The 144,179-nt window shown below is 45.4% G+C and overlaps 1 long non-coding RNA gene across 1 annotated transcript; it reads right to left on the reverse strand.

The window, feature by feature from the left end:
* Positions 1-29,911: 29,911 nt before the first annotated feature.
* LOC146862377 (uncharacterized) lies at positions 29,912-101,527 on the reverse strand. The gene is made up of 3 exons (XR_014978435.1): positions 101,470-101,527; positions 94,373-94,424; positions 29,912-29,958 (listed from the first exon to the last, which is right to left on the reverse strand). It is a non-coding gene; the product is annotated as an uncharacterized LOC146862377 (long non-coding RNA).
* Between the last annotated feature and the right edge of the window lie 42,652 nt (positions 101,528-144,179).

The following is a 144,179-nucleotide window of genomic DNA, read 5'->3' on the forward strand; positions in this document are numbered from 1 at the left end:
ATCCTGCAATCGCAGGATTCAGCCCATACCCCTGCACTAACACTGCAGCATTGATATGCCATTTTACTTATTTGTTTGTGCCTTTTGTGCTCTCAGCAGGCGGTGCAACGCTTCTCCGCTCTTGAGGAGGAGCCGCTCCTGTTGGTTTATGTCTGCAGGATATTTGTTCGGCCCATAAGGTTTTAGGAGGAAAAAGATAGGGTCAGGAGGCCTCTGGAAGCAATGAGCTCAGTGTTCTCAAGTCCTCAGAGAAGAAACTACTGATCCAGGGATAACCAATGCTGCTGGTATCCTGCTTCTTTTAGTAACTTGTTTTGAGTTGTTTTCTTTAAATTATTTGTTGACAACAGAGAAGTGTGTTTTTTTTAAATTCTTATCATCATTATTTCCATTGTTTCTAAAATATTTATTTAAACTGAGCTTTTGAAGTGTCCAATATTTTCAGACGCACCACTCCTAAAAGTTTTGCTTGTTTCAGGGCATCTGAGGACAGTTTGATAGTAGGTGTGTGTCACTGATAATGATGCTAATTTCCCAACCTTAGAAACAACAATTTGTAATGTAGGTGTCATAATCTGTTTTTCTAATTCCTAAGCCATTTCAATGAAAGCCAATGCATTCAACCTATTCTCCCTAGAAACTGCCTTGTTTCCAGTAGACTAATATTGTGATTTCTCAATTACTAAAATCAAATTATGTAAAATCATGTCTCTTTTTAGCTTTTCTAAAGTGGATATTCCAACCACAATTACATCACCCAAGCAGTACTAACATGGAACCTGGCACTTAGAAGTGACCTGAAAGAGCTATTTGCTTATACATTCTTGGAGCATATTTCACCTCCAGACACGTTTCTATTTTCGTAACCCTAGCAGTGCGGCCATCAGTCAGCAGACGATCAGGAGAACCTCCGGTGCTACACCAGAACCTTTAGCCCCCTTACTTCTTTTTGGGGGCCAAACTTGATTGCTTCAGCTTCAGCACCCACTCCTCATACCACCCATCGGTGCTGCCCATGCACCGTATGGTATTGTGTCAAGCAACCAGTGGTTGCCACTAGTGCCTATTAGTTTCGTTTCATGATTGGTGCTGGGGGCATAACTCTGTACCTATACGTGTGGTGGTGGCAGCGTTGGAAAGGAATACCTTGTTCCTTTCCAGCACTGCCTCTCCCCAGTGGATCCCTGCTTTTGTATAGCACTCAGATGGCTATCCCCAAACAGAAATCCACTTCACTTGACACCAGCGATGTCTTTGGGATGAGGAAGAAACCTCCCCCCCCCCTCCCTGGGCATGGGCCTCAGCTCCACCCACTGGGCACTTAAACAGTCTTTCTGCTCCATGTGGGAGAATGGGGGAGAATGGGAGTACATACCCCAATCTGCCACTCAGAGGGGAACAAAACATCCACTGAACACCAGGGATGTGTCATATAGCGGTTGGGACCACCCATCCTGGCATACGGCATTGCCCCCACCCCGAAGGGGGCAATACAGTATTCCCCCTTGGAGGCAGATATGGGGTGTTTGCCGATATTCTGCCCCCCCCCTCACGGGAAATTGGTTTTGGATAAAAAAGGAAATAGTAGGATGGCCCATCCAGGCATAGAGCCATGCCCCATCCCAAGAGAGCAGTATAGTATTTCTGTCCCCCGTAAGTGGCAGGTTAGGTGGCTTTCCTCTACTGTACCTGCCGGGGGGGGGGGGGGGGCAGAAAGCCCACAAGTCACCAGGGTTTATAAAATGGCACCAAAAAAGTGGGGTGGCACACACTGGCTCTGGATCATACCTCACCCCGGAAGATCAATAGTCTTTCTGCCCCCTCAAGGCGAAAGAGAAGAGGTTTGCCTCTATTGTAGATTTGCCCCTAGCCTGCCCTTTGGTGGGAAGGAAGCCCACTAGACTCCATGAAGACAATGGTCCAAACAAAACAAATGGATGGGGGTGCCAACCCAAGTGCTCCCATCCCAGAACAGTCTTTCTGCCCCTCCTTCTGCGCTTGAGTGGGGATTTACCACTATTCTACCCTCAGGCGGTGGCACAAAGCCCGCTAAACACTAATGATTTATTTTGCTTTAGATAGAAAATGTGGGGTGTTGGCGGTCCACTCTGGTCTTGGGCCTATTCCCCACCCCTAAAGCCCCAACATTCTTTTTGCCCGTTGGGGGGTGGAGCATCTCCATCCTTGTTAGAAATGGGGGTCTGTAGTTGGCAAGGGCTTGCACCTTTGTCCAAATAGGGACCCTTCTTCCTAGTCCGGATAAGGGAGTTACACTCCTAAAATAACCCCTGCTCATCCCCTTGGTAGCTTGGCACGAGCAGTCAGGCTTATCTTAGAGGCAGTGTGTAAAGCATTTGCACATAACCAACAGTAATACAGTGTAAGCACTTCAAAAGAACACCACACCAGTTTAGAAAAATATCCAATATCTTTTTATATACTTAAGACAAGACTAAAAACGATAAAAATCCACAATACAGTACTTAAAAATCTACAGTTATCAAAATATGCTTTAAAAACAGTTCCTTGATGTCGATAGCTCCATACGGGGCTATTACAGCGTCGTGAGAAAACAAATCCAAACTGTTCTGACTGACCGCGGCGTTGCGGGCCAGCTGCGGTGTCGGGAAGACCCGCAAACAGTACCTTTTAGAAATGCAGGGCGTCGATGACCTCTCGTTGAGCTTCCGAAACCACGGCTTCCGCAGGCGTTGGTTCCGGAGGTTGGTGCAGGAGTCGTCGGGGCCCTCGAAGTCACGCGTTGCAGGTCGATCTCCTCTCTGTTGGAGTCAGGAGCGCTGACTTCGGCATGCGCCATGTGCTGCGGTGCGAAGTGCAGCGATGCGGTGCCCTCAGGTCGCGGTGCGAGCAGCGGCTCGTCGGCTGACGAACTGGAGTCAATGACGCCGGCGTCGGTGGGCCAAGGCTGCGGTGCGGGATGAGGGTGGTGCGTCATGTAACTTTACGAGCGGTGCCCTCGAACCACGGTGCAAGCAGCGGCGTCGATTTTGGCGTGGAGCAGCGTCGTCGGGGATACCAAGGCGTCGTCGTGAAGTGAGGCGGTGCGGAGTGCGGTGCCCACAGGTCATGGTGAGAGCAACGGCTCGGTGGCGGCGTCAGCAGGCATCGTCGGTGAGACCAGGGTCGCAGTGCAGCGTTGCGGCGGTGCCCTCAACGGTGCCAAGGCGTCTTCGTGAAGCGAAGTGGTGCGGAGTGCCGTGCCCACAGGTCATGGTGCGAGCAGCGGGTGTCATCAATGGGACCTGGGTCGCGGTGCAGCGTTGTGGTGGTGCCCTCTAAGGTGCCTTCAGGACACGGAGTCGGCAGCGGCATCATAGACGTCGTCGAGTTGCTTTTCTTCTGTTGCAGCACAAAACACACAGTACCCAGTGCTGAGGGCAGAAGAACAGGGGGCAGGCTCTACCTCCAGCCCTTGGAGAGACTCACAAAGTAGATTGCAGAAAGTTCTGTCGAGTGCTTTCACTGCCTAAGACAGAAGCAGTCACTGTAGGCCAACACAGCAAAGCACCCAACAAAGTGGTAGTTCCTCCTCACAGCTTCTCCAGCTCTTCTTCTTGGCAGTCTTCTTGATCCAAAAGAGTTCTAAAGTTCAGGGGTCTGGGCCTCAATATTTATATCCTAAAAGTCTTTGATCTCTTCGGAAGCGAGTGTCTGTGCCCAGCCAAAACCAGTTCTGCCTTCTCTGGTGTGATTTCCTGGCAGGAGGTGGAGACGGCATTGTCAGAAGCAGACCAGGCTCTTTGAGGTGCAAGGAAATCTCCTCCCTCTTCCCCCATTGCTGCCCAGGTCTATTCAGCCCTTTCCTGACCCACCTAGACTATCTGGAGCCACTACTGCTCCCCAGCCTTCTGTCATCCAAAACCCAGACAGGCAATCCACATTCCAGCAGAGGCACACGGGATGACTGAACAAGAAAAAGCCTACTTTCTGAAAGTGGTATTTTCAAACACAGAATGTAAAAATCACCTTCACTAAAAGATGCATCTTCAGGCATACTAAACTTTTCCTACCTAATTCCCCAGGGCCAGTTATGTTTATAAGATGTTATAAACACACTTCCCATTCTATCCTATGGGGAACAGGTAGCCTTGCAATATTGACAAACGTATTTGGCTGTAATTCACTATCAGGACATGCCACACACACCAGGGCATGTCCTACCTTTCACAGACACTGCACCCTGCCCACAGGGGTACCTTGGGCCTACCTTAGGGGTGGCCGACATGTAAGTAAAGGGAAGGTTAGGGACTAGCCAGTGTCTGCACTGGACAAGTTACAAACTGCACACAGACTCTGCAATGGCAGGTCTGAGGTACCTTTTCAGGGCTACTCACGTGGGCGGCGCAATCAGTGCTGCAGGCCCACGAGTAGCATTTGATTCACAGGCCCTGGCACACTCAGTGCACTTTACTAAGGACTGACAAGTAAATCAATTATGCAATCATGGAAACACCAATCCATAACACACTTTACCACAGGAGCAATTGCACTTTACCACTGATCAGCAGTGCGAAAAGTGCGCAGAAATGCTACGCTAGCAAAAACAGAGTCAAGACCGGGAGGTCAGAAAGCAAAAACTCAGAGGAAACACGCCAAAAGATGCCAAGTCTAACAATCCTTACAGTAAACAAGACATTTTAATTCTTTTGGGCATTGTTTTGAAATGTACTGACATAGTGGGGGTAAATTGCCATTTCCTCTTACTTGCCAGGCTGAATGGCGGCACTATTTGAGTCTATGCTCAGCTGCCACTTAGGGAAACATACTAAACCTAGAAATGACTGAAAAACAGAAACTAATGGGAATCCAGGGTGGTGTGTCTTGCGTGGATTCCATGACATTTTGTTACAAACAATTTGTTGCAAGCCTCAAACTTTTCCAAAAATCACACATTTTTCTCACATTTCTAAGACCTAAACTTCCATATTCTATGTTGATCCACATATTTTCTACCATTCAGCATTCCCACAATTCTCTTTATAAAATTTCTATCCCAGCTGTGTAGCTGGATCTAGCACTTGCAACTCAAAAGCTGCCAAATCACAACGTAGAGTCGTCAGTTGGGGTATTTGGCACTGGACTTAGCTGCCATCCTGGGAATCCTATCACACCCAATCATTTTTGAAAGCTAGAGATAAAGGGGAGTCCACTGAGGTGTGCCTTGTGGGGATCCCATGAGGTCTTCTTACCCACAATGCCATGCATACCACAAACATGTCCTAAAATGACACTTTTCCTCACATTCCAGGAACGTATACTTCCAGAATCCTCAAGGATCCACAAAATTCCTAGCATCCAGCATTTCCACATTTGTCCGGATAAAATTGCTACCTTTCTACTGTGGCTGGGCCTATTTCCCCAACAGGAATAGATAAAACCATGGACAATGTCGACCCTTTGTATGGGGGTGGGGCAGAAACACTGTTGCCACTTTTGGGGTGTTAGTATGGCCCAATGCCAGGGTTGGTCAACCACACCCCTTTTTTGTCCCACTGTAAAATCCCTGGTGTCTAGTTGCACCTGTCTAAAGGCAGATTACAGATGTACTCTCAAACTGTGTAAAATTCCTATTTGTTTCCTGGAGGGCAGAAAGACCATATTGCCCCTTTTGGCGTGGGTGTGTGGCCCAAAGTGAGGACCATTTCAAAATTCCCGGTACTGGCCTTTTTTCTCCCACATTTGGTAAATTTTGTGCAAATCCCTATCTGGGAGTTGCAGTAATAGACTGAGTTACCCCTTTTGGGATGGGGTTAGGCCCAAAAGCCCCAACTCCCTTTTGTAAGTTTCCCAGGTGTCTAGTGGGTTTTTCTACCCCCATATTGCTTCCCAGGGAGTCAAAAGAATATAATGTCCACTTTTGGGTGGGGGCACAGCCCTCTGCAAGCATGTGCCAGCCCCATCTATTCCAATGACACATCCCTGGTATTTAGTGGGCTTTCTGCCCCCAATCGGCAGAGGTTGTTAGTGCCGAGGAGGGTGAGGAAAGCAAAGCCCCATGCCTGGGGCTAACCCTCAACCACTAAGACATCCCTGGTGCCTAATGGAGTAGATATTCTTGCTTGGGGATTGCCCTCCCAGGGCGCTCTGCATACAGGGATATAGTAAAGTGAGACAGCTCTGGAAAGGGGACATTCTTCTTTTTCAAATACTGCCTATCCCAAACTGATTGGTGTAGGCAAGGCACTAATTGCCCACTGGTTTTACTTTCCTATCTACAACATCACTGTGCTTTATGGCATGTGGGAGTTACAGATGGACAGGGAGGAGGAGTGTGGGCTAAAGTGGAAGCGATTCTGCTTTGGCCCCCACACATAAGTACGTTGTGCACTATTGCTTGCACCAGGGGTTCTCCTGAGCTCCTTTCCAGAGCCAACAGCTGGCCGCACTGGGAGGGTAGTGTAGGTGAACCCCTTGCTTCCAGAGGCCTCCTGACCCATCCATCTACTTCCTAAAATCGGCTGAGTAAAACCAATATGCTGCTGACACAAGCCAAAATATGAAAGATTGAGTTCAATGTAGAGTCCGTGCAAGTCACCATTTCTGAATGCATACAACCTTGACTATGCACATGAAGCAACATTTTCTGGGTATACATCAGTTACAATAAGACAGCAAGGCAATGTAGTATATTTATACATCATTACTTTATGGGTGCACACCATTTTTAGGGCGAGCCTAGCGGTAGCGCGCATGCGCTTCACGCTCTGTGAGACTGCTGTAGTGGAGTATGGTAGAGAAGCTGCACCCACTCTCCTTCCATATTTTTCATTGGCTTGTGCCATTGTCTTTCATAAATGCTGCCTTTGGATTTGTTAATAGGCTTGTTAGTATCTCCTTAGTATGGCCTTGTCTTCATTCGTACCCTCCCATGGCGACTGGCCCTTTTACCTCAGTTGTTACATGGGAACTGTTATTTAGTCTGTAAGCACTATTTACTTTATTGAGTTTCTCTTACTGCAGGCCGGACATGCGCTGCATCAGCTGAAACCGATTGTGTTTTTTTAAGCAGCACGGTCGCCCCTCTAACATGGGCACCTGCTTTCAATCACTTTAACCCCGCATTATCTTGTGTCTGTTTCAACCCCCCAAGTAAAATGAATTTCGAAATGATTAGCGAATTAATCCCTTCGATGCTCATGACGGAATAGTTCCGTCATGAGCATCGGTGCCCCTGTGCTCATGACGCAACCATTCCGTCATGAGGCCATGGGCACGAAATCCCTCTGCTGCAGACAGCAGAGGGATTTCTATTTCACCCCTGTGACTTTGGGAGCTGGGGAAGAGCTTCCCTAGCTCCCGAGGCCCCCTCCTGGTTTTCTGTGCCCTGAAGATCATTGCACAGAAACCGAAACTGAAATGAAATGAGCTATCTCAGCCCCCCGAGCACGTAGAAAGACGGGAGAGGTATCATTGGAAAGGGGAGAATTGGCCCTTGCCCAAGGGGCCGCTCCCTCTTCCCCAGTGGATACCTGCTTGGGGATCGCCCCAGGAGGGCGATTCCCCAAGCAGGGATCCACCCACTAGGCACCAGGGAGGGGGGAGCGGCCCCTTGGGAAAGGGCCTTCGCTCCCCTCATAAAGAAATGTGCAAAATTTTGTAGCCCCCAATCTGCCCCCGGGTGGGCAGAAAGCCCACTAAACGGCAGGGATTTTTTTGGGTGCATTTTTTTTAGGGTGGGGGCTGCCCGAAATGGGCACGCCAATGTCCCTACCCCCCACCAACATTACAGCCTTTTTGCCCCCCCGGGGGCAGATGAGGGCAGTAGCCACAAATCTGCCCACTAAATCCAGGATTTTTTTGGGGGGCAAATTTGAATTAGGGTGGGGCTGCACAAAACGGGCATGCCCATGCCCCCACCGCCTCCCATGTCAAAATTACAGTCTTCCTGCCCCCGGGGGGCAAAAAGCCCACTAGACGCCAGGGATTTTTGGGGGGAAATGTTTATTTGGGTACGGACATTGGCATGCCTGTTTTGGGCAGCCCCCACCCTAATTCAAATTTGCCTAAAAAAATCCCTGGTGTCCAGTAGGCTTTATGCCCCCACTGGGAGGCAGATGGGGGCATTAGCCCCCAATCTGCACACCCGGGGGGGCAAAAAGCCCATTAGTCGCCAAGGAGTTTTTAGGCAAATTTGAATTAGGGTGGGGGCTGCCCAAAACAGGCATGCCCATGCCCCCGTTTCCCCTCCCCCGCAAAAATACAGCCTTCCTGCCCCCCCTGGGGAGAAGATGGGGGCATTAGCCCCCAATCTGCCCCCCCTGGGGGGACAAAAAGCCCAGAAGACACCAGGGATTTTTTGGGCAAATTTTAATTAGGGTGGGGGCATTGGCATGCCTGTTTTGGGCAACTCCCACCCTAATTAAAATTTGCCCAAAAAACTCCCTGGCGTCTAGGGGACTTTCAGCCCCCCCTGGGGGGCAGATGGGGGCATTAGCCCCCAATCTGCCGCCCCGGGGGGCAAAAAGCCCAGTAAATGCCAACGATTATGCTGGCTTTATGTGTGGGGGGGCTGCCCAGAATGGGAATACCAATGCCCCCACCCCCAAAAAAAAATAGCTGCAGTGTTTCTGCCCCCCTTGGGGGCATATCGGGGCAACCCCACACCCAAATATACACCCAGGGCTGCAGAAAGCCGACTAGGCATGGATTTGTTTTTAGCAATATGCCTACCTGTCGATTTTGGGCCCTAGCGCTGCCGGCACACAGGGAAACCTAGCAAACCTGTACATTTTTACAAACTAGACTCCCAGGGAAATACAGGATGGGGTAACTTGACTGGCTCTCACCAGGTTCTGTTACTCAGAATCCCTTGCAAACCTAAAAATTTGTTTAAAAAAAAACACATTTTCCTCACATTTCTGTGGTGGAAAGTTCTGGAATCTGCGTGGATCTACAAAATTCCACCCACCCCGTGTTCTCCAAAGTCTTCCAAGAAAAATAGTACCTCACTTGCGTGGGTAGGTCTAGTGCCCGCGACAGGAAACGGCCTAAAACGCAACGTGGACACACCACATTTTCACAGTGAAAACTGACCCTTTTTTTGCAAAGTGCCTAGCTGTAGATTTTGAATCCTAGCTCTGCCGGCACCTAGGGAAACCTAGCAAACCTACACATATTTGAAAACTAGACACCCAGGGGAATCTAGGATGGGGTGACTTGACTGGCTCTCACCAGGTTCTGTTACCCAGAATCCCTTGCAAACCTAAAAATGTGTCCAAAAAACACATTTTCCTCACATTTCTGTGGTGGAAAGTTCTGGAATCTGTGTCAATCCACAAAATTCCACCCATGCCACGTTTCCCAAAGCCTTCCAAGAAAAATGGTACCTCACTTGTTTGGGTAGGCCTAGTGCCCGCGACAGGCAAGGGCCCAAAACCTATTGAGGCGACATCAAAATTGCCTATCACCAAACAACCTGGTTTTGCAGAGGGGTTCACCTGGGTTTTTGGCCCAGTGCTCGGCGTCCATCTAGGGAAACCTACCAAACCCACACATTTCTGAAAACTAGACACCCGGGGATTCCAGGGAGGTATGGCTTGCGTGGATCCCCCAACGTTTCCTTACCCAGAATGCCCTGCAAACCTCAATTTTAGCTGAAAACAATCACTTTTTTCACAAATTTTTGTGTGGGAAAGTTGTGGCATCACCGGGCTGACACAAATTTCCTACCACCCAGCGTTCCTCCGGGTCTCCCGATAAATATGGTGCCTCACTCTTGTGGGAGGCCCAAGTACCCGCGACAGGCAGGGGCCCAAAACGTATTGAGGTGACATCAATGCCAATGAAATCATAATTTTAAAACTTTCCCACACAAAAAATGTCTGAAAAAAGTGATTTTTTCAGCTAAATTTGAGGTTTGCAGGGGATTCTGGGTAAGGAAACATTGGGGGATCCACGCAAGCCATACCTCCCTGGAATCCCCCGGTTGTCTTGTTTTCAAAAATGTATAGGTTTGCTAGGTTTCTCTAGGTGCCAGTAGAGCTAGGGTTCAAAAACTACAACTAGGCACTTTGCCAAAAAAGGGTCATTTTTCACTGTGAAATTGTGTTGTGTTCACGTTCCGTTTTGCGACGTTTCCTGTCGCAGACACTAGGCCTACCCACACAAGTGAGGTACTATTTTTCTCTGAAGACTTTGTGAAACGCGGGGTGGGTGGAAATTTGTGGATCCACGCAAATTCCACAACTTTCCACCACAGAAATATGAGGAAAATTAGTTTTTTTGGGCAATCTTTAGGTTTGCAAGGGATTCTGGGTAACAGAACCTGGTGAGAGGCCGTCGAGTCACCCCATCCTGGATGTTCCTGGGTGTCTAGTTTTCAAAAATGTATAGGTATGCCAGGTTTCCCTAGGTGCCGGCAGAGCTAGGGTTCAAAAACTACAGCTAGGCAGTTTTCCAAAAAAGGGTCATTTTTCACTGTGAAATTGTGGTGTGTCCACATTGCGTTTTGTGCCATTTCCTGTTGCGGGCACTAGGCCTACCCACACAAATGAGGTACCATTTTTCTCGCAAGACTTTGGGGAACGCGGGGTTGGTGGAAATTTGTGGATCAACGCAGATTCCAGAACTTTCCACCACAGAAATGTAAGGAAAATGTGTTTTTTTTTACATTTCTTTTTGTTTGCAAGGGATTCTGGGTAACAGAACCTGGTGAGAGGCAGTCGAGTCACCCCATCCTGTATTCCACTGGGTGTCTAGTAATGTATAGGTTTGCTAGGTTTCCCTAGGTTCCGGCAGAGCAAGGGTTAAAAAACTACAGCTAGGCACTTTGCCAAAAAAGGGTCATTTTTCGCTGTGAAATTGAGGTATGCCCATGTTGCGTTTTGCGCCATTTCCTATCGCAGGCACTAGGCCTACCCACACAAGTGATGTACCATTTTTCTCGGAAGACGTTTGGAAATGTGGGGTGGGTCGAAATTTGTGGATCCACGCAGATTCCAGAACATTCCACCACAGAAATGTGAGGAAAATGTGTTTTTTGTGACTTTTTTTTAGGTTTGCAAGGAATTCTGGGTAACAGAACATGGTGGGAGCCAGTCAAGTCACCCCATCCTGGGTTCCCCTGGGTGTCTACTTTTCACAAATGTATAGGTTTGCTAGGTTTCCCTAGGTGCCGGCAGAGCTAGGGTTCAAAAACTACAGCTAGACACTTTGCCAAAAAAGGGTCATTTTTCACTGTGAAATTGAGGTATGCCCACTTTGCGTTTTGCGCCGTTTCATGTTGCGGGCACTAGGCCTACCCACGCAAGTGAGGTACCATTTTTCTCAGAAGACTTTGGGGAACGTGGGGTGGGAAGAAATTTGTGGATCCACGCAGATTCCAGAACATTCCACCACTGAAATGTGAGGAAAATTGTTATTTTTGTCAATTATTTATGTTTGCAAGGGATTCTGGGTAACAGAACCTGGTGGGAGGCATCCTGGATTCCCCTGGGTGTCTAGTTTTAAAAAATGTATAGGTTTGCTAGGTTTCCCAAGGTGCCGGCAGAGCTAGGGTTAAAAAACTGCAGCTGGGCACTTTGACAAAAAAGGGTAATTTTTCACTGTGAAATTGAGGTGTGTCCACGTTGCATTTTGCGCCATTTCCTATCGCAGGCAGTTGGCCTATCCTCACAAGTGATGTACCATTTCTCTCGGAAGACTTTGGGGAACGTGGGGTGGGTCGATATTTGTGGATCCACGCAGATTCCAGAACATTCCACCACAGAAATGAGAGGAAAATGTGTTTTTTGTGACTTTGTTTAGGTTTGCAAGGGATTCTGGGTAACAGAACATGGTGAGAGCCAGTCAAGTCACCCCATCCTGGATTCTCCTGGGTGTCTATTTTTCAAAAATGTATAAGTTTGCTAGGTTTCCCTAGGTGCCGGCAGAGCTAGGGTTAAAAAACTACAGCTAGGCACTTTGCCATTTTTCACTCTGAAATTGTGGTGTGTCCACGTTGCGTTTTGCGCCGTTTCATGTCGCGGGCACAAGGCCTACCCACACAAGTGAGGTACTTTTTTTCTTGGAAGACTTTGGGGAATGAGGGGTGAGTGGAAATTTGTGGATCCACGTAGATTCCAGAACTTTCCACCACAGAAATGTGAGGAAAATGTGTTATTTTTGACTATTTTTTAGGTTTGCAAGGGATTATGGGTAACATAACCTGGAGGGAGGCAGTCAAGTCACAACATACTGTGGGGCTCATTTATGAGCCCCTGCGTCACTTTTGCGCCACCGGTGCGTCACTTTTTGTGACGCACCAGTGGCATAAAACATGCGCCATGTTGCGCCATATTTACAAAGTGACGCATCTAGGTAGATGCGTCACTTTGTAAACCCCAGCGCCACATTATACCTGCGCCAGGTATAATGTATGCAAGGGGGGCGTTTTGACGCAAAAAAGGGTCGTAGAAGTGACGCAGTGAAATCTACGAGATTTCACTGCGCCACGTCTAGTGTGCAAATGCGTCAATTTCTTGCGCCTGCCTCACAGCAGGCGTAAGACTGACGCAGGCCCTTTCACATGGGGCTTGCCCCATGTGAAAGGACACATTGCTGGAGTTGCGTCACTTTTGTGACACACTCCAGCGATGCGTCACTTTTGCGCCTACAGATACGTCAGAAATACTGACGTATCTGTGACTCCTTGCGACATGATGCGTCATACTGTAAATATGACGCATCACTGGAGTCGCAGGGAGGGCGCAGTGAAAAGTGTCGCATCACTGTTTTCACGCAGTGATGCGTCACTTTTCATAAATGAGGCCCTGTGTTCCTATGGGTGTCTAGTTTTAAAAAATGTATAGGTTTGCTAGGTTTCCCTAGGTGCCGGCAGAGCTAGGGTTAAAAAACTACAGCTAGGCACTTTGCGAAAAAAGGGTAATTTTTCATTGTGAAAATGTGGTGTGTTCACGTTGCGTTTTGAGCCGTTTCCTGTCGTGGGCACAATGCCTACCCACACAAGTGTGGTACCATTTTTATCGGGAGACTTAGGCTAATTCAGATTTGTAAAGCAACTGTTATTACCTATTGACTTTCAATGCATTTCTGGCTTCCAAATGAAAGACAACGTGTAAAAAAGAAGTCATTTTGAAAAATGACCGATAATTCTCATGCAAGTATGAGTTTTCCCAATTTCGGAAATGTGCAAATATCTACTGTTTCTGAACTCTATATTTTGTTCCCATTGCAGAAATACATAGGTGTCTTTCATACCAATTTTTCCATGTATACATTTTCCCAGAGTAATTGCTATATGCCCGCTACATAATAAAAAACCATTGCAAGTTGCTGCTCAGTTTTTGGCTCTGGGTTCGTCGGGTTCTTGGTGAACCTACAAGTCCTATATATCCCCACAACCAGTAAGGTCCTGCAGATGTAACGGTATATTGCTTTCAAAAAGCTGTCATAATTAGTAGTTACATGTGAAAACGTTGACACAAAAAGCTGTTTTTTTCAACTAATTTTCAATTTTTCCTATATTTAACTGTTAGTTTCTATGAAGAAACTTTGAAGGATCTACACAAATGACCCCTTGCTGAATTCAGAATTGTGTCTACTTTTTGAAAATGTATAGCGTTCCAGGATCCATTATTGCTTTCATACCCATTTCTACCATTACCTGGAAGGAGGTTGAAAGCACAAAAAATAGCAAAACTAGGCTACGTACCAGAAAAATGCCAAAACTGTGTAAAAAATGTTGGTTTTCTGACAAAAGTCTGTAATTCCCTAAAAGCTGGGAAAATGGTGATTTCAACCCCACAAACACTTTTTTCATACTATTTGCAGGGAAAAACCCAGACGCTTTCATTTGCAGCACGTTTTTCCCATTTTTCCCCCCCAAAACAATATAGCTGTATTTTGGCTAATTTCTGGGACCCCTCTGGGGGAATCCACAAACCCTGGGTACCTTTAGAATCCCCATGATGTTGGAAGAAAAGGACGCAAATTGTGGCGTGGATACCTTGTGTGGTCAAAAAGTTGCAGAGGCCTAAGCGCGAACTACTTCAAATAGCCAAAAAAAAAGACTTTGCACAGGGGGGAACAGGCCTAGCACCGAAGGGGTTAAGTCATGTGAATTACAGGTAGCACATAATCCTGTGCTAATGGGCTGAAGCTGACAACAGCACAGCTGTGTTACATGTCATCTGTACTAAAGCCACCTGACAGGTTGTTTTGAAAAGCCTGTTTTATTAACAACACCACCACCACCGATACCACCACCACCAATACCACCACCACCACCCATACCACCACCATCAATACCACACCTCCACCAATACCACCACCACCAATACACCCACCACCAATACCACCACCGCCAATACCACCACCACTACCACCACCATCACCAATACCATCACCACCAATACCACCACCACCAATACCACTACCACCACCAATACCACTACCACCACCAATACCATCACCACTACCACCACCACCAATACAACTACCACCAATACCACCACCCCTAAACCACCACCACCAACACTACCACCACCAATAACACCACCATCAATATCAATACCACCAATACCACCACTAGTACGATCAATACCACCACCACCAGTACCATCAATACAATACCATCACCACCAAAACCACCACCAATACCACCACTAATACGACCACCACTGCCACCAATACCACCAGCACCACCAATATCACCACTACCAACACCACCAATACCACCACTACCAACACCATAACCACCAGCACCAATACCACCAGCACCAATACCACCACCACCAATACCTCCAACACCACCAATACCAACACCACCACCACCAATACCACTACTACCACCACCAATACCACCTCCAGGACCAACACCACCAATACTAAGACCACTACCACCAATACCCCTACTACCACCACCACCACCAATACCACCACCACCTATACCACCACCACCAACACCACCCTCACCACCAATATCACCATCATCAATACCACCACCACCAATACCACCGCCAATACCACCACTCAACTATCACCACCACCAATACCACCACCACTAATACCACCACCTTCAATACCACCACTACCACCACCAATACCACCTCCAGGACCAACATCACCAATACTAAGACCACCACCACCAATACCCCTACTTCCACCACCACCACCAATACCACCACCACCACCACCACCACCCATACCACCACCACCAACACCACCCTCACCACCAATACCACCATCAATACCACCACCACCAATACCACCACCACCACCACCAATACCACCACTCAACTATCACCACCACCAATACCACCCCAATACCAACAACACCAACACCACCAATACCACTACTACCACCACCACCAATACCACCACCACCAATACCACCTCCACCACCAACACCACCAATACCAACACCAACACCACAATCACCAATACCCCTACTGCCACCACCACCACTAATACCACCACCAATACCACCACCACAAATACCACCGCCACCAGTACCACCACCACCACCAATACCAGCACCACCAATACCACCACCACCAACACTACCACCAATACCACCACCACCACCACCAATACCACCACCAATACCACCACTAATACCATCACCACCAATACCACCACCAAAATCACCACCACCATCTATACCACCAATACCACCACAACAGATACCACCACTACCAAAACCAATACCACCACCAAAATCACCATCACTACCTATACCACCTATACCACCAATACCAACACCACAAATACCACCACCACCAATACCACCACCAATACCTCCACCACAAACACCACCAATCCCAACACCACCTCCAACACCAATACTACTACTATCACCACCACCAATACCACCACCACCAATACAGCCTCCACCAACACCACCAATACCAACACCACAACACCAATACCACCACCACCAATACCACCCCCACCAGTATCACCACCACAACTAATACCACCACCACCACCAATACCATCACCACCAATACCACCTCCTCCACCATCATCAATACCACCCCAAATACCACCACCAATACCACCCCCACCAGTACCACCACCACCACCACCAATACCAACACCAATACCAACACCACCAATACCACCACCACCAATCCAATACCACCAATACCAATACGACCGCCAATACCAATACCACCACCACCAATACTACCACCCCCAATACCACCACCAATACCACCACCACCACCAATGCCACCACCAATACCAGCACCACCACCACAATACCACCACCACAATACCAATACCACAGCCAATACCACCACCACCAATACCACCACCACCAATACCACCACCTCCAATACCACCACCATCAATACCACCACCACCACCAATACTACCACCAATACCAAGACCACCGCCACCAATACCACCACCATCACCACAATACCACCACCTCCAATACCACCACCAATACCTCCACTAATACCACCACCAACAGCAACACCACTAATGCTACCACCACCAATACCACCACCATCAGTTCCACCACCATCACCAATACCACCGCTAATACTAATACCACCACCAATACCACCACCACCAATATCAATACCACCACTACCACCACCACCACTACCACCACCACCAATACCACCACAATCACCAATCCCACCACCACCAACACCAATACCACCATCTCCACTAATACCACCACCACCAACATGACCACCACCACCATCACCACCACTACCACCAATACCACCACCACCAATTCCACCACCAATAACACCACCAATATTACCAATACCACCACCACCAATACCAGTACCACCAATACCACCACCACCAATACCAGTACCACCAATACCACTACCACCAATACCACCACCACCAATACCACCACCACCAATACCACCACCCATACCATCAATACCACCACAACCAATACCAATACCCCCACCTCTTGCTCACTAGTAATAGCAGGGGCACTGTACGAAACCGGAGCTGCAGCCGAGACCATCCCTCCCTCTCTCCATGCCAGTCATAAAGCACATATGCATAAGAGGTGAAGCCCGGGCCCTACTACAGCTGGAGTGTTTTTTTTTAGGCCAAAGATAGCAATGACATTACGCAATACCACACTGCACACTAAAATCACGGAGAGAAAAGGAAATACCCCCCTCCCGCTCTTCGTCCTGAGCCCCAACAGTGTAATCACATGGCGAAAGGTGTTGGGAGCAATGTTAGTGTTCATAGCTTGGATCATATGTAACTCTCACTTCACACTTTGTATCTGTGTATTTTACAACACATACACATTTCTTCACTGCACTAATTATCACTACTTTGAAGATGTCGCAGGCCGGTCTCTTCCTCTGATATTTACAATTTAACAAATGGTCAAGAAAGCCCTTTATTTCAATGCAATAGGTCTCGCATTTGCAAGAGTTTAAGCTATTAGTATTATTAATGACACTGCCTTTTAGTTATGTTTTAAAACCCAAAACATAAATAAAAGGCATGGTCATTTACAATGCCAATAGCTCAAACTCGCTGAATGCGAGCCCTATTGCATTTATATATGCAACCAGTAATTAATGCATACACAGTGTCGTGTAGTTTCTATAGTACCCCTGCAGGACCTGCGCGTTTGGATAACATAAACTGTGGGATTGGTGGCAGAATGGGTCCGGGCACACCCACCAAGAAATGTTAGCCTGTTTGCATTAGCTAGCTCACAGTTCCACTAGTGTCTCCTCTTATCGGGGAGAGAGTAGTTTCTGGCAACCTTAGAACATGACAACCCTGATCCCTCAAGATCGTGGAAACAATATACTATTTTTTGCTCAGTCACTCGTGCTCATTTAGTTTATCTCAGAGGTACACAGAATAAACAGTATGGGCGTTTCAATAAGGATTTTTTGAACAGTTGTTATTCTCGTGTAGAATATATGAGCTGCAACAACCATTAGACAGTAGCAGAGATATATGATTAGCAGTACAGTGAATATAAAAGAATAGTACAGTTCTACCACCTTGCAATAAGCATGAATAAATACATGAATATAAAATGCATGATAAAAGTGTGCATACTCCTACGATGCCTATCTAGATGTACCTAAGTGTACCTAGCATTTGAGTAGTTGTGGAGCCAAGAATCCCTCTAGGTTTAGTCTAACCCCATTACCTGAAGCAAGAGAGTGTGGAACCCAATCCTGGTCTCAAGTTGGACACCCCGCAAGGAATGTTTAGACCACTGTCAGCCTGAGCGTCTGCATGCAGGAGCCTCAGTGTCTCTGGTCAGTGTGTTGGCCTGGAAGTCTCGGTTCCCTCTAAGTAACAATAGCAAGAGGTGATATATTTATACAGAAAGTATCTTGGGTTCCTTTGCCCCTTGTTGCTTGTATTAGCCATTGTTGGATTTCAGGATGACGTATGGGATGAACCGTGTACGTAGATATGGGGAGAAAGGTGGTGTAGCCCCAGCCTGGTTTCTAAGAACTCTTATGAATATTCATTCATACTGTGTGAGTCAATTGATGGAGTTATAGGACTCTATAGTTCAGGAGAAACCCTCCTTCTGCACCCAGGACTAGAACTAGGTAAAGGTTCAATCCTAAAAGGCTCATTACAGTGTAGTGTAGGGGAGGTAATGTAGGTGAAGGGGTATGATGTTACCTGGGCCTATATTAGGGTACCTATATGAAACATAACACCCACTCCTCTTCCGAACAGTCAACAGTAATAGGAATGCTAGTGAACTATTCTCTTTACTAGATAGTAGTGCATAAAACATTTATCAATGAGCTTCGCAAAAACTTTTTTTTAAAATCATTTTAAAAACAGTTAAAAAAGAAAAGGGAGGGGGAATTTCTTTTACTATGGAAATCAGTTTGTTTGGAATTGTCCCTCAAGCCACAGTCCTAATTGAGTTTGTTTATATAACTTGAATTTCTACAAGCGTAAAAAGGCCATGCTTTTCAGTGAGAAAGTGTCAATTTTTAGGAAATGTTCCAAATTTAGTTAAGTTTAGAAGAAAGGAAAATCGAATTCTTTCCCAGCACACAATGAGCCAATTATAGGATAAATGTCCTGGCTGGGAGACGCAACATCATCGTTGGTTGCTGCTGCAGGGAACGGTCCTTGTAATATCTCACAGAGTACGTCAATGGAGCACAGATGATATTCAGTACTGCCAATAGCTGGTGTAGAGGCAGCCAGTACTGTAGTCGATACCTGGGTGCTAGTGGTAGAGATGCAGTTGTAAAAGGCACCTACGGGTTTTCGAGGAATGCAGTCATCAGTATAGGTGTACGCTGCGGACATTGCCGAGCATGAGACCAGTTCCAGCCTGGTATTCAAGTCCTATCTGGTATTCAAGTCCGCAAGCGTGTCCGTCGCAAGTTTCAGACAGAGGTCCAGCACGCATTCGTCACTGCAAAACAGGCATTGAAGAACAGGTAAGATGCATCCATCCAGACTGGTCTAAATGATAGGAACCAAGAGGAGCTCAGTTCCCGTAGGCGAGGTGTGCCCAGATGCTGTACAATGCGTTCATTGTATCTCCGCTCCAGGAGCACTTTTGCCATCTCGTTGGTGATTGGGCCGTCCATTGCGTAGCAGATTAATGACAATCAGAATTCCCACTATTGACAGCAGGATCAGAGGTAGACCTTCAAAAATGCTTCCAAATACGGAGTGTATAAAATCTGGAATAACTCAGAGGATTGTCTGAAAGGGGCTAAGAAATCCTGACCCTATGGTCTTAAATAGGTGTACAATGCCACTCATATTAGACGTATTAAAGATACAGCCACCATTTCTGCGAAATGAATAGGGCGGTTTGTACATATAAGTGCCTGTATCTCAGTCGAGGTCCTTGCGATTTGAAGATCAAAGGTCTCTCGAGCGGAGGTTAAGGGTACAGTTTGCTGTAAAAGCATAGCTTTCAGTCTGCTCAAAGTATCAAATTGTATAAAAGAAACATTCAACAAAGGCCATAATTGCGCCTCCCTGACTGTACTTGGTGGGGGAAACAATACTTGCATACAGCAAGTAACTCTGGAGTTCACAGTGACCAGATAGGCAATGCCCAGAAGCATCCCAATCAACCTTGATCGTTCAGCATCAAGTAACTCCCATTCGAGAGCAGCTCGAATACCGGTTTAATCACGGCAGCTGGAGTCCCTTTCATGTGGCAGGACAAGTTTGCTACCGACCCATTGCAAGCTCCGTACAATTCAATGTCCTGGCACATGAGAGAACCACTCAGAGTATTCTTGCAGTTTGTAACACTCAGAAACACTTCTAGAACCCCATTCCAGCATCAAAATCTATATGGTAAATCCCAGGATTCCTTAATGTAATCCTTACCCATTTTTTCATATTTGCTCGTCTGCCTCTGTTCAAGGCATTATTGAAACTGAAAAGTAGTGACCGGTAGAGTTATATGGCCATGGTTATGCCATTCAGTAGACGGAGCTTCCGCTACTGTAAATGGTAGTCGGTCCAGTTTTTCAATACGCAGCATTGTATATTTAGCTCCCCTTTGTGCCATTTCAACCTATTTATCTGTTAGATTATATTCAGAAAACAGAGAGGCACTGTTTATAAAGCGCCAATGCACATAGCCTGCACGCTAAGATTGCAGCTTCCAGCTCTATAAGATGATAGAACGTGATTGAGATTGCCCATGTTGTAATATGGCCAAATCTTGTTCTAGGATGTCTATCGCAGAAGACACAATGTTGCCTAAAGAATATATCCTGGAGGTCAAAGTTGTTAACCCATTGTCTACCACGGCTAACAATTTTTCTAAGTTAATACAGTCTATTTCCCATATTCTCTCTGCGGCCTCTTGTTGGGATATTTTCCAGATTTCATTATAGGCAGCATAAATGCCAGCATATATGAAACGTTTCTGACGTTGTTTCCTGGGACCTTGTAAAAAATCCCTAAGATCCATGTCTTGTGAGAGTAAGGCTAAGTGTTGTTTCACTTCGGTGAGTGTTGAGGTTTCTAGTCAATCAAGGCACAATTTCCCAACACTGTAGGGTGTCACTACCCCTGGGTGTTTTCTTTGTACATAACGTGGGTCTGGCCTATGGATATTGAACCCTTCGGTGATACCCAAGAATCTTTTATGACATATGTTCGTGTCTAAGGGCCAAACCACCCAATCTTTCCAATTAGGGTCTGATCTATTGTACTGTAAAATGTCATCCATTGTTGCCCCTTTTTGTGAAGTCGAATTTTCCAATCCTCGCATCTGTGATGGTGTTGGAAATCGAGGTGTGTTCAGGTCCTTGATCTTGGCTAATCCAAGACAGGATGTCTGTTGCACAGTTCCGTTTAGAAAATCATCTGGTGTGGAATGAGGCATGCTCTAAATAGCGCTTCGGTTCCCTGGACTTGCCAGTCTCTAGAACCTCAGACTGATTTTAAGTCTATTGTGTCCTTCCATAGGTCAAAACCCTGTTCAGTCAATTGGGCAATAAAGGAGGCAGAGTAAATCTGTTTGGTGTTTGTCAACATAATTTTCATTGCCGATGTCGGTGTAACCTTATAATAATATGAGGTTGGGTCAGTAGTGTTAAATCCTGAAAAATATGAACATTTCTGTGTACATGTGTTCAAACTACTTTTTGGTGGTGTAGGGCAATGTTCCCACTGATGGTACTCAAAAACCTTTCTATGTGAAATAGATTAGTGCAGAAAATGATGATCATAATTAGGGCTCCCAGTTTTCCGTTTTTACTGATTTTTACAGATAAATACAGACAGAAAACTATTTAGTTTCCTGTCTGTATTTATTTTTAAATTTAGAAAAATGCGGAAAATAGGCCTTTTTTTAGATATTTTTTCTACTGTCAATGAGTGCCAGGTCACTAGGTGTACAGATTGAGAGGTGTGGCAGATTAAAAAAAGACAGTAGATTCCCTAATTAATCTTAATTATGTGCAGATCTACAGTTATTTATGCTATTCTAAAACGCAAGTGTTCTCAGATAATGCTATTGCACTGTATACTGCTGAAACCTCCTGGACATTCAAATGCAAGTATACATTTATCAGTTAAATAAATGTGGGAAAATACCCATTGCAGCTTAATTTATATAGAAAATACAAAATAAAAATGGATAAATACAGAATAAATGTTGAAAAAATAAATATGGATAAATACAGACGGAAATGTTGAAAAAATAAATACAATAAAACCGGGAGCCCTAATCATAATGTTGGTAGCAGTACAAAGTGTCATAGTCTGAATTACTTTCTAACATTTCAGTGTTTGGAAATGCAGCAGTTTTTTCTAAATCAGACAACATGTTATTAACAGTTTCAGAGTCCCAATCATTAGAAAATGTACTGCAGGTAATGATATCACTTTAAGAAATTTTAAATATATGAGAAATTTTTTAAAGTTCAGTCGGTCCGAATATTTCTAAATCAACCTTGTCCCAAAATATACCATCTGGTATAGGAACTGCTGTGATGTTCACTGATGACAAGTCTCTTTGTTCACGATGAGATGATTGATGTGGTTTTAAAATCAAATTAACTTTCTGGGCTGTAGCACTTTGTTGAAGGTATCGTACATTAATAAGCATGCTAAAATGTATAACTAAACCTAGCCAGAAAAGAAAAAATAGTATCCCAGTAATTACCCAGAGTTCTAACCAAGGCGATAGCAGGTAAGTCTTTTTGAGAAAGTTCAGAAAGTCTTTAACTTGCTGCGTGAGTGATTTTTGGGCGGGCATCGTTTCAGGTTTACTTAGATCCAAAGAAAACATATCAAAGTTCATCAAGTAGCCAGAAGCAGTTTGATCAATTGTTGGAATTGCATCAGGATTTCTTGAAATTGTGTTTTGCACTCGTCGAGGCATGTTGATGTAGACGTCTGTATTTGGTCTAATTGCAATTTGAGTGTTGTTTTGAGTTTCATTATGATGATGAACTTCGGGTTCAAGGGGAACGAGTTCCATAGCATTGTTGCATAGTCCTTCATTCCGTACAGGAGGCTCTTCAAACGTGATGAGTCTTTCTGTAACTTCTTGGATTGTAGCTAAAGGAGGGTGTCTGCTACTGTGGAGTCCACAACGCCTCCTGTTCAGTATCGGCCACATAGTGTGGTTTGATGAAGACAATTGATACAAATCTTTTCTCCTTTTTTTTCCGGCAAGAGGCGGCAAAAGCACAGTTCTTGTTTCTTGTACTGCTAGGACCGGTACAGGCTTTCTGTAGGATAGCCCGAATTCTTTCTTGTCCGCTATTTTCTCTCTGACCAGATCCCCCACTTTTGGGAACCAGACAGGTCTTGCTGTGACTGCCTTGATTGCCCCAGTGGCAGTCTGTTATAGGTGGACGTTGCTTTGTTGTGTCCTGGATTCATTTAGATCCTGTAAAATAGCCAAACGATTATGGATATCAAATTTTTTCCCATCCACCACTGCGCCTTCACAATCAAGATCAGGTACCCATATTCTCGTTCCAAATAGAACCTCAAATGGAGTGACACCCCCTAGAGAATCTCTTGGCTGGTTGTTGAGGGCTGTCTGTACCCCATATAAGTGATTGACCGAACTACAGCCATTGCCTAATACTCTAGCTGTTAAGGATTGCTTGAAGTCCCAGTTTTGCCTCTCCACAACTGTATTTCCCTCAGGATGGGACAGAGAGGAGTACCGCAATGCTACGCCCATACTTTCCATGGCCTCTTTGTAAGCCCGAGAACTAAATGACGGGCCACGGTCAGAATGTTATGTGCCAACTGGGTATGTCCCTTTAAAGGCTTGCAAACCTTTGATAACAATTCGAGCGTCAGCCGAGCGCTGAGGCCATACCCATAGGAATCTTGAGCATGAATCCACTGCCACCAAGATATACTTGTAAACCCCATCAGATTGTAGGGGGCCGCAGTGGTCCAGATATACACAAGCCAGAGGTTTGCCCGATTTTAATAATGGTGTCTGCGCCAGGCGTGTTATGGTTGAGCCTTTCATCTGCTGGCAGATGTCACATTTCAAGACATAGTCCTTAGTTTGTTTTGTTAGGCCTGGCCTCCAATATCGCTGTTTCATTAATAAAATAGTCGCTGCAATGCCTGTGTGGCAGAGCCCAAACCCTTGTGTGCTGCTAGTATCAAACCTTGCCTACGATCCATATTTGGTATTACTCTATCCCCCACTCCAGGAATCTGAGCATATGGAATGTTGTTCGCATCTAACTTGTAGGAGTACTTGAGTGGAATTTTTTTAGGTACTGCTAAGCTGCCCTTGTGTGAAGCAATGAAAGCCACCGTTATCTCGCCGTCTATCCTCATTTTAGAGCGAGTGATTGCAGCTACGAAAGCTGTGCGTACAGCCCCCTTCGCGGCTTCATCAGCTAATGAATTCCCTTCAACGCCAACACCATCACGTTAATGACTCAGTGTGTGTTTCAAATGAGCCCGTGGTAGTTCGTTTTTCATTGTTCCCAGAACATTTTATGCTTAATTGTGCCACCTTTTGCATCTTTGAACCCGTTTAGTTCCCAATGATGAAAGTACCCATTGTACGACTGTACACAGTAAAAGAAATCACACACAATTAGTGTGGGGAATTCGTGATCCGTATTTACAAGTGGCAGTATCAGTGCTTTTATTTCTGCCAACTGAGCCGTGCAGTCTCCTAGAGATTGCGTTTTAGTGCAACTTGGATGGAACTTTCCATCCTGCATGCGACCTTCAACAATTGCACATGCTGCGCTGTATTGTTGCTTACTCCCTATGGCCGGTTGAGCAGATCCGTCAGTGTAAACAATTTATTCATACTTATCTAGAGTCATGAGTTTGTTTGGGAGAGGATATTCTTGTTCGTATTGCAGAAATGTTTGTGTTTTCTTCTATATTCAACATCCGTTGCAGTAAGAGAATGAGCTCATTGTATCCATCTTGGATGTAAGGCTTTAGCATTCGGAATGCTAGCCTTCATAACAGCATCTAAGGCTAGTACCGGGTGACGACGATTATGCGTTTCCCCTGAGCCAGTGCTCTTTCTCTTGCTACTGCGGTCTGAATTGCTGTCAGTATTTTTTCTGTTGAAGTGAAATGCATTTCTGCATTTGTATAAAGGTGTGATTTGTATGCGATTGGTACTGTTTCACCTTCATGCTTTAGTTGCTGCACCCTGTGATTGAGTTCCATTTGTTGCAACTGTTGTTGATTGGACTGTGAAAGTCCTCATGACCAATTACATCAGTTTTCGGCAGATTCTAATGAAATCTTTGTGTTGCATGAGTAAGCCTGGTTGTGGCATTGTATCACTGTTAGGATGTGGTTTGTAGGCCGCTAATATTGACCATGTTGCCCCGTCTCCTCCGAGCGAGCCTAATGTTACTCTGTGTCTTATATGGGTTAGGGGGCCTTTAAACCAGTAAAAATGTTCCTGGTAAGTGAGAGGAACTTCTATGTCCTCGGAAGGACCATATTCCGCTGGTGCATTTCACTCTGTGTAAGAGTGAAGTGTGTGTGTTCTAGCATCTGCTTTTGGGAATGTATTCCACTGACAGAATACCTCTGTTTTATTTGACATATGTGCCTCAATCACAAAGGCCACCCCTTGCTGATCAACCATATTTTAGTAGTTGCAGGGTAATAGTACATCTGAATTTAGGTGCAATGAGAATTCCATCCACCTCTTCATCTTCTGCTGAGAGGCGTTGCTCCAATACTGCGTTATTTTCGCCCTCAGTCATTCTGTAACAAAGTAGTTTGTTCAAGGGAACTAAGATAAGGTTTGTGCACAATTTTAGGAACACTATGTCCTTCAAGCTTGATTAACCAGCAGCCGATAAATAGGATATTTTGCCTACTCAGCTGTGGCAGAGTTTGTGCCCACCCACTCCAGATGTCTCTGGTGTTTTGTGAGTAGGGGTCTCTGAGAAATAGCACGACTGAACTACTCAGATTCTACTGTTAAATAAGTACCCAACCAACGTTGGGCGCCATGTCATGTAGTTCCTATAGTACCCCTGCAGGACCTGCGCGTTTGGATAACATAACCTGTGGGATTGGTGGCAGACTGGTTCCACGCACCCCTACCGAGAAATGTTAGCCTGTTTACATTAGCTAGCTCACAGTGCCACTAGTGTCTCCTCTTATCGGGGAGAGAGTAGTTTCTGGCAACCTTAGAACATGACAGCCCTGATTCCTCAAGATCATGGAAACAATCTACTACTTTTCGCCTAGTCACTCATGCTCACTTTGTTTATCTCAGAGGTACACAGAATAAACAGTCTGAGCGTTTCAATAAGGATTTTTTGAACAGTTGTTATTCTCGTGTAGAATATATGAGCTGCAACAACCATTAGACAGTAGCAGAGATGTATGATTAGCAGTACAGTGAATATAAAAGGATAGTACAGTTCTATCATCAAGCATGAATAAATACATAAATATAAAATGCATGATAAAAGTGCGCGTACTCCTACGATGCCTTTCTAGATGTACCTAAGTGTACCTAGCATGTGAGTAAGTGTGGAGCTGAGAATCCCTCTAGGTTTAGTCTAACCCCATTACCTGAAGCAAGAGAGTGTGGGACCCCGTCCTGGTCTTGAATTGGACACCCAGCAAAGGATGTTTAGACCACTGTCAGCTGGAGCGTCTGCATGCAGGAGCCTCAGTGTCTCTGGTCAGTGGGTTGGCCTGGAAGTCTTGGTTCCCTCTAAGTAACACTAGCAAGAGGTTCTATATTTACACAGAAAGTATCTAGGGCCCCTTCGTCCCTTGTTACTTGTATTAGCCATTGTTGGATTTGAGGATGACCTATGGGATGAACCGTGTACGTAGATATGGGGAGGAAGGTGGTGTAGCCCCAGCCTGGTTTCTAAGAACCCTTATGAATATTCATTCATACTGTGTGAGTCTATTGATGGAGGTATAGAACTCTATTGTTCAGGAGAAACCCTCTTTCTTCACCCAGGACTAGAACTAGGTAAAAGTTCAATCCTAAAAGGCTGATTACAGTGTAGTGTAGGGGATGTAATATAGGTGAAGGGGTATGATGTTACCCGGGCCTTTATTAGGGTACCTATATGAAACATAACAACAGCAGTGGGAAAGCTAAATAATTTATGTTTTTACATGTTTACATATAATCCAGCAACATTATCAGAACAATAATATACAGTGTGCATATATAACATGACAATATACATATACACCATTTTTATGCACATTACCATGACACCTATCAATTTAATGACAAGCATTCAAAACACTTGAGATGATTTTCAAAGCTTTCTGTGAATGAAATTGAAACTTGAACAAGTAAAAATGTGCATCTGCACCCACCAGTGACAGATCTCGACTCAATCAAGGTCTGCAGATTTCCAAATATGATTCTCGGCAGCAGAATATATTCATGCTAGATAGATTTTCAGTGGCCATATGTGTGAGTATGTGTGTGAAATTTGTGTAATTTGCTTCTACGCAACTGAGAAAATTCTGCAAAAACTGAGCAAAAGTATGCAAAACCATTATTTAGCACTATATTTTTAGTGTGAAATGTGTCCTTCTGTCCATTTAAGCTGAGAGGTCGTATTCTGCTCTAAAAGCACAAACACAAGTGCCGCAAAAAACAGACACTCGCATTCTAGCCGTTAGTTGTCCTGCCATGAGTAGTAATTACCCCATGTGACATAATGGTGTCATTTTGGGAATTCTGTGCAAAAAGCATACCAGGAATTTCATGAGATTATGCCGGCATAACACAAATTTTACCCGGGCCTATTTGTGGCATGAAAATGGCTAGTCACATGGAAATATCATGCTAGTATATTGAACAAACACTAAATTGTAGCTATTCAAACATTGGTAGTGTATTTTGCAGCGCATCTATTATGCTAAACTTACACATGTATCAAGTAGGCAGATGTGATGTAGTGAACTGAGGCACATGTGCTAAAGTGTAAGTGATTTCATGCAACCATACATTTACATATTCACAGTAACTCATTGCCTGTAGAATGAGCGCTCTCTGGAGAACATGCACTCGTAGGGTGATGTCTGAGAGCTATGATAGGGAGGCAATGAAAGTTAAGTTTCTCCAGTCATGCTTGTTAGTTTGAAATTCCACCATGCTGTCTTGCTGGCCTATGGGCATGTGTTCAGCCCGCTGAACTATTTTATCAAGCAACAATTCATTGATCTGTCTTACATCTACTCGGAGCTCTGACTGCTTGCACAATACTAGCAAGTTACTTCAATTATTGCAGCTGCTATGTGGTTGTGTCAAAATGAGACCATTTTCCACTGATAACCATAGCTTTTTAGATAGCATCATATGCACTTTGAGGAGTTAACCTAGTAATAATCAAAAGAGTAAAACTACAATGCCCAGAATGCAATGGCATGGTCTATAAAAAGCCATAACAGATTGTGTCACAAGGTAAAGGGCCGCATTGAAGCAAAACATTGCTTTCATGTTAACAGGATATCAGAGCACCATATGTGTACAAGGTGTCCTAGGAACATGTAGGAAAGAGACAGAAAAAAGGAGGAAAGGGATGCAAAGGAATTAGAGAAGGGCACAAAAATGAGGTGGGCTGTAAAGGAAGAAATGGTGATACAAAAAGTGGAGGAAGTGTGAGAATAGTGAGAGAAAAGGTGGAGAGAGGTTGATAGGAGAGTGGAGGTGAGATAAAAAGAGGTGGGATATGGTGTGACTAAAGTTGGTAGAAGAGTCAAAAAGAAGAGGAAGGAGGAAAGGGTGAGAGAACAGGAGTCTGACAGGAAGAGAGAAACAAGAAGAAAGAAGAGGAGTTTGCGAAAACGCATGGGGACACAAAAGGAGTAGGATGTGAAAGACAAGAAGAGGGCAGTGACCGCCACAGAGGAAGATGAAGAATCTATGCAACTCTGCCTTCACTGTACCTCAATCCAGCACCAGGGACCAGAGGGAAAGAATTCCCACAGGGGCTGGAACCACTGTTTGTCATGCCATTGCTAGCTGCTGCAGTCTTTGCCACCTGATAGGGAGACAAGTAAGTGGGCCACCAAAACAAGCTCCAGTGACCGCAAGCGTAACTGCTTGACCTGTGCGGACAACAGCTGCACCTTCGCTTTTGGAAGTTCCTAGTGCACACCACAATCAGGTAAAACAACAATGGCTGAGAGGCATTGAGTTTGAACCAACTAACCTACGGATCACGAATTACAGAAAATATTGTTCAAATTTGGAATAGTGTTTCATTGTGAAGTGAACCCCGCATGCCTCTAGCATGAATCTAAGAAGAGCTACTTCTTTTTTATGTACTGTATTTTGTTTTGGTGTGATAAAAGTTCTTCTCTTTTAAAAAAAGAAACGCATGGCATTGGATATTCGCTTATTGCATTTATTATTTTGATTGAGCTTTAAGTGTCAACCCCAAAGTACCTCCCTGGGATGCCTTGGGCTGTGCAACCTCACTACCCCTGAGAGTCAAGTGTGGTAGGGATGTATTTCGACAGTTGCAGCACCACAGTATGGTGCACCCCAGCATACCAATGTTCCCTCCAATATTTTTCCTTTGTGTGCTGCAATAAAAGTGCTTCCTGTACTACAGTCAAGGCTGCATGCACTGAAGACAAGCAACAACTTAATATCCAAGTATGTGTTTACAAACAAGCGGCATGAGACACACCCAACAGTGGAGCCCTCTATAGAACAGCACCTAAACTGCTATCCCTCCCATATTCATGTCCCTATATATTTGCTAGGGGTTTGTGTGCACACTGAATCGCACCCACTGTTACAATGCAAGTCCCCAACAGGACCTAACAATTTCAAAGCAAAAGTACAGGTGCACCACACGTCAAAGATTCAGGAAGAACAATAATATAATTCATTCCCCACATCGAGGTTCTTCAAAAACAGTTCCTTTTTATTCCAAGATTATAATGATTCATTTTTTCATTTTAAAATACAAGATCATAGATACAATTTGATCTCAACAGCACAGCCGACGCGTTTCGTCCTTGAAGCGGACTTCTTCAGGGCTGTTTAAACACAAACACATAAATATACACATAAATACATATACAAGCCCAAGACATTACATGTTACATACTCCATAAATACAATTGCTTATGATTATATTACATCAACATAACCATTTAAAAAAGGCTACATAGTATCTTTGTGAGAAATGAACGTATTCATTCATTATAAATCTCCTTATTTACCACTCAACAGATACAACGCAATATTGTTACTCTTGACAATCATTGTTATTTGTGTCCTATGGGTAAAATTCTACAAGAAGAAAGGGCGGGAGGGAGAGAGAAAAGTGTTCAAAATAGCCTCAAAACTACCTGTTAGGATCCAGTAGATCTAGTAAAAGCAAGAAGGAAGGGAAAAGGAGCAAGGGCAATGGAAAAATGAGAAAGGAAAAAGAAGGAGTGGCGAAAGACAAGGGTAAGAGTCAAGCATGTAAAGTGAAGAGACAGAGCTCAGCTGAGCTTTATAGTCTCAAACAAACAACCAATTATATCTGGCTCAAAGGCTTCTTCTCAACATTGCCTGTAAACATTACCTCATATAGGCAATGCAGCAACAATAAATTTAGAGTTGCCAATGGCGTTCCAAGTATGTGTTGTGTGCAAGCTACCAAATCAGTGGCATAGCAAGGGTACCATCAGCCCTAATCTAAGCCAGATACAATTGACCTCCCCTCACCTTTGGGCTGGTATTAAAAAACACCCATTACAGGGGTGCAGTGGGCTTCTAGCACATCTGAGCCACGGTGACACTGAAACTTGCGCCCTAATCATTCTACGTATCATTCCTCTCTCTTCACTATTGTCATGAATCTCTTATCTCCTTCTCGCACCTTTTCTTATCCCTACCACTTCCACTCTATCTCTCTCGCTTATCCTTATCTCGTTCCTCCCTTTTTAGGTCTCGCGCCTGCGTAGCATTGCGTAGCAAGGTTTGCGGCAGCGAGACATTTTGCAGGGGGGGTTGAAAAGCTTACCTAGGAATCGCACACGCTCGTGCATGTGCAATTCCTTTCCTGGCAAGCTTCTGGCCTTTGCGTGCGTCTTTTTTTAAAAGACAGCACGCAATAGGCCAAAGGCGGGCGCATAGCTCCGCCCATGGCCTATTGGTGTCTATTACGTGCACCAAAGGCCATGGGGTTTAAATTATCGTGCCCACGCACAGGCGCGATAATTGAAACCAGATATGTTGCTGTTGCGGGCGCGCGCCCACCACTCGCATGCTTGGTTCACTAGCCACCCCTCCTTTCTCCTTCGCCTTTAAGCACTCGTGTGACATTGCACTGATGAACACATTACTAATGAGTGTGGGACTGTTCCCCAATTAAACAAGTGCTGTGTAAGATTTACGAATGGAGCAGTGATTCGTCAGGGGCTCCCCTCCCCATCAGACCTCGATGGAAAAGTTATGGCTCAGCTGGCGGTACCCTCGATAGAGAACTACTGAAGACCTGGACTCCACCACTACTTTAGTGAACCTCCCCTACTCTCATACAAGTGGTCCCTGCGGTGTGGGCATTTGTTCAGTGCTTGCAAGTCGGTCCAGTGCCAATGGTTTGCTGTCGGAGCGGGCAGATGAAAGTGTGCGCTTTTCGCCTTTTGGGCCTACATGGCACCACTGCGAACCAATACAGACTATTCTAAAACCACCTCCCGCTTGAACTCGGCTGTTCTCTGCATATACGGAGACTTGGCGCTGAGAAGTGTGAAAATGAACCTCCCTTTATCCTGCTTGCACTAAATCCTGTCTCTTTACAGAGGCTATTTTCGTCATATAAACCATGTCGACCAATATTAATGTTTTCTGCGGTCTCCCTCGATCAAGATGTTTTAGCCGAAATTATTCTTGTACTTGTACTGAAAGCAAAGGCTTGAGGATGCATTTGTGCATAAGCAGAAATATTGCATTTTTCAGAATTGTAACAAGTTAGTTACCCGGAATGAACTCTTCCAGCGTCTCACTGAGCGGAGAAATGCGCAGGCAGGAGACTGCAGACCCACATCTCTTCTTGGAAGGGCGTGCTCCTTCAGCCTAAATGTGACCTGCGAAAGCTCAGTGAGTTGAAGGGCTCGGTGGGAGATCTATGTGGAACCAAGATGTTACCATTTTGCATCTTGCAGGGACTTGGTCAGCACGATTCTTAACCAGGTTAGTACATTGATGACCATTGGGGTGGGCAGTTATAACAATGCAATTAAAACTGTGAGTGCAGCTGGAAGTGTGTGACGCACCCTTTCCTATTGTTTGATCTTTTTGGAAATGCGTTGCCTTCAGTGTTTCTTTGCCTCCTATTCAATTGGTCTCCGTCACTTCATTAGCCCGAATGTGCCTCATCTACTTTCTTGCTGGCATGCTTTCTGTTCTCTGATTCTTAACACCTCATCCTCTGTCCTCACAGTGAGGCGCTGTGCTACAGGCGGGGTGGACCAGAGCAGAAGTCTTTTACCAATATAAATCTGTGACCATCAAATATGCAGCTGGCCATAGACCTTATACTCGGGTGACTGTTACAGGGACTAGTGCTTCTGACAACAATGAGAATAGCACTGATGATAACAATGGGACTAGTGCTGATGCGAACAATGAGAATAGCACTGATGATAACAATGGGACTAGTGCCGATGTGAACAATAATAGCACTGATGATAACAATGGGACTAGTGCTGATGCGAACAATGAGAATAGCACTGATGATACCATGATACCAATGGGACTAGTGCTGATGCCAACAATGAGAATAGCGCTGATGATGCCAATGGGACTAGTGCCCATGACAACAATGAGAATAGCACTGATGATAACAATGGGACTAGTGCTGATGCCAACAATGAAAATAGCGCTGATGATACCAATGGGACTAGTGCCGGTGCCAACAATGAGAATAGCACTGATGATAACAATGGGACAAGTGTCCATGCCAATAATGAGAATAGCACTGATAACAATGGGACTAGTGCCGATGCCAGTAATGAGATTAGCACTGATGATAACAATGGGACTACTGCTGATGCCAACAATGAGAATAGCACTGATAACCATGGGACTAGTGCCCATGACAACAATGAGAATAGCGCTGATGATACCAATGGGACTACTGCCCATGACAACAATGAGAATAGCGCTGATCATACCAATGGGACTAGTTCCACTCCACTCCAAACCAAAACACATGGGTAAAAGACATACAAAACAACTTTTCTTTTCGGGGATTACATGCTGCAATTGGATATCGAAATGTATACGTATATTTGTACTGAATTTTTTAATTTTTGCTTTTTCATAATTAAAAAATAAACTCCTACATTTACTAATACTTTATTTAAAAACAAATTGTAACAATGAACGTGTATTTCAATAAAAAACATTTACAAAAGATATCTGTTCTTATTGCTGTACTACTTACAAGTATACTTTATAACTTTCAGCCATCTATTGCATTGTAGGGGCATAACACTAAAAAATATATTAATACTATTACATTTAATTTTTATCACTTAACTGCTGTTGCATTATTATTAGCAATGCCAATAGCTCAAACTTTAATAATGCGAGACCTATTGCATTGCAAATGCTTGTTTGTTTTGTCTCATTGCGCCTCTTTATCTTCCAAACTTTTATTTCTCCCTTTCCACTCTCCTCTACTTCTTCCTCATCCTGCTTTTTCTCTTCATCCTACATCCTGCTATTCTGTCTTCCCCAAACACTGTCTAAATCTCCCTGTTCTCTTTCTCATCTCCCTGTCCGCTCTCTTATTCTACTCTTTCTCTCTCAAATCTATATCTTGACTATGCTTCTCTCCTTCTCATTTCATTCATTATATTTCACCTCCTTAGTTGTCACCTTTGTCTAGCTATCCCTCTTGTCTTTGTGGAAAATCTATTTTATTCCAGGATTCAATTGTTAACATTCGAAGAACATATCTATACTCTCCCCCCCCCCCCCCCCACTTGGATGACAGCTCTTACTCAGTAATCATGTGCAAAGCCACTTAACTACTGTACTAATGAATTTTGTTCCCTAGGAGATTAACCCCCAGTGGTTGCGATTGGCCCAAGTCATTGGGGTTAGCTTTACTGATAAGACTCTATTTCCATGCAAACAAACCCTTTTTAGCAACATTAGAATAATGAAACACTGGGGAAAAAAGCATAAAGTGTTAACTTATACCAAGCAGTTTGCAAGCAGCTCTTTGATAGCAATTCATAGGTCACTGCTACATTAGGATTGTAAGTTATGAATTGCAAGTAACAAAAGGATCTCTGTGACAAAAGCAGTAGCCTATTGAACTATCCTCATAAATACAGTTCTGTGATTTTCAAGGTACACATTCTTTGCACCAGGCATATTAACCCTTTGCACTACTTTATGATAAGTCAAAACTGCCACTAGACAAAGATCCATCTCTCTCCAGAAGGATCAATAATCACCAGTTATCTTGACGTTTTTTTTTATTGTTGCCTGAAAGCTGCTGAACACACAGTAGAACCCTAAAACCAGCTTGCTCCATAGGCATCCTGAACTCGGAGCCCTCGTATGCCATAATGAACAAAAACGAGGCTCGGTTAAAAAGTATTTGCCAAGTCTAAACAAAATACTCCAGTTCAACACGTTTATTTCACACTGCCACAGATTGGACTCCTGAAATGCTCCATTCTTAAATTATAGGAAGCAGCAACCCCTTTGACTTTGGTGCATGTCTGGGCCTCCTGCAGCGCAGCCTGTCACCCATAAACGAGTTTTCACACCTGCTGAAAGAGGAGTTTTCACACCTGCCGAAAGAGGAGTTTTTTCACCAGTCACGTGCATCTTCAAAATGTTCTTTTATTATCCTATTTGGCCCTGAAAGTGGTCAGGGCGCTCCCAGAGAACGTCTGGGCTCACAAAGAGGCCAGGCTGCATGCACACGCACCCTAAAGGGAACATAGGCACACTAGCGGTTAATGGCCCCAGCCATGAAGGTAAAGGCCCACTAACCATTTCATGCCCTTTGGCCCCTGAACAGGTTCATACAATTGGTGGCATGTGGTGTAGGATCTGTAGATTCCCATTCAAACTGTCTGCAAAACGTTCAACTTGAACACATCATTATCTGTACATAAGAATGACAGGTACAAGGATTGTGGGAGTAGACCTTGAAACTCTGTCCTTCGATCAGTTGAGGGATTGGTGTTTGGAGAGAGAGTGGAGAGTTCCCAGAAATAAGGCTAGGTAAAACCTTGTAAGCTCAGTGAGTGGAACTGGGTGGTAGGGAAGACATTTTGATTAATTCTAGGACAGGTACCATGTGAAGAACCTGGGGAGAGAATAGCTATTATTGTGTCAGACTCGCTCAAACCAATAGCACTAGTTTTTCCCAGACACATTGTAAGTGTGTCCTCAAAATGCTTTCTGTGGTTTTCCTGAGATGGGCTCCACTTCTGATTTCTAGGCTACCGCTGTCACCGAGTCCAAGAGTTATTTCCTTGGATGGTTCAGAGACCCTGAACTTGCAAGTGGCCCTTCGGAAAATAAAGGATGAAGAATATGAGAAGGCCAGGGAGTTTGAGATGGAGAAGATGAGGTTAGCTTAATAGGTAGAAGAGGATAGGAAACAGGAGAGACAGGAGGAATGAGCCCATGAGAAAAAGAAAAGATAGAGGTAGGAGAGGAAAATGGAAACAGAATTGCAAGAGAAAGAAAAGTGGAAAAAATTAGAGAGAGAGGGGATAGACAGAGAAGGAGAAACTCAGAAATGAGGCAGAGAAAGCAGGTTACTTCTGTGAAAGGAAATTCCATCTATAACTCTTCAGAGATAATCCCAAAGGTTCCAGTAGATCGTGTGCACATGTATGTGTAACCACAGTGATATTTTGGAACAGTTTGTGAGTTTTGAGATCCCTTGTAGGGTGTAGGCGTTGAATGATCTGTGTTAAGGAGCTGCTTTAATAAGATGCTTGCCTATGGAGGGTGCAGCTGTCATTAGGAGAATGCGTGTGGCTCATTAAATTAACTACTGACAAATTAAGGAACCAGTCATTAGATTGTTTAGGCTAAAGCCAACTCAGTACATTCAGAGTGCCAGAAAGTGTAAGAGAGTAGAAGGCGTCCTGTTTAAAACCAGGATTCATATTGTGTTGGTTGACTGGAATGAGTGCAGGAGAGGGATAGAGGCACAGGATTTCAGTACCTTTACCAATTACCGATGGTAACAGAGAGACTCAAGGAGGATGTGTTTGGCCTATATAGATAATACCTATAGGATCAACCAAAAGGATCCTGTAAAAAATAGATTATGAGATGGCGAGGATGTCAATCCTTCCCATGTACTAAGTCCAAACTCTTGTTTGGTCCAACACGCAAGTTCAATAAATAAACCTGGGCTCAACCACTGGTAGCTATGGCACAGAGCAGACAGGCTTAACTTAAGGAAATGTGTAAAGTATTTACCAGTACCAAAGCACAATAGAAGTCCCATAACCAATTTCTAAAAATAGAGAACCATAATAAGGAAACTTGACACCAAATCAACTAAAATCTAAAAAGGAGAATTAGACCTATGAATTTTTAAAGTTTTAGGGAAAAAAGTATTATGAAGATTCTTCCAGGTAAGATTTAAAGCCTTTTATTGAGCTTGAGAAATGAGCCACCAACTCCTGCTGCCAGCCCACAGTTACTCCACAAGCAAACTGTCCAACAGAATGCAACAATGGAGACAGAAAGAAAGCAGCGCATGCAGCTTATTTTAAAAGATCACAACAAAAAGCATGAAGAAAAAGTAATTAGCCAATCAGAGGTCACTGTTTGTAGTTGGCTGTGATCTAGGTGTGATTTCAGGTCGATCGCCATGGAACGGAAGTTGGACATCTCAAGTGGATTATCCCTGTAAACGTTTGGACCTTTTGACTTAGTCCTTTTTTATTGAGGTCGAAATCCTCCAGCAGGGCAAGCTTGAAGCTGTATCCAACAAATTTCTCTCAAAATCGTACACCTTTGCTGTGAGGTCCAGATGAAGCTTCAGGATTCTTGACTGACCCAGCTTTTCAGGCATTCTGAAGCAGTCCCTCTTAGACCAGAATCTGGACTGTGCACAGACAGGAGTGATTTTGGTTTCGAAGGGGGAGCGCCAAATCTTCCGGCAAACCTTTTCATCGATGCTGGGGGAGCCCGACAGGAGGGTTTATTCTTCCGAATTAGGCTTGTCCATTAAGTATGTCGAGTAATTTATAAAGGTGGGAAGCAATGTGGCCTTTTCTTTTAAGGGTGCCTAACAGAGTTGGAAGGTCTGGTTCATGGGGTGATTTCAGTTTACTGAGCACACTCTTGAGAAGTAGGAATTTTTAGAAGTCAATGTTAGCTAGATTGAAGTCTTTTTGCAGGGTTGAGAAGGGGATCGGATTGACACGGGATCCGACGCTGAGCATGGTATTTATCCCCTTTTGAGCCCATGTGTCCCAAAAGAGAGTTTTCCCATCTAGTTTAGCCAAGCAGTTATACTCTAGGGAGGCAACCGTCGAGCAACCTATTCAGTTTTGTAATTGCTTGTCAAGAAGAAGGGCTTTGCCAGTATCCATTACCATTTGGTTGGAGTGTCTAAGTGGGAGCTTTGAGATGTTGTGGATAGTAAGGGCAGAACTAAGAGGGAGTGGTGCGAGGATGTCAATCTCAATGTTAAGCCATGTTGGAGGGTTGGGTTATTTTGGGTTCAGCCACCACACACCCTGAGCAATCAAGTTAACATTTTGGTAATGTGATTAGTTCGGGATATTAATACCTCCAGAGGATTTGTTCCTCTTCAGGACCTTCATGGAGATCCTCATTTATTTCCCTTTCCATATGAATTCTGAGATAGTGGCGTCCACAGCTTTAAAGAATACAGGGGATAGTGATACCGGCAGCAGGCTGGGCGTGAAATTAATCAGGGGAGCAATCATCATTTTCACTGTACTCACATGACCCCACCAGGTGATATTTTTAGGGGACTTTGTGGAGAGGAGTTCTTTAATTTTGGTCAGAGTCTTTTGCTCGTTCAATGCTACAGATTGTTCGAGGTCCAGGGAAAACCATATGCCTAGGTACTTAAGGGTTTTCGGTTGCCATTTCAGGCCTGATTCACCAATAGCTGCAGCCGTGCAATGACCATTTAGAGGGAATACCTAAGTTTTGTCTTTATTTAGATAATAACCCGCCACTTGTGAGTATCTATTTATTTTGTCCATTATGATTGAAGTGGCTCGGGGCGTGGCTAAGGAGCCAATGGTGACGGTCGCGTGAGCTCGGAGCTCCGTGCCGGCCCAGCTCAATATCCTGACTCACCACCGCCGCCTCGGATCCGGGGGCATGAAACCGACCCCACCATGACTGGGGAGCCCTTGTGCTGTTTCTGGGCCGACCTGCATGCCTGGGGAGCTACGCTGGCCGTGAGGTGGAGCCGGCCCAAAGCCCGCAAGATCTCTCCGTAAATACGGAGGTGATTGCGCGGCGAATCCCGCCGACTTTCGGTCCGTCTGCCTGCCGTAGTGCACAAGGGGTGGCCTACTGTGTCCCGCAACTGGAGGTGAGGATCGCCGTTGGGGAGTCCTGACTGTTCGTTCGGCCCGATGCGAGGAGCCGCGGGCCGCTGCAGGACCCGCCGTCAATGGAGGAGGACACTGCTCAGTTGCTTGAATTGCCGCCGGATTATTGCTGAATTGGGGGTTCCCGGGAGGGGTATCCCCTGGACTTTTAGCCTGCAAGGTGATTGTTGTCGGACGGGCTGGCCACTGGAGGGATCGCCGCTACTTTTTTGACCTGCACGGAGAGAGTTGTTGGATCGGCGGGGCGCTGTTGAACAAGCTACCTCCGGTCCTGGCAGCTGTGTGGGGGCCTCTCGCTAGCGAACATAGCCTGGAATGGTGGAATAACAATGGGTCTTGGCCTGAAAAAAGCACAGATGAACTTCCTGGGGATGAGGTCCTGTGCCTGGCACCGTTTCACATTGAGCTCCTGCGCCATAATGTAGGCCTGAGATTCCTGGAAGCAGGATACCTGTGAGCACGTGAACTGGGGCAGGCTGCTCTTGGATTGTGCATGGTGCTGGGTGTCGGTTGGACTATCCGGAGGTGAGCCACGCAGACTGCGGGGACACCTGGGCCCCAGCCTTCCCCAGTGAATTGGCCATCCGCGCTTGAGACGTGACAGGAGAGAGCGGAAGCTGCTTCCCCTCTCAGTGACTGGTTGGAGCCGCTAAACTCCTTGGAGTTATGGGGAAACCAAAGGGCAGGCAGACGTGGACTGCCCACGACCCAGATGATTCGGCATCGCATAGGAGGAGGCCTGATTCCCCTGAGCCCCCGACGGACAACCTAGTTCAACAACAGTTGGCCCAGATTCTGCAGGCGATAACAGATACTAAAGACTCTCTCCACCAGGACATTGAGAACGTAGCGGTGGGCCTGGGACTCCTCCGCACAGAGCATACTAAACTCTCTGAGAGGGTGAAGCAGACGGAGGCGTCCCTGGAGAGCATGGAGCCGTTGCAGCAATCCCTCGCGGCGCAGATGGGGAATATCACCCATAGGGTCCAGATGCTGGAAAGGAGAGTTGAGGATTCTGAAGGGCGCAATCGTCGGAACAACAACCGCGTGTTGGGGCTGCGGGAGGGAGCCGAAGGGACTAGCATGATTAACTACTTGGAGGGTTTGCTCCGAGATGTGGTGGCACCTGAAGGATTGACTCCATTTTATACACTGGAAAGGGCTCACAGGGTTCCGGCTCACCCACTAGCACTGGGGAGGCCTCCTCGGCCGGTGGTTGCCCGCCTGCTGCACTACAAGGACAGGGACTATCTACTCCAGAAAGCTCGCACATCTGGACCCTATGTGGTGGACAATTGCAAGGTCTCTTTATTTCCTGACTTTACGTTAGAGGTCCAGCGCCGCCGCACGTCTTTTATGGCGGTCAAGAGAGCTTTACGTGACGAAGGGCTGCAGTACTCACTGATGTTCCCAGCACGCCTACGAATAGCTCTGGATGGCAAGACTTTCTTTTGTCATGAACCCAAGGAGGCGTGGGACTGGATTGAATCCTATAAAACTGGCCGCGGGTAAGCAGAGCGACGCAATGAACCTGCTATGGAGGAACTGAGGCTGCGAAAAACGCGACGTACAAGGCGACGACGAGGGACTCTGCCGGCACCTAGTGTTTCTCAAACAGAGAGGGAACGGTCAGCTGCGCTGCAGGCAGTGGCAGAGCTCTTGCAAAATAGTCAACGGTCAGCAGAAGCGGACACTGGGTCAGAGAAGGGGACAGATGGCTCCGTCACGGATGAGTCCAATGCTGACAGTGTTATCTTGCCATATGTTACTCCGGGGACGGCTGATGAGATTGCTTGATTGCTTTATTGCCTTATTCTAAATTTGATTCTCGGCTACTCTCTCCCTTTGTTTGTTGCTGACCCGCTCTTTTGCTATACGAATACTGCATTGAGATGGGTGGCCATTTCTGGGTTGTTGGAGGGGCGGGGGAGCGAGCTGCTATGGATGTGTGTTTCCCTCGGATCCGGGGCGCTGCCTGCTATTTTGGGGCATGGCGCTGTTTTGTTTTTGGTATCTGTGCGGGGTGCCGCTGGTTCACAGTCGCTCCCCTCTGCAGTGGAGTGGGATGCCTTTAAGGTTGTGGTGCGAGGGCACTGTATTGCCAATATGGCCAGGGTGCAAAAGACATTATTGCAAGAAGTAAAGACGGCAGATCAACGCCTGCGCGGGGCAGAATGTGCCCGACCCGAACAACCTACCAGGCAGGAAGAATTACTGGAGGCTAGAGAGGCGGTAGCTGTGCAGGTTGAACGATTGTGTTGTTATGATTATAAACAAGCATTTGCAATGCAAATTGGTCTCGCTTTTGAGAGAGTTAGATGTTTTGGCGTTGTAAATGACAATGTCTTTTACCTACCAAAGGAATGAAAGAGGAAAGAATATGGAAACAGAAAGGATGCTGGAGAAAGGAAGAAAGTGAAACAGATGGAATGAAAATGAGGAATGGGGAGAACTGGGGTGAAACGAAAATAGAGGGGAAAATAGAAACGGCGCAATAAAGATAGAATGAGGAAAAAGAGAATTAAAGAAAGCAAAAATGTCCATAGATCAACGAAGTAAAGACAGCAGGAAATAGAGTCGAAAAAATAGAAACAAGAGAAGAAAATAACAAATCAAAGTAGAGCAAAACAGAAAAAAGAAGCGAAGGAGCGAAAGAGAAACTGGCACTGAGATTAAGAGAGACAGATGCAAGGACAGACTGAGATATGCATAGTATAAAATAAAGTGAAAAGAGGAACAAGGGCAGAGACTTTTACGGACAGGTACAAAGAGAAATGGAGAAATATTCGAAAAGCTGAAGTATACAAAGAAGTCCATGTGTGCGTGAGGTGGGCTTACAGTCAGGGCAAACTCCTTAACGCAGTTTGCTCTGGGGGTGCTAGTAGGCGGCGGTGCTGACGAGCACTTTTAAACAGGATGGTGGCAAATAAAAACGTTGAAACTAAAGTGTTTCAATAAAGACATTTGATCATTATTTTGTATCGCACACCGATGATATTGCACACTCACCGTGCTGTGTTATACACTGCACTGTCTTACACGCTAGATCTGTGCTATGCAAATACTGCAAATGAAACATGAGTGCGCCTGTGCACTGTCAGTGACCAGGCCTTAGAGGGCATAAAAGAGCTGAAACTGGTTACATAAATTGAAAGCTGTTACAAACAGGGGTCCCCAAAATACGTTTGACCCAGGGCCCCCAAAATCCTTAAAATGTCCCTGTTAAAGAGGAATATTTTAATTGAAGCAAAAATCTCCACCACGAGTGTTGTGAAGAGCTGCCATGTGCTATCAGCAAATCTGCAGTACTTCTGTCCATCGCCATCAAGGTGAAGATGCTGTGTACTCTTCAATTTTTATTCATGGATCTTGTTCCTTCTTTAGTAGTTCTCCATTTACATTACATTTGCAAGTCACAAAACGCCCATGAAACCTTTCACCACATTTTGTCATTGCTTGCTACCCGAGTGCTTTGTTTTCATGGCAGTTGCCTTTATTCTAATTACACACCCTGGGGTGGGGGCAGAGAGAGGGTGTAAATAACAGGAGAGGATTTGGCCCTTCAGAGCAGCCGACTGGGAAGCCAAGCTGGAGTCTCGGGGTCGGCAGAACACCTCACGATTTTGCCAAATAAAGAAATCTTCCTGTGTCTAAGGAAATGAATGTAACTGCTGCTAATGGAAAAGCGCTCTGAATCTTTTGGTTTTGGCTACTTAAAACTGTGAATAAAAAAACATGGGAGGGGGAGAAAATATGAAAGCAATGGAGCAGGGGCTTGGCAGGGACACGGAGGAAAGAGCAATAGAGGGGAGGCGGAGACCGCTGAGAAGGGAGGGAGCACGAGCACAGAGGAGGAAGAAGCACAGGGAGGAGAAGAGAAACTATAGTAACATCTATTAAGAATGGATCATGTCAGGCAAAAACATGGCCAATGTGCCCATTTAATTAGCTCCCTATTACCTTCTCTTCTACTACGTCTGCCTTGAGACACCTTACTTGGCAATCAAGTTTCTCTCAGTTAAGATCCTGTGAAAGGATAGCTGAAGTACACGTGGACAGCTGCAACACAGAATTAAACCCATGGCAAATACATTTGATCAAGTTTAACATCAGACTGAAAAATTCATAGTTCTGGGTATATCCTCGGATCCCGACTGGAGTGGAGATGTTTCCCACATGGCAGAACTTTCTTTTTCCTTGTTTTGCATTCTTGCTACAGCACTATGAAGGAGGAAGGAGGAAGGCACGCTTCCCTTGTGGTGTGTACAACACTACCAGTGCACTCCCTGGATTGAAGGAATTATTGTGACATGGTATATGGTGGGCGATTATGTTATCCAGCACGGCTTTCCTGCTATCAAACCCTATGTTAGTGACTTGTGTTTCATTAAGGAGGTGACGAGGGCCGAAGAAGCTGCATGGATAAACCTCAGAAGCACTACCGGGAGATGTGGGGGCTGTGGCTACGAACCCTGATGGGGAAGGGTAAGAGAGGCCATCCAACACATGTAGGAGGGGTGGGGCTGACCACACCCCCACTGTATGCTTCTTGAGTTAAGAGTGTTGCCCGACACAAACAATTGCTCGGATGAGGGCTGTTTTAGCATAGAAAGATAACAGATCATTGTCTCGCAGTTAGGAGGGGCTGTTTAGTTGGGTTGGAGTAGCTGGCTGTCGGGGAGGGGCAACTGAAAGAGGCGGGATCTGCGAAGGTTCCCGTGTGACAGGACCAAGAAGACCTGATTCTACTCTAACAGGGATGGAAAGGTAAAGTGTATGTACACTAGCCCCTGTATACTTTACATGAATATTCAGTATATCGCCTGGGTGTAGCCCTAGATAAGTGAGAAACAAGAAGGTACACGGGAAAAATTAAAAGCATTCATAGTTATATTCAGATACAGTTAAATAGGAGAACCACTAGTGCCTTGGTGACAGATGATCGTAATTCATGTAAATGCATGCTCATCACACGTAAAACAAGCAAATAGAATGCACGCAGTCGCAGGTGTCACCAAATGGGCTGTGCATTCACTGAATTCAGCTTTCAATTGGACAGCGTTGTATTGTGACCTGAAGAGAACCCTGCACGGTCAACGTTCCCTGCTGCTCAGTGACCTTGGGATTCAGGCAAGTGAACTCCCATGACCTCCCCCCACACCAACCTCCCGATTGCTGAAAGAAAGTATGTGTTGCGTGTAGAACGTTATTTGGTGATTGAACGGTGACCATTTAACAACATCAATTACACCACAGACATTGTGTGACAACGGTGCTCTGTGGGCTTCTGCTTGACTTTAGAGGGGTCTTGAGTCAGCTACATGTTGAAACAGACCCCTAGGCGGTGTCACTGTGGTCAGTGCTGCTCTACATGGGCACGGGGCTAAATTCTCTCTATGAACCTCTGCGCGCTTTGTTTGGCTCTAGAGTGTTATGGAGTCATTAGTTCTAGTGCTTTAACGAGTTCGGCGCGCCTCTACCTGGATTTCCAATGCACCACCATCAGAGCTCTCCTTTGCCCACCAATGCTCTTTGAGGCTTACTGAGCCCATGTACCTTCTACAATACCTTCCCTTCGTTCTAGTCTCTGCAGGTCCCTATATGCTTCGCTCATTTACATCCGATTAAAAAAATACACATATATGCTGGTTTGCAGGACTCCGTAGGGTCCGCTAAAAGACTATACCGGGCTTTATTGGCCTCAGATAGTTTTCTCCAATACAAAAATGTCATCTGGCATAAATAATAAATACTTCATCGAAAGCTCCGAGACTACACACCACAGCCCGCAGCAACGGACTTCCAGCGCTGGGGTCATTCCTCATGTTTACGGTAGTCCAGTCACGGTGCATGTCGGCGTTCACGAGAATACCATCAGTGTCAGTGACAACAAACAAGTGACAACAAACAGCTGCGCTTTCTATTCGTGGAGCACCTGAAGGGTGCAGTGCGAGTACTAAGTTGGGAAACACGCCGGTCTCCGGGAAACGACTTTCCCAGCAAGAAAGGCACGCTGAAGTGGATGCCTTATTGTGCCCCGGGGGGACCGCAGAGTGCGTTCTGGTAAAGAAGCACTCTAGTAGGTCCCTGCTTGTGCCCCAGGGGCACTATAAAGTGCACGCAATGTCGAACACGTTTGAAGTTTTTGAATATCACGCGCTTGCCTCAGGTAAAAAAAAACGGGAGTGCGGGCGATAATAAGACATGAACAACGGAAGTGGGGGGCGGGAGAGAAGCCTCGGACAGAGTGCACGCAATGTCGAACACGTTTGAAGTTTTTGAATATCACGCGCTTGCCTCAGGTAAACAAAAACGGGAGTGCCGGCGATAATAAGACACGAACAACGGAAGTGGGGGGGCGGGAGAGAAGCCTCGGACAGCGGGAGGGGTGGCACGGGACCAAAGTAGTGCTCAGAAAACATGCAGTAAAGGGGCCAATAGCCGTGGAAGGAGACATGGCCGTCATAAGGCGGGACTAGCAGCCTCTAAACCAATCAGAAGGCAGCACTTCGAAAGGAAAAAGCCACAAGCCAATGAAAAAATTGATGGAGGAGTGGGCGGGGCTTCCCTCACCTATAGTGTATACTGCATGCCTCGCAAAGCGAGCAGCGCATGCGCTGCACCGCTAGGCGAGACCTAAAAATATATGGAGCGCACACACGCAGAACGAGATAAATCAGGGGTGTTGTTAGCTTGGTTAGCTAACCCTGCTCGTAGAGGGACGGTCATTTTAGAGATGGCCTGCCCGACGGGGGAACTTACTTATACCCAGTGGGGGATTAATGGTCAGTCTTTTGCCTATTATAAGGACCTCTATCGGAGCAGGGTGATGCTGAACGATGATGTCCTTGGAGAATTTTTGGTTGCAGCGGATCTCCCGCACCTTGATACATAGCAGGCCAATCTCTTAAGGCAGGGTATCACGCTAGGCGAGGTTAGGGGAGCGATAAAGCATATGGCGAGGAATAAGACACCTGGGGCCAATGGCCTGCCAATCGAATTTTATTTGACCTATTTTGATCTCATGGCCCCTAAACTAGTAGCTCTTTATAATGAGGCGAAGATTGCAGGAGTGCTCCATGCTTCTACCCGTGAAGCCATCATTATACCATTGCTGAAGCCAGGGAAGTCACCTTCGGACATGACTGCTTATCGCCCGCTCTCTATGCTCACCACTGATTATAAAATATTGAGTCGAATCCTGGCGACTATAAATGGTGCACTTAGTGCGCAAAGATCAGGCGGGGTTCATTCCAACACGGAACACTGCTATCAATGTGCGACGCCTACTGCATATCTTGGGAGCTGACACCTATCCGTCGGCGCCTGCTGCCATTTTTTCAGTCGACATAGAAAAAGCATTTGACAGTCTGGAATGGCCGTATCTGTTTCAAGTGCTGCGTAGCTTCGGGGTGGGTGAAGCTTTTGTGGCTTGGACGGCATTGTTGTATATGTCCTCTACTGCTCGGGTCAAGACGGGTGGTTTGATTTCAGAGGCATGCGCTGTGAGCCATGGGACGTGGCAGGGTTGTCCGCTCTCCACTCTGACGTTTGCCTTGGCCGTAAAACCCCTAGCGGCTCAGGCCAGGTTGGGGCGACGCTATACTATTTTATTTTATTTACTTATTTAAAGAGTTTTATATAGCGCGAACGTTACCCTTGGGAATCAGAGCGCTTCACAACTACATGAGGTAGGTTAGAGATACAACTTGTATAGCAGAATGTTTTACAATGATATGAGGTAGGTTAGGTATGCAGCTATACAGTATTAGCATAAATATATACAGTGACAAGATTTAGGATACAGCTTAATGTCAGCAATAACATTATCTACTAGCGGTCGCCAGTAGATAGTTATAGTTAGGACCGTGTTTCCATAGGAAATCCGCAACATTCTATTTGAAATAACTTTGGCGCCGGTTGACAAATCCTCACAAAATTTTCAAAATAGGTGGGGCGCTCCGCTCCGCTCTTACCCTGAAAGTCTCGGGGGGATTCGTCAAGCGGGGGCTGAGAAAAAAGGGGGGTCCCAAAACGCGTTTTCCCCATGCAATTTTCCATAGGGACCTTTAGTCCAAGGTACAGCCCGAACGGCTGAACAGAATTACTTGAAATTTGGCAGAGAGGTAGTCCTCAGCTCAGGGATGTGCCTTTTGCATATATGGAGTCAATCTGTTCAGTAGTTCCTGAGAAAATTGCAGTTAAAAGCACATACATATCTATAGCCGCGCACCATGCGAGCACCGTGCGCGCACCGTGCGAGCACCCTAACGTGCGCGAGCGTAATTCTGATTGGTGGTTACATGTTAGTCAACGTTCGAATCGGTCGAAATCAGGAAGTGTCGGCCGCCATTTTGTTTGTTTTCAGTGCGAGAGAGAAAAAGGAAGGTGGCGAGCGTGAAAAGGGGGCAGGGTAGAGAGTTCCTGACCCCCTAGCCTTTGTCAGGGGGTCTCTGAAGGACCCCGAAGGCAGAAAAAAACATTGTAATTTTGCGCGCACGGTGAAAACCCCCCCCCAAAAAAAAAAGAGTTTATTGTAAAATAAATATATAAAAAAAATAATAATACATACATAACTTAGCATTTGAAAAACCGTACAAATTCACTGAAAAAACCATAGGTTTCACACACGTTATAGTTAGGAATTAGCATTTAAAAAACCTTGCAAATTCACTTAAAAAACCATACGTTTCACACATGTTATAGTTAGGTGGATATTTCTCTCGTAAAAAGTCAATGAAATTCCCCCGTTATAGTTAGTTCAGATAACTATAACTCGCGCGGCCGCCACTCTATCACAAGGATGATGTCATCAGTGATGTCATGAGTGATGCCACTGAGCATGTCATGAGTGATGTAATATGTGACGTCATCAGCAGTGGATTGTGGTCGCGCGAGTTATAGTTATCTGAACTAACTATAACGGGGGAATTGTTTTTTTACGAGAGAAATATCCACCTAACTATAACATGTGTGAAACCTATGGTTTTTTAAGTGAATATATATATATATATATATATATATATATATATATATATATATATATATATATATATATATATATATATATATATATATATATATATATATATATATATATATATATATAAATATACTTCCTATACATGTCTATCTTCAATGTTACAATTAAAGTTAATGGAACTGCTTACTGTACAAGGTGTACTGGGACTTCCAATACAAATAGTTTTGAGTGTCTTTTTCCGTGCATTCTACCTCCACGAGTCTCGAGTAGTATAGTACCGTAAAAGGTTGACTTTATCTTTACTTACGTTGTAGATCTGTTTTGGAAACATCTATATCACGGTGCTAGTGATGAACTGTCTTGCCTAAGGAAGGAACTTACTCATTAGGAAGATCTTCGCCTCTCTCTTGAATGTTGCCGTGTTTGGAATTATCCTAATGTTTGGAGGGAGTGAGTTCCAGATTCTGGGGGCTGCTCCAGAGAAACCTCTATCATACGTTTTCTTCTTCCGGAAGATGGGTGGTCTCAGCAACAGCTCCTTTGCACTCCTGGCAGGTCTGTTTCCCCCTGATAGCTCAATTTTGTGGGCCAAATATCTTGGTGTTTTGTAGTGGAGCGCTTTGTGGGTAATACATGCCATTTTAAGTTGAATTCTGGCTTCGTAAGGTAACCAGTTTAACGCTTTCAGGTGTGGGGAGATATGGTTGAATTTCCTCGATCCGGTATCTGTGTCTTGTGATCTTAATACCATGTTCGGGGGATATAAGTTTCGTACGGTCCTAGATGTCATTTGTGCTGTAGTAGAGGGCGGTATGGGAGGGGTGATATCGTCCATATCATTTATTTCTAGATTCTCGTTGAATGGCCTACTCGTAGAAAGGGTCCCATCATGGGGGAGAGGCATTGGTTCTCCCTTCTGTAACGGCGCCGGGGCAGTATTGGCATATAATATAGATATTTCTGTTGTCTCTGTATCTTTCCCATCCAATGCGCCTCCTGTCACAGTTGTGTCTCCTAGTGGCATTGTATGTTGTGGTTCCTGAGGGTCTTTAGGTAGTATGATGCCTGTGGTGCCTTTGTCTCCTGTCACAGTCGTGTCTCCTAGTGGCATTGTATGTTGTGGTTCCTGAGGGTCTCTAGGTAGTATGATGCCTGTGGTGGTAGTGTTGGCGGTGTATAGGGTGGCTACTTGTGGGGTCCGGTGTTGTTGAGATCTTGAATTCTCTACACATTCTTTTAAGGTTAATGACAGTTGTCGAACTTTTTGAATTCGTTGTTGGCTGCTTGTAGAAGCACAATTCCGTTCTTGTAAATAGTTATGCATAGGTTCGTTATAAGACTTGGTGACGGTATGATCATAAGTTTTGTGCCATGTTAAGCATCTCTGTGATGACAGTGCGCCATTTAGTCGTTCTTCTGGTGAAAAATATCAGGTCATTTACAATAATGCCTTTGTCTAGATTAAAGGAGGGGTCGGAGATCAGCATGTCCGGGTTTTTCCTCATTAGCATGGGTTTGAATTTTTTGGCTGCATTCTTGAATAAGATGGTTGGATATTTTATGGCATGTGCGTTGATGCCTAATGATTCTAAATTGGTATCGGCCATATTTGTTGGTTGGTGTAAGGTACTTTAGTGGTGACCTCTCTTAGCTGTCACTATCTGTCTCCGGCTGTTTACAGGGCTTTTTACACTGATAGTGTTCTTGAGGTGTCTCTCCTCTCCTTTGTTACCAAGTGTCCAGTTTGATGGGTCCTCTTACCCCCTGTCATCCTGTGGTTTCTGCTATTGTCCTTGCTCTCCTCTTGTACCTAATGTTGTGGTCGTTTATGAGTTCTCCTTGTCTAGAATAGATTTGTTTAATTCTTTAGATTTTGGTTTAGGGCGTATTGCCAAAGTAATGTTCAGACTACTTTCCCATACCGTTCCTCATTTCCCTTCATTGGTGTTATAAGGAGGAAACATTCTAAGATGGCCGACGTCTTAGTTGCCAAGCTCATCTGAGAGCTGGATGCCCTTATCTGTTTCTATTCATAGTCCTCTTTCTCTTGCCCTTTCCTTGTTACTTCCATTTTGTAGATCAAAGCCTCAGCAGGGAGCCATCCCCAACTCGAAATGACAGGGCATCAAGGCAGCAGAGCACCAAGGTGACGTGTGCAGTTAGAATGTGAAAGGAGACTAATGTTTCTGATTACTGTCTGCCTTACATTGTTTCCACCATTCCATTTCAGTTCTGGTGGTCAGCGGTGGCTGCCATTTTAAGGTCAGGCAGGCCGTGATTCCCCTGCTTTACTGTGCGATTTGGCCGGCTTTTACTGTGCGCTTTGGCCGGGCTCTGACTCCCCCGCTTACTGTGCGCATACGGATTTGAGCCTCAAACAACTCCTCGCGGCCCAGGGAGCCCAGGGAGCTCCCGCAGCAGTTCAATGACACGCCGTTCAGCCTCTGGTGCACAGGCTCCGGTCAGCCGAGCTCCGCGCCTCACCGGAGGTTAGTGGGGGCCGGGGCAGCGCAGTCTAGTGGCACCAAACAATACGGGGCTTTATGTGAGGGGCTCTACTCAATACATTGCGCTTTCTGCTGAGGACCTGCACATGTTTCTGGCAAAATAGTCAACGGTCGGCAGAAGCGGACACTGGGTCTGAGAAGGGGACAGATGGCTCCGTCACCGATGAGTCCAATGCTGACAGTGTTATCTTGCCCCATGTTACTCAGGGGACGGCTGATGAGATTGCTTGATTGGTATCTGTGCGGGGTGCCGCTGGTTCACAGTCGCTCCCCTCTTGATTCTCTGTAGTTACTAGAGGGAACTGTGTGACTTTAGTTTGGATGGGGACTAGTGTTTTAGTGCCTGTTCTGGGGAGGGGGAGTTGGGTGTTTTTCTATTGTTTGACTAGGGGTGTTCAGGGTCCTCGGCGTGTCACTTTGAGAGACTTATTTGGATGCTATATGGGATCGTCTTATGGGGTCATTCCTTGAACTGAAATGTTTAACATGGGATGTCAGGGGGGTACACACCATGATGTGGCGCCACAAGGTTCATGCTTATTTAGTGTGCAGAGGGGTTCAAATTGCTTTCCTTCAGGAAACTCATATCACACGCCATGAGGGGCTTGCACTGCAACGTAGGTGGAGGGGACAGATTTTCTGCACAACGTATTCTGCTTTTGCGCGGGGAGTATTGATTTGGGTCAGGGCGGGAGTGCCTTTCCAGCCAGTACAACAGCTAGTGGACCCGGAGGGGAGATATGTGGTGGTTGCGGGACGTCACAATGGTAGGGATGTGGTGCTCAGTAGTATCTATGCGCCTAACACAAACCAGGTGGCTTTTTTTACCCGTTTATCCGGGAGGCTAGCGTCTTATTTGACTGGTTCTGTGCTAATGGGTAGGGATTTCAATTCTATCCCTGATATTTCATTGGATAGATCACATCCGCCTCTCCCTGATGCACCTATCCATAAAATCACTAAGGCCAGGAGACATTGGCAATTTCAGTGGGGCTTGGTTGACACTTGGCGAGCACTGCACCCGGGGGACCGCGATTATTCCTTTTTCTCAGCGCTACATGAGCTCCATGTAAGGCTAGATGCGATGCTGTGTTCCCCGGATGTCCACACGGTAGTTCAGCATAGTGAATACCTCACTAGGACAGTGTCGGATTATAATCCACTACTCCTAAGATTACATTGGTCCCAGGTGCGCCCCGGGATACCAACTTGGCGTTTAAACCCAGGGCTCCTTGAGGATCCCGTATTTCGGGAGGTGGTGGGGGCTAGAGTTACTCAGTACTTCCTTGCGAATATGGGCACACCATCCTCGACTGCAGTGGGGTGGGATGCCTTTAAGGTTGTGGTGCGAGGGCACTGTATTGCCAATATGGCCGGGGTGCAAAAGATACCGGGCAGGAAGAAGTACTGGAGGCTAGAGAGGCGGCAGCTGTGCAGGTTGAATGATTGCATTGTTATGATTATAAAAAATATATGGAGCGCGCACACGCAGAACGAGATAAATCCGCGGCGTTGTTAGCTTGGTTAGCTAACCATGCTTGTAGAGGGATGGTCATTTTAGAGTTGGCCTGCCCGACGGGGGAACTTACTTATACCCAGTGGGGGATTAATGGTCAGTTTTTTGCATACTATAAAGACCTCTATCGGGGCAGAGTTTTGCTGAACGATAACGTCCTTGGAGCATTTTTGGCTGCAGCGGAACTCCCGCACCTTGATACATCGCAGGCCGATCTCTTAGGACAGGATATCACGCTAGGCGAGGTTAGGGGAGCGATAAAGCATATGGCAAGGAAAAAGACACCTGGGGCCAATGGCCTGCCGATCGAATTTTATTTGACCTATATTGATCTCATGGCCCCTAAACTAGTAGCTCTTTATAATGAGGCGAAGATTGCGGGGGTGCTCCCTGCTTCTACTCCTGAAGCCATCATTATACCATTGCTGAAGCAAGGGAAGTCACCTTCAGACAGGACTGCTTATCACCTGCTCTCTATGCTCACCACTGATTATAAAATATTGAGTCGGATCCTGGTGACTAGATTGCTCCCATATATGGTGCACTTAGTGCACAAAGATCAGGCGGGTTCATTCCAACACGGAACACTGCTATCAATGTGCGACACCTACTGCATATCTTGGGAGCTGACACCTATCCGTCGACACCTGCTGCCATTTTTTCAGTAGACATAGAAAAAGCATTTGACAGTCTGGAATGGCCGTACCTGTTTCAAGTGCTGCGTAGCTTCGGGGTGGGTGAAGCTTTTGTGGCTTGGACGGCATTGTTGTAGGAGTACTCTACTGCCTGGGTCAAGACGGGTGGTTTGATTTCAGAGGTGTGCGCTGTGAGCCTTGGGATGCTGCAGGGTTGTCCGCTCTCCACTCTGACGTTTGCCTTGGCCAGAGAACCTCTAGCGGCTCAGGCCCAGTTGGGGCGACGCTATACGGGTCTTAATGTGAGGGTCTCTACTCAATACATTGCGCTTTATGCTGACCACCTGCTCATGTTTCTGGCAAACACAACTGATGCCCTTGACGGAGCGAAGGGTTTGCACCAGGATCTTGAAATGGTCTTGGGACTCAAGGTGATTTGGGCAAAGTCCTGTCTGTTTCCGACTGCCCCATTGGATGGGGGGCCGTTTCACACTGGTGGAGTGCAATGGGAGTATAGATGTTTGCCGTATCTTGGGACCCACATTTATCATAAGCCGGCTGACTTGATGGAAGGTAATGTGGGTAGAGCTATTCAGAGTCTCCGAGGCAGCATAGATTTCTGGGGGACCCTGCCTCTTTCTGTGGCGGGCCGGGTGGCCCTCCTTAAAATGGTGGCTCTCCCTCGGTTATTGTATTATTTCCGAACTCTCCCAGTCTGGATGCCCGCATCGATTTTTAAACAACCACAATCTCTGATCACGAGTTTTCTTTGGGCGACTGGCAGGCAGCGGGTGGCACGGAAAACGCTAATGAGGCCGAAAGCCGATGGAGGACTGGCGGTCCCTGATTTTGAGACTTACCATTTGGCGGCCCAATTGCAGTGGCTTACACAAGCAGTGGCGTTGGAGTTTTCGAGGCCCGGCCGAGCGAGATGGAGGGTGGGTGTCAAGTCAGATGCTGTCCTGTATTATCGTACAGCAGCCATTACAGCTTCAGACGCTCACTGATGAGCTAAGGACGTTTTGGCTTTGCTGGAATAGGAGTCAGCGGAGGGTGCGGATTGACGGTCCTTATGCCCCGGAGATCCCTTTAGCCATGTGTGAGGTACTCCCGCATGGTGGCGACTGGTCTGGGTTGGCTGGATGGGGAGAGAAGGGACTCCATATGTTAGGGGATTTGTATGAGGATAACACCCTCCTCCCCTTTACTGCACTGCAGGACAGGTATTATCTTCTCCGTGGGGATTTTCTGCTTCATTCGGCCCTGATCTCAGCCATCCAAAAGTGCTGGAGAGAAGGGTTGTTCGAACCGCAGACTTCTATGGCATGTCAGTACGTTGTAATGGCGGCAGGGACCTTTAAGGCAGTTACTTGCTTGCATAGGCGTATGACACGCGAGGCGCTGACTCCAATGCGGGAGCTGCAGCACAAATGGGGGGGGGACTTAGGTAAAGAGATACCAGAGAAGGTGTGGGCTAACCTGGTGGAAAGAGCATGGAAAAGGACTAGAAACGCCCGTTTCCAGGTGGTGCACTTTTTTATGCTTCTCAGGGCGTACCTCACCCCAGCAAAAATGAATGCCTTCTTTGATATGGATACAGCGCGCTGTCCCTGATGCAACACGGAGGGCGCAGATTTCCGCCATATGCTGTGGGACTACCCCCAACTGGGTATTGGGTGGAGGTGGTCTCCCTATTGTGTAATATCACATCATTAGAACCTGCTATAGACCCCTGCTTGCTCCATTGGTTCCCGCACACATCCAAGACCAGGATTACTAGCAAATTCTTGGACTTGGGTCTTCTTCTGGCCAAAAAAGATATTACAGCGCATTGGAAGTCTAGATGGGGCCCCAGCGTTCAGAGATGGAGGGCTGACCTCCTTAGATGGGCAAACTTTGAGGGCACAATTAGATTGCAGTTGGCTCGTAGAGCGAACAGCGACAAAGCTTTTGAGGCTGCAAAAGCTTGGGAGGCGCTGGTGATGTTACTTAAAGCCCCGGAGGAGGAATTAGATGGGACCCTTGAGTCAAGTACCCCGGCTGGTTCGCCCTGATGTGTATCTCTATAAAGCTTTTGCACCTAGCTGAGTGTGCCACTCCTACAGTTAATTATATCTATTTCCGGCGCAGTGGTGTTCCTTGCTGTTTATCCACTGAGATCTGTTTAGTGAAATTCTTGTGCCCTATTCTGATGCTGTTACAATAATTGCTCTGGGAGACACGCTGAGGTGGGGGGGAGGATTAGAAGGGTGGGGGTTTAGGTTGTTTATTTGGATGTCTTTTGGAATGGTGATTCGGATATAGTTCATCTGTTGCTTATGTCTTATTGCTGCAATGTTACTCCTTCAGTTATCTGCTTCTATCAGGGAGTACTTCTCTTGAGGACTATTTTACAATCCTATCATTTGTGAATAAGTATATTACATTTAACTGAAATTGATGATTGTTATGACTCAAGAGCCTTTGCTGGCCTCTATATCCTGTGTGCGTCTGGATGCCTTTGTTTGATAACCAATAAAATATATATATTTTTTTTTAAATGATTGAATTGGCTCGCTGGGCATCTTCAGCAGTACGTCGTCCGCATAGGTGGCAACAACTTGTCTGCTCGAGGAGAAACTGATGTCCGGGATCCCTATATTATCACTAAAGGAGGCGATGAGTGGCTGAAAGACCAATAGGAAAAGTAGCAGGAGAGGGGGCAGCCTTGGCGGGTGCATTGTCAGAGAGAAAAGGGTTGTGAAAGGTGGCCATTAACTCTTACCCTAACTGTCGGGTCTACGTAGAGGGCCATGATCATGTATATGAAATTCTCACCTAAATTGAATTTGTGTGAGGTTGGTAGTAAAAATGACCAGGCGACCTCATCAAAAGCCTTTTCTGCATCCAAAGCCAAGCTGTTGGGTGAGAGGGATCATTTAGCTCTTTCTAGGACATGGCAGAAGGTCCTAATGTTACCTGCCGCCAGTCTGCCTTCGAGAAAGCCTGTTTGAGAATTGGGGATCAGTTGGTGGATCACTGATCCTAGACCACGTGCTGCGAATTTCACATAGCTCTTGCAGTCAATATTTTTTAGGGAAATTGGTCCTCAGCTTCTGACGTTCAGGAGATCTTTCCCTTCCTTAGGGATTTCCACGATGGTTGCATCTGAGACCGAGCCAGAAATGCGGCCTGTGGAGGTAAATTCCCTAATAATTGCATCTAAGAGATCAGATACTATGTCAGTAAATGTCTTATAGTATTTTGCAGAATAGCCATCTGAGCCGGGTGCCTTCCCAATATTGAGGGACCGCATGGCTAGGTTGATTTCCTCATTGGTGATGGGTTTATTGATCTCTTGTTGGTCTTCCTGAGAGATGCTGGGGAGGTTGCATGAGTTAAGGTAGTCATTTATTGCGGAGAGAGGAGTAAGGGTATTTGAGTTGTACAGGTCAGCATAGAACCTTTTGAAGGCCCCAAGAATGCCTGCAGTGGCTGTGGTGACTGCTCCATCTGAGTTTCTTATGGCCTATATAATAGATCTGTTTTTGGTGTATTTGAGAAAGTTTGCGAGGGATTTACCCACCTTGTTATTGTTGCAAAGTCTACCTGCCTTGATCACGTCAATCAACTTCTGGGCTCTCTGTCTCCGAGTTTTATTGTATTTGTACTGTTCAATGCACAGTTTTTCGGAGAAGTGCCGAGCCTTTAATTTGTTTGAGTTGGTGCTGAAGGAATGGCTAGAGGGATCAAGTTTGAAAGGGTCTTATTTTTTATTGGCAATGATGTTTATCAGTAACCCCCTTAGTGTGGCCTTAAGTGCGTCCCAATGTGCCATGAGAGTTGTGTCATCTGGTGGGTTTTCTTTGAGAAAGTTGGTAATGGCCATTTATAGTCCTGCTACATTGTCAGTTTCCTCCAGGAGGTCATCATTTAGGCACCATTGGCGAGGAGGTGGAGAGGTGTCACCCAGTATTAATTGAGTTGAGACACAGGCGTGATGTGGTGAAGAGTAAAAGGTGTAATCACTCCCAGTGGAGTTGTGGAGGCGCCATATGTCCAACATATTATTTTTGCAGCAGGAAGACATTTGCTTATGTGCTCTAGTGGTTATAAATTTGTTACCCGAAATCCTATCTAAATTTCAATCCCTAGGTAGATTAATGTCACCACCTATGATAAGGTCCATATTGTCCGGGAGGTCTGATAATTGTCTGTCAAGATTCCTCCAAAAGCGTTGTCATTTGGTGCAAAAATGTTCACTGTATTAAATTCAAAATCTGTCCTTTACATATTCGAGATAAGCCATCTACCCTCTTAATCATGTGTGTGAGAGATGACTGATATGTCAGATTTTTTCGAGATTAGTGTTATTACCCCATTCTTTTTGCGTGGGGCCGGGGAGATGCCAACGTCTGAGATCCAAGGGCTATAAAATGTTGCGTCATGGATAGATTAAAGTGGATGTATGATGTTACAATGCATACTTTTACAACGCATGCACTTACAACGCAATTTTTACAACGCAACATCCACTACAACGCATTCCATTACATCGCATGACACTACAACGCATTTTTAAAAACTACCTTTACAACGCATTCCATTACATCGCATACTACCTTTACAACGCATACAATTACAACACATAATATTACATTGCATTTAAGGTAAGTTTTGGATAGTATAGGGGTAAAAATTACTATTCTAACTCCAGGGGGTGCAACAGTAGGGTAAGTGTTGGATAGTATAGGGGTAAAAATTACTATTGTAACTCCAGGGGGTGCAACAGTAGGGTAAGTGTTGGATAGTATAGGGGTAAAAATTACTATTCTAACTCCAGGGGGTGCAACAGAAGGGTAAGTGTTGGAGAGTATAGGGGTAAAAATTACTATTCTAACTCCAGGGGGTGCAACAGTAGGGTAAGTGTTGGATAGTATAGGGGTAAAAATTACTATTCTTACTCCAGGGGGTGCAACAGTAGGGTAAGTGTTGGATAGTATAGGGGTAAAAATTACTATTCTAACTCCAGGGGGTGCAACAGTAGGGTAAGTGTTGGATAGTATAGGGGTAAAAATTACTATTCTAACTCCAGGGGGTGCAACAGTAGGGTAAGTGTTGGATAGTGTAGTGTAATATTATGCGTTGTAATGGTATGCGTTGTAAAGGTAGTATGCGATGTAATGGAATGCGTTGTAAAGGTAGTTTTTAAAAATGCGTTGTAGTGTCATGCGCTGTAATGGAATGCGTTGTAGTGGATGTTGCGTTGTAAAAATTGCGTTGTAAGTGTAGTGCGTTGTAAAAGTTGCGTTGTAAAGGTTGTTCCCCGATTAAAGTGGGTCTCTTGTAGGAGGATGTTATCTCCTTTTAGTTTGTGACAATAGTCTGCCACAACTCTTAGCTTGACTGGCTGGTTGAGACCCTTCGTGTTTAATGAGAGTACGTTCAGCGTAAGGGCCATATGAGAAGTTTGGGGTTTTGGAGAATGGATGGTGGTAATATGAAAGGCATTAAGCTTACAAGTCCGGGTGGGTGATAGGGTACGAGTTTCAGATCATCACAGATGCTTCTTGGTAGGGTTTGGCAGTATTGTGAGGGAGAAAGGGTGGGAGTCTCGCTCGATGGATAATATCAACAGTGCCATTCAGGTAGCTGGAGGAGAGTGTATGCCTGTCGGTGGAAGATAGGCGGGATGGGGCATATGAGAGGGATAGTGGATAGAAGAAGAGCCAGAGGCACAAGAACTATATCCAAAAACAGAAACACAACAAAATTAACAACCCTCAATACCAATCGCCCGCCCGCCAACCACCCCAACCCCGGAATGTGTGGATGACCCCACCCATGCTCTAAGTGGGGAGTTTTGGACCACAGACAGGCCTAATTCCAGGACTGGCTGGGGGGCTACCTGTGTGAGGGATTTAGTGGGAGGGGGGATAAGAGGGAAAATAAGAAAAGGTAAGGGGAAAGGTGTGTCCTGGTGCAACAATGGGAGAGGTATGAGAACAACTGGATATTGTTCCTGGTTAGTAAAATATAGAGACAAGCGAGTGCCCGGTAAGTGGTTTTCAGGGATAAACTCTTCCAGTCGAGGGGCCCGATTCACAGAACTAACTTAGACAAAATCCTAAACTTACTACCATTTTGGTATTCACAGAAGGCACTTACTCATTTTGGTATTCACAGAAGGCACTTACTCGTTTCGGTATTCACAGAAGTTAGGAGTCCTAACTTTAGGACTCCTAAATGCCTTCTGTGAATACCGAAAGTCTTAAAGTTAGGATTTTTCTCAGTTTAGGAGTAGTACAGTTAGGACTCCTAACTTTAGTACTCCTAAATGCCTTCTGTGAATACCGAAAGTCCTAAAGTTAGGATTTTTCTCAGTGTAGGAGTAGTAAAGTTAGGTCTCCTAACGGAGGAGTTTAGAAATTTCTGCAGCTCAGATGGGTCAGTGAATATCAGGGCTTTCCACTGGAAAACTATTCAAAATTTCGAGGGACCTGCAAATCGGGATTGGATGTTTTGATCTTTCAGAGACTCGTGTAAGGTCAGGAACCTTTCCTAACTGAGACTGTGTCTTTAGAGTAGTCCTGCGCAATGTTAATTATTGAGCCATTCCAGGTCACTTGTTGGAGTTTCCTCATATGGGCAAGTATGATTTGTGTGTGATGGAATCTCAGTGGTTTGTAGATCATGGCCCTAGGTCGCGTGTTGGAAGAATAGAGGCGTGGATTGCTCATTGGTACACGTTGGGCTCATTCTATCTCAAATTCCCAAACGTGATACCCAAGTTGCATGGTAGCCAGCCTTCCAGGAACTCTGCACATGAGTTTGCACCATCCTTTGCATTTTCTGGCAATCCGAAGATGCGCAGATCCCCTCTGCAGTTTCGATCCTCCAACACTGTGATATCTTTCATGAGTGATTTGATTTTGTTGATGGATGCTTCCACTTTACTTTTCTCATGAGATGCGGTGTCTTCCAGTGTACCAATTCTTGCTTCTACTTCTGAGAGCCTCCCTGACATATTCTGGAAGTTGCTTTTTAGAGCTTGAATGTCCAGATGCATTGCATCTGTATTTGTTTTAGTCTCTTGAGCCAAGTCGTGCAATGCACTGAGACGCTGGAGGATCATTTCTAGGCAGGCCCCTGTGTCTTCTTTGACTTTGATTGGAGATTCCGCCAGGGGAGATCCTGCCTTGAATCTTTTTAAGTAGGATTTGTTCTCTTTGTTGTCTTTGGGGTCCTTACCCCTATGGTCCGCTCTCATAGGGTTGTTAGGTGGTGTCACTTGCTCAGTGTATAGACGTGGTATTACAGTCCCTTGTATTCTTTTGTCTTTCCTTTGTGTATCCGGCTAGCATGTTGATACCCCCACAATGCACTATTCTTAGCAAAATCCAACATGGCAGCACACATCTGTCCCTGGAGGTTTAGGGTGTCCCAGCCAGGGGTGTGTTTAGGGAAATGAGCAGTCCTCTCCTCCTCAACCACGCCAAACTGGTTCTGGAATCAGCTCCCCATGTCAATGTGTTGGTGCCAAGCTGTCTACAGTTGGTTCAGGAAACAAAGGCTGCTCTTCCCTGGGTCTCCTTTTACACATAATTATGAATGGGCAGCCTTTCCCAGATCCCTTTCGAGTTAAGGAAGTTCCTGAACCGTCCCCAGCAGCCCATCCGAAGCTGAGAGTAGTCGCATACCTCATATCCAGTTCTTTCTGCAAAAAGGAATAAGTCATTGTTTCTACTCTGGGAGAAGTATTCACACCTCATTAAGGGGAAGCACTGAGAAGGGGGCAGCTGCTGACAGGCTAATACTAATTTGCCAACTGCAGTTTGAGGCAGAAAAAGTCTAGCTTTAGAAAAGTTACTTTTACAAAAAATCAGACTTCACCAGTGAAGTTGATTATTAAACATAGTGGTTGGATCATTCCTGTAATTTATCTAAAACCCGATTTAGCAGAAATAATACATTAGTGTTATTTTACAAGGCGCCCGTTGAATCACAGAGGTCATTCATTACCTTTGCCATCCTGACATACTATCATAGGTCAAATTTAGAGATGAGCCCAGACCAGAGGTCACCTCTGTAAATTGTTGGGAACCGCTATATTTATTTCAAAATACAAAAGGTTTAGTCGATGACCGCCATCGGTTTTGAAGGCCGTTCACCAAACTTTAAACTTTTTTTTTTTCTGAAATAAATTCCCAAAGTGGAATTTTGATAAAAAAAAATCAAAAACTAATGACCTCCACACCTTGGAAGTCTTTTTTATTTTTTTCTGACCCATGCTATGTTAGAGAAAGGATACCCTAGCCACCAAAGTATACATTGAGCCCTATATTTTTGCATGTGCCACGATTAAAAACTAGGTACACTACCTTGTGGGCTCAAAGACTTACTTGGGGTGTCTGATTTAATATTTAAAAGCAGGATTCATTTCTTTCAAAGCGTGGTATTTTGAAAGCTTTGCTTGCAGGTTTAAAAGCTGAAGCAGTCAGGCAATACAGATAGGCCAGAAGCTATGTTTTCCTTATCAACCTATTGGATGGCACGCATGTGCTGCAGTCCATGGGTGACATTCAACTTCACATACTATTAGTCTATTTTCCTGCACTATATATATTGTGGCCTGACTTGAAAGTTAGGTATTTCATTTGAGCATTAGTTAATTTTACTATGCTTTAGGGGTCAGTGCAAATACACTGCGGACTGGACTGCAGTGCTACAGTGTACAGAGTTAAATACCCAGCAATACAAATCAGTATAAAATGGAGGTAATCACACAAAGGAGCGATTTTCTCACAGATCTACAACAACGTGTAGTGTTGGAGGACAAGCGGTTAGCCAAGAGGGTAAACAAAGGGTAGGGCAGCACAATACTAAGCCAAAGTGGAGAGGATCTCTCCTCTCCATAGACTGATTCAGAACTGGAGAGTAAGCCCGAGGGCAATACTAAAGGGACCAAGATGGAACTGAAGTAGAAAAGCAATTGGGTTCCTAATCAGGAACAAAAGGGCAAAGGAGGAAAGGAAGTTTTCTTCACACCCAAAGAAATGACTTGTTATAGGTGCTCAAGGCGGGGCATTGCAAGAAAGACTTCACAGTAAAAGATATTGTACTAGCTGCACCCACAAAGGGTAGTGTGTTAACTGTTGGCGAGGGGACACAAGAAAGCCAATATCGCTTAACCTAGAAGTTATGAATATCTGAGAATGGGATCCAGGTGCCATAAAGCATATCCGTTTAAGTAATCTGGGTTTTGTGTTGGAGCTGGAGGAAGGTTCCTACTTTAATACAGATGCTTACAAGAATATGGTTGAGAGGAAGGATCTCAAATCCGATGAGATTTTCCCTGGTGCCAAAGGAACAGGCCTGGTAGCCATTGGGGACAACATGGAGTTCCCACTTGCTAGAGTCAAAGTAGAGGCCAATAGCAAGATAGTCATGGTTGATGCAGGAGTTGGAGAGAAAGAAAGTGCTGGATGTCTTTTAGGCACTGACTTGATTGCAATTGATTTAGTGCAGGGCATGAAGCCCGGATGACTTGGAACATGTCAGCTGTGTTTACCAGAGGAATGGCTGCACAGAATTCTCAGGAGGAGACTGTGACCATCCCAGACTTACAAGTACCTGAGAAGGGTAGTATGTGGATCAGTTCAGATTTAGGAACAGGCCGTGGTAGCCATCACCCCTGCTCCAGAAAATGAGGATGAGGATGTACCCAAGGCAGAATGTGTGTTGGAGTCTGGGTCACTGCCAGAGCTGCAGGGTTAGTTAGTTGATAGAGGACCTACCCGGGAGTTATTAGGCCAGGCACAAGTTAACAGTCCTACACTTGTGGCACTTCCGAAGGAAGCCCAGGAACAGGTAATAAGGAAGTGGTTGGGTGGCACTTCATTGACTGGGAGGACGGATTGCTCTCACAGTGTACCATGAACCCCAAGTCAGGAGCTAGCAAGAGGCTAGTCTTTCCTCTAGTGCCCAGGAATTTCCTATTGTCAAAGGACATAGCTTTAGCTAGGCGCTTGGGCTTTAGAGAGATGCAGGAAAGGTTGAACTATATTTCAGTGGTCAAGTATGTGCTGGGACATAGAGAGTACCTGTAGAATCTGTTCTGCTCAACAAATGAGTGGTAAGTCAGGAGGTAAAATTAAGGTTAAAATCATTGGTCTCACTTTCTATAGTAAGTGTGTCATTTGAGTATGTGGACATTGACATTGTTGATCCTTTTGACCCTCCCTCAAAGTACATCTTGGCTGTGGTGGATCATGCCACCAGGTATCCAGAGATCGTACCTCTGAGGACCAACGCTAATTGAGTAGTAGGAAGAGCACTCCTAGGAACCTTTTCTAGATTCTTCAAGATGGTGATTTCTGACAAAAGAACACATTTCATCTCTCCCTACATAGAAGAGATGTGGAAGCAAGCTAGTGTGACTTACCATTTATCTGTGACATGCCATTCACATGGTGATGGGTTGGAGAATAGCTTTAACAAGACCCTTAAAAGCATAAAGTGAACTCTACAAGAGAACCTCAGGGGAAAGTGGGATCCTGGCCTTGGGAGAGTGATGATGCAATACTTTGGTAAGGTAAAGAAAGGCCTTAAGGAAACCCTGAACTGATGATAAATGATATGACAAGGAGGTGACGATGACTGGGTACCAGGAGTATCAAGAAGTATTGGTGCTGAACCCTGTTTTCCATACAGTTTTAGAAGATAAAGAGTGCAAGTCATACAATATAGTACAGAAGGTCTCTGAAGTGAACTACCTGTTGTACAAAGGTGCCATTATAGAACCCAGAAGGATGTTCTATATGAACTGGCTGATACCATACATCTGGAGAGATTTTACAGTAAGCATCCTCACAATGGAAGATGATATTGATGGAAAAATGAGCTACTTCCTGACCATTTGCACAGTAGTGAGTCACTTCTTGACCTGTAGTTCAGTGATGAGTAGAAGGGTTACCAATTGTCCCTGATATGACTCCTGATCAGCAAGAAAATAGTAGAGAGGTTTTAGGACAATTGTGTCTTTTTATTGACCAAACGGTTTACATCTGTCTGTGTATACGACAGAGATAGAGAGGATACTGTGGCTGTGGAAGGCAGGATGTGCAGGATGTTAGATCGGGTCGAATAATACTTCAAGGTAAAGATGTTGGATCAAGAGATCTTGTAATCCCTGGGCAGCCTGGTCACGTTGGTTTCTTATGCCTTTAAAATGTACTCAGACTAAGAAAGTAAACATTTGATCCAACACTGAATATTAGGTTTATTCCAAGTGATAAGAATCACCACCCACAGTGAAGTGCCAACTGTCCGCTATAACTCCTGCCAATCCTCTGCACTCCCTTCACTTCCCTCCATTCTAGAATAGAATTCCCCATTACTTGGCAACTCCATCGAATTCCAACCCACCACAACACATCCCTCTTTCTACAGAATAAATGGACAATTCACATAACCCCGCTAATGTAAATGTGCGAGATCACAACATTAACAAACGGAAAAAAAAAATCCAAAAGGAAGAAAACAAACCACCATAAATCTACATCCATAACATTTGAAACAAAAACATATGTTTATAAAAAGTCTTTTAACCATCCTTGTTGCTTCCTCAGTCTTCCAGGCCGACAGCTGTGTTAAGATGCTACCTCCAATAAATCGGTGGCTCCCTCCAACATGCGTCGTGGACCATGACCAACACTCTGATCAAATATTTCACTTGCTTTCAACAATCGCAACATACTTAATACTTCTCCATTCTCCAGAAGCATCACATTGCTTCTTACATCAACTATCCTGTAAGGGCCCATGTACTTTGAGGCCCTTTTTTTTAACAACGCTAGGTTTCTCTACCCAAACTATGTCAACATGCCTCCACACAGCATTCTTGACCTTTTTCAAGAAATCATACCTCTTCTTGTATTTACTCTGGTGACTACTCACATTCGCCTTGCATTTAGCCTGACTAGTGCCAGAAATCACAGTCAACCAACTCGGAGTGAGTTTTGTCCTGTCTTACCCACCTCTCAATCCCTCAAACAGCGACATCCCTGTCATTGTTTGTGACATAGTTCTGTGTGCCCACAGCGTCTTCCTTAATGTATTTGTCACAGATGTCCCATTATACAAAGCTCTATGCAAACAACCTTTGACCATTTTGTTCATGACTTCTGCTAAACCATTTATTTCCTTGTGGATCATACAGTGCAGTTCTGTAACAATTTCCAATCCCTTCAAAAACTCCTGAAACTCTTGTGAAATAAATTGACGGCCATTGTCAGACACTAGGGTTTTGGGAATTCCTGCTCTTGAGAATACATCCCTAAGAAAATCAATGACAAGACAAGATTTCACTTCACCAAACACCTTGCTGCAACTCATTTAGTGGTGTAATCTGCCAAAACCACAATAAACAGCTTAGATGGATGAAACAAATTCAAAGGACAAACAATATCAATGCCTAGCTTACTCCAAGGCTCATCAGGAATTTACACTGGCGACAATGGTACATTCCTTACCACCTTACTCTTGTCAGCTGAAATACATTAAAAAAACTCCTAGACCACTTATTCCACCATCTTATCCTTTCCCGGCCACCAGTATTGTTCCCTCAACTTAGCCTTTGTCAAATTTCTCCCTAAATGACCCTCATGAGCCAACTTGACAAACTTCTCCCACACCCCTGGTGAAGGCACTCTTCTCTCACTTCTGCACAATTTCCCTTCATTAATATTCAATTCATTTTTAACAACACAAAATCGTCTTTCTTCAACACCCAAAACGTCTCCATTAGGCCAACCTTTGACTACAAAGTCCTTAACTCTGCTGTAAATCAGAGTACGAGCCCTCACCATGAGGAGGAAGTCCCCCAGGTGCCCGGCTGTATCAATATGGCAGGAGGACATTGTCCAGTGGGGTAAAGCCGAGAGTGCTGCTCTCCAGATGGAGGAAGAGAGAGGCCTGTGTAAGCGACCCATTTCGATGGAGTGGGAGATCATGTCACACGAGTTTGAACTACTCCAGTTGCTGCCCCCAAAGGGTACCCCACCCCCATAACCTATAAAGCCGTTTTACGACTATCTAACATTAGGTTGAGAGACTCGGACCCATACACTACGAATTAGGGGCGCTGCAGACTCCCCAGAATTGCACTGCTAGCGCCTTCCTCCGACCACTATGGTTCCTAGACACTGAATGACCAGGAGTGGGGGATGGGTGAGTTAGGGAGGGAAAGGTTTATGGTTGGGGTTGTTTGTTCTTATTAATTGGAATTATATATGCTTTATATTGTAAATCTGGTGTCACAGTTGCAAGGATACGGAACTTATGTTGTTCTTGGGACTTTTGCCTTTAATTTCCTACCCACTAATCGGAACAGGGTATGGTAGATTCACGCGATATATATACTGTAGCTGTTTTCATTACAAAAGACCACCTTTCTATTGTATTAATTGCACTGGATATATTGTCAAGGTCATCAATCAAGTATGTATAGCGCGAGTTCGCAGCTGCCCTGGGGGCAGCTCATACATCATAATAGTGTGCATTGTGATTGTTTGCACCCGGCGCACCTTTTAAAAGGTGCGCCGGGTGCAAACAATCACAATGCATAGTATGGCCCCTAATGTAAATTTTGCATAAAGTGCACGTACAGTAGAATTAATAACCATATTTAAATATGGCTCATACTCAGGTATACACTTAAACGGCAAGATGTAGTCTACTAAGGTACCTGGGGATGTTGTGGAAAGCTTGGCTCCTAGAACAAAGTTCCAAATGGACTTTTTTAGGTTATCCTCAGCACCTTGGGGTAGTGCAGAGGGCTGAAGCCAAAAACATTTCAATCCCAACTTGAATCACCAAGTTTTTATATGTACAAGCAAGGGAATCTTTCCAACATGGTGATCATCTGATACAATACCTTCGGGGTCCTAAATCATCGTTAGTCCAGAGCCTTATCCAATATAGGATAGGTCTCAATTTAGCGGGGTCGGAGATTGATCAATCGTTTAAGTCGAATGTAGTTGGAATGGTAGAGTCTCAAGAGGGTTTTTATAAAGACATTTTCTGCTTTTTCAAGGGCACCAAGGTTATAATGACCCCACAAGTCTGCCCCATAGCGGGCACCCTCACAGGCTTGAATCTTATATATTACATCTCCATGGGTGGGGGGAGGATGGAAAATGCGGATGACTGTTGGAAAGCAGAAGAACACTCTTCAGACCACTCAAACCACTCCCCCTTTTTCAACGATTTCCTTAACAGATGAACCAAAGAAGTTAAATTCCTCACAAACTTAGAGTAGTATTTTCCAGAAAAGACCTAAGTTGGTCTTCGTTTTCGAGTAACAGTGTCTTATTTATAGATTTAAGCAAATCAATTTTGGGGCCAATGCCTTCACAAGATATAGTGTGCCCTAAATATGTCACCAAACCAACCCGAACCAACATTTTTCTCTCTTAACTGCAAGCCCACCTTCCTGCAACCTAAACAATGCCTCAAAAAGAGTTCTTTCATTAACAATTTGATATTTGCCATAAATCAGGATATTATCTTAGAAAACAAAATATTATTTATGCCTTCAAACAACTTCCACATCACACGCTGGAAACGTGCTGCTTCTTAGGCTATCACAAATGGAAATCAAATACATCTGAAAGCACCTAAAGCTGTGACAAAAGATGTAAGATGTCTTGATTCTTCACTTAACAAATCTTGGTGGTAAACAGAGGAGAGGTCCATTACGCTAAACGTCTGAGCTTCCTTTAGAATAGACAACTCCTCAGCTATATTTGGTAGAGGTTGTCTATTAGCCCAGATATTCTTGTTCAGAACTCTCAAATTGACACACATCCACATTTTCTTGCCATTCTCTTTGGGTGCAAAGACTACTGGCACCAACCAATCAAAAGACTCAATATCTTGAGTAACTCCCAAACTTTTCAGTCTGCCTAATTCAACTTTTAACGGTTCCATTATCAAACGTGGGACTTTGTGGTCCACTGGTTTCTCACCCTTCGAAATAATTATCTTATGCTCAAAGTTGTTCAATGCCCCCAATTTATTTGTAAAAACCCTGGGAAACTGATTCACAATGTCTTCATCTTCACTGATACATGCAAGCTGAAGTTTTTTAAGGCTTATTCTGTGCCTCCTAGCTCCCCAAATTAGATCTGAGAGTATAGTATCTAAAGTTCTGAAGAAAGTGGGAGGTACCACAATCGGCAGGTTGGCAAAATAATATAGAAGCCATGGTAAGACCACCATTGTCGTACTGTGCGTGACCTCTCATTGCGTGACCCCATGTTTGCATTCACGTTCAACATAACGCCATTTTTAATTTGTTGCTATGGATTTGGAAGGCAATGGGACAGGGAAAGTCACGAGAATTTGGTCACTGGTTGGAGTATGAAAACTTAGTTTTTTTCCCGATCTGTTGATGCTTTCTTTTCCTCAAATCTATGAGAGTGCAACATCATTTTGTTATACCACATATTTTTGTGTTATTTTCACTGCATAGCACTGGATCTATATGTACAACTCCTGGAACTTGATATTTTGATTTTGTTATTATTTTAGTTTATTGCATTAACTTGGTATTTTAGTCTGTTCGGTTACTTCTTTGTTTTAGATAATTATTTTAGTTTATTATGTTCACCTGTTGTGGCAATGGAAGCAAACAAATTTGGCACAACCTCCAGCCTTTCTATGGGAAGCAGGAGAACCGTTGATACCATGGAAAAGATGGAAATATTTTTTTACTCTTACGTGGTTGCTTTAGGTGGAGAGAAATACAGGTGCAGAATACTGATTCACAACCTGGGCATTGAAGGACCAAATGTGTATGAAAGCTCAGAGGAAAGTCTGGTGGGTAAAGGAGATGGTGCACCTACAGATGTATAAGAAATGTCATTGAAAATGTTGGAGCAGCAATTTGGTGAACACATAAATGTTGTTAGGGAGAGATACGTTTTTTGCAAGATAGCAAGGTTAGACGGAAAGAGTCTCAAATTATGTGGCGGATTTGAGAACTCTTGTAAGTACTTGTGATTTAGGAGGCCTTTCAGATTCCCTAATGAGAGACCAATTAGTTTGTTGTACAAATAACCCTAGAGTGCAGGAGAAATGTTTAGTGTAAAATTTAAGTAAAATTTAAGTTTGAAGGAGGCCATTTCCATTGTTGAAGGTATAGATTATGTAACAATGTGAGCAAGTGAGATGAGAAATGATAATCATTCATAATACAATTGATGTGGCAGGGAAAAAAGGAGTAGTTTGCAATTAAATGGGCAGACAAAAGAGCAAGTTTTTGATACATCCAAACAATCCTTTAACACAATAGCTGTGCGTGTCCTGGCAGAGTGGCGGGGCAGGGGTGAGGGGGAACGTACCATCAAACAAAGGATTCACAAAGGAGACAACCCCCCCCAAAAAAACATACCTGCCACTTCGCCACATCTCCGCTCTTCTGCTCCATCATTACTAGCACAGGCTCTCAGAATCCCCTGAGGCCAATCCTGATGCTGCTTTCATGATGCTGAAAGCAGCATCAGGTTTGGCCTGAGCGCCAAGGATTGGTGCTCCCAGTGATAGTGGGAGCCTGTGCTTGCTCTTTCCAACCCAGCAATGCAGCCGGGGTTGAAGAGAGCTCACTGCACATGACAATTTGGCTGGCCTGAGACGGCCGGCCAAATCAACATGCACAATGACAACAGAGCCCTGCTCACCACTCCCCCTCCATGACGGCTACGACCCCAAGCCTCGCTAGTGTTAGAAAAATAAAACGATAATAAACACTTTTATTATCGTTTTATTTTTTACGTTTTGAGGCTGATGGGGGGGGACGACACTTCTCAGCCATAGTGGAGGACCCGCCGCTGCTTTAACAAGCACAGATGTTATTGTTGCAGAGACACAAACCATGTTTACAATAGTCCTGATTATTATGCATAATTCTCTGTCTATTGCAAGTGTGGAAAGAAAGGACGCTGTTTAGCTGACTTCCGGGCCCGGGTGTCATTATCCTGTTATATTGCCATTATATCGGCACTCACAGGAGCCCATTGGAGCTTGCTCGAAGTGGCGGTGTGACAGAGAGACACGGCCAGGCCCGCCACGAGGTCGCGTGGTCGCCCTGGACGGCTGGAGGCGAGGTTTGCGGTGTGGGGCCTGATCGACGGGGACATTGCGCCGGATGGAAGCGGCCGAAAGCCCCGCGGGACCGGCAAGTCTGTGCGGATGTGAAGCGAGACCTAGCTGGAGCAAGGCGAGGGAGGTGATGACCCTGCAGTCTGCCCAGGTCCTAGGGGAGGCACTGTAAGGTGATGCCATGCCCCAGAGCCCCCAGGGAGTAGTGCCCGACGACTGGAAAATTGCGGCCTAAACCTGACACGGCACGAGGCTCCGGAGCACGGCGGCGCATAACCAGCGCTACACGCAGCGACTAGGATACCTTCGAGGAGGTGCAGCCCCGGCTGACCGGGACTCCGGAGGAGATTGGCGCGGGCAGATCAGCCCACACGGCGGAGACAGGAGACCCGGGGCGAGGCCCGCTGGAACCTGCATGTAATATTGTGGCCAAGGCCTGGGCTTGACACAAGAATGGCACAGCGAGACGTAATTTACTTAGTGGCCAGCTCCGAACTAAACCACGCCCAGAACCCTGGGCTTTTATTACCTTACACACGTGGTCTCGGCATACGCCGAGCCAAACCCATTCCTGCACTTTTCACAGGGGGTGGTGGTCTTACGGGATCACCCCCTAACACCATAGGAGGCGTGGACTGTTCCACGGTCTCCCACAACATTACACTGCATTTCCAACTGCGTCATGGGAGCCTATCCATAAAGATAAAGCGTGGCGTTCCAGGTGAGAGTGACTGAGGGGGGAAAACAGGGCCCCAGAGACCTCCAACATTCCTAGTTGACCCCACCCAATCTCCCCACTTCTCTGGATGCAGTGCAGCCCCTGGGCCGGGATACAACACAATATGACTATCAGCCAGGAAGAGAGAAAGAGTGCATGCCTGCAGCCGCCATGACACTAAGGACATATGATCAGGTACAACGTAGTGCCTAACTACACAGGAGCACTGCGGGGAGAAATATTTATTTATTATGGAGTTTTATATAGCGCTGGCCAGACCCGAGGGCATTGCAGCGCTTTACAACAGTTATAATGCAGGAATCACAAAATAAGGCACAGGTATACATATTGGTTCGGAAGTCCCAGCGTGCAGTGCAACATAAAGGTATGGAAGTCCTGAGAAACCTGTATGAGTGCACGTTGTCTTGGGCTGAACCTCTTTCAGGGAGGGGGGAACGAGTAGAGGGTCGGGGAGCTGGGAAGAGGTAGGTCTTAATGAAACAGTGACAGGGTGCTGCAGAGTGCAGGCAGGTGCGCTTCGGCGGCGGCTATCGGATCGGGAAGGAACGGTTGAGGAAGAGGTCTTTTAGTTTTGTTTTTTTTTACAAAGGAAGGGGTAGTCCTGATATCAGCTGGGATCGGGTTCCAGATTTTAGGTGCGTTACCAGCGTAGTATCATGTAGTGGTTTTTTGTTTGTGTGTTTTCATAGGGCTGAGTAGTAGGGTGTTGGAGATCCTGAGGTTCCTTGTCTGACCGCCCCTCTTGAGTTTGGAGGCCAGGTAGTCAGGTTTCCCTGTGTGCAGGGCTTTGTGCGTGAGGCAGGCTGTTCTGAATCTGGCACACATTTCTACTGGGAGCCATTTTAGTTCTCTGAGTGTGGGTGAAATGTGATCGTATTTCTTAACTCCGGTGACCATTTTGGCTGCTGCTTTGAGAGTTGTTTTGAGGTGAGTTAGGTGGGATTTTGCTGTACCGGTGAGGACTGCATTCCCATAGTCGAGTCTAGATAGCACCAGTGATTGAGTGGCTTGTTTGAAGTCCTTGGGCGGGATGAAGGGTTTTATTTTGTTGAGTAACTTAAGATTGAGGAAGGCACTCTTTGCGGAGTTCTTAATAAGTTTGGCCATGTCAAGTTTTGGGTCTAGGGTGATTCCTAATGATTTTACAGAGTTGGCTAGAGTGAGATTACCGTAAGAGCATCAACTGCTTTTAGCCATTCCACGATTCCAACCATTCCAGGGTTTTCTTCTTTGTTGGAGATGAGGAGGATTTCTTTAAGAGTGTCATTGAATCTCTGAATGTCTTCAATGGAGGAGGTTTCCAGATAGATCTGGGTATCATCTGCATATAGATGTTGGCTTTTTTGAGTAGGGTGGTGAAGGGTTCCATATATATGTTGAACAGTTGAGGGGAGAGCACTGAGCCTTGGGGGACACCTCTGCTGACAGGGTGTAGGTCAGACATAAAGGTTTTGATTTTTATCCTTTGGGAGAGGTTGTGTAGGAAGGAGGAGAACCAGTGTAGGACCACCTCATCTGCACCTACCCTATCTTGGAGAGCCTTGATGAGTAGATTGTGATCCACCGTGTCAAAGCATGCCGATAGGTCCAGGAGAATGAGTTGGCAGCATTGGTCCGTATCTAGAGACTGGTGGATGTTGTCCACGATGTTAAGGATGGCGGTCTCGGTGCTACAGCCTTTTCTGAAGCCTGATGGGTGGGGAACGCACTTTTCGAGGATTTTGGATAGGAGGGGGAGATTGGAAACGGGTCTGAAGTTGTTCAGATCATTGGTGTCAAGGCCTGGTTTATTCAGTAGTGACGTGACTTGGCTGACTTCGAGGCAGTCCGGTATGACACCGGTTTTCAGGGAACTGTTTATGATCTTGCACCAGAATGGGGCTAGGGAGAGTTTCAGCTTTTTGGTCAATTGGGTGGATATAAGATTTAGGACGTGAGCTGCAGGTTTGGAGGTGGAGATCAGTTTAAGAATCTCAGCTTCAGGTATGGGGTTGAAGGATTTCCAGGCTTTCATGGGGTGCTTGCGTGTGCTCGCTTTGGTCTATGGGGTGGGTTATTGCAGGGGGGATTGCGGTTGATGTGTAGTGAGAATTCAATCTTGGTGATTTTGTCTTTGAAGAAGTTGGCGAAGTTGTCGCACATGTCTTTGGATGCCTCACCTGAGGTTGCAGAGGGCTTTGAAGTTTGTTGCCTGTTGATGTTGAAGAGTTCTTTGGACCTGTTTTTCGCGTTGTCCAGAGTGGTGAAGAAGAAGGTGTTTTTTTCATTGTTGATGTGTTTTTTGTATTTCCTTTGGGTTGCTTTGAGCTGCTCGTGAAGGCTTGTAGAGGGGTTGTTCCTCCATAGTCGTTCTGTGGCTCTTAGTTGTCTTCTTCCCGCATTGATGTCCGTGTTGAACCAGGATCTGGATGGAATGTTCCTGTTTTCTTTTTATTTCATGGGAGCTAATTGGTCTAGGATGGATGTCATAGTTGTGTTATAGTGAGAGGTGAGTTCTGTTGTGGAGAGATCGTCTGTGGAGATAGGCAAGAGCGAGCTTATCCTTTCCTCTAGGTCAGCCATGGTGATCTGTGTTAGATTTCTCATCTATTTGGGGGGTCTTGGGTCGGAGGTTGATATGTGATGGGTTGAGTGATGTGGAATAGGATTAGGTGGTGGTCGGACCAGTCAACGGGCAGGATGTGGTTGATTGTGATTGTGTCACGTTGGGTGATAATGGCGTCAAGGATTGCGTCTTTGTTATTGGTTTCATCTGAGCAGTGCTGGGTAAGGTTGTTGCTGTGTAGCAGCTCATTCAGGTTTTGGATTACCGAGTTGTTTTTTTTCATTCCAGTGTAGGTTGAGGTCGCCCAGAATTAGATTGCTGGCGTCACGGAGTGAGCAGTGAGCAATCAGGTCAGACAGGTATTCAGTGAATTTGGTGGTGTAGCCTGGGGGATGGTATAGGAGATGGCAGCGAAGTGTATTATTGTGTTAATGTTGGCGGATATGCATTCAAAGGTGTTATAGTTAAAGGTGTCAATTTCCGTCATGGACATGTTGTTGTTGTGAATGATTGCTATGCCCTGCCCCTTTGATCTTTGTTGATGATTGCAAAGCCTGGGGGTATGAGAGTGTCCATGATTGGTGTCGAGCAGTCATTTAGCCAAGTCTCGGTAATGAAGGCTATGTCTATGTCATGGGCGAGGATGGATTCTGCTAGCTCTGTGGCGTGTTTTGTGCCTGATCTGCAGTTTATGAGCATGCAGTTGCTGTTGGGTGCCTCCTTTTTAGGTTTCTTCCTTAGGGGGGCCATGGGGATGTTAGTAAGGGAGGCTTGGGGTCTTGGGGATTTTGGAGGGGAGTGGTCTCTTCTGAATCCGGTGATCACCTGAATCTTGGATTGAGGGGTGGCAGTAGATGGGGTGTCGTACGAGGAGGCAAGATCTGCCGCTTCACTCGAGGACATAGCTTTTTTTGGTCTATTGGTTCGATTTTGATTTTGATTCGAGTGGGGGGTTGAGATCCAACTGGGGCGGGGAGCCTTTTTTTGTGTGGGATTGGAGATGGTGGGGGTGCAGTGGGGATTATGGGAAGGTTTACGGAGTGGAGGTGAGGTTGGTTAGGATTTAGTTAATGCCCTGGATTATAGTTGCTAGCTGGCTTTCAAGCAGGGTGTGACGCTGCCCCGTCTCTTCCGGGGTGGGGTTAGGGGGGTTTTGGGCGGGCTCCTCCCGAGAGGGGGATGGCCTGACGGTGCTGTCTTGTTGTTATTGTTCTGTCCATGTGGGCTTTGATCAGGGCCGTGGATGCGGTGTGAGGAGGGTCGTGTTGTGGCATACGCGTTCTTTTGTATGTGGGTATAGGGAGGCAGTTGGAGGTCTTTGACTGTGTGTTGAGGTCGGGTGTTGTTGATTGGGGGAGGTTGTAAGCGGGGGGTGGACGAGGAGATGGTCGGAAGGGGGACGTGGAGCCTTGTTCTTGGTGACAGGGGTGAGGGTGGTGTCTTGTGGTGGAAAGCTGGTGTTATTGATAGAGGGCGCAGGAATGGTAGATGTGCTCTGCTGGAGGGTCCTGCTGTCCGGGGAGAAGGTGTAAGTTGTGCGGGGGAGATGTGCATAATAGGGGGTAGTCTGAAGTGAGGGGAAGAGGGAGTCAAATGCCTCTAGGTTGTCGTTGTTGGCTTGGATCACGACTGTGCCGTTGGAGTAGATGGTGACAGAGGTATTCCCGCTCCACCTCGCGCAGTTAGGGATTGAGATCGTCAATTTGCAACTATGAGGAATGTTAGTAGTTTTGGAGATGTGGAATTGTGATCTGAGGATGGAGTTCCACTTTTCAGGTCTTTCAGTGTGAAAAATGAGATACATTTTTATCTGGCCTTTGGAGGAGCAGTGATATATATCCACGAATAGTGATTCTGGGTGTGGTCTAATCAGTTTGTGTTTGAGGTTTTTTTTCCACTTTGGGTGAGAGGTTGGGGGAAACTGATCGAGAAGGAGTTCGGGCCATGCGGTTTTAGGTAGTTCAGTGTGGGGGGGTTGGAGTAGGTTGGCGTGATAGAGGGCATTTTGTCTAGGTTGGATGGGGGGCTGGTTCCCTTAGGGCTTGGTTGGGTTACGGTACCACTGGGGGAGTCGGGGCTTTGTCCGATGGAGTACGTTAAATAAGGTCAGGAGCCGTCATCCTGGGAACAAGTCACATGAGGTGGGCAGGGGTGTAGTGTGGTATGCTTTCTGTGTGTGGGGGTCCTTGCGTTGGTGGTTGGCTATTTCCCTGATTGGTGGGATAGTGATGGCGGTGGAGGTAGATAGAGGGGTATAGGGCAGTGCTCTGCCTCGGTTAGTGACCCACCCTTTTCTTTGGGTAGTGGGAGAGGATAGTGATCCGCTTGGATTGGTGAGCCGCCCTCCTGGGAACAAGTCACATGTGTAGGGTGGGCGTGGGTGTGGTGTGGTGTGCCTTCTGTATATGGGGGTCTATGCATCAGTGATTGGCTATTACCCTGATCGGTGGGACGGTGATGGAGGTAGAGAGTGGGGTTGAGAGCAGTGTTCCGCCTAAGTTGGTGAGAAGCCCTTTCTTAGGGTAGTGAGAGAGGTCAAGGGTAGTGATCCTCTTGAATCAGTGAGCCGCCCTATTAGGGTCAGGCACTGAGGGCATACAGAGTGCAAAAGTGGTAGTCGTGTTGTTGTATGGTCCGTGTCACTTCATTTCTGATATGGGGCGTGTTGTTGCGGATATCGTGTTGTTTATTTAGTGTTCGGTAACTCGCTGGTGTAGTTTTTTGTGAGTTACTTCTGGGCGGCCTTCTTGCAGTCATGCATTATGGGGCAAACAGTGTGCAAATAGGTGCAGCATGTCAGATATGAACCGGGCTAACGTCACTTCCTTTTAGTGACCGGCGGGTCAGGGTGTGGAGTTGTGGTGGTCAAGCCCCTTTTTGTGTGTTTGTCGGTAACTCGCCAGTGAGGTATGCCGGGAGTTAGCCCTGGGCGGCCATCTTGGGGTCAGTTAGTGAGGCCAGTGGAGAGCAATAGAGGTGGGCGGTGATTTCTGGGTCAGGATTGCTTCACTTCTGGGACCAGCGGGATATGGCAAGTTGTTGAATGACCAGACCACATCTTTTGGGTTGGTCAGAGACTCCCATGTGCAGTTTCCGGGAGTTAGCTCTTGTCGGCCATCTTAGGGACAGGCCATGAGGGCACAGAGTTTAGGGAAGCGGCAGACTCTGTGGTGCAGGGGTCCTCGTCACTTCTTTACTGTGACCGGCGGGTCGGGGTGTAAGTGTAGCGGTGGCGCGTTTGCTTCTTTTTGAATGGTGGTGACTCACCAGTTTGCTCGTCGGGGAATGTTATGAGCCAGGTGCGGCCATCTTGTGGTCAGGCATTGGTGGTTGCGCTGCGAAGCTCGTCGGAGGCTCGCGATTTGCTTTTATTGTTTTCCTGGTGTCTGCTTGTTTATTGCTTTGGTCCAGGGTCCTGGTTTGTCAGGACTCTAGCGGGTCCAGTGCTGCTCCCCGGTGCAGTTTTCTGGGGGTTGGATCTTGGCGGCCATCTTGGGGTCAGACCGTGAGGGCATAAACCTTGGGGAAGCGGTACGCTGCGGAGCTCATTAGTAGCTCACGATTTGCTTTGATTGTTCTCCCAGTGCCTGCTTATTTATTGCTTTGGTCTTGGGTCTACAATTGTCGGGACTCTCGCGGGTCCAATGCGGCTCCCTGGTGCAGTTTACCTTGGGTTAGCTCTTGGCGGCCATCTTAGGGTCAGGCCGTGAGGGCATAAAGCTTGGGGAAGCGGTACGTTGCGGATCTCGTCAGTAGCTCACGATTTGCTTTAATCGATCTCTCAGTGCCTGCTTATTTTTTGCTTTGGTCCTAGGTCCTTGATTGTCGGGTCTCTCGCAGGTCCAATGCGGCTTCCCGGTGCAGGTTTCCGGGGGCCAGCTCTTAGCGGCCATCTTAGGGTCAGGCCGTTAGGGCACAAAGCTTGTGGAAGTGGTAGTCTCTATGTTGCAGGGGTCCTCGTCACTTCTATGCTGTGACCGGCGGGTCAGGGTGAAAGAGTTGCGGTGGTGCGTTCACTTCTTTTTAGACTGATGATGGCTCGCCGATGCAGTTTGTTCGTCGTGGAGGTTCATAGCCAGGGGCAGCCATCTTGTGATCAGGCACTGGAGGTTACGCTGCGGAGATCGTCAGTAGTTCGCGATTTGTATTTTTGTTGATCTTCCAGTACTTGCTTGTTTATAGCTTCGGTCCTAAGTCCTAGATTGATGTGGCTCTCACGGGTCCAATGCGGGGAGTCCTTGAATCGAGTAAGGTCCGCTGATCACCGATCACCTCCGAGGCATCCGTTGCAGTCCTGGACGTGTCGGGGCGCGGATCGTCGTTTCTTCGCTTCCTGGTGTTGGTGAAAGCCTGATTCAGGCTTGCCTGCCTTGGGATATAATCCGGTGAGTCCTCATTCTTGTGGGGGGGAGATAGAAGAGGGCAGCAGGGATTTTCACTGCATCGGTGATCCCAGTGCCCGGGAGCTTGGCCTTAGAGGTCCTTCCCCAAGTGAGTAAAAAGGGAGCAAGCATTGAGTAGATACTGGAACCTGCCTGTCCACACACAAAGTGCGACAGCACCCTAGCGCCTTGCAGATCATTCAATGCGCAAGTAATGAGTACCTATCTACCAAGCACTAGAGACTGGGAAACTGCAATAATACCCTCATAGGGGGCTGGCGAGGACCCACCGATCTTCCTCGACTCGACGGAAAGTGCAAGTTGGTTGCAACAGCTGGACAGAGCCCCGAGAGCACTTAAGCTGGGGTCAATATATTGAACACCAGAAACTGGGGACAATAGGACCGATGCTGGGAAGGAGTTTTGCTTAGCTACAGGCCGCGATGTACTCTGCCTGAGAGGGGCCACAGGGACATTAGGTGGAGCGCCTTGCGGTAGCTTATGTGAATAACCAGACTACTCGCATTGCCGCGGTAGAACTAGCCGGCCACGGACGAGGATCGGAAAGCTCACAGCTGCATTAATGACCCTTCCAAGAACAGCGATCGCAGGTGAGAGATCCACTGGGGTATCATGGGGCACCCCAAGGAAAATTGCCAGAAGCGGCTACCAGTGGCACGCAGCGAACGGAAGAGCCAGACCACAGCCCCCCCCCTCACCTGTGTACCACCCACAAACGAGGGGACCCATCCGGATCAACTCGATCTGATAATACAAGAGGTCAGAGAATCCAGAATGGCCATCGAGCAACAGTTTGGCACTCTTACAACCGGCTTCACGCTGCTCAAGGTGGACCACACTAAACTGTCAGATACAGTGAAAGCCCTCAGCTTGACACTGGACGAAGTCCTGCCCCAACACAAGGACCACACGCTACAAATCCAACAAATGTGAAAACAAGTCACAGGCCTACAGGACAGGATAGAGGACGCAGAAGGCAGAGCCAGACGAAACAACGTGCGAGTTATAGGGCTCCGGAACGCAGCGAGGGACCCAACAGAGACGTTTTAATGAATGGGCAAAGTGGGCTCTGGCCCAGGGCCCCAGCCTTTCAGGGGGCCCCCTGACAGAGTCAGCTCCTATCTCCAGAGTTTTGCCCTAATGACCTTGAATATTTCTTGAACAGATTGTTTTAAATACTGTTTTCCTTCAATTTATTTTTATGTACCTGATGTGTGAGAGTCTAGTACAGCCATTTTGCAGAGAAATGTTGTGTTTATGTTTCATGCAATATACATAAAAAAGTTTCTTTTAGATCAAAACAAGGCCTAACATATATGAAATGGGAGGGCGTCACAGAGATGGTTTGCAGTAATATTGGTGAGCTGCTGCTGTGTTACAATATTGAAAACACACATAACTATCCCTGAATATTAGATGTAAACACATTTAGGGCCTTATTTATGAGGAGTGATGCTTTGCTGTGTGAAAACAGGGATGCGTCACTTCTTAGTACGCCCTCCTTGCAACGTGATGAATGCATCATATTTACAGTATGTCGCATCATGTCGCAAGGAGTTACAGATACGTCAGTATTTCTGACGTATCTGTAGGCACAAAAGTGATGCATTGCTGGGGTTTGTCTGAAAATAGACGCAACTCCAGCAGTGTGTCCTTTCTTATGGGGCAAGCCCCATGTGAAAGGGCCTGCATCAGTCTTACGCAATGGCGTCCTAGAAGTGGCGCACTGAGTTATCATAGATTTCAATGAGCCACTTGTACGAGGCTTTTTGTGGGGGAACACCCGCCCTGAATACATTTTACCTGGCGCAGGTATAATGTGGTGCAGGGGTTTACAAAGTGACGCATCTGCCTAGATGCGCCACTTTATAAACAGGGCGCAACATGGCACATTTTTTATGCTGCCGGTACCTCACAAAAAGTGACGCACCGGCGGCATAAAAGTGAAGCAAGGCCTCATAAAGAAGGCCCTTAAAATTTGGACAAGTGTTTCTTTGCACTGTAAGGGACCTAATGAAATGAAATTGTGTATTTAATAAAGCGCGCAGCAACTCAGAATAGAGTGTCCTGGCGCTTGACAGCGGGAGGAAAACATTCATAAAAGACCCATCAGTTATTAAAAAGCCAGGTTTTTTTGCTCTTCTTGAGAGAGAGTAGGTCTGTGATTAGTCTCAGGGACTGAGGGAGTCTATTCCACAATTTTGCGCCTAGAAAGCCGAGGGATCTGCCTCCAGTGTGGGCACAGCATTTTTAGGCACGATGGCCAGGTTGGCATTGGTCTAGATCAGGGGTACTCATAGTACGGCCCGCGGGCCGCCAGCGGCCCGGCAAGCCTTTCTTGGCAGCCCGCGCACCTTTCAGACATCGTACCGGTATTTTTTGTGTTTTTTAACAGTGTCAGCAAACACAAACTCTGCTCTGTGGGGGCCCGGGGATTCAAGCGATAGTCCGAGTGGAGCTGCTGGGGCACTAAGAGGTGAAATACAACAACGCATCGTTATCATGCAAATGGTCTCTTAAAGACCTGTGAAGTACTCGGGTGGGGCTGTGTGTGTGCCCTGGAAGGGAAGCTGCCTCAGCTGCCACACAAGCGGAAGGGGGGTGGGGGGGTGGAGGGGGGGAGAGGTAACAAAGAATAACAAGAGAACAGCAGGGTGTGAGAGTCCGGTAAGGGGACAGAGTGTGACAGAGGGCAGTAGGGAGAGACAGAAACAGACAGAGACAGTTAGAGATAGAGACTAACAGAGACAGGGACAGACAGAGACAGATAGGCAGAGACAGGGACAGACAGATAGAGGCAGAGACAGACAGAGAGGCAAAGAGACAGACGGAGAGGGAGACGGAGAGGGAGGGTGACGGAGAGAGAGAGGGAGACGGGGAGAGAGAGGGAGACAGGGAGAGGGAGGGAGATGGGGAAGGAGGGAGAGAGACAGAGAGGGAGGGAGAGAGACAGAGAGGGAGAGAGACGGATAGAAGGAGAGAGGGAGGGAGACGGAGGAGGGAGGGAGATGGAGGAGGGAGGGCGATGGAGGAGGGAGGGAGACGGAGGGAGAGGGAGGGAGACGGAGGAGGGAGGGAGAAAGAGGAGGGAGGGAGACGGAGGGAGAGGGAGGGAGACGGAGGAGGGAGGGAGACGGAGGAGGGAGGGAGACGGAGGACGGAGGGAGACGGAGGAGGGAGGGAGACGGAGGAGGGAGGGAGGGAGATAGAGAGAGGGAGAGAGAGAGATATGTGTATGCCGGGTCCGGTGGCTCAGTGGACGAAGGCGTCCGCTGCAGGGACCTGTGTTCCACCTCATGGTCACAGTTTTTTTTGTTGCTCTAGCCCCGCCCCCGCCCCCAATGTGCGTCCCTCGGCCACAAACCACACTGTAAATTTGGCCCCCAAGAGAAAGTTTGTGAGAACCCCTGGTCTAGATGTTCTGTAGCGATTAACGCGCCTAAACAGGCTCCTAAGCCGTGGAAAACTTTAAAGGAGATGGTCATCGCTTTGAAGTCAATCCGTTCTTTTATGTGGAGCCAGTGTAGAGACTTAAAAATAGGGGTCATACTAGATCTGGGTTTAGGTCTCAGATGTCTCTGGCTGCCGCGTTTTGTACCACTTGTAGGCTCTGGATAAGGGTGTTTGGGAAGACCGAGGTACAAGTTGTTGACATAGTCAAGCTTTGATGTCACCAGACCCTGCACCATGATCTTTCTGCTTAAAGCAGTAACAGTGGCAGGAATGTTTTTTAGCATGCGGAGTATGCCAAAGCAAGCGCCAGTTAGATTTTGGATTTGAAAGCGCATGGAGAGTGTCTTGTCTATGACATTTCCTACGTTTTTGACTTTCTCCTTTTCCGCGAGCAGGGGCGGCTGATCTTATGGCCACCAAGAGCTCCAGTCAGGCGTTTCTGGATTACCAAAGAAAATAACTTCAGTTTTGTCAGGATTGCACTTCAGCTGATTGATCTTAAGCCAGTTAAAAACCTTTGTGAGGCAAGACCTAATCATTGCCCGGTCAAAGTCAGTTTCTTTTTCACATGTAAAAATTAGCCGTGTGTCATCAGCGTAGGAAACAATTTTGGTGCCCTCTTGCTCTACCAGAAATGCAAGGGGGATAGATATATATTAAAAAGGGTAGGACTGAGATTGGAGAACTGAGGGACACCTACATTCATGGCCAGAACCAGGAATGAGAAAGGGGGGAGCCAAATGTCCTGAGATCTATTTAACAAGAAGGATGACATCCATGTTAAGGCAGTCCCCCCATGCCAATGTTAGCAAGTCTCTCCAGGAGCCTCTCATGTGGGACTGTATCGAAGGCTGCAGACAGATCAAGCAGTATCAGCAAAGCCTTGCTTCACTGGTCCAGCTTACCCATGAGAAATTCAGTTACTTCCAGAAGAGCGGACACCGTACTGTAGTTAGCCCTAAAACTGGATTGGGACTTATGAAGGAGCTTCCCATCTTCAATGTGTTTTTGGAGGGCCTTGCTTACATGCTTATCTAATACTTTGGAGAGGGCCAGAAGAAGGGAGATTGGCCTGTAGTTGGCAGGGTCCGTCGGTTCGGCGTTAGCTTTTTCTATCAGTGGAAGAATTTTAGCATTCTTTCATAATATCGGCATGTTGCCTGAGGAGAGGGAAGCATTAAAGAGCTGGTTTGCCGTGGGGTTTATGGTGGGAGCTAATAGGTTCAGGATATTTGCTGGACATGGGTCGGTAGGAGAGCGAGACTTAATGCTTTGGAGAAGGTTCAGTGACTCTTCAAGCTGAAACTCAGGGAAAGCTAGTAAAGATGGAGGATCCAAGAGCTGAAATTTGCTATTTGAACTAAGGTAGAAGGTCAGTTCTTCCTCTGAGATGTTAGTGATGGCTTGTTGGATCACGGAGATCTTTTCGTTGAAGAATTGAGCTATTTGCTTAGACCATTCTTCCGTGCGTGGCCTTTCCTTTGTGCCGGCTTTCGGGGCGGTAAAGGATTTAACTATGCTAAAGATTTCCTTACTCTTATTTTGGGCATTTTCTATCTTGGTTTGAAAGAAGTTTTTCTTGGCTGCCTTCACGAGAATGTAATGAGCTTTTAAGGTGTCTTAATACACCTTCCTGTCCTCAGGTAGATAGGATTTATGCCATATCCCTTCCATTTTTCTACAATTTCTTTTGCTAGATCTGATTAAATTGTTAAAGCATTGAGCTGGTGGGGCAGACCTCTTTCAGGAGCGGGAAACAACCAGTACCGCTGCACCAATGTTGGTTTGGAGCCATGAATCTATTGAGAGGGCGTCCGAGCCGGGGCAGCCAGATAGCTCCGGTGAGGAACAACAGAGGGTGTCTGCTATCATCGGGATGGATATTTTATGGAACGTCCTGTAATTAGGGACCCCTGCCTTGCGTTAGCTCGAGTGGCTGTGGCAGAGTTGGTAATGACGAATTTTAATGGGAGGTGGTCAGACCACGTAATGGGAAGAGAAAGGCTTACTGATATGTCAAAGTAGTGAAAGATTTGGTCTAGGGTATGGCCCTTTTCATGGGTGGCCAAAGAAATAGATGGAAACATGATGCAGGCCTGCAGCGTCTCCAACAAGGACATTTGTGAGAGTCTTCTCCATTGTCCATATGTATTTTGAAATCTCCTTGAATAAGGCAGTTGTTGTATTTTAAGGCCAGGGTGGCTGTATTAGGTGTAGTAATACATTTCCAATTGCACCAGGAGGTCTATAAATCAGAAAACCAGCTATACTATGATGGGGGTATAAGGTACAGCAGAAGCCTAAGGATTCTGTGCCCTCGATGTTTTCCATCGGGATGGGATATCAGTCTATTTTTTTATTGTAAATTATGGTGACACTGCCCCCCTTCCCACTCGGTCGGTCCCTCCTAAGGATTTTATAACCCGTAGGGATGGCCGAGGTGATAGCAGGGTTGGAGGCTTCAGACAGCCAGGTCTCAGTGAGAAATAAAATATCAGGACGTTCGTCTAAAAGTAAGTCATAAATGTGAGGTTCATGCTTTTGCATAGAGCGACAATTTAAAAGGGTGGTCTTTAAGTCCTCTGTTTTCTTATTGTTTTTACACTTATTGTTGGGTGGGAGGATCTTGGGTGCGAGTTTCCTGGGCTGGAGGAGAGACCAGTTGCACTTATAGCATCGAAAACCTACCTCCAAGCTCGGATCCGCCCCTGTACACTGACATAATGGTAGCCGCCTAAGGCTAAGCAGTTTTTCCCTATTGTAATTTAGTGGAAGAAACTCATTAGAGGGAAACTGGGCAGCATGGCCGGCGCTGGATGCCTCCGGGATGCAGACGGGCTTGCCTATGGTTGCGCCCCCTGTGCGTGTCCGTTTGCATTGAGAATATAGAGGCTAATGCCTACGATGCAAACTGAATCGCTAACGCAGCTGAGGAAGCGGAAACTGCATGGGCGGAAGTGAGGAGCCTGATAGTAGCCCCAGCCCTCCGCACAATCTGCTTATAAGCCACGGCAGACCAGGACTGGAGGAAAAGCGAGATGTGAATCGGAGCAACTAAGGAGGTGTAGGCAAGCAGAATCAAGTAAAGTGCAAGTGTGCGTCGGTAGGAGAAATTGATAAAAGCACAGCGTAATTCAGCCACACATATACAATTTAAAAAGTATTAAAAACCAAGTAGTAGGGCAGGAAACACTAAATTCTATCGCTTTCAGCTGCGCGTGTCCGTTTACATCGGGAATAGATCGGCTAATGCCTATGAGGCAAACTGGATCCAGCTGAGGAAGCAGAAACTGTGTGGGAAACAGGGGCTCAAATTCGATCATAAATTCAAAGCTGTTCTCAACAGGGCCCCCAAAATATGTTTGGCCAAGGGCCCCCATAATCCATAAGATGTCCCTGGGACCCAACACTGCAAACTACACGAAGCAGTGGTTCAGAGATCATGTAGCCCCAGACGGGCTATCAGGCTACTTCTGTGTAGAAAGAGCCCACAGGATACGTACGGGGAGGCCTAAAGCAGGTGCTCCACCACGGCCACTGATAGTTCAGAATGATAGGAACCGCGACGTACTGCTCCAGAAAGCGCAAGAACGATCCCAGATACACTTTGAATATTGCCAGATATCGTTGTACCCGGATTATACCCTTATGGTCCAGCAACAAAGGTCCTCCTTCATGAACGTTAAAAAGAAGTTAAGAACCATGAACCTTAAATATGCTCTCCTGTACCCGCCCACCTGAAAATAATACATGACCAAAAGACATACTTCTTCGAGAGCCCCGAAGATGTAGAAGAGTGGATTGAGATCATGGATCCGACCTCAATGTCAGGGACCACCTCCCAGATCCCACCTAATGATCACAGGCGCACGCAAGGCAGGCGGTGCCCAAACTATGAGACCAGCCCAAAAAACACAGTCACAGCCGACACAGGAACAAGGACAACAACGTAAGGACATAGCCCTTGCTACGACAACCATGTTCAGAAACTGTGCGCTTTAATACAGCCTCCGAATCCTCGGATGGAAGTACAGTCAGATCGGACTCTGAAAGCAGCCTTACCATGTTCCCTACAGTGACGCCCCAAACTGTGGATGGTTTTCTGGGCTGAAGCAAAGCAAGAACGATTATCCTAACTGCTCAGATGGACAGTAAGCCCATGGACTGGGATAAGCAGCATAATGGCGTAACATGTATCCTTTAATTTTTCTTTGATCTATGAACAAAATGGCAAAGTTTCAATAAGTCTATCAGCCCCGGGCCAACACAAGCACGTATGTACATGTCTATAGTACCATGGACGTTGTGAGCGACTACCCCCTACTCGCGAACGCACTATATAAATGCAGCACAGTTATACATATTGTGTGTTTTTGTAGTTTGGTCCGGTATAGTTCACCGACCGGATCCAGTATTGACAAGTTAAGGAAGGGTTGCGGTTCTGGCAAAAAAAACGCTGTCCTATTAAAATCTGGAATGCTTACCTTATATATACTGTGCAACACACATGCTCAGCTCTTATAGCCTAATAACATGGAATGTTTGGGGTCTAGGGTCCATACAGAAGCGCCACAGAGAGCACGCACAATTTCTCAGACGCAAGGCGCAGATAGTGTTTCTGCAAAATCCCACCTCACAGATTCAGAAGCGGCGAAAATGCGCAAGAAATGGAAGGGACACATTTTCTCAACCAACTACTCTGCCTTTGCTAGGGGAACAAGGACATGGATAAGATACGGGGTACCATTCATAGAAATAGAGCGACGAACAGACACGCAGGGAAGATATAAACTTATACATGGGACTCTAGATGGCGCACATATTGTATTGGGCAACATATACGCCCCTTACTTTGATCAGGACAAATTCTTCGCAGGGTTCAATCAGACACTAATGGGATGGGAAGTATACCCATGGATCATTGATTGGGACTGTAACACGGTCATGGATGTAGCGCTTGACCGATCACACCCTCTCCTACGTGGAGTAGGAACAATCAAACAAGCAGAGGCCCTCTGTAGATGGATTGATGAGTGGGCACTGAGTGATGTGTGGAGACTAAAGCACTCGTCGAACAAAGAGTATTCCTTTTATTCTCCAGTTCATCAATTGCACACTAGAACTGATAAAATCCTATGCTCACTAACAATAAGCTGCGCAAGTGTCCCATGCCACATACTTGGCTAAGACCTTCTCAGACCACAACCCCCTAGAAATCACCCTTTCCTGGGGCAGAGTCCTCACCCCAATACCCACATGGAAGTTGTGGCCTCAAACGTTGGAAGATGCTGTGTTCTCCACTACTCTAGCTAACACTATCACACATTACTTTGCAGAGAATAGCAACACTGCGTCTTCCATTTCAATTGACTGGGATGTGTTCAAGACAGTTATCTGGGGTACTGCGATTAGCGCTAAAGTGGGCGCTAGGCAAGAAATACGTAAAAACCTGATAGAGGTTGAGAACAAGATGAATAAACTAGAACAGGAGGCAGCGAATATTCCCAAAAAACAGGCCCCACTACAAGAGGCACGCATTCAACATGCGGAATTGTTGGAGTCCCTTAGAGTTATAGACTATGAGACGCACACAGCATTCAGCTTATACTATGCTACTCTATATGGTAAACCAGACCCATCAGACGACGCCAGTATAGATGAGTTCCTAGATAACTTACCCTACCCACAGCTCACCACAGACTCCCAGAAACACTGGAAGGTCCTATCACAAAAGCAGAAATAAAAGCAGCTATCAGAGAGCTCCCACGGAATAAAGCACCAGGGCTAGATGGCCTCCCGATCGAATTTTTTTATACTTATGCTGAAGCCTTGGTTCCCCAATTAGAGACTCTATACAATAGGTCACTAGAGCTAAGCCACCTTCCCCTCACCACAACACAGGGGTTAGTCATCTCGCTCCCAAAGCCAGGGAGGGAGAGCTCGGACATGTCTGGTTACCGCCCATTATCTCTGCTGGCAACAGAGTATAAAATACTAAGCAAAATACTTGCGACTAGGCACCTCCCATTTTTAAATAAGCTTATCCACATAGACCAGTGCGTGTACTTGCCACCACGCAGCACATCCTTAAACATTAGGAGATGATATCATATTATGGCAACAGCTCCGGAACACTATGCAAATTCAGGCTGTGTTGCACTAGACCTAAGACAAGCATTTGACATGCTCACATGGAACTTTATGTTCAAACCTATAGGGAAATTCAGACTAACCCCAGAGTATCTCTGATGGCTACACCTATTTTATGACGCCCCTACCGCGAGAGTTCGCAAGGGAGGATGCATCTCAAGAGAATACTCTGTATTCAGGGGTACTCGGCAGGGTTGCCCATTGTCACCGCTGTTGTTTATACTTGCACTGGAACTGCTAGCACTTAGGCTACGCACAGAGGCTTACCAACTCCGACTCCCGATTGGTGACACACTTGATTTCTGCTTACGCGGATGACATAATAATATATATAAAAGACCTCATGGCCTCACTAGGCTCCATTCCGGACATTTTCCATAGGTTTGAACATATATCGGGCCTTGCCATCAACGTTGCAAAATCTAATGTGTTCTTCTTCCGAGAGGGTATTCGCCCTGAGGAGGTTGGCTTTGGGCCGTGCTCCCTTCCAGTAGCACAGAACACATTTAAATATCTTGGGATACACATATACCGGGCTCACACAGACATGCTGGAGGGTAACCTTAACAGGGCAATCAGGTCCATACGCTCTAGCGTCACTTTCTGGACCACGCTACCTCTATCTGCAATGGACCGAGTGGCAATATCCACAATGGTACGACCGAGGACCAATGCCCATTTGCGCAAAATGCAGATGAAGACGTTCCCTGCAAATACAGGAGAAAGTCACTGAAAGCGTTGAGTGTCTGCTCTCATGGGCTGCTTCATTGTTGAAAGGGAACTGCCACACAACAGAACATGCACCAACCTCGGCATAGTTCCTGAAAGAAACAATTATCCTCTCTTCAACTATCGCATTCAGTCTTCGGTAATTGCAGCAGAATCTTCAGGGGTGGTGGTGAATTCCCTGACCACTGAGCAGGATCTCATCGCCATGTGATGCATTTAGGACATACTCTGACCAAGAAAGGAAATGCTCGATCTAACAGTGAGTATTACGTCTATTCCAGATGATAAGGTTCACCACCCACGGGGCAGTGCCAATTGTCTCCTCCAACTCCCTCCAGTTCTCTGCTCTAACTTTACGTCCCTCCATTCTAGAATAGAATCCCTCACAACCTAGCAATCCCACTAAATTCCAACCCAACCACAACAGTTCCCAACCAAGGATCTCCATACAAATGGTTTTCTTTGGGCTATCGGGCCCTCAGTGAAGTCACCATGACTAATGGAAACTTGATATCCAGAGTCGACGAGCAGATGGACTGGCTCGGTGGTACCCGCTTCTTCAGTAGTTTTGATCAGAACAGTAGCTATTGGCAGATCACATTGGTGCCTAGCGTCAAGGAGATATCTGCATTCTCAACACTAATGGGCCCCTACCACTTTATAGTTATGGCTTTTGAGCTCAAGAATCTACCAGCTGCTTTGCAATATCTATTGAACTATGATCCCTCATAGTTAGAAGGGTTCAGTATTACCTACTTAGATGATATTGCACTTTTTAGTAATTTGTGGGGAGTCTTCTTGAAGTACCTAGAACAGGTACTGGCCAGGATACGGGGGCTAAACTGGCCATCAATTTAACCAAGTGCCAGGCGGTGGCAATCCTCTGTGGTCTACCTTAGGCATCAGGTGGGTGACGTGAAGATCCACCCACTAGATGCCAACATCTAATCTGTGTTAGAGTGGGAGATTCCCTCTATAGAGATCGAGGTGAGAGCCTTTCTAAGACTCACAGGGTATTACAGGATATTTGCGGGCAATTATGGGACCATATTTGTGCCCTATAAAGTGATATGGCAAGGGGAGTGTCAAAGGGCCTTTGAGAACCTGAATGTGGCACTAAGTAATGCACCTGTGCTTAAGGCACCTGACTTCGGTCCACCATACATTGTACAGACGGATGCCTTAGGTAAAGAATTTGAAGTAGTCCTGCCTCAACTTGATGACAAGGGCAGAGAGCAGCTGTAGGCATTTATCAGTTGCAGAATGCATTCAAGGAAACCGAACAGGGCTGTCATTGAGAAGAGGTTTTTAAGACCTACTTTTTTAAACATTGATTTTAGACAGGTAGGACCCGCTCTACTATATTTACAGCTTTTTAGAGACACCCACGATCTGTTTTAATGTGTCACAGCATCTATCAGGGGTCTTTGGCTCTAGACATTAGGCCCTGCCAACCCGTTCTCTCTCCCCAAACAAATTGTTAAATAAACGTACTATCTCTGTGGATATGGTAACATTAATGATGGTTACTAAGGAGGTTTTTATGCTGAGTTTTTATCTTGTACAATTGTATGACTTTATTTTTGTTTTGTAATGGTGTTATCATGTTAATATTTTTAATCTTGAGCACTTGTGACAGAATGTTCTTTTGTCTTTGTTCGCTTGTATGATTTTATCTTTTTAAAATCGGATAAAGTCATTGAATTGAATTGAGAAGGAGTGCAATGCAATAATGTGATATGTGAGAAGTGTCCAGCCTTAGTTGTTTGGTACCAAATTTGTGGTGCAAGTAGAAAAAAGCCACTCAATGCTATAAAGGGTGGGAATTCCAAGTTGCTAAATGGTCTGTCTCATTGCAAGTTCTAGATTTCACTGTGGAACCAAAGTTCGAACTGCAAAATAAGAATGCAGATGGGCATTCCCAACGATTTTGTCGATCTAGCGCTGGACTTCTTCAATGGTGGGTAAGATTCTGTTTGGTCTCATCTGGAAGGGGCTTCTACTGGGACAGGAATGTCTCCTGCATGGTAGATGGACATGCACCTCTTCCCTGAGTTACCCAACTGCAAGTAAAACTTCTATCTGGACTTTCTTTTGGCCCAGCGAACACAATATCTGGTGTGTGCGCTGAAGTCTAGTCCCAAAATTGACCATGAGACCCAGAGCCTGGCTCTGTAGTCAACTGTGAAATGCCAGAAGCTTTTCCCTTAACTGACATAAGACTAATGTATGTATCCCTAAGACATGGATTTTGGGTGGGAGGGGGCAGCATATCGTTTTTGAATTCATAATGGTTGGTCACGCCTTTTTCCTCATTCCAAGAAAGTGTGATGTATTCTGGCTCATTTGTGTAAAGTTCCACTTTCGTCTCATGCCCACGAGCTGATATCCATGTGCATACATCAACTGAATTTTGAATGTACACAGTGTCAAGTAATACACAATTGCCAAAAGAGCTGTTTTTTTAGTATGTGTCCCAGATATTAACCCCAACTAGGGCCCTATAAAGCAAATCAGGCAACAGTTATTGTGATGCATTTTTTACATTTGAAATGCAAACAATCCATTTGAAAAATTGGATAGCTGGTGTGCTGTAAAACTGTAAAATGCAAGCCCTTTTGCTGATCTTATCAGGCACCAGGCTAGGGGCACCTCAGAAACAGCAGAGCATGCCAGGAAGTGCTATGGCCTCCTTCACCCCTCTATTAGCTCCACCACTGCTGACCAGAGGATGCCCCTCCCATGTAGAAGATGCTGTCACCTTTCCATCTCCGTAATGTCAAAGTGATACTTCTCATATAAGGCTGTCACTAATAGATACATTTACCTGTGGGTCCACAACAGAAGACAGACTTTGAGGGGAAGTGAAGGGGTTTCTAATTTCTTTAGGCAATTGCCTTCCTGGAAGTAAAAATGTATCAGGGTTTGCAGAATCAAAATCCCCATAGTTCTGAATGCAAGGGACAGCCCAGCCCTTTTCAAGCAATTGTGGCATGAGCTGGATTTTTTGTACTCTGGTGCAGGCCAATGTTGCCTTGAACTAGCATGGGCTGGAACATACGTTTTTTAAGTGTTCAGAATATAGAGCACAGGGGCTAAAACCCTGTACATTCTGTCTCATAGTCTAAGGGATATCTAACAGAATGGACATGTGTAAGATGAAGGCATTGAGACTAGCTGGCTGGTGTCATAATGTAGGTGTCATAGTGGGAGTGACTCCTTTGCAACATGTTGAAACAAGAATGTCACCTGCATGCTAGATGTACATGCATCCCTGTCATGAGTTACCCGACTGTGAGTGAGTCTGGTAGTCTCAATTTATTTTGTCATAATACTCATGAAATCCAGTGAGTGCGCTGAGGCCTAGGACTTAAATTGACCAAGAGATTTAGAGTTTGGCTTTAAAGTGAAGTGGGGAACACCAAAAGTGTACCCCATAACTGACATAAGACTGCCCAAGCAGCAGGCAATCCCTAGAGAAGTATCTGTTAAGTTGAAGCAGTACCAAAACTTTTAATATAAAGAGCATAACAAAATAAAATTCACAAACCAATTTACAAAAAATGAGAAAAATGAAACAAGCAAATGATACTGTGATCATTAAAATAGCATAAGGGGAAAGGAGAATATTTGTTTTCAAAGTTTTAAGCCCAAAAGTGCCTAAGATAAGTAAAACACCATTGAAAAATTGCAGTGTGCGTTGACCAGGACCTAGGCAGAACCTTAGGCTTACTGTGATAGAAGAAAGATTAGATACATTTTTATCGATTTCTGCGTGGCCGCTCCATAGTTTTTTGGCTTTCACTGAACCAGAAATGTTTACTGGCTTTAGATCTCTGTGCACTTTAACCCTGCTGTCTAATGGTAAAGTGCCTGTGATCCCCCTTTAAACATCGTCGAATTGGCATGTTCCCAATTAGTTTATGTAACTTACCTATAAGTATGTGGTACAAAATGTACCCATCGCCTTGAAGTTAATTGTTACTAGTGGATTGCAGCACCTGTTGTGCCATCCAGTACAGTGACAGTGTAATACATGGCTTCAGGCCTACCTTTGCAGCCTGACTGTGGCAGTTTAAACACTCAATTTTACCTGTCAAAATACGCCTTTCTGAGAGGTCAAAACCTCTCTTTTAAATATTAAGAAGTCATCCCATTGGAGGTGTTGTAGTCCACAAGGTACGGTGCATGGTATTTAAAAGTAGGACATGTAGACATTTAATGTTAAAATGCCTTTACAGTTACTAACACCCAAATGCAATGTTTTACTGCGGCAGGCCTAAATGTCCTATTTTGAAAACCAGAGTACGGATTAAACGTTCTATCTCGAGAAGGGGACTAGCTTGAAAAATACTTAAACAGCTATTTTTAATAGTTATTAAAAATCCAATTAAGCCTCCCATTAAGTCAATGAAGTCTGATTATTAATAAATATTAAGGAAAAGTAGCATATCGATAAGTTGCATTTTTATTGCCTGGAGTTCCTAGAGGCTAATTTGTATTTTTCTCAAACTTCTTCCAGCCAGTTATTATTAGCATTTCATTTGAATAGGTGTCAAAAAAGGTGTGACATGCTTCCCATGAGCAAACAAAGGGTAGAGATGTCTCTTCTGACCCTCACAGAGTATGCTGGGTGGGGGCTGTGGAGATCTTCTTTGACATTACAGTGCCAAATTCTGCTTGACAGGTCTGCTGGGTTTACATAAAACACCTTGGGGGCATTTGAAAGGAAGAGAACCAGACGACAAGACAATTCTTGTGTATCCACTGTCTGGGTACTGATTAAGACTCCTTTGCCTTACCAGACGTCTGTCTCTCAGCTTTTTATATAACAGTGTTTGTGCAGTTGAAAAGTAGGGAAACAGGATGACAAAACAGTTCTTGTGTATCCTTTGTCAGGTTGCTGGAAAACCCTACTTTTGTTCTACCAGACATCTGTCTCTGGGTTCATTGGGGGTACTTTTGCTGCCTCAAATTGGATTTTCACTAGGATTACCATAGTACACTACTCACACTAACCTCAACCCTCAGAACCCAGGTTTAGTGTGTCTGAAGACTTTTGTCATCTTGAAAATGCCCAAAGTGGGTAGGGTTAGCCCCGGAAAGTATACCCATTCGTTATGGCATGCCCAGGAGTCACACCCAGCCACTTGAATGCAGCAGGCATAAATGTGGCATCACCAGGCATCCACTTCAGAAAACTGCTGAACATGAGGAACAACAGAAGAGGCCTGGACCTGCTGTCTGTGGCCTGAAAGGAGCCCTGAAGGGTTTTACCTGTTCATTCTCATACCCAGGGCATAGAAGTGGACTTCAAGGTTTGTTAAGCTGACCTTCTTTTCAAGCTACAGGGATAGAAGAACCTACAAGAGGACTTTTACTGCAACTGCCCTGCTGATCAATCGGGACTGGACCTGAACTGGACTCTGCTGTTGGCCTCTGTCTGATACTTAAGTGACCCCCTAAGGTCCTGGTGGACTTTAGAAGTGCACTCATATGGTGGATTGGGACTTTAAGGACTTCAGTTTGAATTTAAAATCTTTGACCAGGATGAACCTGATTGATGTATCCAGCCCAAGCTTCTTCGTGGGCATCCTCAAATTGTGCCTAGGTCCTGGTCTGCCTTGACCACTGACTATTATTACAACCTTATGCTTCTTGACACTATTCCTACTTAAAACTTTAAAAATGTATATCTCTAGTTTCTCTTATTGGATTTTGGAGTTGTTTTGTTCCATAAATCGTACTCAATTTTTATAATTCAGTTTGGTAGTTTTATTGATTTGCATTTCGACTTTACTGTTTTTTTTACATCTGATGCCTAATTTACACATTGTCTCTAAGTTAGGCCTGTCTGCTCTGTATCATTGCTATCACAAGTTGAACTTAGGTTTATTTAGTCACTTTAATGGTTCACCCTGACAAGAGTTGGTATTATTCCCGAGGTCGGTATTCTCCCACTCAACTTAATTATCCACTTTCTTACATTTACCTGCGGGCCTAGTGTCTAAAATGGAAGTCAAAATCTTTCCGCAGGACACGATCCAAGACAATGGTTGCTGAGGTTATTGAAATCAAATACTCCATTGTCGAGCTCCTGCTGAAGCCATTGGTTTGGGAGCAAAAAGTTCTAAATGTGACTAAGCTAGATTTCTTGGCCTCTGAAGGTGCTTCATCATTGTTATAGATTTGCCACTTTGCCCCAGTCCAAGGTTCCACCTTTTGACTTAGTCACGTTTTTAGAAGTTGAAATCCTTAAGTGGGGTAAGCCTGGAAGTTGTAGCCAGACAGTTCATAAGGCCAGATACCATTACTGTGAGGGCTCCCGCAAACCTGTTTATAGTGCAGATAAAAAGTTCTGAGCAGGACAAAACTGGCTTCTTCCCTGCTTATGGTGCAACATTTCTGGATTTGTCCTCATTGAGGTGGAAATAATAATTACGTCTCTGTAAGACCTGGCATCCTTGGTGTGGTTTTCCCCCTAACTTTTTGCCTTCATACCTCCTGTTTTTGCTGACCTTTGGACTCTGTGTGCTTTACCACTGCTAATCAGTGCTAAAGTGTTTTTGCTCTCTCCTTAAACCATGTTAGATTGGCTTACACCCAATTGGCATATTTAATGTACTTGGAAGTCTCTAGTAAGGTGGCACTACCTGTGCCCAGGGTCTGTAAATTAAATGCTACTAGTGGGCCTGAGCACTATTTATGCCACCCACTTTAGTAGCCTGCCATTGCACCCAGAGTGTGCAATTTTAAACTGCTATTTCACCTTGACAAAGTAAACCTTTTGCGATGCCCAAACCTTCCTTTTTAATGCATATCAGTCACTACTAAGGTAGGCCCTGGGCAGTCCAGAAGGCAGGGTGCAATGTATTTAAAAAATAGGACATGTACTTTTATGTTTTACATGTCCTGGTAGTGAAAAACTCTTAAAATTCATTTCACTACTATAAGGCCTACCTCTCCCATAGGATAACATTTGAGTTACCTTATTCCATTGTATAAGTGTAAATACCAAATGGGAACAGTGTGAAGAAAGTCAGGGGGACCCCTTCTTACCTCCAGATCCAGCGTTGTCTTTCTCAACGCCGTCCCATCAATCGCGAGGCACCTGAAGAACCAAGATAAAAGAAATCTTGATTAGGAAATTAAAAACTGACTCTCATTGTCCCACACAGGAGGGAGGAGGAGCGGAGGAATCAGAGAACCAATCAAGGAGTTGCCTGGTAGGAGAACAGGAAACCACCAATCGCGGGTCGGGGAGAGAGGAAGAAGACGATTCTAGCAGCCAGCGAGGTACACGGAAGAAGCGAAGAACACAAAAGCTGTGTACGCGTGGCTCGAGAATTTCAAAAGAAACTGGCAAGGCGAGTCCTGAACTGAAGGCGAGGGACCCGAGGAAGCGCCCATGGAGTGGACTGATGAGTGAACAGGGGAGGGCCAAGTTGAGGGAAGAAAAGGGTCGCAAGCTTAATTTCATACATACTTTCATAGGGTTGCATTTTTTTCTTTCCTTCTCTCTTTCATGCCACTGTAACGCTAACCACGACCCCAAGGCTCATATCGGCCCCTTTATATAATACGTGGACTCAACTCCACCGTCAGTAATGCCGGCTTTCCCTGAAGCATTGGCAAATTGCATTGCGTCCCTGACAATGGACTATGAAAAAATTCTGGTAATTGGTGACATGAACTACTGGGTAAATGAAGTAGAAGGGGGCAAGGTAGCTAAAGGATTGACTGAGTCCCTACAAAGTCTGAATCTCACGCAACAGGTCCGTGCACCCACGCATATTAAAGGCCACGCACTCGACCAAGTCTGGTCTATCAATCTTACTCTTCAGAACTTAGTAATCCAGCCATGTGTATGGTCATAATATTATGGAATCAGTTACACTTTATGTGACATCACTACGCCCAAAATCCCGCCAAAAGGGCCCACACAGGAACTGGAATCGCCTTAATATGGAGTCCCTGTGTGACACCCTGAACCTTGAGCCTCCCAAAAGCCTGGACAACATAGATAACTTTGAGAGAGATGTTGCCAACTGACAACTGAACGCCCTCAATATCCATGCGCCTCTACAGCCTCAAAACTCTCGGATAAGATGGCATAAAGCCACTAAATGGTTTACCAGCGATCTAAAAATAGTCAAACTCAGAACACGTCAAGCAGAAAGGAAATGGCGAAGCACCTACTCAGTAGATTCCAGAGAACACTAAAAATCAATTCTAATGACCTACAAAAAAGCTATTCTGGAGGCAAAAAAGATGTTTTTCACAAATAAAGTATTAAGTTCAAAAAACAAGACTAAAGACCTCTTCAACACCGTTAGGGAATTATCTAACCCTGACCGCGTGCCCCCTCCGATCACTGCAACCCAGAAATTATGTAATGATCTAAATTCTCATTTTATTGACAAAATCAAAAAAATCCCAAACTCTATTGATACCAGCCACAAGGGTGTAGAAGCACTGGCAAGAAACCCCAACCCGGTTCTTCTGGACAATTTTTCCTGCCTAGATGAAGAACAGCTCACAGCACTACTTAATAAAGTAAAATCAGGCTTCCCCAAAGACGCCTGCCCACCCCATATACAGAAATCTATCTTCTCTAAATTTCCCGAGGTAATCCTGAACCTACTGAATCTTTCCTTAGCTCAAGGGACAGTTCCGTCAGCCTTTAAAGAAGCAGTGATCATCCCACTTAAACAAAACAAGGGATGGACCCGCAATGTCTGGAAAACTACAGGCCTATATCCCTTCTTCCCTTTCCAGCCAAACTATTAGAGCTAGATGTAGCCAAACTACTTAGTACTTTCATAGAAAGCACTCATTTTCTAGACTCCCACCAGGCAGGTTTCCGCTCATCCTACTCCACTGAATCCATCATCCTATCAGTCATTGATGACCTCAAAGGAAAGGTGGATGAGGACGGCACTCAGGCCTTGATACTCTTAGACCTGTCTGCAGCATTCAACACCGTTAACCATGACATCCTAATAGAACGCATTGCTGCAGCAGGTCTCAGAGGGGCGGCCCTAAATTGGTTCAGATTCTTCTTAGAGGACCGGAAACAACCAGTGTGGCTCACACCACACATATCCGGCATAGTCAGCATGAACTGCGGAGTACCATAGGGCTCTTCGCTGTCCCGCACCTTTTTAATGTATACATTCGCCCCCTTATATCGACACTTCATCAGTTAGGGGTGAGGATATACAAATATTCTGACGATATGCAGTTAATCTTCTCCATTGATAACTCTACAACCTCCAAGGAATTTTTGAGAAATACCATGCTGTTCATTAAAAACTGGATGAACAATAACCAGTTAAAACTAAATTTCGAGAAAACTGAAATTATCATCCCGAATAATAAACCATCGCATTGTACGCCAGCCTACTGGCCATCAGAGCTAGGCCCTACACCCATTCCCAAGAATTTGATCAAGAGCTTAGGCATTCAAATTGCACCTCAAAGCCTTATCTCTCCTCATCCCTCCCCCACTGGTACCACACACCCAACACACAACAGACCACCTCCCTCCAGTGACAACACAGAACAGCCCTCCCACTCCCCTTCTTCCCCCCCACTCCTTTAACCCAGAATCTACTCAATATTGAACAGGATCTCTCAAGGTTACGAAGGAACTCTCCAGACTTAGAGGAGATTTTAATTCCCTCACCTCTAGCTCCCCACTCTTCCGGGCAAGGTCCCCCCTCCCAACTGTAAACTCCTCTCTAACTATAATCTTCCTCGGAATACTACCCCACTCCGCTGCCATCTACACAGGCCTCGCCGCACTTCGAACCAGTTCTCTCCTTCCAACCTTTCTGAACTATGCAACTCATACCTGCCCACTTTAGCAATCAATAACCCCCCATCCCACCTCTCTAACATCCCTGTTATCCTTGGGACCAACAGAATCCCTCCTTCTCCCTCCTCCCCTAGACCCCCTCCTCAACTTACTACTATCCACTCCTGCCCTCCACCTAAACACATCCCCATCCCTGTCATCCTTGGGACCAACAGAATCCCCTCCTCTCCCTCCTCAACTTACCACTATCCACTACTGCCCTCCCCCTAAACACATTCCCAAACCCCTCTCCTGCATGCTTGTTAACTGTCGATCTGCTGTCCGACACGCCATCGAAATCTCTGAATCCATCCTAAGCGAATCAATTGACATCGGGTTCCTCACAGAAACTTGGCTCAATGACTACTCTACGAGCATTCTCGACACACTCTCCCCCCTGGATACTCTATCCTCAAGAACGACAGACCTGATAGAATAGGAGGTGGCTTAGCCATTATCTTTAAACATGAACTTCAGCTCTCCATAGTTAGCAACTCAGACCACTCCTCCTTTGAATACCTTGAAGCTAAACTAATAATCAAAAGTTCCCTCCCTATCCATTTGCACAACATCTACCACCCTCCTGGCGATCCTCATCCCTTCATTGATGAACTTTCTGACCTTCTCACCCAATCCTCTATATCCAACTCTAGAAATCTCTTCCTTGGAGACCTCAACCTCCACCTAAATGACTCCAAAGACCCCACAACCACCCTCCTCTCCAATCTTCTCGAGATCAATGACCTCCAGCAACTTACCCTACACACACCAAAGGAGCCATCCTAGACACCATTATCTCCAATAAGGACCTGGCCTGCCTGACCAACATCATCCCTATTGACTGGTCTGACCACCACCTCATACTGTTCACCATTTCTACCACGTCTCCTCTCCCCCCCGACCCAGTCCATCAAACCAAAGAAATTGACCAGAAACCTTAAACAGATCCCCCTTGGTGTTCATGAGTCCAAACTCCAAGCCCGAATGTGCCTCACCCCTTCCTCTCAAAATGCTAATGATCTTACTGAGCATTATAATAAAGCCGTCACCGATGTCCTTGACCAAATTGCCCCAACCAAACTTAAAAATCAAAGGAACATCCCTTCCAAATCTTGGTTTAACCTTGAGCTCAATAAGGAAAGACGTTCTCTTAGACTGATGGAAAGAACCTGGAGGCATCATCCCTCTCCTGCTAACCTAACACTCTTTAGAGAAGCCAGATCAGCATACAAGAAACACATTTTTTACGAAAAGGCATCCTTCTTCCGTACCCAACTCGATATGGCCAAAAATAGACCTAGAGAACTATTCAACATCATTTGTAACCAAACCTCCACCGCACTGCCTATCCTGTTGTCCTCAACTACTAGCTGTGATGAAATCGCCCACTTCTTCGCTGAAAAAATTCCCAAAATTGACCAATCCTTTCCTTCTACTCCTACCCCAACCAGCCCTCTTCCTTCTCCTGACACTACTTCTAAACCCTTCACCGCTCTCTCCATACCCCCGATCCCCCCACTCACATGCCCGCTTCTCCACCTCTCCTTACCCCACCGACACACACACCCACTGTTACACGCCCCCAGAACCTCTCCCCAATCCCACCCACTACTTCTCCTCTCACTCCTAATCACTCTAAATCACTACTAAAAAATAATGCATCCTGGCATTCTTTCCTCCCCGTCACTGAATGTGAAGTTCTCAACATCATCTCTAAACTTAAGCCTTCCTCCCACACTAAAGACCCCCTCCCCTCAAACCTTATCTAGGACCTAAAACACATCATTGCACCATCCTGGACCACAATCATCAACACCTCCCTGGCCACGGGATGTGTCCCTATCTCTCTTCAGCTTGGTCAAATCTCGTCCATTATTAAAAACTCCAATGCCGACCCCAATGACCTAAATAATCTCCGCCCCATTTCCAACCTCCCCCTTCTTCTAAAGCCCTCGAAAAATGTGTCCTGCTCCAACTTGACAAACACATTGAAAATGTTAACCTACTTGACCCCCTTCAAGAAAGGCTGTAGTACTGAAACAACCATGCTAAATATTGTTGATGACATTCATCACTCTCTTGACAATGGCGAGACGTGTCTACTCATCTTCCTTGATCTCTCTGCAGCGTTTGATACAGTCAACCACTCTGCACTACTTAATGTTCTCAGAGATCGTTTTGGCCTTAATGGTACCACCCACAAATGGTTTGTCTACTACTTACAACACCGAACACAGCAAATCTAAATTCACAACTGTCTTTCTAGCCCCACTCCAGTATCCCAAGGAGTCCCCCAGGGATCTATCCTCTCGCCATCTCTCTTTAACCTCTTTATGGAACCCCTCACCCTCATCCTCAAACACGCAGGAATCAACTACCACCTCTACGCTGATGATACTCAACTGTACCGCAAGATCAAAACCCACGCCGATATCTTACAAGTCAACAACACCCTCGCCAAGATTCAATCCTGGTTCCAAATAAATCATCTCAAACTGAACCCTAAAAAAACTGAAAACATTCTCTTCTCCCCTAAATCCAACTCTCTCCCCATCCAAACTTGGATCTCCGACCTCAATGCCCTAACTGCTCTCTTTCCTTGTCCAACTCAGTCAAATCTCTTGGTATCTTCATTGATAATAACCTTAATCTCAATTCTCACATCAAAACTTCAGCAAAAGGATCCCTCTTCACTCTCCGCCATCTCAAAACAATCAAGCCCTTTATTCCATCTGAAGACTTTAAACTAGTAGTTCAATCCCTGGTCCTCTCGAGAATTGATTATGGCAACGCCATCCTCACCGGAATCCCTAAGATCCACCTAGCTCCTCTCAAATCTGTTCTCAACCTCGCAGCTAGACTCATCACCGACTGCAAAAGTTTCGACCACATCTACCCAGTCCTATAAACTCTTAAATGGCTCCCTGTCGAAGGCAGGTCTGCCTACAAAAATGCTTGAATTACTCACAAAGCCCTCCACCAAAACACGCCTCCTTACCTAGCCAACAAACTTTGTATAGCGGGCAGCTCCCAAGCTATGAGAAGTACGAACGCTCTCCTCCTTGTCCCACCCGTTAAAAAAGAAATCCACCCAATCGGACTCCTTCTCTGGCAATGCCCCTAGCACATGGAATGCCCTTCCCAAAGACCTGCGATGCAACCCTTCTTATCTCAGCTTTAAAAAGGACCTCCAAGTGCACCTCCTTAACAAATATTGGGGGTCTTAACCCTAACCCTTCGTCTTATCATTCCTTTTAGATTTGTAAATTTCTCCTGATCTTATACCTGTATTTGTATAGTTACAAACCGTCTCTCTTTTGTAACCTGGTATTATTCACTGCTGTTGATTGTTGCTGATTTTTGTTCCTGTGACTGTAACTAATGTATACTCATGTAAAGCGCTCTGATACTTCTGGTCCAGCCAGCGCTATATAAAACTTCTAAAATAAATAAATAAATAAATATGGAACTCCACTGACTCCCAGTGGAGCATCGTTCCATGTTTAAAACTGGATGTATACTGTTTAAAGCTATACATAATACTGGCCCGCAATATATAACCTCAAGAATTCTGAGATACTCTCCACAGCGCACTCTAAGATCCATGCATATGAATCTTTTGATGGTGCCTAGATTCAGACGCAAACGGATAGGAGGGTCGAACTTTTCAACACAGGGTCCCCAATTCTGGAAATCTCTGCCCCCTCCGCTGAGATTAGAAACTGATCTTTTGCGCTTCAGGAAAAAACTGAAAACCTGCTTGTTCACCCGAGCCTACAGCTAGATATTGACCTTTCCAAAACGGTGCCTCCAAAAGGGAAATATACTACCCAGCGCCAAGAGACCTGTTGGTAAACGTGCTCTCTACAAATCCCCATTAACATTACATAACATGACATAACAACTCCCATTCACATTGAGAACCAATGAAAACAGATCCCTGAATAATTATTTTTGTGTTGGTAACGAACTGCTAGAGAAATAATATTTTAGGTCAGAAGGGTGAAACCCAGAAAAGGGAAATCTACCTATTTAAACCTCTAACAATTATTTGAATGGTTATACTATGTCCAAGAGTTATTCTAAGAAATAGAATTCAAAGAGTTGTTCTAAGGAATAGATTTCCAGACAGAAACAGGGAGACATTGTAGGAATAGTCTCCAAAGAATCCTTTTTCTTTTTGTCGTTCTTATTTTTTTAATTATTTTTCCCTCCGACACTACTGAGCTGGCATGATTTCACAGGTGGGGTGAAGGTAACAATCCTGATCAGTTCAGACAGAAGAATGTGTACTTACCATGTACTTCTCTCCTTTTATTTTGAGCCTCCTGGTGACACCCTCCTGAACGAAGTAGACGACCTGAAAAGAGAGAGAAAAAAAAGGAACTGAAAAAAGAAGATTTCTATGACAATTCACCCTCAAAACCACCATCTGGACCTGTTATATAATTAAATACGCCATCATTAAAAAACACATTCAGACTCCTCGCTTCTTTTTCTGCCCATCCCTCTCACAAATAGGTAACCAGTTCATGTTTGGTGCCTCTGAAATTGTAATGAAGAATCCTAACTTATGGTGTAGTCAGATTTCAAATTACAATTTTGAAAAAGTCACTTTTAAAAGTTGGCATTTTTTTGCCTTTGCCATTGGGTGCCTGCAGCGTGTCTGTGGGTCACATGACTGGGTGTAGTTGACAATTGTGCTATGTGTATTTCTCCTAGACAGTCACACACAATGGGGAGCTTAAGTGTGACTGGATGGGCTATCACTAGCAGGATGGGAGGGAGGAGCTGGGCCCAACCCAATTTACACTTGAATAAGCTGTGTCCTGTCGACACACAATTGGCTGCACACCCATTGTAGTTAGTCTCAAGCCAGGGCCAGGCAGGCAGGGCACTTGTGACCTTCAAAGTCATGCCTCTAGAAGCTTTTCCCCACTTCAAAGGCACAACTGGGTATAAATACTGGACCTCAGACACCAACTCTTCAGTACACTTCTTCACCTGTAGATACTCTGCCAGGAAGAAGGACTGCTGTACTGCTAAAAGGACTGCCATGCTGCTGGACTGCTAATCTGAAGGACTGCTGCCCTGTTGTGATGACCTGCTGCCGTCTTGCCTGGGTGAGAAGGACGGGACCTGTATCTCTTGAACTCAGAACCTAGAGAGACTAGTAGGGCTAGTTGACTGGCTTTCTGATCTGAAGCCTCAGGGGCACAACAGGCTTCCAACAACTCTTAGCCTGCACCTTGACACCATCTGTGAGTCTAATCTGCCAAGTGGTGCTATCGCAGTCCTGGATCCTTGGAAGTGGGCTTAAGGTGCTTCTTCGGCCTCTGCAGATCCAGCAGAACCAACGGATCTCCCCTGATGCACAGTGCAAACCTAAGCAGAACCGACGCCTCGCTGCTGCTGCGTGGATTGGACCCATCACAAAGACACATCGCATTGCAGTCCATCGGAACCACTGCTACGTGACGCATCCTTGGCAGAAGCCCTCGCTTCCCTTGTCGACGGCAGCCTCGATGACAACACCGGACTCTGCATCTCAGCCTTGCAGCTTCTCTGAACCGACTCATCGCCCTGACTGCGCACCACATCCTAGATGCCGGACTTTGCATCGCAAGACCCGTCGATGAGCTCCTCGACTACGGCGCAGGCCCTCACATTGCAACCTCGCTGCATCTTGGAACCGACATATCGTTTCAGCTGTGCGATGCATCTTCAACGTGGATCCTCACAATGCTCCGCAAACCAGGATTAAGGTATTCTGTTCAGAGAGCCTAACAGGGTCCCTGTAGCTGGCCTATGCTGCATCACGTTTGACCTGATCTTGTAACTTTGACCCAGTCTGGCGCAACCACATATACACAGTTGGCACTTTGTGCTTTTTGGTACTATTTTCACAGAAATCTTTAAAACTGCATATCTTCGGTTCTACTGATTGGATTTTTATCATTTTGGTCTTGTTTTATTTATTAAAAATTACCCTAGTTTTCTAATTTGGTGTGGGATCCTTTTTGTGTTGTGTTTTCATTTTTATTACTGTTTGAGGTGTTGCACAAATACATTAAGCATTGCCTCTAAGTTAAACCTGACTGCTTTGTGCCAAACTAGCAGAGGGTTGAGCAGAGGTTAATTTAGTGTTGGCTTGTACCTCACCCTGACAAGGATTGTGGTTGCTGCTTGTCCAGGGCTCACACCCCAATCAACCAGTAACCCAATTTCTTACAGTCTCACTTTTCTCTAACTGCTGAGAAACTTCCTTCTGGTCATTCCTAGCTCCTAGGGGAAGGCTTCTAAGCCCTGAGTCTCTCTATAGCCACGTCTTCTGCAGGTCCAATCCATTGTGGAAAGCAGGGCACTCTTGGAGTCAGGATCACTTCTCATTCTTGTGACCCTGAAGCAAGGATATATGAAGCCCACCACTTGATCTATAGAGTAGTTCCAGTCCCTGGGTGCCTGTAGTATTTAGAAATATTCTTGAGTCCTTAAAGTCCTCTTCTTCTAGAAGGAGTTGAGAGTGCAGTTTCTTCCACCAAGGCTTTCTTCTTCAGGTGGTGTCTTCTCAGGTTCAAGAAAGCTCTGAGGAAGTGGTGGTTGAGGTGGCAAATTTACCATGTGCACTAGTCAATCGTTGGAGAAATTCTGCTACCCAACCAAATTTTCTCACTGTCCCCACACTTACTTTTGCAACATTTTTAATTGCCTTGCTTTAAAAATGATCCAGGAGTCTGTTTCAAGATAATAGAACCTTCTGCTTATTAGCTACTCCCTTGATTAGATGAGCTCTTCTCCCACATGACATGGTCTAAACGGGTTCTGTCCCCAACTCTGAATGGAACCTGTCTTTCTAGGAAGATCCTGGGAATGAGTAGTAGAAGCTCTCCAGCATCTCCAAGTCAAAAGAGGTAGAGCTAAGGCTGTCCTTTGTTCTGCCAACTCTTCCTGTCCTGTCCCAGATATCTAATCCCTGGTATTTGGTCTACAGTTAACACCTATCCTTCCTGGGCTCAGAGGCAGGCCATTGTCTTCTGAGCCAAGGTTACCAACCTTTCCAGACAAGGATATATATTCCAACTCTGGAGGTGTGATCAATGGAAGGACTAATTTTGAGCCAGTTCTTGTACAGCCAGCCAAAAGTACATTTTTATAAACTCACTTTTCTACTTAAGTTATCGAAAATCAGATTTCACCATTAAACCAAATGTTTAAAATTAAGTAAGAAATAACTGAGAAGCTGTTTGTTAGCATCTTCTCAAGTGGAGATAGAAAATTAAATATTTTAAGCACACCTAGGCCTATCCTATGAAAAACACAGCTGGACCTACACAGTGAAACAGCTTCCAGGCCTTTAGTCACTATGAGGGCTCACTTTTCAAATATATAGCATGGCACATTTTTTTAAATGTATATTTTGCCACTTTTATCTATGTTAGGCACCCTGACTGCTGGGCTTACAAAGCATTCTTTAGAGGATGACTGATCAATATGTAAAAAATAATTTCCTGCATGGTGAAGGTACTTCTCCTTTACCCGAGATACTGCAGTGTCTGAAACTGAAGTTCAGCCAGAGCACAGAGGTGCTTCTTGTAGCCATATATTTTCGTCATATATGTTGGTGGTGAAAATATACACTGCAGCCAACATAGGGCATTTAACTCCTATGCCATAAGTGCATTTTTGTGCCATCTACTATGACCACAAAGAAAGTTAAATAGTCCAACTAGGTAAAATTATTTTACCTATACAATTCTAGGGCTAGAGCACATACAGCTTGGCACAGAATATCAGTGTCGCAGTGCACAGTCTAGACACAACAAAAGTAGGGTTCACAAAAAGGCACGAAATCTGGGATGGGTGATCAAACAGAAAGGCAGATTTTCTACAAGAGGTTACAGTTTCACAAAGACACCATTCAAATGCATACAATGTGTGTCATGTGAATGGGGAGGCACGAGCAGTAGTCATTCAATGCAGCACATTTGATGTGTTGCCTTTGGAGACTCAAATGAGGATCATTGTTACATTGTAATAGAGAGTTTGTAAGACTAAAGTGTGGGAGGTCACAATATAGGGCTGGTGTGCTTGAAGAGCTGCTCAAGATAATGTGTGGGATGAAGGTGCAGCAGTATTTTTAACTGTCTGCCCTATGAGGGCCAAACAGTGGCAAACATTAAAGTTTCTGTTGCTTCGTTGACACCTTTACTCAGGAGTCCTGGCATTGACATGCTCGCCTGTGGGAGGCTGAGGAGAAGGGGCTTGCTACTCGGAGTGGATGGAGGAAGGGATCATTAGCTACCCTGCCTGACAAACGGCACAGATGGAAAGCACACCATTTTCTAGGAGAAACATATGTATTTTACCACCACCCCAAACTTTTCAGAAATGGTCGAACTCACTTGCTACACTCCCCAGGTACAATACAGGGCCAATACAAGCACATTTGCGAGGTCTGCATTTAGCTCCCTGACCTGACTTCCTTGTTCAGGGCTTTTAACAACCAGCATCTCCCTCGGATACAGGCTATCAAACTCAGCTGCGGCCCATCGTTAAGAGTTGATGGGCCCTGCCACTCTATCTTTTTCAGATGCAGGAAGAGTCTCTGCCAGACTTAAACAAGCATTGGCATAGCCAATAGGTCTCGCCTTTGGGACCTCATAAGCTTTTAGCCATGCAACAGTTGCATAACTAAATACTTATTAGGTCCCAAAAGCGAGACCTATTGGCTATGCAAAGCGGCCGTGCGGGATCACGATCAAACATCAAAGCGGCCGCACGGTAAAGCGCACATGCACTGTAGCACTAGGCTGGCCTGGTAGCACTTTTTCAATAAGTCTCGCCAGACCAGCGCATGCGCTGGGTCATGCGAGACCTAAAAACGTGAAGTGCACGATTGTCTCAACCGAATATAAACTTCTTTTGACTTGTACTTAAGTGGTTGTCTATTTACTTGCTTTTATACTATTGTGCGACCTCCTCTGATGTGCCTGTAAAACTTACCTTTTACCCCTAAGATTTGTCCTGAATTTTGACATCCTGTCCTGAATTTTTGTCCTGAATTTTGACCCTTTGTTCTGAAGTTTTACACTCACCGTCCTGAATTTGCACCCATGCCAGTTGGTCGCCCTACCACTGTGTGTAGACCTTGCGATGTGTCATTGCTGTGATTGTTAGGACTGCGGGCGACTACAGCAGGGACCGTGTGAGGTATCATGGTAGAGACCTGGCTGAGGGTCACTGCATAGACCACATAATAACTATGGTTGGGACCTCACAAGCTGTCATGGATGGGACGCGCAGGCCCAGGACTAGCTTCCATACTGGGTGTCACGGCGGATCTCGCAGTGTGGAGTGTCTCTTTTAGCACCTCGCTAGGTGTCATAGCAGGGAGCTCACAAGCGCTCAGGCTGTGACGCTGTGTAGAGCGTCGTGGCTGCAAGCGACCACACAGTGTAACAGTAGGGACCTCGGGAGAGATTTCACGGGGGAGGGTCACAGCAGAGTCCTCTCATGTCGTCATCGCTGGGACCTTGCAAGCTGCCATGAAAAGGACCCTGCAGGCCCAGCTCCCGCACAGGCTCGCAGTGTGGTGCTTCTGGTAGCACCACGCGGGGTGTCAGAGCTGTGACGCAGCAGTGTGTGGTGGTGGTCCACAGCAAGGGCCGTTAAGGTTGTTAACGGCAGAGACAGCCAAAGATGCCACGATAGCGACTTGCAGGCGCCACGGATGCCAGGGACCCCTAGCGGGCACCGCCCTGTTTCCCCAATGCAGGCGCCGAGCTCAATGAAGTAATTACTGCTCAATGACAACAATCTGTCCTCGTTAGCCGCATCCTCTGCGGGCCCTGCAGGCGGTGGTAATACCTCACTGCCAGGAGGGGAGGGCAAGAGCGAGCGCGAGGACAGGAGAGCGAGGAGGAGGTGAGGGAAGGGGAAAGTGAGGGGAGGGAGAAAGCAAAGGGGAGGCGGGGAATAGGGAGAGAGAGAGGGCGAGCGAGGGAATGGGGGTTACGTCGGGGAGGGATGCTGAGAGGGCATGGAGAAGAGTGAAAGAATGGGGGCAGAGAGATCACGAGCACAGGGAGGAAACTGTGAGGACAAAAGGAGAGTGAGGGAGGCGAGTTACGGGGTGCGAGGGGAGAGTGAGGGCTGAAGGGGGTGGGGGGGCAGAAGAGAATGAGGACAAGGAGAGATTGAGGGCTGAAAACAATAAAGAAGCCCGACAGCAAGATGAAGAGAGTGGGAGTAAAGGGGCTGTGTAATGCACGGAGAGAGCGAGATGGATGGGGGGGGGGGGGGCGCAAAGTAATGCGGAGAGTGAGCGTCTCAGAGAATAGAATGTAGGTGGGAGAGAGTCATGTTAAGGAAGAGAGCTGGGCAGGGATTAATTGAACATAGTAAGGGTAAGAGGAAAAAAGTAACGGCCGCGCGGCCGTGAAAATGAAAGTAATAGCGATCGCGATCAAAGCGAAAGTGATCGCGATCGCTTGGACGGGAGCGCTGCGTGTGGCAACTGCAAGCACGTGAGTGGTGCGCGCGCAGCAGTGATTGGCGGCTGTGCGCGTGCACGCTCACGTGCACTCAAGCTTTAGGCCACAGGCAGCACTCTAAAAATCCCAACTATAAAATATCTCTCCGAGCCAGCGCAAGCGCTGGGGCTCAGCGAGACCTAAAAAGGTCAGCCTGACAGACACTCTTCATGGTCTGATTAGGCAGCCAGGTACTGTACAGGCATGAAATGTGCAAGCGCCTGGCTGCCAGAGACGAAATTTGCTGGGATGAAGATTCACATCCCAGTTGACGATGACGTGGGAGAGCATCACTGATTGACTCAGACCTAGGCGCTGAGTGTCCATCAGTGACACTGGTCACTGACTCCATCCCACTCTGTGATGAGGTAAGGAAGGTCCTTCTCTCACTGGCTAACCTTTGACAAGGTCAGCCAATGAGAGGAGATGTCGGGATCTTCCTTTCACCTGGAAACAATAGAGGCTTTCCTCCTGCCAACCAAGATAGCCACCGTGGCCTTGTAAATTTTTTTTTATGTTGCGTGCATGTGTGCGTATGTTTGAATGTTTGTGTATTGTGCATGTGTGCATGCTGTGAATGGGTGTGTGCGTGTGTGTGTGCTGGGTGTATGTGTGCGTGCATGTGAAAGAGAGTGCATGTGTGCCCACTCCACCACTCCTGCTGTACAATACTGGCTGCCACTGATAAAACTATAACATGATCCTCTATGAACTTAGAATACTCATAGCACACAGGAGCAGGAGGGGTGCCTGTCATGGACGTAATTTAGGGGTCACCACGGGTCACTGCCTTGACTCCTGGCATGCCCCTTGTCACCCCTGGCACTGCCTTTGCGACTCCTAGCATCAGCAGTGGCAAAATCAGTGCCAGGAACAGGAGCAGCTCGTCCTTATGGACGTCGGTTGGGTCTTCCCTGTCCTTGTCTTTTTTTCAATTTTTTATTATACTAAGAGTGAATAATATTACATAGTTCGCTATTAGTTTAATAAAAAATGGAGTACAAATAGCTGGAATATGACATTCCCGAGCAGCTGAGGTAAGTTAAAACAACCATTGGTAAATGCATTAGCTTTTGCCTAAGTGTTGATTAATCTTTTTTAAGTTTTAGCTTGGTGAACAGTTGAGCAATATAAATGAAAGATGGCATGAATGAGGCAGGAGTAGGTGGGGGTAATGGGGGTTAGCTGCCAAGGGTCAATTATAGCTACTTCGAAAGATAACACGAAATCCGTTTTACAGGCAGGTTCTACAAAAATAGCAGCAAGTTGCAGTAAAGGGCTGCTGTATGTGGGGGCCCAATAACGCTGGATTTTGGTGACTAAGTGACCAACAGGGCTTCACGTTTCCTAATTACTGCGTGAGGAAACCATGTATTGCAGTGGGTCAAACAGGGGCATCATGAGCAGTAGTAGGGTCGGACAGGGAAACCAAAAGGGAACCTGTCAAAACAAGCCTCGTAAGCTGTCTCAAAAACTTGCAGGCTTTGTGGAGGGAGGGCTCGGCTGAAAGCGAGGCCTGTAACGCAATACTTTCCAAGCCTCGTGTAACAATAAATTAAAGGAAAATAAAACGGAGCTGACATACACACTTAAAATGCGTGCAGCAAGGGGAAAAATGAGTAAGTAAACATGCTGTGTGGTAGAATTATTAGGTTACCGCTATGCAGTGGAGATTAGATAAATAAGCATTTGCAATGCAATCGGTCTCGCCTTTGAGACCTTATATGTATTTAGCTATGCAGCACATTAGCCTGGGTGCTGAAAAATCGACTGTTTTTTAACATGGAAGGAATGTAAGCATTAAACTGTGTAACACACCAGGTATGGGAACACAAGGAGATAAATATTGCCTTTCAGTGGGAAATGGTATAGTCCAAAGCTCTGTTTTTAATATAAAATTAAGGCATTCGGTGGTCATATCACTGAAAATACAAGATTTTGAAAAAAAATATTGTCTATGGGTGCTCGTAGAAGACAGTTTCTATGGACTGGAATCTAGAGAATGCTAAAGTGATTCTGGTATTTTACTGGCTCCCCATCTAGATGAGATGACAGCATAAGGTCCTCACACCCACCAACAAAGTCCTCCACAACCTAGGACCTGCTTACATCAACCATCAACTCAAATTTCACCAACCCTCTATACTCCTGCACTCTTCTTCATTCGCCCTTGCACACACACCACCACAACCATTGCAGCTGAAGTGGTGGCTGCTTCTTTTCCTACATCACTGCCAAGACACCTCCAAGCTGCGTACAGTCCCCTCACTGGCAGACTTCAGAAACAGACTCAAGACCTGGCTCTTTGATGGAGAAACAGTGCTTAGATAACCCTTAAGGGGGGACAGTGTTGCGGTTTACAAATGCTGTTTGATTGATTGATATTCTTTCTTAAATGATACATCACATACAGCAATTTTAACCTTATCAAATTCAAAATACAGCAGATTCACATTAAAATAGAACAGGATTTAAATTTCAGACCATTTTTGTTATGAATGTCATGTACGTAAGGAAAATGCTGGTTTGGGAAGGAAAGCAATGTTGATGAATGCACAAGCATACAATAAATGTGTCCAAGCACTTTAGACCATAATTGCATATGACAGTATTACCTACCTTGGTAGGTGGTGGCTTGACCGTTGGCATATCTTGGTGGCACTCAGGTTAAAATCTAGAAGTAACTACATTAGACATGAATCTGCTTCCATAACTGCTGTCTTTTCATTGAACCTGTACTTATTGCTAATTTCTTAACATTAACAATGTAACATCCTAGATGTAATGTGACATCAGTTTCTTTTAAATCATCAAATCAAGGGTAATATGATGTCATTTCCTGTGATGTTAATGGTGTGAAAAGCAAAAAGAACAGATGATGGACGGAATGCTGAACCAATCAAACATTCATCCCCATACACAGATCTGGGTTGAATCCATTGTTTTTTGCATGCCATGCTATTCCAGTTTAGATGAGGGGTGTTACCCTGAAAACGGTCCCAGGATGAATGTCTCATAATCAGGGAAGACCTGGATTGGCAGTTCGGGCTGTACTGTTCCCATGAGGAGCAGGGTCAAGACTGATTTGCATATGACTGGGTCCAAACTGGGGGGGGGGGCAAAGTGAGCAAAAGAACAATGAACTTAACCCAGATCTCTTGACTGTGGATGAATCTTTGATTCATTCAGATTCCCTCCATCATTCGGTGCCATGGCACAAATTGGTGTGAAAGGGGCATATGGTGTCATTCCCGTTAGCCCTGGCATTTTGGTGAATCGACGTCCATGCTAAGAATGTGAATTATTTCTTTAATGGGAGGTCAGGGCCACAAGAAAGCAATTCCATTGTTCAGTTTTGACCAAGACATGTCCCTTCTTAGGTAGTGGTGATCACAGCAAAAATTGCCTCAGCCGAGACGAAGCCCACGTCAGAATCTAAACTTCTGCCAGAATTGTGGTACTGGGTACTTCATGCCCTCCTTTGTCACAGACTCAGTCTGTCACAGCACTCTGCTGGGTTGCAGAAATGACAACAAAGGCATCTACAACATGACTACACGTACTAACACGTACTAACTTTCAGGTATTTTTTATGATCCCCAAAACAGCCCTAGGTTTGTTCGGTCAGGCAGAATGAGCCAAACTCCGTAGATGTTGGAAAACTGCATTGTCTTAAAGCGAAATTTTAATCAAACTGCAAACAAGCCAAGGGTGCTCCTCTGCTCTCGTTTGTCTCCGTCGTTTTTGTGACTTTTGCCACATACCCTGTTAAACACAAAAGCGAAGATAAAATACAAATGGTGGAACTGTTTAAGAGCTGCTAATAGAAAAATTATTTATTTAACTTGTGGTTTCACATAGTGTCATGTCTGTGCTTCAAGGCGTGTGCACTAACGCAGCATGACGTTCAAAGTTTAGCAAAAGCAACGGAAATACCGTTCCCACCGTAAAACAGTCTGCGTTATTCTAGTGTAAGAACCCACTGCATTCTCTGATGCCCTCTTCTAGCAGCCCAGGCGGCCTCGCTGATTGCCTGCACACTCAGTCTGACATGTCCTTATCGCAATTATTCAGAATTAAACTATTTTTTACGCACACATTTTAATTCAAAATTAAGGCTCTTGCCAATGTTGAAAAATAAGTTGCATATGCACTGCTTGTTTTCTGCCCTTCCCTGATAACAACTCTTCTGCTGCAAAGTAGATTAGGTTTGCAAAGCGAGAACACGCACCCCGGCTAGACTGGAAAGAAAAGAGCGGAGAGGGCACACTGCAAGTTATTCAAAGTTTCTACCAACCCCTCGGAAAACCACCTAAGGGTTAACAGCAAGCTTATCACTTACTCTGAGAGATATTTACATGGGAATGTCCTCGGAAGTCGCTCAAACTGGAGATATTTGCTCAGCACAGGGGACAATGAGCCGCTCTGTGAAACCGCCAGGCAGAAAACAAACAAACGATCGCAGGCAGGTATTTCATATCATCGGCAGGAGGGCAGTCGGCAGATGGGTGTGTGAACCAGTTGAAACATGTAAATGAGTGTCGCACGAAACCCTTGGCTGCAAAATCATCTCATTGCTGAACCTGTTTCAGCAGCAGACCAGCCCTTCTGGAAAAAAGAACTTACTCATGGACGTCTAGTGATCCCATTGGCGGCAAAGCAGACGAGAAAAGTTTTCATTAATGCCGGGGTCGAGAATTGCGTGTATTGACACAGTTGATCCTGTGAGCGTTGCGCAGCCGAAACCTGAGGCTAATGCGGCATAATGAGGCGGCGCCTGCTTGTAATTTGCCTCACCATTGTTCTCTCGGCTCAGAGAAGGCTGCAGGAAGCTGCTTGTGCTGTCTCTGCCTCACGCTATGAATTGTAAAAACGCCACTGCTTTGTCACGCATGCGAGACAAAGAGTGCCATTTCACCCACCAATCACACGCCAAACAAGCATTTCTTAATGCAATAGGACACGTTTTTACGCGAGATCTATTGCATTGGAAATGGGAGGGTGGGGGTCCAGGAAGGCACAAACGGGAGTGGGGGGGCTGAGGGGTGGGGGCGAAAAGTCACGGACTGCGGGAGGGGGCAGGGGTGGACACAGGGGCAAACATAGTTTTGGAGTAAAGGGGCCAATAGTCAGGGAAGGATATAAATGACTACATGGCAGTCAGGAGGCGGGACTAACAACCCAAAAACAAATCAAAATGCAGCATTTATGATTAAAGCCAATGAAAAACATAGAGGGAAAGTGGGCAGAGCTTCCCCCCACAATACTGTATACAGCATCTCTCGACAAGACAGCGCATGCGCTGCCTAGCCGAGACCTAAAAAGCACAGCCCAAGCACTGTGCAGGCTCCATTTGAAGGGCACTCCTCATGTGCAGCCCTACTGCTATAGTGCCTGCTGTCTCTATGGCTCTGCACAGCTATCTGTACTCATGAAGGTACAGAGCGCTTCCCATCCAAGCCCCTCCAGCTGTGCGTGCTTTTTATAGTTCAGCATGCATATCTAAAGACAGAGGCGTGCATGTGAGGTAGACGAGACGACCAGGAGAGTTCCTGCTGGGGGCGGGGAAGGGGTGGCACGAATGCCAGGGTGCTCCACAATTTGTTCCGGGGAAGCGCACTGCACAGTGTTGTTTTCACAGAAGTCGACACCTGCTCCTTGTGGAGGAGTGAAGAGGAACTCCTGATGCCATAGCTGTGATTCGCACTCTCTCGCTCTCAGATTCATGTGGTTGTGGACTGGCTAAAGGCTTGCGATAAATGCCCTCTTCGGATGGATGCCTACAGGAGGGCGTTACCTGAAGGAAGATGGTGAGAGGAAGCACCCCTTAGGGTGCCAGAAGTCAGCTGCTAGAGAGCAGGAGCTGTGGAGTCAGTGAGTGGTTGCACAGTGCTTGCAGGAGCACAGTGAGCTGTGATAACTCTCTGAGAGCAGTGAAGACTTCGGTGGAGCTGAAGGGCTCCTCCTCTTACTGTTGCACCGTCTTTAGAGCGGGATCTAAGTGGTACTTGCAGATCTTAGAGACAGCACAAGCACTGCCAAAGCTCGAGCTAAAAAAGTCCCACAAAGGGGATGAAAACAGTGCTTCGGAAACGGGAAACTGATTAGAGAAGCACACGAGGAGCAATGCAGAAACAGGAAGCAGCATGCCACAGCCAAATGAAATGGCGGAAAAGTAAGTGACACGCACAGGAACCAATACAAAGCAAGGAAAGCAAGGGGTGGAATGTAACCCCTTCCAGGCGGCGAGTACTCCCTCCCCGCTCCCTCCTGTTTGTTTGTTACTACCAACATGCGCTCTTTTCTTGAATCGCCACCTGACAACTTCTTTGGTACCTGAAAAGGTCGCAGTTTATTTTTAAAACAAACATTTTAATTTTACATGAAATCTTAGCATTTCAAAATTCCACATTCAAAATTCAACCTTCATGGTCATAGTATATTCAATGTCCATGTTTTCTTTTCTCTATTGCTCATTGCAATGTCTCTATTTGTATACTGGGCCCAGCCTCCTCCGTTTTCAGGGAGATGAGGGAGGGGCCCCTTTTCTGGGTCTTCGATTCACGGGTCTAGGCTTCAACTTGCTACCGATTTGGAGGGTGTCCGCTTGGACCTGCCCGGGCTGCAAGTGCCGTCCCGCTCGCCCCGTATCCTTTTGTGGACCCTCCCTTCTCTCAGGGGTCCCTGCCATTTGGCATCCCAAGGACCTTACTCGAGCATCTACTCTATTTCTCTGAGGCTGGGACCTTGCCATCTTCTCCCTCTGCACCCCTGCCGTAAGGCATCGCAAGGGTTCTGCGGAGTGTTATCTCTATTTTTTCTCTGGCGGCATGCTGCCCCATGGCTCCCTCAGTGCCCCTGCCATGAGGCATCCGAAGGACCCTGTGAGAACCTTCCATCTAACTTCTAGTAATTTAGTTTCCTACTAGCTTCTTCGTGTTAGATCCACTACCCTTTCCCCCTACGGCTTCGACGCCCGTATTCTTAGGTGTGGGTGGGTGGGCTTCTCTTCTTCCTTTCAAGGACGGGGGGGGGGTGAATTGTGCCTTTTTGGGCCATTGGCCCCTCTTTTAACCCCCACCTTCCCTTACTGGCTCGTACCCTGATTGGGGGGGGAGCCTTCTTCCGTTTCTGGGCCAATCCTTGCCCACCCCCGGCCTAGCCGGGATTTTGATTAGGAGGGGACGGGCGGGCTCCCGCCGTCGGCCGGCGTTCAACCCAGGCCCCCATAGGGTCCGACTCTGCCTTCCCTGGCCCGGGTCCAAAGTCCCTTTTAAGATATATTTAATACAATAGAATTCACAAGCACAGTGCAAACGCCGTGCAGGTGAAACCTAAAAATGCTTTTAAATATATGTATGTTGTGTGTTTATGTAAGAGAGTGTGTGTATGTGTCAATGTGCGTGTGTGTGAATATGTCTGTTTGTGTAAGCTAATCCAGGCATTTTGGTGAATTAACGTCCATGGTGCCTGTGTATGCTGAGGTTAGTATCAAAACCCAAAGGGGTAAATATTCAGAGAAGTGCGAAAAGAATGGCTTAACAACCAACCTTCCTGAAAAAAACAGTCTTCAGAAGCTTTTTTGTATCGTTTGCTTAAAGAAGAGAGTAGGCGATTTTAGCCTCCAAAAGACTATGTCAACAATGCAGTACATAAAAATGCACAGGTCATTGGTCATGTAGTACACAGCAGCTGAATTTGCACAGCTGATGGGCTTTTTTTCTCTCGATGAAAAACAAGATCATCTGGAACCATTTTACAAATTAACCGTGGAAAAGGCAGAACAGGGAGTTGCAGTTAATTGAAACTGCTGCAGTGCTTTCGATTGTATCATGCACAGCTAAGTATCCCTAAAAGGCCCTCAAAGCAAGGTTCTTGTCAGGAGTTTGGCTTTGCTTTGCTTATAGAGCACAATGGGGTTTGTTTACTACTTCAGTCAATTGCACTCACATTATATTTCAAAGACAAGGTTACTAATGCTGTTCTGAGCAATCCTTGGGCGGGGCAGATTTGCTCTAGAGACATTCAATTAAATTTGCTTAGATAGTTGAAGAAAATATCACTTTGGAAATGCTTTTCTGTCGGTTTTATTACGTTTTATAGATGCTGTTTGTAATATTGTTTTCAATGGGGGATACTTTTGAAAGCATTCAACAAGCACGTTTTCCCATTTGTTGTAAACAGCCCATTCACAAGGAAGCAACAGCGGAAACGTGGTCTAAAGTTCCTGCTAACACAATAGTATCGAATCATCGCATTACAGTCTGTTTGTGCCTCTGGTTTAAACGTGGTTGCCAAGCATACTTTTCCACAGAGACACTGAGTAACTCTTTTCCCCGGAAAGAATGACCTTGGGGACAACAGCAACAACAAAACAGAGAAACAAATGACTGCCAGAATAAAACAATGTCTAATATTTAAGCTATGCATACACAGCATTATTCTGAAAGCAGCCAAATTTGCGCAGAGGGGTCCAGGGAAAGTCCAGGAGGGCGGGGTCCTCGCCAGATATGCATCCAATGAATGCAAATGTATGTGAATTATGAAAATTCGGATTTAGCCGACAATGGCTATACTATTCTGTCATTCTAATGTTAGTCAAGGAATATCGGGGAAAGTGCAGCTTTCCTTCCCAAAGCTATTCCAGGAAGGATTACTATACCTGCCCCAGTCTTCAGGTATGTTTGGGAAAGTTTAAAATCCACTCAGCAGTTTCATACAAGGCTGGAATGTTGAAATGTAGCCGCCGAAAAATGACCGCGTTGTGGAAAACAAGACAATACGAATACTTCCGCTTCTAGACCGAGGGTTCAAATCCCTGTAAGGAATGAATCTCTTGTGTTGCAATGTGAGCGGCTGTTTTGAAGCTCAGTGACTCATGGCGCTAAGCAGCCCTTGTGTAAACGTCTCTGCGCACAGGAAATGCCATCTGGAACCAATCTCACCCCGAGACAGGAAGAGAAACGCCCTTGAGCAGCCTCGGCCCCTGAAGAGAATATTCTTATCTCAGTGAAGGGTGGGATATCCCTTAAACTCGTAGAGGAATTTCAAGATGTACTTCACTAGTGCCTGTCGGAGCCTCCCACTGGCCACTGTTTATAGAGAGCGCTCTGGAGTGGTCATTTGTGCGCGCGAACTCTGACGTCACCATAGCGAGCACTCCTTGGATATCTATCTCACTGCAAGCAAGGAAGGCTTGAGATCTGTGGGAGTCATAGTGCCAATATCGGCAACTGTAGTCACATATGAACATCACAATACATCAATAAACCACACTACACCTTGTTTAGTGGAGAAATTTGCTGCAGGTTTATTAGCATAACCAATATGCCAACATGGTTATCTTACGGGTGATCCCAGGGCAGGCCAACCCATATGCCGCCTGCCCGTCTGATAAGCCAAATTACACCGTGGCCGTCGCCAATTTGTGCAAACCAAATCTTGGGAGGGGCCACCCCTCCCGTCCGTGGACCACCAGTCCACTCGCTTACTCAGGCCCCCCCCACCCCCCCGAAAGAGGTGGGCGGAGCGTTCCTGGCAGCCCCCGGTTGCTCAGACCCACAACCGCCCGTAGGACTAACGGGGCGCCGTAGTTCTTCCAGGGGACAACGCTAAGACATCCCTGGGTATCCTGGCTTAGCACCAAGCTGTGCTGCTGCATGAAGTACCCCTTGGTATCTGCAGACTCTGGATCGCCCTGTAACTCCTCCTGCAACACAAAATAATAGGTTAGAAATTATGCCCCCTCCCCCCCCCCCCAAAACCTTATATTGGCCGTCCGGCGGGTAAGCGGAGGGGCGGGCAAGGCGAGACGGCAGGGACCAAGAGGCTGCACGTTGGGCAGGGGACAGCATAAGTTCCCCTGTTCTCCCCCCCCCCCCCCCGGAAGTGGGGTCGGCCGGAAGTCTTCCCTGGATCCTGGCCCAGGGAAACTAGAAGGACGACTCCAGTGCCTTCCTGTGGCACTAAGGCGGCCGCCCTATTGAGGGGCCACTTCGCGGCCTCCCAGGCAGCCTTGGCAGTCTGTGGGAATCAGGTTAGGGGACAGTTGCGCTGGAACTAGGGGTGCAGCGTGCGGGAGGTGCTGCAGAACACCCGCACAGCTTTCAAGATTTTCAATGTAGAATGAACAATAAAGATGCCGTTGAAAGGTTTTCCTTCTGGGAGCAGTTTTTGTTTGTGTTTTGAAAGAAACACTGTCAAATATCTCCTACACTTTAGTGTGGTGGCCTTATAGGAGAGCACCCCACGTGAATAAGCGGTCCAGCACCACCGAGGGGCCAAACACCATGCTGTTACGCAGATTTGTAGAGCGCACTGTCACCCAGGAGGATATCCTGGCGCTGAGCAGGTGTGAGTCTAGGCACACCTAGGGCCCTAGAGGAACTACACGAAAGCCCGAAGTGAGGAGGATGCTCTTATGTGTAGAGGCAGGTCGTTACGCGCCTTAGGAGAGATGTAGGAGAAGGCTCAACTGCCAGATCTGGTTTTCTGTATGCATGGGAGTTGTGCAAGTAGGACGGGTGGAGGTGTCTGGAAGGTTTGTGGAAGCAGATGAAATTGTTGAGGTAACTTGGGCCAGTGTTATGTAGCGCCTTGAAAGTGATGGTGAGGAGTTTGAATTGTGCTCGTTTGTAAATGGGGAGCCATTGAAGCTCCTTCACTCAGTGATATTTTACATCAGAACCTGTTTTGTACCACTTAGTAAGACCTGGACTGTGGGTCGATCGAGGAAGGCCAGATGAGGCCTGTGGCCCCCTCCCACATGAGCCCCATCACCTAGCTGTTGAATGTGCTAGGAGGCAACATAAAAAACAGACATGCCACCTTGTCATGCACATTTGGGCATCTATTTTCACTGCAAAACTGTTTGTATGAGGTAGTGGACAAGCTTGCATGTTTGTTTAAAATGTTTAAGCCTAACGTTCTGTGTGTGTGTGGATATATGCATACCTATAAATACATATACAGATACCTTAATAGATATACACATCCACACAAAGTAATTGCAAAAAGTTAAACATTTATGTATGTGTGCGTGTATCAACACATGCACACACACACACATACACTCTTCACAATCGCCCTTTGTAGACGACCGCACCAGTTTTATCTGTGGCCCAGTGTTTACCCCTCCAGAAATATTTCTGTGCACTCTACTGGACATGACCAGTAAATATGCGCTCAAAAACACCCTAGTTCAAGTACCGTTGGCGCTTAATGTTCTCTTGGGCATGCAGTAATAGCAACTGTTTTGCACATGTTATTTGACCTAGCGTCATGGTTTGCATAGATGAGTACTGTTGGTTGTGACCTAGTGGCTCTTGGCTACACAAACATAGGAGTCTCATAATTTGTGCTCAACTGGTTATAGATGCAGTAATAAAAAGGGCACAGAATACATTTGCCCCTATTTTAATACTTGCACACAGTCATAAATGACTCCTATAGTGTCCAAATTTATAGCCAGAGATGCAAGACTTCTGCATTTTAATTATATCTTGAGTGTTTTCTTTCTCTCCAGAATTTCCTTATTTTGCAGGGTAACTTGTGAAACTCCCTTGTTTTTCCTTGCCTTTGCTGGCTTCTGTTTGTCCACTTAAATTATTCATTCTTTTCCTGAATTTGAAATGTCATTACTTGTGTAGATTTCGGGTGCCTGTTTCTTTTTCATTAACTCGAAAGCTGAATAGGTTATCACCTCGTGGGATGTCAGATATATTATTGAGTATACTTAATTATGCTGTACTTTGTTACATTTGCTTTTGCTCTGCTTGCATACTACATACACTTAGGCCTTTTTTACGAATTCCTCATATTTTGGATCATGGATTCCAGGGGGTGTGGGGCGGCGCTGGAATCACCAACTCCGGCCAGTATCCCTGCACTAAAATATGGGTATTCTGAAGTCTTTGTTTAGAAATGGAGATTAACACGCTGGCCAGGAATGCCAGGTCTAATGCCATATGTTTCCCCCCATTTTGGGCATATAAAGGGTTCACATTTGCATTCATTTACTAGCTGCTTTAGGCAGGTGGTAATTGAATTTGAAGACTTCTTTCTTGGCTGTGGTGTAGGTAACACAAAAGGGGGAGGAGTTTGGGGCAGGGGATGGTGTTTAGAGGTGGTCAGTAGTAGACAGAAAATCCAGGAGGTGTGTTTGCTGCTTCCACTATGCCAGTGGTTCTTAACCTTATGAATTCTGTGAACCTCCTACTTAATAGTTACTGGAAGCCGGGGAGTCGGCCTAAGCATTTTGAATGATTTGAACTGCAAAACAATACACAACAAATACAGAAACAAACATTAATCAAACAACATACCGAAAAATTACAATTGACACCAACCTACTGGGAAATACCTTGCATTCTCTGCAGACCCTAAGCAACTGTCTTAGGTTTGCCAGCTGTAAATTGTGCAGTGCTTTATTTTATTAGCATATTCTATTATATAATATTTGTTCCACGCAAAACGTGTTATATTTCTCCCTAAAATAGTTTGGCTTTCATTACAATTGGACAAGTATCTCTGAAACACGATTATACGTTTTGTGTAAATTCCTTTTAAATCTAGCCAGGTAAACGTGGAAATGTATGTAGAGAAAAAATGCAATAGGCCAAGTTTTGCAGCTTGGGATGGGAGAAACATGGGGAATTTCTGCAATTTCCCAGTTATCAACCGCAGAACTCAGATTAAGAAGGTAATGATATGACCGAAAAACCATGATCTCCAGTATCTGTATTTCCTCGGGTGGGTGAAATTCGAAAATAGTAGTGCTCCAAATCTTAGAATGAGGGCTTCTTGTTGAATATATTTGAATAATTATAATATATACTCTTAAAGTATGTTCTGACTTCCAAATAACCGCTTGTAATTCTCATCCCACTCTGATTATACCGAGTTTTAGTCTTCTCTGATATCACTTCACCCATGGCCTTCCCTGTTAACCCTCTCTTCACATATTTAAAACAGTGATGTTCTGTGCTCTATATTTGGTTTTATTTATAGCTAAAGCTCAAGAACTTCTGCATTTCATGTGTACTTTGACTATACTTTCGTAACATGTCTGTTTCTGCGTAACTCGTGAAACCCCCTTGTTTCTTTGTCTCTTTTCCAGTAACCAAGCTGCAGCCTGTAACTGTGCAATATTTTACTACATGTATCTTTAAACAATGGAAAATTACATTATGAGGTGCCATGAGGTTTCAACACCAATCACTGCACAATTTACCACTGACAAATTGAAATGATTGAGACAAAAATAACTGTTGATGCGCCAGTAAACATCAAGGTGGCGATTCCGATCCGTTAAAAAAATTTACCGACCGACTGGTATCCGGATTTTATTACGTACGAATCGTACAAGTCCCGTACAAACGGCGAAGTACGATTCGTACGTGAAAAATACATACGAATGACCTCGGGAAAAGTCTACGACACGTCCCCGGACAGTTTTACGTACGAGTCGTAAAACTGAAGTCCGAGCGCACAAGTCCGATCCGTACCGGCGTCCCAAATACACAAGCGTAGGGAAAACGTCCTGTACGGAGCGAAGTTTGTACGACCCCTACCCCGGGTACACTTGGGCCCGGGGTACAAGTAGTACGGCCCCCCCCAGCCTCCCACCCCTCCCGCATACGTCCGCACCGTACCCCCAGCCCCCCGTATGTATGCACCGTACCCCCAGCCCCCCCTATGTATGCACCGTACCCCCAGCCCCCCGTATGTACGCACCGTACCCCCAGCCCCCGTATGTATGCACCATACCCCCAGCCCCGTATGTACGCGCCATACCCCCAGCCCCCCGTATGTACGCACCGTACCCCCAGCCCCCGTATGTACGCACCGTACCCCCAGCCCACGTATGTACGCACCGTACCCCCAGCCCCCGTATGTACGCACCGTACCCATGGTGCGTACATACGGGGGCTGGGGGTACGGTGCGTACATATGGGGGCTGGGGGTATGGTGCGTACATACGGGGCTGGGGATATGCGCTGGGGGTACGGTACGTACATATGGGGGCTGGGGATATGGTGCGTACATACGGGGGGCTGGGGGTACGGTGCGTACATACGGGGGCTGGGAGTACGGTGCGTACATACGGGGCTGGGGGTATGCACTGGGGGTACGGTGCATACATACGGGGCTGGGGGTACGGTGCATACCGGGACGCCTTTTCCTCGTGCATCGCGGCGTACTTAGCTTTTCCGGCACTTTTTGGCTCCCGTAAACATATAGCCGTGCGGAGTGCTGTGGGTACGAATCGTACTTGCTGGTCCGTAAAATGCTGCCTGACTCCATGCGGACTTCGCGTGCGCGCTGTCCAGGATCGGAATTGTATGTATTTTTAGCCGCACGGTGTTTTTTACGATTCGTACGGAAATGGTATTTCTGTACGAATCGTACTTGCTGGTTTGTACGGTGGAATTCCTGGGTACGAGTCGTACGGCGAAAACGCTCCGTACGACCATTTGTACCCGGGTTTTACAGGATCGGAATCGGCACCCAAATGTCTTCAGGTGGCAGTGTAAAATAATCTGAAGGGTTCATAGCTGCCTTGAAGTAGATGCATCTCCCATATCAACAGTTCTTAAAGTGACATTACCTTCATTGACAAAACCTTATCTGCAGTACAGTCATGGTCTCCAAATTCCATGATCTGCACTTGGGGCCTTTACAATTTAAATGTAATATCTAGGCCATGGCGTGTTGGTTTAATGGTTACATCAATGTAAAGTCCTGGCACCTGAACGAATTTCAATGCCATTGAAGATTGTAAACCCGGGACATCATTTTCAATCACACAGAATTAAACTTACGTTTATTCATTGATTTGGCCCTGGATATTGATTAGGAATAGCCATGGGTAACAGTGATATTGGTGGGCTGTATTTGGTAACTCTAGCCGCTCCCTTGTTACCCTTTGTCTCAGCGGTCATGAAGGAAGTGGCAGGAACAGAACATTGGAAAGGCCCTGTTTGCATTATGTAGTTTTCACTAATGTCCCATCCTCTAGCCACTCAATGGCAAATTGGAGGCTGTTAAAGGACGAAGGGTAGGACAAGAGGTCAACCTTGTGATGTCATTGGGCATGATAGAGTGGAAAACTTATTTCATTTGTAGGGGTGCATCATAATCACGTGTAGAGCGTACCCACATATAATCATCTACTCTATTACCATGAAGTGTAAGAATTGTGGAATGTGTTAACATAAATACGTGACGTATTTTAGGCTATTGACAAGTAGCATGGAGAATTAAGGTGGAAAATTAATGTAACTAGCAGATAATATTAACATGAAGAACTCGAGTTGTGAAGCTGACAATTATTTGTGTATTAAATATGCTTGCTATGTCATTTCATACGCAGGTAAATGTATTAGTTGAAATTGCATTAATGTTATGTGAATTCGTAAAGCTTACATGATACATTCTTATGTTAACTGAAATTCATAGGTCTGAAGCTTAAATCCTTGATAACTCTCGCTTTGGAATTAACAGTTTGAATTTCATGTGTGCTGTAGAACCTGTTCTTTCTCACGTTTTGTGTTGCAGGTGAAGAAGTGCTCTTTTGGGCAGAAAATGTCTTTGTTTTACTAGTTAGGCAAGGAGACACGAAGTTACAATCGTGTTGCTTGAATCGATAAAGGACGGACGTTTCAATTCGCACAGGAGAAGGTCTGGGAACCAAGAACAAATTGTTGCGAGAAAGGTACACAGTCGACATCGTCGAAAAGTACATTGAGGACTGTACCCAGAGTGGATTGCGTGATTCAAGATACATCATGGGAGTGCTACCTGTGGATAACTGGTTGTTGGAATTAGGGATAGAGCCCCACTTCTTTCTTGCCTTCAGATGGGGAGCATCTCAGAACAAGCTCTTTCTTTGTGATGGTGGCTTTATGCTACTTGATCCATTGATCGTGGGGAGACTTCTTAGTAAGACTCCACGCACTGACACCTTTTATCTGTTTCCTTGGGAATGTTTATGTAGGGCTGTCACCTTAGCCTTAGAGTAGGGATAGATTAATGCTTTTAACTCACCAACCCTCAGTGCAAAGGTATTTGGATTCATGCTTCCTGATTTTCTGTATCCTACTTCTTATTGAATTACTTGTGTTGTTTATGCTCCACAGGCTAAACTGGATGCACAGATTTGGCTTTATGCTAATTCCTTTGTATTCTTTATACCCTCATGTCGAGGTGTCTCTATGTTCAGTTATTTTTTGTTTTGTAATTAACTAACGGATGTATGACGTTACAACGCACACTTTTACAACGCATGCACTTACAACGCATTTTTTACAACGCAAAATCCATTACAACGCACTACACTTACAACGCATGACACTACAACGCATTTTTAAAAACTACCTTTACAACGCATACCATTACAACGCATAATATTAAATTGCATTTAAGGTAAGTATTAGATAGTATATGGGTAAAAATTACTTTTCTAACTCCAGGGGGTGCAACAGTAGGGTAAGTGTTGGATAGTATAGGGGTAAAAATTACTATTCTAACTCCCGGGGGTGCAACAGTAGGGTAAGTGTTGGATAGTATAGGGGTAAAAATTGCTATTCTAACTCCAGGGGGTGCAACAGTAGGGTAAGTGTTGGATAGTATAGGGGTAAAAATTGCTATTCTAACTCCAGGGGGTGCAACAGTAGGGTAAGTGTTGGATAGTATAGGGGTAAAAAATGCTATTCTAACTCCAGGGGGTGCAACAGTAGGGTAAGTGTTGGATAGTATAGGGGTAAAAATTACTATTCTAACTCCAGGGGGTGCAACAGTAGGGTAAGTGTTGGATAGTATAGGGGTAAAAATTACTATTCTAACTCCAGGGGGTGCAACAGTAGGGTAAGTGTTGGATAGTATAGGGGTAAAAATTACTATTCTAACTCCAGGGGGTGCAACAGTAGGGTAAGTGTTGGATAGTATAGGGGTAAAAATTACTATTCTAACTCCAGGGGGTGCAACAGTAGGGTAAGTGTTGGATAGTATAGGGGTAAAAATTACTATTCTAACTCCAGGGGGTGCAACAGTAGGGTAAGTGTTGGATAGTATAGGGGTAAAAATTACTATTCTAACTCCAGGGGGTGCAACAGTAGGGTAAGTGTTGGATAGTATAGGGGTAAAAATTACTATTCTAACTCCAGGGGGTGCAACAGTAGGGTAAGTGTTGGATAGTATAGGGGTAAAAATTACTATTCTAACTCCAGGGGGTGCAACAGTAGGGTAAGTGTTGGATAGTATAGGGGTAAAAATTACTATTCTATCTCCAGGGGGTGCAACAGTAGGGTAAGTGTTGGATAGTGTAGTGTAATATTATGCGTTGTAATGGTAGGCGTTGTAATGGAATGCGTTGTAAAGGTAGTTTTTAAAAATGCGTTGTAGTGTCATGCGTTGTAAGTGTAGTGCGTTGCAATGGATTTTGCATTGTAAAAAATGCGTTGTAAGTGTAGTGCGTTGTAAAAGTTGCGTTGTAAAGGTTGTTCCCCTTAACTAACAAACCTGAAGTAGTTGTCCGTGGGTTATTATGTATCTAAGAGAATTAGTGGTTAATTGATTGGTTCCTAACAACTTTTCTCCCCTTTACACTTCTATGCTGTGAAAAAAGAACCATGGCAGTGTGACTCTAAAGCAGGTCCAGAACATATGGGCCTGGCCCTTTCAGACACAATGGGTGACTCAAAAGATGGTCCTACTCAAAATGTATTGGACAGAGGAGGTTTATTAGTCACATATCAAAGCATGCGGCTTCCAACAGGACTTCTTATTTCAAAATGCCTCAGCCTTCCAGCCTTCAAGGTTATAACAAATTTAAGGCATATAAGTAACAAATACAACTCACCGTAACACTTCCCTAGTCTATATAAGTGGACAAAGGTGTGTATATCAAACATAGCATGACTACAATTGATATATAGACATCAAATTTATATATCCATGTCGATTGCAGTACCACATCTTTCAGTATGAGAGGTGACACCACAAACTTTGTTTTATAAGACGTTAAGGTCTTATAAAAGCACATTCTGTTACCTTTTGTTGAACCATTCTTCTCTTCTGTATATCATCTCTCCTTTCACAAACATTACGTACCTGATTACTATGCTTCACCCTGCCCATTTTCTTTCTACCACTACCATATACAGAATTGTCATTCTCTCTCACTACTTATCCTAACTTGTGCCTTCCCTTCTCCTCCTTTCTTGTCATCTCCTTGCACTCCATCCTTATTATTTCTCTCACCTTACCCGTCAGCACACCTCAGCTCCAATTTCTCTTCGTGCCAGTTCCCTCTTTTTTAACCTTTTTCCTCCATGCATACAGTACCTGTACACATTTCTGCCTCCCAAAAATGTCTGCTACTTTGGTTGGGATCCTGTCAGGCACTCACAAAAGTGGTGATTCCATTATTTAAGGATGGGGAACATAAAATTACATGAATACTTTACATGAGATTAGGAACAATAATATCAAACAAGAAAAAGGCACGTGGGGATAGCCTTCTACTTGCAGGGTCTGCTCGTCCATTAGGGAGGAGGGGACTGTAATCTGGGTTCAGAGACCACACCTGGTTCCCCCCATCCAACATTGTTGTGCATGTATGTTAAGATAATTTTCAAGGCCCTTAAGAAATTCCAAAACACTAATCACCTTGAGTTAGAATGGCAAACAGAACATACAATATACATCTCTTTACCAAGCCATCTTAGAGGTTTAACACCAGAAGTTTGTCCATACCTATGAATGATTTGAGGAGTTGTCGACATTGTCATTTATGTGTCATGATGATCAGGATGGAAGCCTTCATGCAGAAGCGTTATATCTTCTCAGAGGAATCATTGTTTAAGCGGGTGTTTTATTGCTTATTTACTCTGCACATTGTTCGTTGACTCTTTGGGGTTAGCTAGGTTTGTCAATTTGGTTGTTGAGGATCAGTATTTCCAGTCACAGAATCATTTGGTCTCTGGTGATTCAGCCCCAGTATCTCAAATGTTTCTTCTTTAGTATTAACCAGCTGCTGCTTCCCTTGGTATGCCAATATCAATTTAAATTGGAAGCCCCACCTGTATTTAATATTATTAGTACACAAATCAATAGTGGCTTCTTTAAATACTTTGCACTTTAAGAGTGGGGCTTTTGAAACATCCTGAAACATTGTGAGGGTGTAACCACAAACTGCAATTTTAACTGTTTTGCAGGCTGTAGCAAGGATGAATTGTTTGAGCTCAAATTAATTGAGGCGATCAAGCACATATGTTGGAAGATTTTTCTGTATTTAGAAGGAGGATTAGACCCTTTGGATACTATCTAACATCATTTCTCCTACTTTTGTGGCCTTAATGAGATTCTGGAATAAAGGTTGTCATGTTGCTTCAGGTCTGAATGAGCCTCACCTCTGCTTATGCCTCAAATATGTATATTACTGCAGCGTAACCATTTTTACCATTGTCAAGCTTGGTCATTATATAGGCTTATTGGTGGATCGAGAGAGGCTTCTCTATCAGAAAGCTCATCACGGTTGTGCACTTGCTCTACAAAGCTGACTTCAACTAATTTTAGGTGATTCTCCACATTTTGCAGAAAATGGTCCAAAGTCGACAGAGACTTTGCAAAATCCTGTCTCACTGCAGTGATTTCTTTGTAGAATTTGTATATCAGTAGATGATTGTCTCCTTTCATTGAGGAAGACAGTACTTCTGTCTCTGCATTATGTTGCCCATTGGAGATCTGTGGTTGTTGTTGGTGGTCAGGGGAGCTTGGTGTTCTCTGACATGCTGGCTGTAGCATTTCCTTTATGGAAGTGATCTTTGGCCTTTGGACTTGATAGTGGGTATGCCTGAGGTATCTAGAGAGGAAGGTCTAATTTATTTAGGGATTTACCAAAGAAAGCATTGGATTCTTAAATTGCTCAAAGTAGCTAGCTTCGAGCAATCATTGCTTTGGTTTAAGACCGCAGATTTCATAAGTAAAATTAATGTTTTCTTAATTCTGATTTTATTGGGCCGAATGTTGGAGCCAGCGTGATGTAAGCAGCAGACAATTTAATAGGCCCCCCAAACCTTCATTCAACCACTCTCAGAGTGGGCCAGGATTCACCTCTCTCCCAGAACCCTCACAAGGGCTACTCTCTGTCAATCTCTCTGTGGTCTGACCGATTGATACGCTTTGAACAGTCTGGCACTTCTCAATCAATCGATCAATCAGGTGTCTTGTAAAGCACGACTACTCACCCGTAAGGGTCTCAAGGCGCTGGGGTGGGGGCTGCTGATCCGTCAAAGGCAATGTGGTTCAGTCGAAGAGCCAGGTCTTGAGGTCTTTTCTGCATTGAGACAGTGATGGTGATTGCCTAAGGTGAAAAGGTACGGTGTTCCAGGTCTTTGCTGCTGTGAGGTAGGAGAAGGATCTTCTGACGTGATCTTGTTGATATATAGGACGGTGGCCTGGGCCAGTTGGGTGGAGCGGACATCTCTGGTGTGTGCGTGGAATGCGAGGCAGTGGTTGAGGTACACAGGTCCCATGTCGTGAAGGGCTTTGTAGGCGTGTGTGAGGAGCTTGAAGGTGATTCTTTTGTTGAATGATAGCCAGTGGAGGTCTCAGGTGACTGGTGATGTGGCTGTTGTGGGTGATGAACTGGATGAGTCTAGAGGAGATGTTCTGAATGTTCTGCAGTTTCTTGAGGAGTTTCTGTGTGTTGCCAGCGTAGAGTGAATTACCGTAGTCGAGTCTGCTGCTAATGAGTGCTTGGGTGACTGTCTTTCTGGACTCGGTGGGGATCCACTTGATCTCTGTGGGTTCAACCTCCATCTTGGAGCATTCTGTCACAGTGACCTCAGGGGACTCGGGCTCCTCCCACAGTACAGTGACTCAACTCGAGCACCTCACAGGGCTCCTCGATCTCTCTGAAGCTTGAGTGAGGTCCTGGAGTCTTGGGTGGGTAGAGAGAAGAGTCACCAATCTGAATTCATTTGTCGGGCTCTGACTCAGATCTCATCTTTTCAGCAGGTATCTTGAAAGGGCTACAGTTGCAAGCAGAAGGTGTGATAAGGATGAATTCTACTACCTGGTAAAGCATTTTGTTGCCAAATACACATTTTCCATGGTGGATTATAAGCTGTGGGATGCAAAGCAAGTATTCTTTTGAGCAAATTTGAGTGTTGGATGAGGAATTAGACCAGGGTAGAGGGCTTCTGCTCTGGAGCTCAGGGGAGATGCTGCAAATTGGTTCCCCTCTTTGTACATGCCACCTATTATTGCCTTTGTGATTTCTTAAAAAATGGTCATTTAGGAATGAACTGTTGAGTGCACTCAGTGGCCCCAATGTACTATACGCAGCTTGCAAAATAGCAAAAAAAATTACCATCTCTATGATCCTATCTTGTTATGTTGCCTCATATATATTGAGTCATATAGCTTCATCAGTAGAGCTTGAAAGGCTAAAATATGTATTCTGGGATCAGCGACCTGGAGAATTTGTATCCAGGTGCAATTTAAAGGGTAAGTAGTGATTAAAGTCTTGTTAAATTAAAATTATTTTACACTTTTAGTGTGTTTGAAGTCACTTGATCTTTTCTGCTATCAGAACTTTCTTCATCTGTAAGCTAAACCTGTGTTACAATAATAATTGGACTGGTGCAGAAGACAGTACCAAGAGTTCACCTGAGACGTCTTGGGTTCAAAAGTGGAAGAAGGCTTTCAAGCACTCCCCATTAGCACATTTCCAGATTTGCACTCGGACCGATGCTGAGCATCCTCACCACCTGGATTATTCCAATGCTTCCATATATATAATGACCTAGAAGGTTATTCCGTGAGCCGTTTAAAGTGTGAAGGGTAGTACTGGGACTCCAGAATTTTGCACAGTGTGCAAAATGTCAAACTTGGGCTTCTTCATAGTTAAACAAATACCATGAGTTATTGGAAAGGGTTGGGATTAAACCTTATAAGCAGCCATTTCCAAGATAATTGTCTGGCCAAGGGATGATGACTGAGTCTCCCAGTCTAAGATGTTGCAGAGTGTCTTCCTGTGAGGTAAGCTTATGTTTCAAGTGTATAAAATTGAGGCTTCATGAGAGGAAAATGCATTGCAATTAATTTTGTTTCCTGATTTTTATTGGGATCTTTATCCAATGCTCCTATTTTTGTTCCTGATTTTTGTTACAAGCAGATTGTATTGTTTCCCTTCTAGAATCACCACTCCCGTTTCTCTTTCCTGATGGATTTCTTCTTTCTCGTGTGCTATCTTCATCTTCAAACAAGGATCCTTGAAACCGCGTGGGTTGTAAGTGGGAGGTCCTATGCTGATGATACTCAGCTGTTCTTCTCATGTAGCAAGGGAGAAGACATTACAGGGATGCTGATTAAAACCTGCCTTACTGCATTCTTCCTTTGGATGGCTTTTCATCAGCTCAAGTGCAATGCTGATAAAACAAAAATTATTTTCTTTAGCAGTACTTCTCCAGAAACATGGCAGACTTTCTGGCCTAACCATGCCTCCTCCCCAGGCCCCCAAGTAGGCAACCTAGGGGTCAAATTCTATATTAGTCTGTCCTTTAAGCCACAAATTAAGTCAGTGTTAGGCACCTGTTTTGGTATACTGCAGTCCCTAAAAAAGTTCCCTACACTACCTGTCCTTCACTGCAAAACAAACAGTTATCCAGGACCTGTTAACCTGGAGATTGGACTATGGCAATGCCCTCTATTTTGGTTTGCCGTAACACCTGTTAGAAAGGCTTCAGATGGTCCAAAAGGCAGCAACCTGTTTTCTTCCAAATCTGCCAGTCAGAGCACGTATGTCCCCTCATCTGCATTTACTTCACTGGCTTCGTATCAGGAAAAGAATCATATTCAAGGCACTAGTGCTAGTTCATGGGGTACTCTACCAGACTGGTGCGGACTACCTCAGAACAAGGTTCAGTTTCTATGCCCTGTCAAGAAACCTGAGGTCTACCAGTAAATTGCTAGCAGTGACTCCCAGAATTCAGTGTGTTAGAGTGGGAAGTAGGTCCCTTACCCATCTAGGACCAGAAGCATGGAATAAGCTCCCTCTCGAGCTCCACTCAGTATGCAATGTTGCAGTGTTTAAAAAAAGGCAAAATACTTGGTTTTTTGTGCCAAATTAAAATTTCAGGACCTTTTATCACTTCTGACCTGCGCTGGGCACCGGGACACTCCTGGTAGCTGTGCGCGATACAAGTCGTCTTTATCATCATTCATCATAAGACTGCGGAAGTACGTTTATCCCCCTTTGTGAGTTTTTTCTTTTAGCTGTGATCCTCTTTAACGGTGTCACATATATTGCTCTGTGCAGGGTGTCACCATAGCTACTATCAGGAATACCCCTTTCTTCAGGCTATCTGGAAGGATTAGAAATAGACCATGTCAGTGTCCACTCCTTAACAGCCTTTCACTGGTATGCTCTGCCTGGACCAAGGCTTAGATGGTTGTGATGCCTGGTTTTGCCAGTGGGGCAGGCGAGCTCCAGTTTTCATAAGATCCACATACGTTTTTCCACTCTTTCGAAACAGGACTTCTTAGTAATTGGAAAATGGCTTATAATGTCATGAGCTTCTTCTGCAATTGATAGTCTCATGCCTTGTGACTGTTGATTTGGCAAAGTTCTCTCATCATGTGTGTGGTCTCTGACTTTGCTTGAGCCAGTCATGTATTTGCTGGATCATAATCTCTTTTTGATGCCTTAAAAGTTGGAAACAGTGAACATTTGTCTGCTATTTGTAATTACACAGTCTTCTATTACATATTTATGTTCAAGTGTGTTCCTTTTCCATTTGATATTCTCTGGTTTTTATCAGTCATTTACTTTTAGCACGTCTGTTTCACTATTGTTATGTTATGTTATTTAATATTTGTAGAATGCCATGTACACTGAATCAAACGTAACCACAGAACACAGGAAGAATAAAAGGAAACCCATAGGTTTAAAAAAAAGTCCTGATATCTAGTATTTAAACGGTAGACCCCTCAGGTGTCTTTCATAAGCCTAAATTAAGTAAAATAAGTAGAGATAGGTGGGGCGGGAAATCCTTATCATAGCTGTTTTAAATAGCTGTGGTCCTGTAGAATCTATGGTGTGAGAGGTAACAATTTAGCTGCAATGAATTCTGGGAATGCACTTTGTTTTGCGCGATGAAGAATGGCTAGTGATTTAAATAGAATGAATTTGGAAATCGGAAGTCAGGAAAGAGATCTAAAAATGGGGGAAATATAGTCTCCTCTAATGTCAGGACCAGGGCTCAGATAGCGTCACGACCACGCCTCCTCCCTCTTAGTCACAACCCCGTCTGGCATCCTTTGCATAGTGGTCTAGCACGCAGGGCTCATGTTGCTTTACCTCTATAGTGCCCTATCCACGCTATGATATCTTAACTGATGTTTCCCCAACACGCTCATGACTGATGCTTCCCCAGCATCCTCATTACCCATGTTTTCCCAACCCCCCATGACTGATGCTTCCCCAGCATCCTTCATAACTGATGTTCCCCCAGCTTCCGCATGACTGATGCTCCCCAAGCATCGCTCATGACGGATGTCCCCCAACTCCCGCATTACTGATGTTCCCCCGGCTCCATCAAGACTGATGCTTCTCCAGCATACCTCATAACGTATGTTCCTTCCAGCATCATTCATGGCTAGTATTCCTCCAGCACCCTCATGACTGTTGTTCCCCCAGCACCCTCGTGACTGATGCACCCCTAGCATCCCTCATGGCTAGTGTTTCCCCAGCACCCGTAATTTCCATTACACTTAAACTCTTATAAGCGTTCCCCACATTCTTCTAACCAATGGAATAACTGCTCTTGCTGTTCCTAGGGTCTTCATGTGGTTTTCCATTATATCCCTGCAAGCTTCCCCCAGAAACCTGCGAGCCAATGGCAGCCTTGCTCTCGCTGTTACTGGGGCCTTGGTTTTGTTTTACACTATGCAGGTTCGAGCAAAAATTATACATTTGTTTTCTGTTGTTTGGTTACGATCAACAATTTGCACCTGCCCGTTCTGTAAGGTTGTAGAGAGTGTACTAACGTGTTTTTCCACAAGATTCGAGAACCTTCCATACTGCCATGTGCGCCACATGCCAAATATGATCTAGCTACATCCATTGAACCTTCAAGAGGGCATATAATCCCCACCCAAACCCAAATCGTGGCTTGACCTTGCTCACTGCAGAACAAGCTTCACCCTTCCCACTCACCTGCAGAATCCTGCTGGAACCAAGAAGCGCTCTAGTCTCTTTAAAGTCAATCTGAACCGGTGGTTCCCCTGGTACCCTGTCCTTCGACGTCTTCCTCCTCACTCCCTCTTGCATAGCTACTCCGGACCCCCAGCATATCCTTGAGTCAATGTTTCGAGATCTACTTCGAACTTCAGGCAAGTTGAAAAACTAAGCTAAGTATCTGATGTCTGGTTAGTGTGCACCAAATGTCCTACAGTAGTAAACAGGATTGAGTATTCCCATCTTAAAAGACTATAGACTTTTCCTCCCTCTCTTGTTTGTGATTTATCCATCGCTTCTTGTGTATTTAAACACTGGACCCTCCCTACTACCTTGATGCTAGAACTGTGACTGCTCAAGGGTTAAAGACTAGTCCTGTGATTCTCTGATGAACAGTAATGCCAAGAGAAAGCACTTCAGAGTCTTTGATATCTGCATCAACCTTGTACCCCATCCTGTGTTTCAAGTGTATCCCTAAGAGTCTAAGTCACTCCAAACTTTGGTCCGAGTGTATTTCGAGGAGTGAGAAAAACTCCAATCTGTATTTTAAGTTTATTCCTAGGAGTGCCAATAACTGCAATCTGTATTTCAAGTTTATTGCGAAGAGTGCCAATCTATGATTTTGGTATTTCTGCTCTTATGCCGAGCTGCTGATGAAACTTGTAGATTTGTGTCACTAAAAGTTAATGCATGTTCATTGTGTGTAAAGACTTGTTAGTGTGCAGATGGTATCTGCCTCCTCTTTTAATCTGCAGTGCATTGCGCCATTGCAAAGCCAGAGGTTCTGGTTCAGTGCAAATCTACCTCGCAAACGTCGGAGGTCTCAGAAGTGACAAATCCTGTTACACAGTGTCGCACAGCCCTGAGCAGATCCCGTAACACATGTCTCTCTTTTCCTAACTATCCCAACCCCCTTTCCCCCCAGGGGGCATTGTGAGATCTAAGGTTTTGGTTCTGTGACTTGCATTGTCCTCGGGTGGGATAGGAGGTCCAGCATCGGCTCCAGTGTCGTCTCCACGGTTGGGACCGGGTGAGTGCACGATGGATAGCATTGAGGATGTTCAGACTGATCCTACCTCCTCCCCCTTCTTGTCAGATCATCCTGTGTGGTTATCTCATTGTCTGTGAAGAGGAGAAGGGAGAGAAAGACAGACACACTCCTGCAGATTATTTGCTGGGAAATCTGGACTGGATTGTTTTGGCACAGCATCTTTGAGCAAGGTTCAAGGGGCCTGTAATTCACATAGGGAAGTGATTGCACAAACCAGAGACAACACACTAAAGACAACACACTAAAGGGGTACTAATAGAATTATTACAGGAATAGCATTTGGACTAACCTGAAGCCGGATGCAGGCAGACTGTAACTACCCCCCAAGTGTACCTGGTGTCCTGCTCAAGAGACAAAGTCATTTGTAATATCACTGCAGCACAGGGAAGGAGGGAGCCTAGGAGTAGAGAGATGAAACTAACAAACATATGATATAGGCAGGCCACTGGAACAACAAGAAATAAGGAACTAAAGCTGAAGGAACAAATGGGCCGAGTGTGAACTGAAGAGTAAGCAAAGCAGTCATAACAACCGCTGTTGCCAGACACCTTAATTCCACACATGGTAAGTCTCCCTCTACTGACCCGGAAGTGCTACTGCTAGAACTGTTCCTAATGTGGCTGGTGCAGCTCCAATAATCTGCCACCCTCTGGAAGCAATGTCTCTTACTCTACAAGTCTATATTTTCCTTTGGCCTGTTGACCTGTTCTCCACCTTCTACAAGTTTCAAGTCTTTGGGGGTCTTTTACCAGCGAACATGTCAGGCGTACTGACACTTAGTACCAGTCATTATGAGGGCGTCATTATGTACCAGTTGTAATCGTTTTATCAGTTTGTCTGAAAGATCTAGCTATACCGAGGCAAAATTAGAATAGAATATTGATGAAAGGAATATACTGTTCTCTGTTGAGAAAGGATAAACCATTCTTTACAGTTTGACTTGCCAAAAGCACGTGCTAGTAACTTTTTCTACTTTTTCCGTAAAAAAGGACAGAGTAGGATCAAAATACATACATATATTGCATATGGTATTAGATAGAACTAGAGGAGAAACTATAGCATCAGGCCAAAAAGATGGATTTAATTTATTCATGTTATGTTGTTGCTGGTGTTAAAGGACTCCATCTTAGCCGGGTTAAGTTTCAGCTAGTGAGATAGCATCCACCAGCATACTGTTACTGAGACATTGCTGAAAGAATATTGAAAAGCCATGCCTGGGCTGATTTTGTGTTTGTAAACCTAGATCATTAGGGTGTTCTCAGCATAGATATAGTATTGAACACCCAAGAAATGCAAAGGTTTGGCCAAAGGCAGCATATAGATGAATAACAGTGGGTAAAGCAGCATGGATTGGGGCCCAACATAGCATATCTTTGTCTGACATATGAAGGGAGTTAAAGTGAAAATGTTTTCCTTCTCCACCAGGAAAGACTGAATCCATGTCAGTGTGATGTCTCCAACAGCCACTTTTTGGTCAGAAGGATGGCATTATATGTGAAGTTGAAATTCCGCTGAAAGGTCTAATAGAACAATGGCCGACATCTTTGTCATCCATAAGCCTACGTAGGTCGTCCAAGATTGAATTTATCACCAACTCGGTGCTTTGACCACAAATGATGCCCATTTTATCAAGAAAAAATGGGTTCTGTAGGGTGTACAACGAGTTATTTCTATGCGTACAAAGTATCGCACACTAGAACTAATCATAAGACATATAGAGCGCCCACAGGACTGTGTGTGGGAGTGGGGAGTGGGATGTCTTTGAAGGGCCCAGTCCGGAAGCGATTAATGGCTGTTAGTGTCCCAAAGTTACACTTCTCTCAGGGATGCGTCAATAGGTAAATGGCTCAGTAGACGATCAGAAAGGAAGATCTGCAATCGTGATTAATCAGCAGTGGAGGAGCAGGCAGCAGTCCTGCTCCAGCTCAGGCAGCAATTCCTCTATGATGCCCAACTGGAAATAATCCATCTTGACATTACATTCAATTTAGACTTGCAGTAGGTGAAAAAAACAGTTAATGAAGAGGACATTGTTAGACCTGCTCAGGCTTTGAGGTGGCTTATTTGAAATTGCTCAACCATTGGCATTTTCTATGACAGAAGTGGTTCTCATTGCTTAGAGAACCGTCGATAAATGGCAAAGGTTGAGGGTCCCGGACAGGTTCTAGTAGTTACATTACTCTGGTCGGGCACAGATTGGTATGGAAGCCAGAGTGCTATCAGACAACATTTTCCAATAGTTCATTTGTGGAGAGTTTTTTTTAACTGTGCTAGCCTAACACTAAAGGAGGGCACCTGTTCATATAATGTTAAAGATTTGGGTCAGAGTACAGGGCCTTGGGTGTTATGATCATGTTTATTCTATTGTATTTCACCCATACCGAACTTCTTTGAAACTAAATGTTTTCCTTAGTACTAATGCCCTAAAATGGAAATATTATTCACACAGAAAGTAATTTTGAAGTGGTTGTATTACTAAAAGCATTTGATTTTATTATTGTTTTCATGGTACATTTTAGTGTAAGATCTATCCAAACAATGCCTCATTTAGATATATATATATATGATTGAGTCTTCGTGGTAGGTGAAGGCGGGGGGGGGGGTGGCGTGACCACATTGTAGTTAATGGAAAGGAAAAATGTTTTTGGAGCATGAGATGGCTTTACAGGGCAGGTACTACACTGAAATCTATGGGGAGCTTTCAGCATTATTGGAGGGTAACATTTATTCAAAGGTAGGTGGTACCCTCCAGAGGATGATTGAGAGGCATCCAAACTCTGGCAAGGAATCAGAACTCTTGGTTTAAATGTGTGTAATCATAAAACACCAATTTGCATGCTACAATTATTAGATAAAAAGCAAGGACTAGCAACGACAATAGATCTAGTCTTGGCAAGTGGTTAAAACATTTGTTATTATTTTTTCCATGAAAAATGTCAAAAATGCAACAAAAATATGAAACTAAAGGCGTGGTTCAGAAGCAGAGGCTTGTGGTAAATATTTCTCCTTTACCGGGACTGAATTTGATACAGGAACATAGTAAAATAGCTCAGTAAAATGAGAGGCAGGATCCGTGATACTAGAGTTTTCAGAATGGGCTTTATTCCAATAAGCGATTATAATCGGATGCTTCAAGTTCCATCACCACGGGAGTTCAGGAAGTGAAGTACATACTTTATTGATAAGCAGTAACTTTTATAATACATACATCATAATGAAGTGAATACAGTAGGCGTAATAATTGATAAGGACATTGACGTTTAGTGTGCGTTGCCGAAAATGGGTGTAATAATGAGTAGAAAGGAACATGATTGGCTATGATGTAATACATAGGTGGATCTATAAGATAATACTTGGCATTGATGCGCGCGCAGCAGTCTGACGTGTAATTGACGTGTAACTAGGGGGTGACGAGGACTTGACATTTAGCTCTACGTGTGGAGACAAGAAGTCTGGGGGTCACGTCAACCTAATCCCAAATCATATCTACATCCTATGTTTAAAGAACTATGTTATCCACAAAAGAAGGACTCTCGGACAGAATCTATTCTATACTGACTGTGCGTGCGTGTACAAGCGTCTGGGTGTCTACACTGAATGCGAGGGGGTAGGAATATTCCATGGTAACAGGGCTATGAATTACTTGCATGAGGACAGAGAAGATGGGCCTTTTTGCTTGGTAACTGGAAGAATGTTTACTTAAGCTACTTAGGCAGGAATGCATCGGCTGAGGGGGAAGCAGATAATTCGAAGGTGAAATACAGTTCTTGGCAGAGAATAGGCTGATGTCAGGCTTCGTGAGCCGCGCAGAGAATGAGACAAAGTTCATGGTCACAGATGCAGGCTCAGACTGGAGCTTTCAGAGGCAGAAGGCAAAAGGAGTTCGATGACAGAATCAGGGCCTACTTGCCTGGACTGTAAAATGGCATAAGTGAACCATATAAAGCCGGTGGCCTTTCATATTTAGGAATGGAATATCCAGCCCACTTATGGCGGATCTGACAGAGGACATGTTGACGGTGGACGCACATGTGTTTGCGTCATCAAAACTGGAACTGGAGGGAGCATACATGTACTTGCGACATGCACATAGAACCGTTGGGGTCCAAGATAGGGGACATAACTGACCAGGAAAATCCACATTTCCACATTCCCTCCTTGTCCCCTACTTGCCCTTCAAGAGATATCAATCTTCATCAATCCATTGATCTGTTCATATAGCATCATTTGTTCTTCTTTCTTCTTCCGTGATCTTGAATGAAAATCTTGATGTGGAATGCACGATGTGGTACATAGACCACAAATTGCTGGTCCACATTGGAGACATAGACAGCAACTGAATAGTATGAGAAGGCCAATACCTAGGAAGGATAAAACTCTCCATCCCCAGGCTGATACCGTATTCCAGAACCAACTGGACCAAGTCCAAGTGCCTGGGTTCTGGTGTATCTGGCTTACTATCTTATGAAGGCGAGTGATGGCTTTATATACGGATGGCGAATTTTCTGGTATGAATACGCAGCAGTTTGATCCGATGACCCTACAAGCTCCGCCTCTATCAGCCAGGATGACGTCAAGGACAAGACGATTTTGAAGCACAACAATCCGCATAGCAGACTGTTCTTCTGTTAAATTGCCTAAGGCGGAAATAGTTTCATTCACTACTGCTTCAAGGGTTCTGGTTAATCTACGTATCAGCTTACTATTGGTAACAGTACCTATATAGGGAAAGATGCCTTTATTAAAATCTACATACTTGTCCCATGCCGTCTCAGTGTAATCGACAATGGGGAGATCTCTCCGCTCTCTGTTGTGTACTAAATGAATATTTCTGTAATAATCAGGAGGAGCTAGGAAAACAGGTGGCAAAAGGAATGCTATGTAACAGGTGCCATCCCAATCTAGAGGTAGACGCATATATGCAGTCTGACCACATATAAAGTAGGAGTGGCGGGAAGCTCTGAATGAAGATTTGCCTTGATCACTGAATTCTACTGTAGTAGTGCATTTACTATGGCCCATATGTATAGAACCAACCTTTCTTACACACAATTCACCTTTTGCTGGGAATACTGACATGGTGGGTAAGACTAGCTCAACTTCGGATACGACATTTAGAATCATGAGATTAGGTGTAAAATTACCTAATCCATATACTTCATTTTCTAGATCAGTTCCTGTTCTTTTGGGGCGACCCTCCTTGTCAGGGTAACAGACTTTGAGTAAAACTAGGTTTAGGTTTCCCCATACCCAATTGTCTTGATAAACTGCGGTATCTGAGTCTATGGAATTAATTAAACTAAACCATGCTCCACAGGAGCCATTATGTGTAAATGGATGCGGAAAGAATGGCAGGACTCCTTCATAATTCTGATAGGGAGGGAGTCGGCCACACACCCAACAATTGGTGGCGTTACTAGTCTGATGGGAATAATGTAACATACTAATGAAAGTGTTATTGCGCAGCGCAAGTCTATAAGACAATTCATGCGGAGGTAAGTCACTAAAAGAATGTTCAGCAGCAACATTATAAACATGTCTAGGAATAGGGTAATATATGTGCAACAACATACTTGTAATAATTATTAAAAGACTTAATAAAAACAAAATTAATAATGTCACTATGCAGTGGCTACGCAGTGATTTACAATACGCCTGTCGTTTCAACATTTTTCCGGTATTTCCTCTACTTAGGTCCAGGGGATACATGTCAGAGACAATTCAACCGCTTCACCTTGGAGAGGACTTAAACAATCAAATTGCTCGACGTCCTAGGCCTTAACTTAACTTTGTAAAGTTCGCTTTCAGTTTTTTCCACCAAAGGAAGTTTTGAATCAGTCTGTGAAGGAGTGCAGGGCACAGTGTCTATATCTGAAGGTAGTCCATGAAATTTTTTTATGTGACTTGAATGAATCCAGCCTTTGCGGCCCTCGATCTTCACGGCTGTTCTTGTGGTCAACAGGACCAACTTGGGTGCTTTCCACCTGGGCTCCAGTTGAGTTTTTCTGTCGAAATTTCTCACAAAGACGAGATTACCCGGAACAACGTCATGGGGTTTCACCTCAGTGTTGTCGGGAAAGGCTGCAGCTACCTGTGAACGAGAAGATTGTAGTGCAGACATCAAGGAAGCCAAGTAATCTGTCAGCATATTACAGTCAATATCAGTTATTTTGCGTGGTATAGGCGTCCCCCACATATTTGGTGGTCTACCGAAGATCACCTCATACGGGGATAGCCCTGTTCTAGAGTGTGCTACCATTCTCATGTAAAAGAGTGCAACTGGTAATGCTACTATCCAGTCGACACCTTTCTCTCTGCATATTTTGGACAGTCTGATTTTCAGTATCTGGTTATGTCTTTCTACGAGACCTGCTGCCTCGGGATGTCGGACACAGTGGAATTTCCACTGATAACCTAACAGAAGTGAAACGTGTTTCATTAATTCGGATGAGAACGGCTGGCCGTTATCTGAGTAGACAACACGTGGTAAACCGTATCGTGGGAAGAATTCTCGAACTAACTGTTTGGCAGTAGTCGGGGCGGTGTAATCTGAAACCGGGTACGCCTCTGTCCAACGGGACAGAGCGCAAACAACTACGAGAACATATTTGAATCCTCGACATCGTTCCATCTGGATATAATCCATCTGTAGGACTTCAAAAGGGTGATCAGGAGGCTGGAATCCACCCTGTTCTACGGGAACACTTTTTCCTGGGTTGAACTGGCAACAGATCATACAGGTACGGACCTTTTGTTTGGCTGCTGCTCGTAAATGCTTATTAAACCAAATGTGTTGAATGCTATCTAGCATAGCTTTCTCTCCTAGATGTGCTGGACTATGTATAGTGTTAATTACGACTTGGACCATTGAATCAGGGAGGAACCATACAGATTTTTCCTTCATCATCCATCCTTGGTCCGTTTGGATCCCTCCTAATTCAGTCCATTTCTTTACTTCGTCTGGTGTAGCATGTGTCTGTATGTCAATTACGTCAAGAGTAGGATCTTTAACTGTCATACAATGTGTCGGTGTCGGGACTATTGTCTTTGTCATATCGGGGGTTTGAGTTTGAGCAGTCAGTTTAGCTGTTCTGTCGGCTAGATCATTGCCTTGGGAAATGGTATCAGTAACCTTTGTATGGGCTTTACATTTCATAATTGATATTGCAGTGGGTAGATGTATTGCATCTAATAATGCATGAATGAGGGGTCCGTGCTGAATGTGGGCACCGTGAGAAGTTAAATAGCCTCTCTCTCGCCACAGCACGCCGAAGTCATGTACAACTCCGAATGCATAACGTGAATCAGTGTATATGTTGACTTTTTTATTCGTGGCTTGAATACAGGCTTGTGTCAGAGCGATGAGCTCTGCGGCTTGAGCTGACAAAGTATTTATACGATTAGTTTCAATGACTTCAGTGTCTGTTGTGACTGCATAAGCGGCTACTAACTCTCCTGTACTTGTTCTTATGCATGAACCATCGACATAAAATGTCAGGTCTGGATCTGACAATGGAACATCGGTCAAGTCTTGTCTGGGTTTTGTCGTTACGGTAATAACTTCAATACAGTCATGGGCTAGTGGGTCTGTTCCGATTACTGGCAAAAGTGTGGCAGGATTCAATGTGTTACAGCGTCTTATTTCTATATGTGGCTGAAACAATGTAAGTTCATACCCTGTAAGTCGTGCTACGGTCAAGTGTTGTGTTTGTGTTCTATTTACAAGAACCTCTACTGCGTGTGGTACTTGAACTGTTAATGGGTGTCCTAATACTATGGCATCGCTTTGTCTGATTGCTAAAGCTGTTGCTGCTACTGATTTCAGGCATGCAGGCAAAGCCTGAGCTACGGGATCTAATGTACTAGAAAAATAAGCACATGGTTTGTGTGCTCCTGCTTGTTCCTGTGTGAGTACTGACAAAGCAGTACCTTCGCGTTCTGTAACAAAGAGTGTAAACTGTTTTCTGTAACATGGTGTTGCTAAAACTGGTGCTTGACATAAAGCTTTCTTTAGGCTTTCAAAAGCTTGTGTATGTTCCTGAGTCCAAGGGAGAACAGTCGATGTGGCTGCCTCCTGGGTTGTCAACTGAATGAGTGGTTTTGCTAGGAATGCATATTGCGGGATCCACTGTCTACAATATGAAGTGAGGCCTATGAAAGCCCGCACCTCTTTTTGTGTCTTGGGTATTGGCATGTTAGCTATCAACTGAATGCGGTCGGGTGTAAGCTGCCTTCCCTCCTTGTCCAGCGAGTGTCCAAGATAAACAACTCGCTGGACACAGAATTGCAGCTTAGAAGGGGACACCTTGTGCCCTTTTTCGGCTAGAAATTGTAAAACTGTCAGTGATGCTTTCTCACATTCAGGTTCACTTCTTGCGGTGATCAGCAGATCATCGACGTATTGAAACAGAGCCGTGTTAACTGGCATGTGGATACTGTCAAGTTCTCGTTTCAATGCTTGGCTATAGATGCTGGGGCTTTCTGTAAATCCTTGAGGTGCGCGTGAGAATTTAAAGCTACGTCCATTTAAACTAAATCCGAACAAATATTGGCTTTCCGGATCTATTGGGACACTGAAGAAGGCATTCTTGAGATCGATTACAGTGAAGAATGTCGCTTCGGAATCAATAGCTGTCAGTAATGACGAGATATCTGGGACCACAGGGAATTGTGGCACAATGCATTTGTTTAATTCGCGCAGGTCAATAACCAATCGATATACTGGCGGGGCCTTCGGATCTGTTCGTTTAAGAATCGGTATTATCGGTGAATTACATATATTGGAGTCTGTTTCCACAACTACTCCTTGGGCAATGAGCTCGTCAATGATTTGTAGTAAAGCCACTACAGCATCTGGTGGTAACTTGTATTGTCGCATTCGTGGTAGCACCACTCCTGCCTTTAGCGTGACTCGATATGGTGTAATATTCATGCAACCAACATCAGTAGGGCCTTGTGCCCATAGATGTGTAGGTAGAGTCTGTAGTCGGGGATCCATGTCTCTAGATACATAGTGACCTTTAAAATCACGTAAAAACAATCTTACTCCTTCCGGAGAACAACATATTATGGCTCCTAGAGCTTTTAACGTTTTTATTCCTAATAAATTTTCTGGACATGATTTAGTAAGCAATAAATCTGTAGTTCGGGTCAGAGGTCCTATCGTAAGTGGAAGAGGCTGTGACACTTCATTAACAATAGGTTTGCCTGAAAAACCCAGGGAAATATTCTGTGAGCCTGAGAGGGGTGCCCCTGGGACTTCACTACGTTTTATAGTTGTTCGACTTGCCCCTGTATCGAGTAAAAATTTTCTATCTTGACCTAATAATTTACTATGTACATAAGGTCCTTCTTGATCTACAGGAATCTCGATAAGGGGTAAGTCAACTTCCCTCTCTAGGCTAGTTCATGCGTAACGCTGATACTCGGGATATTCATACTGTGCGGTCTGATACATTTGTCGTGTTGTTGTCTGTGTGGCAGCAACAGGCAATGGGGGTGCAGCTGGCACAAACTGTATTGGCTGTTGTGCGGCTGGTATTGCCTGGACATGCTGTATAGCTCCTTGTTCATTCTGGTCTTGTCTGAGTGGCCGTGATCTTTCTTGTGTTTTACCTATGGCGATATTATGTTTTAAAACTGGACAATCGTGTACGTAATGGCCTGGCTTTTTACAATAATTGCATGTCCCTTTCACAGGTCCTGCTGAATCGGAATGTGTCATACCCTTTTTATGTCCTTCAGCTGGAACTGTCTGGGAAACTAGCATTTTCAGTTTTGTGTCTTTCATGCGTCTGTGTTCATGTTCTTGTTCCTCTTTAATTCTATTGTGGTGGTACTGTAACATTTGTAACATTTGTGTTGGAGTGTTACCTTGCCAGGTACTTTTGAATTTTAATACTCTATTCTTTACTGGAGGCAGAGCATTTTCTACTAATTTTGTTACAAACAGATGTGGGTATGATTCGCTACTTGCTTTTATGCCACTATTTATACCAAAACATTTTTCAAAACGGGCATAGTAATCACTAGTGTCTTCATCTTGCTTCTGTTTGCAGGCTGAAATTGTACCCCAATCTTCCTTTTTCGTAGTTAATAATCGTGGCAGTACCTGTACTAGTAGTCCTGGTAATGCCTTAGTTTTGTCCCCAAGCCCCGAACCTGGACCTCGGGCTCTT

Source organism: Triturus cristatus, chromosome 2_2 (genome assembly GCF_964204655.1).
Source record: "Triturus cristatus chromosome 2_2, aTriCri1.1, whole genome shotgun sequence".
NCBI classification, from domain to species: domain Eukaryota; kingdom Metazoa; phylum Chordata; class Amphibia; order Caudata; family Salamandridae; genus Triturus; species Triturus cristatus.